This window comes from Cryptomeria japonica, chromosome 7 (assembly GCF_030272615.1).
Source record: "Cryptomeria japonica chromosome 7, Sugi_1.0, whole genome shotgun sequence".
Classification (NCBI taxonomy): domain Eukaryota; kingdom Viridiplantae; phylum Streptophyta; class Pinopsida; order Cupressales; family Cupressaceae; genus Cryptomeria; species Cryptomeria japonica.
In genome coordinates, this window is record NC_081411.1 from 653,476,807 (window position 1) to 653,620,985 (window position 144,179).

At 39.6% G+C, this 144,179-nt stretch overlaps 1 protein-coding gene across 1 annotated transcript; it reads right to left on the bottom strand.

Annotated features, from left to right (window-relative positions):
* Positions 1-12,626: 12,626 nt before the first annotated feature.
* Positions 12,627-116,770, bottom strand: LOC131071209 (protein CONSERVED ONLY IN THE GREEN LINEAGE 160, chloroplastic). Its single transcript, XM_058006952.2, has 9 exons — positions 116,127-116,770; positions 73,640-73,689; positions 73,439-73,535; positions 73,219-73,314; positions 22,070-22,150; positions 21,869-21,960; positions 20,864-20,959; positions 13,053-13,121; positions 12,627-12,928 (listed from the first exon to the last, which is right to left on the bottom strand). The coding sequence occupies exons 1-9, from the start codon at positions 116,514-116,516 to the stop codon at positions 12,790-12,792; spliced, it is 1,110 nt and encodes a 369-aa protein (XP_057862935.1). The 5' UTR covers positions 116,517-116,770; the 3' UTR covers positions 12,627-12,789.
* Positions 116,771-144,179: the final 27,409 nt, after the last annotated feature.

Genomic DNA, 144,179 nt, shown 5'->3' on the forward strand with positions numbered 1-144,179 from the left:
ACTTGCTGATATGAATCATGTACTACATATGAATAGTAATCTTGATGATATGTAACATAATTCTTAAGGAAATGATCTAGTCCTATTTGTGGAGATGGATATATGGATTCATGAAATGTTAGATGATTAATGCAAGTATGGTCGTTAGAAAGATTTGGTTTGAAGTTATAAAATAAACCTAGAGATTAAGGATGAATGGAAAATATAATAGTATGAAGATATTATTCATTAAGTAGTGACATTGAGATACCCTAGGGGAATGGATGTTATGTTATCTTTATTTTCCACTTGCGTTATATGATACTATGATCATGTTTATGATGTTCTATGCACTCTTGTAGATAGAAAATGTTGCATTTTATATGTATATTGTATATGTTCATAGTTGCATATGTTGATTAGTAAATGTTTTTTTTTTTAAATTATCTCTATTTGTGGTTAGATTATGTTTATTTCTCTAGGGTATTTTGGCGGGCATTACATCTGGTATCAGAGCCCATGTTCATACACTAGGTACTCTGGTTTCATTTGATCCCATTGTACGTGTTAGCACTTTAGCATGGGGTGGCCCAGCGGTGTATCCCTGCTTGTTATTTTCTTGCATGTGTTGCCCTATCTTTTAGTTTATATTTTCTCTTGCATCTTTCTTAGACAAGATGTCTGCTAGAGGTAGAGGTCGTGGACGTGGTGGTCGTATGGGTACTCAACGGAATCCTCATCCTGAGGCTTCAGAAGAGTCACGCCATGAGGAGTAGCAGTAGAATCAACTGGGTGGTGATGCAGTTCCACAGCTGGAGAATGTGCTTCAGGAGCTTCTTGGTTGGTTAGGGCCAAGACAGGAGGATAATCAGTAGGAGTCTCATCATTCTAGTCATCAGGAGAGAGAGAGTTTGCGTTCACCTCAGAGGAGAGTTGAGGTGGATCCTGATGCAAGTGCAGCTAGTCACATGAGAGATCTTTTGCGGGCTCGTCATCCTACTTTTGATGGTTTTGGCAGCGGTATGGAGGCGAAGACTTGGTTGTTGGATTTGGGTAAGTGTTTTTCTATGCATCTGTATAGCAGTAACACCAAGGCAAGGTGAGCGATTATGCATCTTTGAGATTTTGCATCTACATGGTGGCATACAGAGGAGCAGAAGTTGCGTCTAGATATTGCGATAGTTTCATGGGAGTTGTTCCTTGAGCAGTTTTGTGCCTGTTTCTTATCAAATCATTGGAGGCAGAGGAAGGTTGACAATTTTCACGATTTGAGGCAGTGGAGTGTGACATTTGAGCAGAAAGAGATTAAGTTCTTTGAACTTAAGCAGTACGTTGGGATCGTCGATGCTGAATCGATGTCGATTCAGCATTTTGTTAGAGGTCTCGATGACCGCATTAGCGGAGTGGTTCATATGCACGAGCCTAAGACTTTGGAGGTAGTCGTAGAAAAGGCACGTTTAGCAAAGGAGAACCTGACTTTGGTATTGGGAGGTGCATCGAGTGTGCAGACGATTAGTGCTCCAGTTTCAGGATCGGTTGTGAGGAGTGCACAGTCACAGTCTTCAGGAGTTGCTAGGAGTTATCCCTCTTCTTTTCGGAGTGATCTGCAGTATCAGAAGAAGAATCCCCATAGTCAGAGTTTTGTGTGTGGTGCTAGATCTCAACAAGATAGAGATCATGGTAGGCAGTGTGATAGGCGATCAACCCCCTCTCAACCAGCACAAAGTTTTCAGCAGTCGAGTAGAGGTAGTGTTCAACAGTCCAGTGCCCCTCCAGTTACTCGAGGATTTGGTGGAGGGAATTTCTTTACTTGCGATCAACAAGGCCACTATGCATCTCATTGCCCTCATAGATCTACACAGATGTCAGGACAAAGACCAGTAGCTTTCGAGCCTATAGTAGGTGATGCAGGGAGGTCCCATCATGTATTTGCGGCGGTTGATAACTCTCAAGCTGAGCACCAGGCCACAATGGTTGAGACTATAGGTGAGATAGGTAGTATTTCATGCTTAGTATTATTTTATTCAGGTGCTTCTGATTCTTTCATTTTTCCTTCAATAGTAAAGTGATGCGGGCTTGTTGTGGCAAAGCAAGGTGATAGGTGGCAGGTTGAGTTGGCCACGAGGTCCAAGGTGGTAGTTTATTCCATGGTGCATGATTGTGAGTTAGATTTGGGAGTTTGTACCACCATAGTAGATCTTTGTGTTCTTTCCTTGGGTTCTTATGGTGTTGTGATAGGCATGGATTGGCTTGAGTCTCATCAGGATAGTATTGATTATCGTGGCAAGAGGGTGTAGTGCTTAGATGATAGTGGGAAAAGCGTGGAGGTAGTAGGTGTTCAGAGACCTATTTCTCTTCGCATGATCTCCGCTATGCAGTTGAAGCGGTGTGCGCAACAGGGTTGTCAATTGTTTGCAGTGAGAGTGGATGATTTAGATGAAGGAGGGAATCATGATGATCTTTCATCATCATCCCATTCTTCAAAAGTTTTTAGATGTTTTCCCTAGTGAGATTCTAGGTATGCCGCCAAAGCGTGACATTGATTTTCGGATAGAGTTGGTTCAAGGTGTGGTGTAGAGCCTATCTCTAAGGATCCTTATCGGATGACCACTCAGGAGTTGAGCGAGTTGAGATTATAGTTGGAGGATTTATTGGCTAAGGGATTCATTCGCCATAGTGTCTCTCTATGGGGTGCACCAGTATTGTTTGTGAAGAAGAAGGATGGATCACTTAGGTTGTGCATTGATTGCAGACAGCTCAATAAGGTGACGGTGAAGAACCAATATCCTTTGCCAAGGATTGATGACTTGTTTGATCAAATTAAGGATGCGAAGGTCTTCTCCAAGATAGACCTTAAGTCAGGATATCTTTAGTTATGGATTCATGAGGCAAATATTCATTGTACAACATTTTGTGCTAGATATGGACATTATGACTTCACAGTGGTACCTTTTGGTCTCACGAATGCTCCATCATTTTTTATGAGCTTGATGAATGGAGTTTTCAGGATGTATCTCGATAGATTTGTGCTTGTATTCCTAGATGATATATTGGTTTTCTCAAGGTTAGTGGAGGAGCATGAGGAGCACATGAGGCAGGTTTTGCAGTGTCTTCGAGACAATCAGTTGTACGCCAATATGGCGAAGTGCAAGTTCTTCTAGATAGAGATGAGATATCTTAGCCATGTTATATCAGGAGAGGGTATTGCAGTGGATTCCTCTAAGATTCAGGCTATAGTAGATTGGCTAGCACCCACTAATGTGGTCGAAGTTCATAGCTTCATGGGTCTTGAAGGTTATTATTACAGATTTGTTCAGGATTTCTTGAGGATTGCTCACCCTATCACTTCTCTTTAGAGGAAAGGGAAGAAGTTCATGTGATTAGAACAGTGTGAGATGATTTTCTGGATCCTTAAGGAGCATTTGACTAGTGCACCTATTCTAGCAGTACCAGATCCTTTGCGAGACTTTGTGGTGTGCACAAATGCACCTTTGGAGGGTCTTGGAGCAATTTTGATGCAGGATGGTAGAGTGATAACATATGAGTCGTGTACGCTCAAAGATCATGAGTTGAATTATTTGACTCACAATTTAGAGCTAGTGCCAGTGGTTCATGCTTTGGTTCATTGGAGAAATTTTCTTCTTGGGCATTGGTTCGAGCTGCACAGTGATCACTGTAGTTTGTAGTACATCTTCACATAGCCAAACTTGAATGCTAGGTAGTGGCGTTGGATGGAGTTCTTGTGTGAGTATGATTTTGAGGTGAGATACATTCAAGGCAAGGAGAATGCAATAGTAGATGCCTTGAGTTGCATGAGGCATGAGGCTTCAGAGATGTCTCTCAGTGTAGATTTGAGGAGCAGGATTCTTAGTGCCCTTCCTTCAGACAGTTGGTATCAGGAGGTTAGTGCAGATATTGCATCAGTGAGAGCTTTGGATGGCAAATATGCAAGTTACTCTTTGGATTCTGATGGTATTCTTTGACACTTGGGACGCATATGTGTTCCACCTTTAGATGGTTTGCGAGCATTGATCTTATTAGAGGTCCATCGTGCACCTTACTCAGCACATCCAGGTGTCAAGAAGATGCACATAGATTTGCAACAACTGTATCATTGGGTAGGCATGAGGAGAGATATAGCAGATTATGTGTCATGTCTTAGAGTGTCAGCGTGTGAAGGCAAAGCACCAGTATCCACAGGTTTGTTGCAGCCAAACCTGGTTCCAGAGTGGAAATGGGACATTATATCTATGGATTTCATCGTTGGTTTACCTATGTCTTCATGTCGTCGTGATGCTATCATGGTCACTGTTGATAGGTTGACCAAGGTGGCACACTTCTCTCCAATCAGATCTTCATACATAGCAGTGACGGTGGCTCGCATTTTCTTAGACCAGATAGTGAGGTTGCATGGTATTCCTCGACGAATTATATCGAATCATGACCCGATGTTCACTTCAGCATTATGGACTACCCTTCAACATGATTTAGGAGCACAGCTGAACTTCAATTCGACATATCACCCTGAGACGGATGGTCAGACAGAGAGGGTTAATCAGGTGTTGGAGGATATGTTGTGGATGTATGTCATGGATCAGCAGTCCAAATGGGAGGATTACATTTATTTGGTGAAGTTTGCCTATAACAATGGTTATCATAGTTCGATTGGCATGTCTCCTTTCCAGGCATTATATGGTCAACCATGTTGTACACCCTTGAGTTGGGACAAAATGGAGGACAAAGTGCTTCTTGGTTTAGAGATGTTGTAGGAGATGGAGCAACAGGTGGCATGCATTAGAGAGCATTTGATAGCAATGTAGGATAAACAAAAGAAATATACGAATGCTCACTATGTGGATAGGCAGTTTGTGGTTGGAGATAAGGTGTTTTTTAGAGTGCGTCCGTGAAAGAGTCTTATCCATTATGGAAAAGGCTCTAAGTTGGTGCCTCAATTTATTGGACCATTTGAGATTTTGGAGCGGATTGGTCCTGTATCGTATCGCCTTGCCTTGTTGCCTAGCTTGTCCCGTATCCATAATGTGTTTCATGTGTCTGTTTTGAGACCTTATCATCCTGATATATCGCATGTTTTGGATTGGCATTCATTGCAAGTCAAAGATGGGCAACTTTCTTTGGAGCCTGTGCACATTCTTCAGCGTCGAGGGCTGACCCTTAGGTGTTGAGACATAGACCAGGTAAGGGTCCAATGGGACCCAAGTGATGATTCTTCAGCGACATGGGAGGATGCTACACAAATGTTGTTGGTATTTTGATGATAATCAGTTGTGATTGTCATTGATGGACACACACTTATTTAATGTATGAGTTATTCTCAACCGGTAGTTGTTCCAACTGGTATTGTATGTCATTAATATGTATAGTCTTTATTTGTTGAAGACTATCGGTGTTTTGCAGAAGATGCTTACTGGTCAAAGCAGACCCCAAGCGGTATGAAGATCTCAAAGCAGAATGAAGACCCCGAGCGGCAGTTAATCTTTTGATCGGAACACTATGTTCCGGTTTTCCAGTCTTCACTTGTCAACCGGTAATCGATATACTTTGTTAACCGGTATAATTGTAATGTGTGATGAGTTATCATCCACCGACACTTTGGCGGTGTTTCTGTGACATGTTACCAAATGTGTCTACATGCAGTGTACCTAGAAAATTGTAGTTTAATCTTATTGGACCGACATGAAATCAAGTTCCTATATGAGGACATCATGTTTAGGGTTTTAAAGTAGTTGTGTGTGTGCGAATGTAGGAAAGAAGATTAGGTCTGTACGAAAAAAAAAGTATCTCACAATAGAGATAGAGAGTGCAAAAATATATAAGACTGAAGTAATGCTAGAATGCATTAATAGGGAGCTGCCAAGGATCTAATCAAGCATTATGTGCTACAGGCTAGATCATTCACTTGTTGATTACTAATATCTTCGACAAGTTTGAAACCCTTAACCGGGTAGGCCCAGCCAAGCCTATTGAAAATCCTCTAACAAGGTGGTTCACAGTTGTGGATCTGAAATCCTCTAACAGGGTAGTCTTTAGCAGGACTTATCTCCTAATAGAGATCTGGATTCCTAACAGGATCTGTTCTTGTGAAGAACGTTGTAAGGCCTTAACCGGTCTGGTTACTATTCTGCAGATAGTTGACTTGTGAGTTTTACTCACTGTGGTTTTTCCCATTTGGGTTTCCACGTCAAAACATCTTGTGTTATGGTGATTGTGCTTCTGTGGGTGAATGTTTTATTTGCTATTTGGCTTGTTAATGTTTTAACCGGTTTATTGTTTAATCTGCTACACCGGTCTGCAATTAAACTGCTTAAGAGTTTGTTTAATAGTTTGGGCATACTAATTCACCCCCCCCCCCCCTCTTAGTATTCATCAAATGCGAGAGTTCTACCCCTATTTGTTCTCAGCCTTCCAGGAGTAAGCCTAGGCAAAGGGGGGGAGGATGCAGTGTCCCACCTAGACTCACATTTTGATTTATGCTTTGATAGACCTATTTAGATATATCGACGATGTTTTGATGATTACTTACGACTCCATTTCTATTCAGATGAGACTAATGATGCTAGAAACTTTATATGGACATATGCTATTTGATGATTCATATGATTGATGATACATTCTCGATTTCTCGATGGATGAATTTATATTGGATGGATTATATGCACTTGATACTCCTATGTGGACTATATGATGTTATGATGGTTCTAACCCCTATTTCGTGGTTATTTCGTGGTTATGGTTTCATGCGATGTATTAATGTTGTTATTGCGTGACTGCCTTTGTGAAAGCAACGATGCCTTATCACTCATTGCGAGCATGATAAGGTGTTGTGATTCTCTTTTCACTTGCTTGTTTATCATGATGGATATATGTTGTATATGTATTGTATTGTGTTTAGTGGTGGTTACAAGATTGCAAGTACCAGACATAGACTGCACCTAGTCTCATAGGTTTGAGCATGTCCTATCCCAAAAGCAAGTTGTTGGAGATGGCATGAGTCTCTTTCACTCACTTTAGGCTTAGTTGTTCACCTTGTCAGTTGTGTTGTGGCATAAGTTGGTGGCTAGTCTTGTGTCAATGTTCCCCTTTCATTGGGTTGCTTGAGTATGTGAGTGTATGTTTAATATTTAATTAATTAATGAGATAAGATAATTTATTAATGTTTAAATTAATTTATCCTATAGTATGACTATTCTTTATTTATTTGGTTAATTAATTAATTTATAATTATTTATTATTGAGGTTTGTAATTATTTAATTGAGATTAATTTTATTTATTTATTTGATTTAGTGTTTAATGATTTGTTTATTTATTGCTTTGATTTAGTGATAATTAAATTTATTGTTGAGATTAATTTATTTGATTTAATATAGTTGTATTATTTATTTATTGTTTTATTATTGATTTATTATTTAATTTGACTATTTAATTATGTATCATTGTTTAATAATCTATTTGCAATTATATTCTTACATTAGTATTGTTTGTATAAACAGGTATAATATAAAGTTTACCTACCCTTCTATTTGATTGGTTATTTTCAAATGGGTGAGTGAATAATATTATTAAATAATACTTGCCTCGGAACTATACAAGGTAGGTATAATATATTGTTTCTCCGAATTTTCTGATTGGTTGGAATTTCTCTATAGTTTTGGGGTTTAATTTTTATATATATGGCTTTCTGATCATCCGACAAAATTTTTGAGAGTGGATTTCAAATTGGTTTGGATATTGTTTGGAGATTGGATTGCTTGAAGTTTTGGGTTGCTTCTCTTCTTCGAATCTACCATTATTGGATTGCGATTGCGGGTTGGTTTCTTCTTCTTTCGGATTTTCATTTCCAGGAAGCATTTGTCTGCATTGTGCTCATTCAAAGATTGTTTGTTGGAAATTGTTTAAAGATTGTTTTGGGAATTTAGATTTCGTTTTTAAAGATAAAAATTGGATTGGGAAGAGAAATTGGAAAAGATTTGCATTTGATTGTTTTCCAAAGTTCTGAAAATGTGGTTGTCGGGAGTGTTTTCTTATGTGTTTTCATGATTTCGCTTTCCTATGGTTTAAATGAGTTAATGGCCTTGTTATGGAGTTGGATACCTCTTTGTATTGTTCTCTATGCATCTCCTTTATCATAGAGCTGAAATTTTGAGCATTTGGGCATCCTGTAGCTTCTCGGGAGTCATTTTGCTTCCCTGTAACTTGCAATTTTTGGGCATAGACCATGTGGGGAGGTTTGAGGATGTGTTTGGACTTTGGATAGCTCTTGTGATGCTTTCTTGTGGTTATTGTAGTGTTGAGAGATCTCCCCTTGTTGATATGCATTCAGGGTGCCATTTTGAGCACTTTGGGAGAAAGCTTTTCAAGTTGTCTTTTGTCTAGAAGTTTGCAACTTCGTATTTTTGTGTTTCCTCTTTGATTTTTCAACTTTTGGAACATTTTGAGATGTTCTTTTGTGTCGTTTTGGACTTTTGTGCAGACTTGGGCAAGTGCCTTATCTTTATATGTCAGTTTTACTTTGATTTTTGATGTTTTACCAAAAACACTGGCAAAACAACCAAAAACATTGGCAAATGGACCAAAAACGCTGGAGTACATATACCAAAAACGCCATTCTTGGTTCCGGGGGCGTTGAACAGTACCAGGGGCGTTGAATTGCTCCGAAGGTGCAGGGAATGTCAGTTTGGCCTATGTGAGGGTTTTTCCGGGTTTTGAGCATTCCCCGGTGCTGAGCTTCTCTGAGTTGTTTATGGTGTATTTTGATCTTGCATGATGTCATTTGTGCTCCGATAAGAGGGTGTGTGCCTTACTGTTGAGGTGGTTTCATATGTGTTGTATTGCTCCAGTAAGAGGGTGAAATTCCTTGTTGTTGAGGGTTGATTTCTTGGCTCCAGTGGGATGTGTTTTGCCTTGTTGTTGAGGATTTGAAATGGATTTGAAATGCTCTTTGAATCATGTTTATGCTTGGCTCTTTGATTTTTATGTATTGGTGAAGGTTATTGCCTTGTTTGTGGTCATATATATATCCTACCTTCTTTGTGAGGATAACATGTAGTGACATGACTATCATGGTTGGCCATATTCCCTTCTATGTGAGGATAGGATGCAATGACACTCCACTCCTACATATGAACATGGTCCTTATGCCTTGATTAGTTGTTACCCTTCTAGGAGAGTTTATTGATTTTCTTTTAGCCTTGTCATGTGATTTGGCTATTGATATGTTGTATACCTTTGTAATGTCATGTTGAGTCCCTTGGTTGTTAGGTGTCAGCCTAGGTTTTGAGTGAGAGTTGGAACCTCATGTCATCTCCTAGCACGGGTGGTGGTTCCTATTTGGTTCCACATGGTCGAGTAGTCTAATGCCTTCTTCCATTGAGATATTCTTCATTGGATGATTAAGTGCATGGATATGGATTCTATTGTTCTTCATTATGCAAATGATCTATGGAGCCGATTTCTATGTATTTGGGATAACGTTGTATTCACAATGGCATTGTAAATATGAAAGAAGATTATGTACTTTTGTATTTGTAATATCATGTAACATGATGTTGTGTAGACTATGATCTTGGAATGTAATAAGATGATGTAATAGCATATGGCATATGGTTTATATTATGGAAATGTTCGTTATGTTTAAGATTGGGATAGACTTGTATATGTAGATCTAAATGGAATTATGTGATTATGGAAGGTTAAATACTTGTTGATATGAATCATGTACATACATATGAATAGTAATCTTGATGATATGTAACAAAATTGTTAAGGAAATGATCTAGTCCTATTTGTGGAGATGGATATATGGATTCATGAAATGTTAGATGATTAATGCAAGTATGGTAGTTAGGAACATTTGGTTTGATGTTATAAAATGAACCTATAGATTAAGGATGAATAGAAAATATAATAGTATGAAGATGTTATTCATTAAGTAGTGACGTTGAGACCCTAGGGGAATGGATGTTATGTTATCTTTATTTTCCGCTTGTGTTATATGATACTATGATCATGTTTATGATGTCCTATGCATTCTTGTAGATAGAAAATGTTGCATTTTATATGTATATGTCATATGTTCATAGTTGCATATGTTGATTAGTAAATGTTTGTAAAAATAATTATCTCTATTTGTGGTTAGATTATGTTTATTTCCCTAAGGTATTTTGGCATGCATTACAATGAGTGCTAGGAAAGTGTGCAATTGGACACTCTAATTAAAGGTGTACAATTTATGATGCTACATATTCATACCTCCGAGATCAATTCTTTCCATTACGATGTTGGCAATGAAGCATGATTAATTGTAGAGATTAAAAAAAAAATGCAATTGTTATGAGAGGGGCCATCTTTAATGAGACAATTATAAGTGCTACCCTTTTCACTATGGTGACAGACAATGATAATTGTGTTCCATGGAATGAAATCGCTCTAGGAAATACTCCCCATATTGCTCATATGCCTCTTCCATGCTACTGGGTATAGAGAAGGATGACATGTTTAAACTTCCACATTTTATTATTAAAACCGTGATAGCTCATAAGAGGAGAAAACACTGATAACTTTTGAACCCTTAACCCTTTTGCCACGAAAATTTGTTGGGATAATCCAAACATAATAGTGAGTAGAACCCAAAAAAAAAAGCACCCCACAAGTTTTCAAAACTCAGATTTAATTGTTTTTCTGGAACTACGTCACAAAAAAAGGAGCTTTAAAATCTCAAAATTCGTGAATTGGGTCAACTCAGAAACTGTCCACCTTTCTTAAAATACTATCAAGATTGGTCCTATAAACCGGTTAAATGAATTAATCATTTCAGGGTACAACAGTTTTTGTGCTTTTCATCAATATGTCAAGTCGCTTTTAGTCCTAAGAAATAGCCTATGCCTCATGATGATCCAAGGATCTTGACGACGTAGTTCCTTTGCAGCTAATTGGCTTTTACCTTCAACTCAAGAGGGTGTCTATGAATATAATTTGGAGACACCTAGAATGCATATTTTTCAAACTGACTTAGGAATCGAATCATGTACAAAATGTTCAAAAAAAAATTCCAGCCAAGTTCAAAAATAGGGAAACATGTCACAATCAAATCTTGGACACCAACTTATTTCCCATCACTCTAGAGGAAGTTGGTCCACAATCAAATTGGATAACATAAGTTGAGGATACCATCTTCAATGTGGACGAATTTGCATGGGTTGATCGAAAAAATCTGAAGGCAAAGATAGTAACCATGGCAATGGAGGAACATGAGTAGACCCATTGGATGTCGGTGTCACTGATATAGAGGTAGATATTATGGTCACATCATCATCAAGGACCTATCTTAGATGTCCACTAGCGATTTCCATACAAGTATGAATGGTGTGACGAGTAATAAAAGCTCTTTTGAGACATACTTATACTTCTAATTTTGATATTTGTTTTGATGTCATAGATTTCATAATCCATGAGTTTTGTGTACATTTGATAATATTTATATATTTAAAAAGGTGTTCCTTCTAACTAAAAATTTTGGTTACAAAGTAACTACTATTAAAATAGTTATGTCTTTAAAGATTATTAGTTGAAAGGTGCACAATAAAATTTTAACCCTTAAATATCTCTTTATTTGATGGTTTTTTTTCAATTTGTCAAGTCTAGGTTGAGTTTAAGAACTAAGACCAAGTCCAAGTCCAACTCAAAAATCGAGTGGTTGATTTTAAGTCAAGCCCAAGTCTTGTAACTATGGTTCAAATCATATGTCAATTCTTCGTAATCACAAGGCATCAAGAAAAAGCCAAATCATGTGTAGGCTTGGATTGCTAATGATCCCCCCTACTAATTGCATTCTTGAACCTACAAAATAAAATAAAAAATCTCCTAAAACACAATCCCATACAAAACACCTATAAGTGTGCATTGCATACGAAAACAAGACATACACAAAGGTCTTGGCTAGTGCAAAAAGCTAACAGATAAGTGGGTACACTCATAGTCTCATTAATTAATTTGTTCCATAGGAAACAACTTTCATAATAGTTTTCTTCCCCAATCCAATATCAAGGCCATCATCTAGGGGAAAGGACCCAGTAGTTGTGCACCCTAACTTCGCGCTTCTCAAAATCCTACTTGGAAATTTCAAATCACTCCGATTTTTTTACAGCAGCTTACTTGGCAAGTCCCCTGCTTATAACTAAGGTTTCAGGGCCACATCATCAAATATGATGCCACATCAGCATGCTTTTTGCCAAGGTGTCCAAAACAGCCCCAAAAAAAAGTGAGACCAATAGGTGTGCAAAAGAGACCCCAGTAGTTGTGCAGCTGACATGGCATCCCCTGATTGGTTACTTTTTACAATATTAGTACATTTCTTAACAACTATTGGTACATTTCCTAACAATTGTTGGTACATTTCCTAACAAAAATTGATATTTTTTGTTTCAAACAATAGGTTTTATTTGTTCAATTTTTGGAACAAAAGGTATCAACAACCCTCACAACAATTGGTACATGCTCAACTACTCGGTCCTTTCCCCTACCTTGATGTTTGGATTCACAACAAATTAGAAAAACGAGTACTTATTAAAGAACCAAACCCAAATTTATGGGTAACATATATAATAATGAAAACACATCACAAAATCGTTGCTAGGAAGAAACTTATGTTGAATGCACATATTCAGATAAGAATTGAAACACATATATCTATTCATTCCTAAGTTTAGATAAACTCCCACAAATATGTGAACTAAGACAAGTTATCAAGGGTATAAATAAAATAATTGATTGGAGGAAGAAATCCTGCATGGGAATCAAGGTTGTACTTTCCCTCCTGTAGTAGGAAGAACATCTTGAACAACTTGTACAAAGGTAGCAATTTTATATGTGAAAAATCCCACTAGCATTGGTATCAGATCTAGATGAACAACCCCGTATTCCGGTACAAGGATCCTGTCAGCAATAACAAAAATTCCATTCGTGTGTACAATAACCATTAAAATTTGGGAAAAAATAACCACAAAAACAAAAACTACAAACAAAAATATAGTTCATTTATTTAGCACATATTACTCACCCATTCCAACGATTATACATCATGACCAAGATCACAGGAACCAATAGCCTCGGCTGCCCTAGAACTCCTCTGCAGATAAAAGGATAGCTTGTCAAGATAGAACGTTAGATGATCAAAAAAAAAATGACTGATTATCTACTAGGCAGTGTCATAAACTAAACATATATAGAAAAAGATTCCAGTATTGAATTAGAAAGATCAGATTAAAAAAAATTGAAATTTTTGAAATTTATATTTTTTATAGAAAAAGTTTCACACTTAAAACTTTGTGTCACATTAAAAAACATATGATATTATATAATATATTCCAAGACTGCAACCCACTCGTGAAATGCATGTTAGAGAGTGGCAGACAAAGTTGAACCAACAAACTGCGAAGGCATGATATAGTTCATAATGATAAAATAAACAAACAGTAAATCATTTTCTTCTTTAATAACATCTAATCACCATTATTCATACCATATAAAGATTTACAATGATCAATCATTCCATAAAAATTTCAAAATATCACACTCCTCTAAAACTTGGCAGCCCAAAAGTTCAACTTGGAATTGAACTTGGAGAAAAACTCCGCAAATAAAATAAATAACATAGATACCAAATATAAAGTTAAATAATGCATGAGAAGCAGAAAGAATGAATTTAGAGAACACCAGTCTATTTTGACGATAGGAGCATTACTGGGAATCAGGGTCGGCTCAGGAAACAAAAACTGTAAATGGAATTCAATTTCTCAGCATTTAATCAGAAAACTAAAGAAACTGAAAAATTCATGAAAATAGGGTGGTGGGTTGGTACGTTGTTTTTGTTATTTCAATCCAGATAAAAGGGAAATAATCAGTGTTACCTGGAAATGCATTTCCGGCCTTAAGGCACTCGTTTTGGAAACGGAAACCGTTTCGGGGACTTGAAGACGGCCGGAAACGTTTCAAAGCCATCCCTGATCCCCGAAAATTTTCGCAAAACCATCCTAGAAACTCGGAAACGGTCAACCATTTTTCTGGGGACCGTTGACCGTCCCTGGGACAGCAGGGGACGCCCAAGCCGTCCCGGGACAGGTAGCCGTTTCCGGTGCTAAGGGCAATTAAAAAACAATTTTTTTTATTAAAAAAATTTAAAAATATTATTTTTCAGTTTTGAAAGCAATTAATTTTTTTTTTAGAAAATCCAGATCCCTGATCGCAGCGAGTAAAGTTTTTCTAAATTTTAATAATTAATCGCTTGTAAATTATTATAATATTTATTAATAAATTAATTTAATAATTATTAATAAATAATAAATATTATAATAATTTACAAGCGATTAATTTATTTTTTTTGCAAAGTTTTATTTTGTTTAATATTTCAGATAATATCGATATAGTATTATATCAATATCAATATGATATCAATATAATACTATATCGATATCATAGAGTAATTAGTATATGATATCATATTGCTTCCCAAAGTTCAAACGAAAAAAAGAAAACATTGTTGGGTGTCAGACGGGAGGAGTTCACGGCAGGGTTTTTTGAAACATTGGAAACTAAAAAATATTCTGGTGAAAACTGAAAACGTGAAGTCAGAGACTCAGAAGTGAAAGGGTTTTTTGATTTTGGTATAAGAAGGAAAAAAGATTATAAAATTAGAATTAGAATCAAGACTCTAATTTATAAATGTTATTATGTTGCTATGATTAAATTTCAGATATATATATATATAGTCGTCCCCCATTCCGAGAAAAAAACTCTAATTTATAAATGCTATTATGTTGCTATGATTAAATTTCAGATATATATATATAGTCGTCCCCTATTCCGAGAAAAAAAAACGTCCTGGAAACCCATTTCCCCATCCCCCCGTCCCAAAAACTCAGGGTAATGTAGAAAATAATTTCTTCCCATCCAATGCAACTCGAAACAATTTTTACTTTCTGCTTTTCGAAATAGAGAGGGGATTTGGGAATGGCAGCCCCCAATAAGGTCGAGGGGCAGTCATTTTTCAAAAGTTAATTGCTTTTCACCAGTGGTGAATAAATCCTTCCAATCACTTAACAATCAATTCACACCTCTACTAATCAAGATTTCAAATTGTTGAAAATAAAAATGACAAAAAATAAGGGTTTTTTAGTCACCATAATTTATTTTTTCTCAAAAGCATTGTTTGATCGCCCACTTTCTAACCCCTTCATATGCTTCAAATCACCCCAATGCTAACTTTGACAGGAGATCAAACAACATGGCTTCAAAAGCAACCAAATGGGCGAAACGTGTGCTAATGCAACCATAGTCCTTAAACAACTTCTTAGTAGAAAAGACACTTGACCATATGGTCAGGCAACTACGATTCATTTTTCAGATTACACCTCCCAAATAAGGTGTTTTTCCGTTCCCAAAAGCTTAGGGACTCAACAAGTGAGGAAATCTCTTCCCCACATCTTCTCTGGGATAACACTTAGCCTTGTTCGGTAGTTGCCCATTCAACCCTACAAACCATGTCTCACTTCTTCCTCTTCTTGTCCACCTCACCTTCTTGTCCAGCACCACATCACCCTTCAGCTCCTCTTGGCTACTTGGAGCTAAATCATTAATGGAACGTAACAACAAGTGCTCTTCTCGTCAAGCATACAAGGCTCGAACAAATGGAGATGTCAATATTTATGAGAGAGTACATCTTCATGCAAGGAGGCAAATCCAATGAAAGGCATTCTCTCCCACTTGTTCCAAAATCTGAAACAAATCATACCATATTGGCTTACACATCTTAGTTGGTCCTTAAAGTCTCGCTTTGCCTAAGTACACCAAAGTGAAATCTCCCACTTTAAACTTATGCCCACCCTATGCTGTCCATTTCAGCACTCGTACTTAGATTGAGACTTCAAGTTCTCCTACACTTGGAGATGGATTTACCAAACCTTGTCGATGAATCATTCAGTCTTGTAGACCTCTGAATCCACATTTTCTTGCTCTTCTCGACTGTCCCAAGACAACGTCTAAAGGACTAGGAGGCAAATAACCAAAACATGCCTCGAAAGATGACAATTTGGTGGATGCATGAACTGCCCTATTATATACACCAAATTCTCATTTCATAATTTAGGATACTTCTGATGATAACCCCTCGAGTTGCAACGAGTTGTGGTTCACCATTTCCATTTGCCCATCAATTTGAGGATTTAAAGTAGTAGAACAGTTCAAGAAAGTATCCATTTTCTCCCAATGCATACATCAAAATTTCCCCAAGAACCTAGATCTATATCTGATATGACACTCCGAAAAAGCAAAATGAACCCACAAATGAAAAAAGAATACAGCTGCTTCACTGCCATCTTGAGCTTCTTTTTTGCATGGAATGAGCACATGCGTCTTGCCAAATCAATTCACCACAACGAATAAGTAATCATGCCCCTTCTTAAATATGGGTAAACCTCTTACAAAGTCCATGGAGATGCTCTTCCATGACCTTGAAGATACAACTAGTGATTTATACAATCCTAACTTACAATTACTTGGCTTGCTTATACACCACAATTTGCAACACCAAATGAATCCCAAAAAATTCACTCGCATATACAGCCAATTCACATACCTTTGAAAATCTGCCACTGCCATAGTCACACCAAAACGACTTGAAGCCCTTGAGGTATGAACTTCACACATGAACAGCAAACTTCTTCTTTTTGGAGCATATAAGCTTTCCCAATTTGTACGTAAGTCCTTGGAGGAAAAGTCTAAATTTGGCTCAAAATCAGCCACTTTCTCTCTTTGTTTACTTGTATAGGTCACTGAAATCTTTGTCATTCTCATAATCCTCAGCATATACATGTTTGGCAAAAGGCTCCAACTGAGAGAGAGTACTCACCATGGAAAGAAGAGGCAACCTAGACAACATATCAGCCACCTTCCTCGTACTTGACCACCAATTGGAATTGTTGAAGAAACTTCATCCACTTGTAATGCCATGGTTACTGAAGTTTAGTTCAGGATGCAAATAATGAAGATGTTGATGATCCATATAAACAACTGCTTCTTTGCCCAACAAATAGTGTTCCAACTTTTTCACCACTTGCACTAGCGAATACAACTCCTTATTGTATGTGCTATACAATTGGCCCCTCTGCAAAGCTCTGAATGATTACATATAGGCCTTCCTCCTTCCAATGAACAGCCTCCATTGCATAATCATTGGCATCCATTTCCACTTAAAATGGTTGTACAAGGGTATTTGGCATTCCATCGAGAGGGTACAAGGTGGCCAAACCCTCAAAAAAGATCAAGAAGGAAGAAAAGAAAAGGTTTTTGGAGTTGGTATGCCAGAGTGATTTGATGAAGAGGTAGAGGGAGAGCTTGTGGAGTAGTAGCAATAGCGAGGGAGTCAAGAAGAGCTTCATTGCAACAACGGAGTGGAGATGCATTATCGACCCGGTGAAGAGTCGCCTTATGGGTGCCAACAAGGCCTTGAACATAGTAGTGTGGATGATATGGGTGATGAATGGGTGCATGAACAACACTGTGTACAATTGGGCAACAATGCTCTCAAAACACATCAAGGAATTTCTAACTCTCAAGCACAAGACATTCTACATGTGCCATCACGGCATCGCACTCTTCTTGGAAGCACTTTGCATGCAGTAACCTGCAAACAGTTGGGGACAGTTCCAACCTCTCAGCCGAGTGCAACCAAATAGACTGGCCATGTTTTATTGGATGCATCTAGATACACTCACAGTTGGAGATGAGCATTCTCAACCCTCGAAGAAGAGACGACAACAGTTGCAGGACAACATCGAGTGGATTGTCGAGGATGAGGGTGTTGAGGATGAAGGCAGCCCTAGTGAGGAGGACATAGTGGAGGTTTCATCCACCGAAAGTGAGAGTGGAGATAATACGTCCCAGATGGCACTTCATGGTAGTGACCAAGACAAAGGGGAAGTTCAGCTTGAGGATATGCTGGAGGACGTGACAGGCTGACAGCCATGAGGGATGGTGCAAACAGTGCAAATGAAATAGTACAGCTAGGGGTGAGCATAGTCATACCACCCCCGAGGGTTTCCATAGTTGTACCACCACCAAGAGTTGGCATAGCTGAAGGAGGGATTCTATCAACGAGGGTTTCAGCAAGCCATGACATCACCTTTGCACTAGCCCGGCTATCTCCAACAACACACTTACTCTTGCCAAATACAGTTCTACAGATTGCAATGCCTGAAGGGCTACTAGAGGCTACCCTTGTGGCCATTGCATGGCAGACAAGGCCTCCACATACCATAGTTGTCAGGAGCATCGTACCAGTTGGGAGCACTGTACCAAGGAGCACCATACTAGTTGGGAGCACCGTACCAGAAAATACCACAGGTGCACCTACCAAGGATATCGAGGTAGATGCTTCACTGGACAATTGGCTAGGTAAGTTTGATGTGGCACCAAGCGCACCTCCACCGCCATCACCACGTACAATAGAAGGCACTCACCTATGAAATGAGTTACAACAGGGGGGAGGAAGGGCAAAGCATATAGAGATGGAACCGCATACTAAGCAAGCAGTGGAGCACAACAAGAAGGAAGAGGGGACTCGTGAACCACTAGCTGAGAAGGAGAAAGTGTTTATAGATATTGAGGAGAGTACACATCTTGGGGAGGCCACCCTACAATCTAAGATGGTGACCAACGAATCTAGCAGGAAGGAGGAGAGCCATATCCAGGTTTCAAAACCCAACCCACGGGATGCTCTCGGGTCCATAAGAAGATTTTTGGCAAAGTTGGATGATAGTACTTCAGTCACCCGAGGGGTCACAAAGCTAGCGAGACAGGTGGATATGAGTATTGTATCGGAGGCTAAGAGGCTTCTTGCCTTCATGAGGAGTGGCTGTGAGGAGTTTGCACAGCACTTCACGCACTGTGGGTGGCCAGCCACAAAGACACCAGAAATGATTGAGACATGGCATCGAGCTGAGATGGAGGACAGTCAAGGTGGCATATTATCCACCCTACATGGCATGGAGAGCTCATTCAGGGAGATATTTTTATTAGTTTCAAAGGGCAACACACTCGGCAGGAGAGGCCGAGGTAAGGAGAGTAGTTGCACTGGAGGAGGTCGCAACCGTACGAGAGGAGTTGGCACTACAAGAGAAACTTACCACTGCAGAGCAGAAGCTGACAGTGGCACTCGAGCACAAATTGGAGCAGTAATGAGTAACCATGGCAAGGATGCCAAATTGGTAGAGTTGGAGGAACGTCCGGCAGCAATAACTACACAGCTAGAACGAAAAGCACAGGATGCCATGGAAGTTGTGTACATGGTAAAGAGTCAAGACAGCTCGGGAGCGCCAGCTTGTGGCAAAGCGAGACTTGTGGCTGCACAAAGAGCAAGTGCAGCACCTGCGGCAGCAACTCCCATACTATTTCAATGCTCCCTCATACTATTTCAATAGGAATACAAGATTTAAAATTACTGGGATCGGCCATGTGGCTATGGATAACAGTTAACTATGTTTTGATTTATCCCAACCTTGGAGCATACATATGTTTAGCTCAACTTTACTAAGTTACTTCAATATGGAAAACTCTAAATTGTTGAAGACGGATCAAAGTCTTTCCACCCACAAACAAACAATCTAGTCTCGCAAACAAGCCACGTCAGCATATTTTTCGAGAATAGATTCTATATGTAACATGCCAACCAAAGACAAATTATGCATCAATCTCAATTTACCCACAAATAGAACATCTCATCAACCCCAGACGCTTGAGGCTAACGACTAAAAAATCACACAATATAAAACCAACTTTTGATCATGTGGCTTTTTTATGCTCCCCCATACTATTTCAATAGGAATACAAGATTTAAACTTACTGGGGTCAACTTTGTGGCTGTGGATAACAGTTAACTATTTTCAATTTAACACAACCTTGGAGCATACATATGTTTAGTTCAACATTACTTCAATATAGAAAACTTTGAATTGTTGAGACCAAGCCTAGTATAATTTGTGACTCTAATGATATTTGAAGTGAGTCTTGAACTATTAGCAATGTGGATGGCTGATAAATCTCTAAGAAAGGTGAAATTTTGAAAAATAAATATTTCTAAAGGTACATGCCATATATTAGAGTTACCATGGCTACACAAACCATTGATGATAATCCCAGCATTGCGCCAATACAAACCATCGTATGAAATTCTTTAAATTTATTAGGGTTAAGAGATCTGAAATTATTGTGGGCAAGATGCCAACTCCCACTTGGTATTAATTTCAAAATTAGATTTAACCATCTATTTTTCTACCCATAGGACAATTTCCATTCTCCAGCTCCAAGCATAATCCCAATTCTAAGAAGTAAAGACAAAAACTGATGGATTCAATAATTATTAATTTATCCATTATACTCTTCCTTCTTTTATCATTCTCCTGTTAACCAAATACAAACACACATTAATATGTTCCTTGCACCATAACCTCTCCAACCCCACCTACTGCCATTGCTGTTGCCATCATATTTCCTTTTCTCATTTCTGGCAACATAGTTTTTCCGCTCACAATGAGCATTACCATAGCTGACACTCTTGTTGACAATTTATATATCAGATTTGTCGCATCAAATAATATTTCTCTACAGAAATTTCAAACAAGATGGAAAGCATCAAAAATAATATTTGGCAGAAAAGGAACTTACTGAGAGATCATCTAACAAAGTTTCTGGAAAATCCTAAATACCACGACAATGAAATATAACTAGAATGGTTAAGCCTAAAACAGTCAAATACTAAATAATGTAAAGAAAGAGAATGCAAACTTAAGAATTTTGGTTGAGTTATGTAAGAACTACCTTGCAGCCCCCTTAACACCTTGCTTCCCATAAGAATCCACACTGTTTCCCAGCATGCGGATGTATGCAAGGGATCCAAGAAATCCAACACCAAAGCTGCTCAGGAGACAAAAAGACTCTATGAATGTGAATTCAACAACTCTTGACAAGCTATGTCAAAATATCCCCACTTAACATCAGACACTCATTCAACTGACCGTAACAGATTTTTCAATAAATAGCTACCTTGAGAACATAAGTGTCCTGGAGAAGTTAATTCTAATTTAACATAAGTAAGCTTCAAACCTACATGAGAACCAAAGGATAGTATATTTGTACCGCATTCTAAATAACAAGGTACATGAATACAACAAAGGCGTTGCTCAGAATAAGTTATACAAACAAAATTGAATCTCATTTGAGCACTTTTTTGGTCCTGCAAAATAATCTATAAATTGTTATCAGGAAAAATCCACTCTGAGTTGGGCAAGAACCCCCTTCTTCTCTATTAGATGACTTTATATTTTAGGAAAGTGTGTCCCATTTATGTCCCTAAAGAAAAGCCTTTCAGTCTAAAAATAAGACTGTTACTTTTGTCATTGGTGGGAATAAACTGGAAATCAAATTGGAATTGGATCAAAGACTCAACTTGAAAGAGCTGATTTTGGTATGGAGCAGCTCGAAAAAGATGAAAATGCTGAGGAACTTTTTTTATCATTGCTCTACTGGTCTTTCTCTTATTTTAATGTCCTTCATGGTTACAGTAATTTCTCACTAGGGTCTCACAAGGCATGGGTTTGTACATATCTTGAGTTAATAACATCTTAAGGAAGACAACAGCATGTTTTTCACATCTAGATAACATAAGAGCAATTCTATTTGAGTTGCATCCCATTTTTAGCCAATGACTCGCAAACACAAAAAACAATTTCACCCTGCAAGATTTGACTCTGAATTTGACTATGATATATGTGGAATTAGACATATAAAACTTTATGTTAAAAAGACGTGATAGTATTTCCTTACCTAGTAGCAACTTCTGGAGAATATGATACATAAGCACTCACAGTGCCAAGGCCACCCAAGGCCAAAGTGATAAGCTGTAACCTTTGTTTCAACTGTAACAATTAGAATTAAATCCATATTCAGATAACATGAATCGATTAATTTTCCAGATAATTATCCTAACTTAACAGGAATGAGATTTCATTAAATATATTCATATACCTGAATATACTGTTCCCTTGATCGGGCAGCAACGACAGCAGGGTCTTCTCGGTTACTATTGATGTTGCGCATTAATATATCCTGAAAATAAAATAATATTATTATCTGAAACGAAGCAAGACGACAAGGGTGCAGACCCCACAAGCAAGAAAATGATTTAACTTTTCAACAAGAAACTCCCTGGTCCAATACCATGCATCAAAGATGAGATTCAGTGTCTCCTCACTAGTAGCATCAGAAAGTAAAACTAGAGACTAACAAACTATCTAGTAGCCTCCAGCAGAGTCTTGGAACCCCAATTCAATAAGAGCTGTCACAATGTTGCAGACAACATCTCTCCTTGGATATCTTCTCGCTATGGATGATCTAAATGGGAAAATTTCTTGTAGGAATGGAAATCGCTTTGCTATTAATATAACTGATGCAGAAATGAAGGGACTATATGCATGACATTTATAACAAGTTCCAAAAATAAAGAACCCAAGAACTTTCACTGGCAGGCAAATATAAGGCATGTCCAACAGTACTTGCAGCCATCATTAAATGATAAAATCCCTGGATCATTCCTTATGGATTACTAATCATCTAATGATGAAGCGACTATATCCTCCAATCCCATCTGCACATCATGATCATCATCAAATTGTTGTGACTCCTTGGCCTCTACACCCCATCATTGTGTTAGACTCTAGCTATACTCAAGTGTGTTGAAATAAATTAGACACAATGCACTATGCACTACAACAAGCTTCTACACTCTCACAAAGTTAAGCCTATTCCTCTTTAGAAAGTGGATAGAGCCAAAGTGAACCTTTACTTTTACTGATGCATAAACAGTAATTTTAATCTGAGTTGTCTGAGATCTGATTGAATACTAGGGCCTGAGTGTTGTTATCCAAATAATGAGTGTCTGTGGAAGGTTAAGAATCAGATTTGCATTTTTGTTTTGGCTCTAGTCATTGAAAATATCAAGGTAGACATGATTTCAATGCCAAATTGTTAATCAAGGAGAAGGTAGCTAAGGGAGTTAATGGGAAACGAGCAAGGCCCTTAATGTTTGTGGTAACCAGGGAATTAGCTCTTTAGGGTACGGTCTAGCTTCCAGCCATTTAATTTGCATCAGAAATCAATAAAGTTAGGTTTCAACAGGCATGATGTGTGCAAATCTAAGGAAGATTTTCCTGTTTTGCAAAATATAATGTCCTATAGTTCACGAAGCTTTAGGCTTTCAATGCAATGATTGATGATGGATTTAGGTTTTAGATGCAATGGTGTTGATTGGAAAAAGTGTCAGCTGTGTGAAAGATTTGTAATGTCCCCTTTTGGGATATACCTAATATTTCCCAAAAAAATAACAAATCCAAAAATACAATCTATTTACAAGAGTATTCTTTCACTAGATTACACAATAGTAATTGAATTTAGGAAAACTAATCAAATAAAATGAAACAAATGATAATGAAGTTTCCTACTGTAAACATGCACACTATAGCTTCAACCATATTAGAAACTTGAGGGGAAAGTACCATAGGATGCTAGGAAACTATCCTCCACATCTAAGCCCAAGAGCGTTGAACAACCAACCAAGTCAATACAACCCCTTGGCCCACAAGCAACCAACTCAATGGGTGTCTACTCAATTGAGGGGACCTGTACTCTTGCATCTGCATATTATGTTCCCTTGCCAATTTCTAATATGATTGCTTTATCAAAATCCAATGAATAATTACCAATCCTAAATCCTTGATGGAATGGCCATGCAATTCGATAATAAATAAATTACAGACTTCATAGGAGATTCCATAATAAACAATAGACTTATCTATATTGCACACTAATTACTTGTAAAATGTAAATTTCTGCTTTACTAGATTCAATTCAGATCTCAGAATCTCTTATCTGATCCTGTTTCATGCTCTTCCTTCAATCGGTGGTCTGCCTTATATATCCCCAAGAGAGGACGGAGAGCCACCTCTTTTACCAAGAGTGTCATCCTTTAGAAACAATGTCTCTCTTCACCACATCCCTTTTCCCCTGGCAAGGGTTGTGCCTCTTCAAACTGAGCACTTGACTTAGCAAAACCAAGGTCGGCTCCTGTTGATGGTGTTTTCACACACTATGCAACACAGAATAAAATACTACATATTCTATCCTCTCTTGAACAAAGACTCCCAAATGCTAAGCTGCGTGATCAAGTGGGACAACTCTAAGGTTCTCGTATGTCAGGTCTTGGCGTGCTCTTAAAGACTCGGTTGTATATGATGTGATATTGCTGGAATTGCAAGGTGGACTTACGTTGAAGGCTTGAATGCTTGAATGATGCTGGAACGTGGGATTTCACTTGATTTAAAAAAAAAGGAAAAAGGGATAAGGGTTTAGGAGGGCTAATCTAACTCCTAGAATGTAAGAGCAATGGACAATTTTTGATGGGATTCAACTAAGTCTTGCTTTGACATGCTATGAACATCTCCACAAGGCTAGTGCAATCTCCTAAGGATAGCTTGATGATTTTCAAATCACCACCACAAGCATAGACACTATCATGTTGATGCATATCAATGAAGAAGCGATAATTGAAGTTAAGCTTTGGCTAAGATGGATCCAGTTGACTCGCAAGGCACGTTACCATCGGCAAGGTGTTAGTAGTATGGATATAAGAATTTCACCATTGACCATACACAAAGTTCTTCCATTCATCTAAATAACATGAAAATCAAATTGAGAAGTAGAGACCATGCAAATTGTTGAATCAACATATCAATTTCACCACATCTTCAATGAAGTTTACATGTTTTTTGCAACAATATCTTGGCAACAATCTTTGCCTTCTCTTTCTACTCTAACTATTTGCTATCTGCTACTGAACTAATTTCTATTATCACTATTCTCCCTATTCTTGAACTACTACTATTACAAAAGAAGAAATGGAGCCTTATATAGTGCTCTCATTACAATTGAATGGCTCAGATTGATTCACAATCAATGGCCAAGATCAAAAGATAGAAACCCTAATTAGGGTTTGTTACACCCATTGCAAAGCATTTAATGCTTGACCAATGATATATTTACATTTGAGGGGACACATGTCCTACTTTGAAAATTCAACCAATATGATGGTAGGTACATTGAACTTTGTGCCCATGTGGTAATTATCTTCTTAGTAAGATGAGTCAGGTTCATTGAATTTGGATGCCTTCTCATGAAATAATGTGATTGAATAAGTGATGACTAGGTGCCACCTCAGCTTGATTGATCTTTGTAACTCATCACAAGTTGTAATTGAATGAGGCATATCTCTTGATAATCAGCATTAACAAGCTCCTCTCTTGTTTGGGAATTCTGCCTTAGTGTTGCATTTGATGAAGATCCTATCAGCTGCCTTAGTGTTGCATTTGATGAAGATCCTATCAGCTGCCTTGTATGAGCTTGAGACTTGACGTGATGCAATGTCTTCCTTGGTCCTTGTCTTCGCTTAGGTGATGAAATCTTGATATTGTATGTGAGCTGATGTTCCTTCACCTTGGAGCTGATCCTTATCACATGTTTTGCAATTGAAGTGTGCTAATGTATCATCATGCTGATCATGTTATTTGCATTCGCTGCCACCATTGAAGTTATGATGAAATCTTCCATGCTTTGAAACCTTGACCTTCTTCGCACATTCCTTTGCATGCTCATTTCACTTGCATCAAACCTGGAAACAATAAAACTCAAATCAAAACATTGTAAAAAGTACTTAATCATGCTTTCTACTACCTTCTTTAAGTCTGAAAATGAATTTTCTGATCACAAAAACATCTAATTTGAAGTCTGATTTTGTGTCTCAGGCATGATTCTTCACCGACTTGAGTCTGATTTTGTGTAAAGATCATGAAATGAGCCCATTTCAGACCTGATTTATGTCTGATTTCTCACTTTTTATGCCTGATTTGATGAGTTGCAGGTCTGGGACAGGTCTGGTCTGCATTGATTTCATGTAGCAAAGGAGGTGCTAGTCCTTAGACGCTGATTGTCATTGCTAAGAACGAACCCTGTTCTTGTCTTGGATGGATTGTGTCATTGCCTTGGACGGACCTTGTTCTTGTCTAGGACGGACCTCGTTCTTGTCTAGGACGGACTGTCCTTTGATTTCCATGCCTTAGCCAATTTTTCTTGATTTCCAACTTTGATGTCCTTAGTCAAAGGATGAAATGCCCTTGGTCAAAGGACGGGATGGTTCTGGCCTAGGACGGGTAGTAGCTTTCTAGCCTAGAACGGCTTGATCACGCAATAAGACTTGTGCAAAATCAATTTTGGTTTGATCAAATGCAATGATCAAACCATCCTTATAGGCAATTGAATGGACATGATAACTCATCACAGGGCCAACATTTTAAATGTTTTGCAACTTGAAATTAAATGAAAGGTTCTTGCATCGTTGAGAGATCAAACTTAAAATAACATCTTAAATACATTCCTTGTTTTGATTAGATTTTGTTTACCAAAATTAAATACTGTACACATTTTGCAATGGGCAGTTTTATTTCTAGCTTATCGTGTCTTGTTACAGCCCATAGAAATCACACACAGCCCTTAATTCACACCTCCTCATATTTAAAACATTGTATTTTCATTGCCACGAAGGATCAAATCCTTAAATCACTCATTTTATTATGCAAGGGGCACTTCATCCTCTCAATTTAATTTAGACGCCCAGCTGGAAATTGCTTGTCTTAGATCGCTGATTTACTTAATTCCCCCTTTGTCATTGTGTCGGCCGACTTGACATGAAAATGATTAACCTTTAGCCTGTATTTTGAGGCCAAGCTGGAAATCACCGGTTTATAGTTTGCTGTCTAGAGTGATCAAACTTGGTTGCCTTGTTGCATCCAGGCAAATCGGCCTCTAGCAAGTCATTTGTACAACATCACATTGGCGGTCTTTCCTTATTCATTTGTATAAAGCTGTTTGGGGCAGCTTTTCCTTGTTGATTTGCACATCTACATACTAGAGACAATTTAACTTCCATTTGCACCATCCAATCGGTATTAAGTGCTTTGTTTGCTCATGATGATCGGTCTTAAGAGCTTCATTCGTACAAGCAGGTTTGGTTGATCAGATTTTAGTTACTTCACTTCATCAAGGTGGATTGGTCTTTAGGGCTTGGTTTGCACAAAACAAAATTTGATGAACACATTACTTGTCTCCTCAAGTGCCAATTCGTTCATTGCTAATCAGTATTTTTGCTCTCATTTGCACAAAGTAGGCAATTTAAAACCCTTTCACTTATTCAAACTAACTTGCTCAAATCTGGCTTAGGGTGGCAGCATTTGGGACTCCATTTGCCTCAAACCCTTTGGGCGGCTTCTTGACCTTTAATCACACAACATGATTCTTGCTAAGCGAGCCTACATCAAATCGGTATTATAGCCTTCATTTGCATTTACAAGCTTGATCGGTATTTGCATCTTCATTCGTAAGCAATGATTTGATCAATCAACTTTTGATTGCCTTACCTTGTTGTAGTGTCATAAAATTGCGCCTCCTGCAATTTTAACCACATTTTAGGTCCTCACCTTGGCGACGACATCCACCTTCCGAATTGAGACCCCTTTCTGCATTTTCACCCCTTGCTCCCTTCATGTTTGAGCCCTGAGATAGCCTCAGGACCCTGTCTGGGCCCCAAGATAGGGCAGGACAGGGGCGTGGCACCCCTGTCCCCCCTAGGACAGGGGCGTGGCGCTAGATGTTGTGACGTTTTCACACATCGCCCCATTGCAAATGGGGACCCATGTTTTTTTGCTCGTTTTGTTCGTTTTCGCTTTGTTTTTTTAGGGTTTTGTTAGTTCGATAGTTGTCTGGATTTAGGGTCAAGCCCTAGGGTTTTTATTTTTGTCTTTTCAGGCCAAAATCCAGTCAGTTTTGGGAGCTTTTTGAATTTCCTTTTCTAGAATGCAAATTTTGAATGAAATGAATTCGCCAAAATGGTCTATTTTCAATTGGAATTTTGAATGCAGAGCTTAAATTTGTCTAAGTGTTGAAGATGAAATGTGAATTTTTGTCCAATTGAATATTTTTGACCAAATTTTGACTTTTTTGAATTTTGATCCTAGGCATTTCAAATGATTTGTTTTCGCCTTGTGAAGTGTTAAAATGTGTAAAATCATGTTATTTTGGCCTGTAGGAGCAAAATCGCTCTTGTCCCTCAGTGAAGGACGGGAGCTCGTTTTCAAATATTTTACTATTCCTGCAGGGTCAAGATGAATTACGAATTGGAAGTGATGGAGAAAGGCGAGATCTTTCCATTGAATATAAATTGAAGATTTTCATGAGCACAGAAATGCCTCCAAGGGAAAAATCGCTCCTGTCCCTCAGTGAAGGACCGGAGCTACAAATCCAATTTTGCTTTGTCCTTGCAAGATTTTAACGTCTTGACGATGTGAAAAGGTCCAAAGAGGTGCATTTTATCAAATGAATATAACTTGAAGCGTCGCCCAGGGGATCACATAGGATAACAAGTCCGGCTTGAGTAAGGTCCTGATCCTGAAATTTGGCTAAGTCTGGAATGCCCTGATCCTGAATTTGACTAAGTCTGGAAACTGAAAAAACCTCCAAAAACTAGATTTTGCAATATAACTCCTGGAGGTCTGAAACCACTCTCAAACATCCTGAAAGTATATATGGAATATAACTTAAAGTATAAGTTATACTTAAATGTTATATTCCATTAAAATTGTCCTGATCGAGAGTGCGAAAAGTCAAATTTCGCTCATGTCCTTCTCCAAGGGTCCAGAGCGAAAAAGCGCTCCTGTCCCTCTCCAAGGGACCAAGGCGAATCGCTCGTGTCCCTCACCAAGGGTCCAGAGCGAAAATGCTTAGTTGAGCCATTCCTGACCTTGTTTGGACGAATCGAGACATCAAAGGCATGGTGAAGGACGAAATGAGCATGATAGAACATCCAGACTTGATCAAAAACAACGAAATGATGAAGTTTTTGCCTAGAGGGTCAAATTCGCTCCTGTCCCTCGCTGAAGGACCAGAGCGAAATTCTTCATAAGGTACGATCTGGGCGAAGATCAAGCAAATTTTATGTTCGAAGGCAAGAAAGGAGGTCAATCAAACCCGTTGAAGACAAATTGAAGATTATCAAACGTCAACAAAGGACCAAAATGCTTAAGTTCGCTCCTGTCCCTCAGGAAGGGACCAGAGCGATTTTTGTTGTAGATGATTTTCTCGCCAAATTTCAACCGATCTCAAGGCATGAATGAATGAAAGGAGGCATTGCGAATCCGTTGAATATAATTTTCGAAGGTGATGAAGTGAAATGAGGCCCACAAGAGCAAATTCGCTCCTGTCCCTCTCCAAGGGACCAGGGTGATATGATGATTATATTGCCGTCCCTCCAAGATCAGGACACTCCAAGGCGAAGAACAAGGTACCAAGGACGTTTCGAAGCATCTCCATCAAGCACAAAGTTACAAGGGTCGCCACATTGAGGGATTTGCTCTAAAATATCCTAATTCGCTCCTGTCCCTCAGGAAGGGACCAGAGCGAAATTTCCATAAAGACCAAGATTTTGAAAGTTTAACAAGTATCAAGCCACCAAGAGGAATCAAGGGACGTCATTTCACGCATTGAAGGTAATGGCAAGTTGAAGAACGCAAGGACAAGCTTAAAAACTTGAAGTTCGCTCCTGTCCCTCAGGAAGGGACCAGAGCGATATTGATTATATTGGCCAGGTCTCTCAAAATTTACGTCAAGTCAAGGTTTTGCAAGATGGTAAAAGGTCTAAGGCGTCTTTTGAAGGTGATATACCAAAGTGTTGAACGTTAAAATGCTACCAATTTGCACAAAGAGCCTATATTGCTCCTGTCCTTTGGACAAGGACCAAAGCGATTTTTACTAAAACACTCATGTTCCGTCAAAACCAAGACAAAGCAAAGATAGGCATGGTCAAGGACGTCCTTTGGAAGACAATGAATGAAGAACAAAGATCAAAAGTTTGCAGATTTGAGCCAGGACACTAGGATCGCTCCTGTCCCTCAGGAAGGGACCAGGGCGATATTACATCCAAAGGCACTCATTCCCACATGCAAGTCAATCTAACTCAAAGGACCCAGCTAAAATGGCGATTTCAACGTGGAGATGAGGACCTTGGACGTAAAAATTGCAAGGGTCATGACCAAGGTAATGGATCGCTCCTGTCCCTCAGTCAGGGACCAGGGCGATGAGGTACGTATCTTTCATCTTCAAAATTTGGCGCTCAAACACATTTTTTGAATTTATTTAAATGCTAGAAAAAAATCGATATTTAATTAAAAGCATTTAAATAGCGCATGGTATGTATTTATTAATTATTTTTGCCTTTGTAAAAAATCGAAATTTATTAATTAAAAATAAAGGCATTTAATAATTAATTATTAATTTAATAAAGATCGAATTTGAAGCGCTACAAAGGGAGGTCGGCCTTGTCATTTTAATTTAAAAATCATTTTAAAAAGTGGTTTTATCTCCAAGTCGGCCTATATGGTGGTAAGAGGTATGAGCGCTATAAAGGGAGGGTGAAAATCTTCATTTTCACATCATCATTTTCATCTCTTACATGCGATTTGAGGAAGACAAAGGGAGAAGTACGAAGTTGTGTTCAAGGAGGTGCGAATTTATATCCAAAGGAAGGCGTTAGTACTATCCAAGGAAGTGCGAACTTGTCCAGGGCATTGGAGATCATGTCAAAGGCATTGAAGATCACGTCAAGGACAACTCAAAAGGTGGCGAAATTGATATTTTGAAGAAAAGATCACGTTGAAGACTATCTATACGTCAATTTTGCCTAGGCAAATTTTTCTCATTTGCATTCTAGAGTTAGCTCTCTCCTGAGGTATGGCGATATTGGTTTTATTGTCTTGATTTTGAATTGTTCATCGTCATTTCCTTAATTTTGAATTTTGAAATTTTGTTTTTCCTTAGCTCAATTGTTTTTAGGAAATGGTTAACAAAGGACTTATCATTAGGTTTCCTAAAGATTTGCTCTCTAATTTATGTTATGTATTGCAAAATCATGTTACTAATTTTGAAATGTTGTGTAGGCATCAAATGGAGGTCTCTTCAAGGAAAATCAAGCCGGATCAAGGACGGTCTTCGCCAGGACGGTCTTCGCCGGGACGGTCTTAGCCAGGACATGGGCGACCTCTTTCAATCCAGCGTTCCAAGGCGAGGTACATCATCTTCCTGCACATCAAGGACGCAAGGAGTTAGAACAAGGGCTCGTTGAAGAAGAAAAATAGATCCAGAGGAATTAATTAAAGCAAGTTTCTCAACAACATCAAGATGAATATCTACCAAGTTACAAGTGTTAGATGAGGTGGCGTCCTAGTCATCATTTCTCCAATCAATGAAGTCCATCTCAGCATGTCCAGATTCAATGTACTTAACTCATGGAAGGTGGCACAAACTCCGATGTACCTACCCCGGCTATCCATTGGTCGATTTTTCTAGAAGGGACATGTGTCCAAGCAATACAATTTTATCATTGGTCAAGCATTAAATGTTATGTAATGGTTGTAACAAACCCTAATTAGGGTTTTCATTGTAAAATCTTGGCCATTGATCTTGAATTGATCTAAGCCATCAAATTGTATTGTGGGCACTATATAAGCCCAGGCATTTCATTTGTAAAGGATATAATTAGCAATTGTTAGAGAGAGTTGTAAATAGTTAGAATAGTTAGAGAATAGTTGGAAGCAATTAGAGTAGAATAGGAGGACAAGGCAAGAAATTGTTGCCATTGATTGTAAACAAATTCCATTTTCATTGAAGTAATGGTGAAATATGTCGTTTCTTGCAATTTGCATGGTTTCTTGTTGAGTCTTCAATCCTAGATGGTAAATGATTAGATGAATGGAGGAAATGCAATTGATTAATGGTGGAATTCGTACATCCATACTACTAGCAGTTTGTTGATTGCAGACTTGCCTTGCGTAGTCAACTGGAATCGTTCAGCCTAAGCTCAATTTCAATTTGTCGCCTCTTCATTGATATGCATCAACTTGGATGGTATCTATGCCTGCGGTGATGATTTGAACATCATAAAGCTTCCCATAGAAGATCGCACTAGTCTTGTGTAGATGTTCCATTGATGTCAAAACAAGACCTAGTTAGAGTTTCATCAAAAATCAAGTCATTGCTCCTACATTCTTAGTATTAGGATTAGATCCTCTCTTCGCCCTTCCTTTTTCATTTTTTCAAATCCAAGTTAGTCAGAGCCTGTGTTCCAGCAAAGCAGATCGGAAGTTCAATGTAAGTCCCCTTGTGATTCCAGCAAATCACATCATACCACTGGAGCTTATCCACATGTAGAGACCCTACCAAAAGGAACCTTGAAGTCATCCTAACTGATCCTTCGTGCGAATCTTCAGCAGTTAGCGACTTTATTCCAGAGAGGATAAGATACCCTTAGGTATTTTATTCTGTGTATGATGGTGTACAAAATACACGTCAACACGCCCCTATCCCCCTTGGACAGGGATGTGGCGCCTTTGTCCCACCCTCTTAGGGTGGCCCCAAGATAGGTCCCCTCGGCCCCATCTGCACTTCGGGATCCTAAATCTCCCCCATGTCGGCCTTTTATGAGATGAATTAATCTTCAAGAGGCATGTATAAAAGGGAGTTGGTTTTCTCATTTGCATAAGGAGGAATGGGAGGTGAAATTCAAGCGAAGTGGATCATAAGCAAGCATAGGCAAAGATATACATCATCAAGCATTCAAGCATTCAAGTCTTCTTCATTCATCCATTGGAGCAATATTTCAACATTCATTTGCAAGTATGTATGTGTGCTAGGGTTTTGTCATGTTACATGCCATTCCATGCAACACTTGTGATTATATTCAAGAAGCAAAGCAATCATCATCAACAAGTTGCAGATCTACTAGGTATACATTTCCATTGTTTACATTCAAGCATTTGCAATTACTTTCTTTCAAGGTTGATTCCTCAACCGGGGTTTGACTAAGGCAAAACCCTATCCACAACCCCTTCTCCTCTCTTTTATGTGTGTAGGTTGCAGGTGCGCAGCTGTAATTGCAGGTCTGGGCTTCATTTGCAGAGACGGAAGAACCCTTTTCGTTTCGCGGATTTTGTGGAGGACCATGTATATTCCCGCCACGGTCCCGATGACTTTTCTCCAAATTTGCAGGGCAGATCCGTATCAATCTAATTAGCTCAGATACGAAGTTACAACACGATCCCGAATCGGTAGCTCCTCATTTCACTCATTTTCTCTCTCTTTTCTACATAGTCAACAAGTCAACTTTCTCATTTACAAAAGAGGGCAAATCACACTTCAACCCTTGCAATCCACTTGGAATTCACATCCTTGTCTCTCTTGGATTTAGATCTAATGGATTCAAGCCCCTCTTTTGAATGTAAAGTTCTCCCAAGTGAAAATCATCCTAGTGACTTCCTTTCTCTCTCCTAGGTGGGGAGTCACTAGGGTTCAATTTTCCACTTTACACTTGTCAAGACAAATCGGTGCTTATGTGTTCATTTGTATTTACAACCAAATCGGTCGTAGACTCTTCATTTGTACAAACAAGTGAACTTGATCAGATTTTGATTTCCTCCTTGATCCTAGGCAGATCGGTGCTTTTGACTTGATTTGTATTAGTTGGTTGGATTGATCAAGTTTTGGTAACCTCATTGCACTAAGGCAAATCGGCCTTCAAGGCATCATTTGTAGCAATTTGCTAGCTTGATCAGATTTTGATCACTTGCATTGTGAAGACCTCCAAGCGGTTGAACTATTTTTCATTGCATTGTAGAGTCCTTCGTGTGAACTGAGCTTAGGGCTTCTTGAATCTGATCCTTATGTTTTTGTTTGGACTTTCATCTTTCAGGTCTGATTTCAACGTCTGCTCCTGATGAGAATTTGTTTACAAACTTTTAAACCTCATCTTGAAATCTGATTGAAATTTCCCTATTTACTGGAGTCGAACCTAACCTGCTACAATTCACCACTTCTCTGATCTCAATTTGCTTTGAATCTGCTTTAATTTATCTCTTATTCACTTTTTTACCAAGCTTTATATGAAAAATGAACCTTCATTTCCCAAAGAGACTGAAACAATCTTGAATACCCTGGAAATCACACTTTCAGACCTACAAATGATATATCAGATCTGGACCTGCACAAAATTAGGGAGGAAAACACCCAGATTTGAATATGAACAACTTGTTTGTCCTCACGAATTGCTTGTTTTCTTCTCTGATTTGGTTGGGATTGAATGGAAGTGTGGTTGTAATCACTTTCCTCATTCTGACTTGAAACGAATTCACCTGGAACTGCTTGACATTAGCATGAAAATGATTCCTTGCTCCCTCTCTGTTTGGCTTAAATTTGATCTCCTTCACAAAATTGTATTAATTTCTGCTTGAATTCGCATCAGGACTGCATAAATTCGCTTCCAAAATCTGATGTAGATTACAATTCATGTCTGCCAAATGATTCACTTAGATTTGCACAAAACAAAATTTTTACTAATGCTCGTTTTATGATCTGAATTTGAATTTTGCTTTATTTGATTTTAAATCCCTATTTAAGTGACACGTTCTTAACTTCAATGGCCAGCTTCCTTATTCCTTAATTCCTTAATGCCACACCTTGCCTCATGTCTCATCGTGGATATTAAGGGGCTTAGGCATGTGCCATAATTAGAGGTCAAAGGGAATGGTAAGGTGGATGCTCTTTTCTTTTTTTAAATGCCTTAAAAAATATTCTTCCATCTTAGAGTTCGGTGGGGCCCAAGCAATGACATGGTAGAGAGGGAGAGGAATGTGAGGTGTTGTGGAATGTGGAAGTGAAGAGTGGTAAGGAAAGGTGCCACGTAAGGAAGAGAAGTAAAGGATGTTAGGGAAAGGGAGACATAAGGGATATGGATGTGGGGGATGTAGGAAAGGGTAGGACATACCGTGGGGTAAGGTAGATAAAGGATATGGAAGGTATAAGGGGTATTGAAGGGAGTTGGGATATGTTGGGAGTAAAGGGAGTTGGTGGTGGGTAGTAGAAGGGTAGGCTAGGATAGGATGGGGTACGAGGATAGGGGTTATGAAGGGTGATAAAGGAGGTATGGATAGTGGATAAGCAGGTTAAAGGGAGTAAGAGGTTAGTGAGGGGTATGCCAAGGAAATAAAAGGGGAAGGAAAATGGGATGAGGGTTAGAGGGTGTAGGAAGTGGTAGGGTAGGAGGAAGTAAAGGAAGTGAGGGTGGATGAAGTTAGGAAATGGGGAAGGTAAAGTGGAAAGATAGGGGAACAAGATAGTGGATGGGTGAAGTGGAGTGGTAGGTGGTAAAGATAGAAGGTAAGAAGGTGTGGGGAGTGGAAAGAGATGGAAATGGTAATGGGGGTGAAGGTAAAGAAGATGATGAATGGTAGGAAATGGTAGGTGGGAGGTAGTAAAGGAGTTGAAGGTGGGGATGAAGGTTAGAGGAAGGTAGGGTGAATGGAAGGAGAGATTTAGGGAAGGGAAGTTAGGAGATGGGAGTGGAATGGAAGGAAATGAGGGGAAGTGGAATGAAAAGGGGAGATGGATGGGAAGCGATTGGGCTTGGGCAGCCACTGGCAGTGCCGGGAGAGGCAGGTCAGAAAGGACAAAGGAAGTGGTGTGCCTGACCTCATCCTAGAGAGAGAGACTTGTCCTGATTACATCTTAGCCACCTGGGATACTACATTTCTTCCAAATGAAAGGCTAATAGCTAAAAGACTCAAAAAACTAACCTAGAAGCAGAAAAAGTGGTGGTCCCCATTTGCAATGGGGCAATGTGTGAAAATGTCACAACAGCTCCTTAAAGGAATTATTTTGAATGTTGCTCTACGTGTCCTTAAACCTGTCGACCCCTCAACCATAATTCCATTTAATTCTAGTCGGCCATTTCTAAAATAGTCATAGCCTGAATTTAATAATTTCTAACTTAGGTCAGCATAAATTCAATAGATTATTTTATTATTTAGGGCTGCGATCCAGATCTTAGGCAGGGCATGACAAGATTTGGGCAAAGTTGTTGATTACAAATACAAATTCTCTATGGAGATATTGATCATTTGGCCAAATTTGTATAGCTACTCTCTAATTTGTGTTATTGACAAAGTCAAGTGCTATAGTTCAAGTCATAAATATTATGTAGTTTATTATCTATAAGTTTGGAGAAGGTTTTACAAGCAATTATCCTCTCCATGTATGAATTCCTCCATGTTTAAATAGGGAGTTCATGGTTGAGCAAGGCAGATTCACTAGAGTGCTGCAAAGTGTGTGTTCTAATACATGAAGGTATGGTGGAGATGGAGAATCTATTTTGCATGGTTTTGTGGATTCAAACTGAGCAAGTGAGGCTAGTGCTAGGAAAAACATTTAAGGTTTTGTTTCCACTTGGGGTCGAGCATGATATCCTAGTTCAGCAAAAAAGCAGGCAGAAATGGCATTGAGTTTAGAGATTAAGTACATGGCAATCTCTTCTACTACTTGCAAGGCTATCTAGCTTTGTGAGTTGATAGCAAAAATAACTAATCAGATGTTGGAGCTAACAGTTATGTACTGTGAAAATCAAAGTTGCATTAGGCTCATTGAAAATCCAACTTTTCAAATTTCTCTAAACATAGAGACATTTGGTATGATTTCCTTAGAGACAAAGTTCAAGATGGAGAAATGGTCCTTGAGTATGTTCTCTCAAATTTGTTGGATGCATATATTTTGGCAAAGCCCTTGGCTAAGGCAAAGTTTGAGCTGCTAAGGGAGAAACTTGGACTGGTAGAGAACACTTTCCTTGAAAAAAGGAAGTGTTAAGAGTTTTTACCTTGAGTTGCTTAGCTAGTATTCTCACAGTGATGGCAGAGCAGTCAGCAAAAAATCCAAACTTGTGCACAGCAGAGAGATAAACAAGGAGAGTATACAGTACTAGTCTTCTTTGAGAAGAGCACCCAGTTATGTAGGAGAGGCACCATACATGGGAAGTGGCTATCCAGCCCCTAGGATGCACCAATGCATAAGTGATGGTGAATGAGGGTAATTTATGCATTGGTGCATTCCAGGGGCTGAATAGCCATTTCCCCATCCATGCATCCTGCATGTATGTGCCAGCCTCATCCTCTTTCAGAATTAGAATGCTGTTCCAGATTTAAAACTCTAAATATAGACTCCTTTCAGATTTAGCTGGGCACGATCTTTAGCTACAGTTCTATTCCAGAAAGCGTGCATAAGTTAGGAAACTTCCAGTTTTCTAAGCCATTTGACTCATGCTAGCAATGGTACACTTCGCTAGACAGAATTAGATTAGGATTTTGCTTTTTCTAATTTACGAACCCATAGTGACACGTTATTTTGTTTCTTTTGTTTTTTTTCTAATCTTCATCATCTGTAAAAGAAAGGTAGGGGTGTGACCGATTTAGTCATTCCCGTTTTGAGCAAGTGCATTGTATTTCTTTTTAGATTTAATCAGAAGACAATTGTTGCAAGTTTGAGAGTTCAATGCTACACATTTGCTGTTGATATTCAGCAGTGTGTGTTTGTAGATTGGCATATTCAGAGATAATTTGTTTTGATTGAACTTTTTGTGTTTTAAGCTACCTAGTTTTAGGGTTGATGTTTCTAAGAGAAGAATATGCTTTCCATTGTCTGAAAATTAAGAATAATGACGTGTTCACTAGTGTAGACACAAGAGATGCTCAATTTTAGATTTATACCATAAGATGATCATTTTTCAAGAATATGGGGGTTGCTTCATCCACTAAAAGCTATCATTAGGGGCAAGTTAAGGCCCTCCCTCTTCATGTGAAGGATATGCTTCAATACCAAGTTGAGTTGAGAAGGTTGTTAGAGTGTGGGAAACCTATTTTGTTGGACCCCTTCAAGTTGCCAACATTTTTGGTACACCTATTACATCCCACTTGTGCCCTAGTTGTTTTTATGCTACATTACGCCATGTAATATGTGCCTTAGTTGTTTTATGCTATAATTACGAAATGTTAATCGTGCCCTAGATGTTTTAGTTTATAATTGAACGATGATGCCCTAGATGTTTCATGTTATAATTGAATGATGTTGTTTGTGCTTAGTATACTGAAATGATGACTCATAATTGTTAAATTAATGTTTTGATATTTAACATGATGGCATTTATGATGTTTTACTTTTGTTGATAACATTTATGAAATGTCAGAGTTATGACAAGCTTTCAGGCTAACTGTTTGAATCGGGCAAGTGTGTGCAGGAGTTCGTCGTCCTCCGAGAAGGGAGGGCAAGTATCATCAGGTCAAGAGGTAATGAAAGAGAGTTCATGCCATCTGGAAACCCTAAGTGTAAGTTGAGTCAGGTTGTCTCATGTTGACCATGTCTTTCGTCAACCTATTGTGTCAGGTAACCCTAATTTGGTCTGAATAGGAGTTTAGGGTTTCACAACTCTAGTCGTAGATTGGTATTCCAAGTTAATTTTTTATTATTATTTTAATTATGGAATTTAACCGTTTTATCGATCTTGCATTAATATAATTTATACAAGTATATATTAATATATATACATATACTTCTGTATATAAGTACGTATATGCAAGTATCCAGGACATTAATGAATACATACATATAAGTGCTTGTATAGAGAGATAGGCATATAATATATATGTATATAAATATAATATTAATTCACACCCTTTTGTCGTATAATATTGTTATTTATATTTTGGACCAATCTTTTGATTTGGTCTTTTACGAATTCATTATCGAGTGCCATGATATTTGTGCAAGTTTAATGTAAAGCTTCATTGGCACCAAGTTTATACTAGTAAAAAATGTAAGAACATAGACTACCATTGAAAGCTTATGTTTTTACTTAATAAACATCAACACTTATTATCAATGGCATCAATATAAGCTATTTGTGCGATTCTTGTTTTATACTGGGAAAATATAATATTTTCACTACTGGCATATGCAAGTGAATAGCCTGTTTGAGACCACCGTAGTGGCAAGATATAAACATGGCATACCTCTCATGTGTTTTGGGAAATACATTTAAATTAATAAGAAATGAAGCCGAAATGCTATGAAGCGATTCTTCTAGAAGATTCTAAAGAAGAAGGCATTTTGGCGTGACCATTATCTTCTCCGGGAAGAAAAGGGTCGTGGCGTGATTTTTTTGTGGGGATGATAGCATTTTTGGTGTGAAAAGGAAGAATACAATAGAAATTTCCTCATTCTGGAAAAGGTGAGGAAGGGGGAGATATGCATTCATTTTTGGTGAAGGATTTTTTTCTTGCTATGTGATAGAAAGCTGAAAGAAGAAGAGGCGTCTTTCTGAACTTATCATGGAAGCTGGAAATCTTGCTAGGAAACCACAGGGAGCTCACATTCACTCAATTATACCAGATCATGTTATTTATCTAAGCCTAGAAAGGCTTGAGCCTACGTTCCTTCTTTCTGAGTTAAGAAAGAATATGTTAATTAGAAATAATGGAGCATGCATTCCTTCTTTCTGAGTTGTGCAAAGGAAGAATATGTTAATTAGAAGTAATTTTCAGTATGCAGATCATACTATATATATATATATATATATTTTGTGTCTACACATTTTTCATACCCTGACTTCCAATTGAGAAAGGAAGAAATCTATACTATGGATTTGCAGTATTAGTTCTTGTCTTACAGATTCTGGTTAGAACGATTCTCCTTGCATACCGTTAAATGTTCTTTTCGAACTTCAGCAGGGTTCAGTTATATTTTGTTATTAGCAAAGAAAATTAGAAAGAAATAAGAGCCTGCATAGCCTATCTGGTAATTATAGCCTATTTTGTTATATATATGAGTGTGATTATAGCCTGATAATTATGGTGAGCATAGCTGGTAAGGAAAAGCAGAATAATACCACTCAGAATTGAGGATATACCTATCCAGAAAAACTTGTATAACAGAGAATTCTTCTTCTTATTTAATCTGTTTCAGAATTAACCAGAACAAAGAAATACTACAACTGTGAGGCTAATTATTCAAACTGAGATTAACCATCAATTGCATGAGATTGAAACTAAACCCTAGCTTGGGAAAAGAAAAACGGGCAAGAGTAGAGCAGCAGTACTCCATAATGCAGTTAGCATATCAGTTATATAAAAATGCACTTAGATATTGCAGTGACAGCAAAGACATTGTTGTGACCATTTCACACATCACCCCATCAAAATGGGGACCCCCTTCTTTTGCTTCCAGCAGTAGCAGTCAGTTGGTCAAGTGGTTAGCTCTCGAGGTTAGATTCCAAAATGAAGTTTCCTTTGTCTAGGGCTCTACAGACCTTAATAAGCTAAAGATGATTTTCATAGGTTAAGAGGTGTGTAGAAGGATTGAGATCATTAATGTCGCCTAGCACTAGGTCGGTTAGGGTTTGAGATTGGGGTTTGTATCAATTGTGTTAAAGCATCAAGTTCTAGTGCGAGGAGGCCTTAGATGGCTGAAGAATGAAGTATTGAATCAAGATTTGGAAATTTGCCAAACTTAGTCTCAAAATCATGATAAAAATTTGGATGCAAATGAGTTGCAAAAGTCACCTGATTGGTCAACTAAAGAAGTGGATTGCAAAGCTAGTTGAGTTGGTTGATCAAGTATTGACTTGCAAAGGACTTGCAATGATACCTCAAATTGCTGCCAAGTTTAGGGATTGCAATGCTCATTCAAAAAGCCACCTTGGTGATTAACTTGCAATGCCCTTCTAGAAAGTTGCTAAGGTGTCAGATTGCAATGGGGTCCTAAAAAGCCGCCTAGGTGAAGAGTTGCAATGCTCACTCAATAGGTCGCCTAAGAGCAAATCTTGCAATGCTACCCCAATTTGCCACCTAAGAGATGGAATGCAAAGGTAAGTTATAAATTTGACCAAGTATTGGAGTTGCAAAGGTGGTAATGAACATCAACAAGATCAACACTTGCAAAGGTGGTGTAATAATCCGACTCAATGGCTAACTTGCAATGTCTTCAAAAGCCGCCTCAAGCAAATCTTGAAATGCCGCCCAGCTGTTGAGTTGCAATGCCTCTCTAAAAATCCGACTTAAGATCAAATTGCAATGCTCATTCAAAATGCTGCCCTGATCCAAAGTTGCAAAGGTGGTGTAAAAAGCCGATCCAAAGGTTTGATTGCAATGGCGTCTTAAATTGCCAACTTGAAGATTGAATTGCAATGCTATCCCAAATTGCCGCCAAGAGCAAAAGTTGCAATGGTCTTCCTAAAAGCCGCCAAGATCATGACATGCAATGGTCTTCCTAAAAGCCGCCAAAGTATCAACATGCAATGGTCTTCCTAAAAGCCGCCTTGATCTCAACTTGCAATGACCCTCCAAAATGTCGCCTTGGTATGAACTTGCAATGATGCCTTGAAAATCCAATTTGATAAATAAGTTGCAATGGTCACTTAAAAAGCCGCCAATGTTTGAAGGATCAAAAAAATTAGGAATTATGAATAGAATGTGAGTTGGCCTTCAAGAACAATTAAGAGTTTTTTTAAATAATGATGTAAGTCGGCCTAGGGAAGTTTAAAATGAAGAGACACACCCTTTAGCCTCCAACGCCTATATAAGAGGACATTCATCTTCATTCTAAGGCATCAATCAAAGCAATTAATACAATCTGCTCTACAATTTAAAGACAGCGAACTACATGAGACAAAATTCGGATTTGTAAGGCGAACTCCTTCTACATCAGCAATTGTGCAATTTGAAGATCAATGTTCAGATTTTCAAGGCGAATTTGAATCATTACACATTCTGAGAGGAGTGAATTCACCTACAGCAGCGATTTTGGATATAGGTTTGATCATTTCATTGATCAAACATACATTGACAAGGAGAAGTGGAATCGATTTGAAGATCATTATTCTGATTTTTAAGAGCATTTTCAGATCAAAATCTGTGTGTAATCAACCCTATGTCTGCATATAAAAGGTGAAATAAGGTCAAATCAGACCTTAACATTTGGTAGACTGTCATTTGTAAGAACGTATTCCTATGCAAAACTAACTTTACAAACCCTAGGATCTGATAAATTGCTATTAAGGATTGAAAGATTAAGCTCATTTTATTATTTTCAGGTCTGATTTTGTCTTAGAGCTGTAGCTTTCAAGTTTTAGCAAAGGTTTTGTTTGCCTTAGCAAAGGTGAGATAGGGTATTGATCAAATTGAATATCAAAAATACTTTTATCTATCCCTCAAAACTGCAAGGGTCACATCCATTTGGTAACAAACCTATATTGTTTGCAAGTCAATGACTGAAGTGAAGGCACAAGGAAACAAGAGGCAGGTCCAGATGAAGAACGAATTCAAAGATACACCCTTTGAGACCAAGCTTACCTCCGAATGGCGGAAGATTGGCGACACCAACATGGAGGATTTTCGAGACCGAGTGTTTGGTAAAGGCAAATACACCACTTCAAAGATGGCAAAGAAGCTCACAAGGAATGGCATCGTTCACATTGCAAGTTTCCCACCAATAGTGCAATGTAGTGAATTGGTCCTAGAATGCGCAAGACATTATGACCCGGAGAGGAGAATTATAATAGCACCGGATGAGAGCAAGATAGCATATCTCACCGAGTTATCCATAGCTGAAGTGTTCAATGTGCCTATTGATGTGTTTTTTATGCACATGCGAACACAGAATAAAATACCCAAAAGTATCTTATCCTCTCTTGAACAAAGCTTCTCAAATGTTGAGGATTAGCTTAAGGATCACTTGAGACAACTCCAAGGTTCTGGTATGTTAGGTCACTACATGTGGATAAGCTCAATGGTTTGATGTGATTATGTTGGAATCACAAGGGGACTTACGTTTAAATTCTTGAATGCTTGAATCACTAGAACTTAGATCATCTGATGTTGCAATACGGTGATGCTTTTGTCCTAGACTAGCTTGAATTGAAAAAAAGGGCAAAAGGAAAGGGTTGAGAGAGTCTATTCTAGGGTCTAGAATGTAAGATGGATGAATGATTAGGCAGAATCCTACTGGGCAAGGTCTCACCATCAAATAGAACAACTTGACACAAGCTCAATGCAATCTTCTAAGGACATTTCAAAGATGTTCAAATCATTATCATCAAACATTGCTCACCATTCAAGTTAATGCATAAACAAAGGATGAATAACAATTTGAGGTTAGATTAATATCATTCCAGTTGACCACACAAGGCACACTTACAATCAATAAGAGGCTAGTGGTATGGACTAGGCGGATTCCTCATGAATACATTCAACAAATTCCTCCATTCAATCTAATTTATTTATCACCTAACATGAAGATCCAACAAGAAACCATGCACATTGTAAAGAAACAACAAACTTCACCATAACTTCAATGAAAATGGAGTTCATTTACAACTTAGGCAACAATTTTTGCCTTCTCCTACTCTACTCTAATTGCTATTCTATTCTTCTTCTACATCTAACTATACGCTATTAGCTAACTATTAATCTTTACAAATGAAGAGCTTGAGTTTTATATAGAGAGCTCATTTACAATGAACGACCAGGATTGAATCTCCATCAATGGCCAAGATTTTACAATGAAAACCCTGATTAGGGTTTGTTATAACAAACTCTTCTTAGCCAATAAGAAAATTACATTTAGAGAATGTGGACCAGTAGATATTGAGGGTAGTTACATCGGAGTTTGTGCCTTCATATATGAGCTTGATTCGTTGAACTTAGATGCGTTGATGTGGACTTCATTGATTGGTGGAAGGGATGACTGGGCTGCCACCTCAATTTTGCACTTGTAAACTTGATTTGATTCATCATCATGAAGGGATGTTGAGAGATATCTCTTGATACTCAACATTATCCAGTTTGCTTAAAGTGATGATGATGATGAGAAGTAGTTATATGCTTGGTGATGACCTTGATTGACCTTCTCTTGCTCATGATATACTTTGATGAATGATTCAACTAGTTGAATGTAGTTCTTCATTATACTGACTTTGATTCTTGGATTCCCGAAGATCTCCATCATGTAGGTTATCTTTCCTTTATGTACCACGGCCTCGAGGTAGTTGAATGATCTTTCTTTACAGTCTATGATACCCTCATGCTTCCATGATGTGGTGAGAGCCTTCGAAGATCTTGAGATCTTCCCTTGCTTGATTTCCTTGTCTTTATTGATAAAGCGTTTCCTTTGAATCTGCATAGTGGTGTAGGTCTCGCAATCCTCCCCCTCCCATTTCTTCAAGGTGTTGCTTTGCATCATCTTCTTTGCATATCTGCAAAACAAAGCAAGCATAGTATCAAATACATAACATATGATCTTCACACACATCCTGTTTTAAATTGATCTCACTCTGATTTTATGTAATTTTTTTACTAAATCTGATCAAAAGAGGAGTGATAGTGGTCAATGAATTTGCTGGAGTTGAAGGAATTCCTTTTGTACAATATGAATTTGCTACTCTTTATATGAATTTAGACTACTCAGTGATGAAATCTGCCCATCTTGATTTCTGGATCTGATCCTTTAATAGTTGAACTCACCTTTGTACCAATTGAATTCCTTGTTGTGTGCAAGGTACAGTCATGAGCAAAATTCGCTCAAAATATGGAGCAAGGTACATGTCCTATGCAAAGTTCGCTCCAAATGTGCTGGTGAGGTACTGTTGTGACCTTTTCACACATCACCCCATTGCTAACGGGGACCCCCTCTTTTCCTGCTTTCTGCGTTGTTAGGTTAGGGTTTTGGCTGGTTAGTGGGCAATTTTGTGTTTCCCGTGCCCGAGTCTCGGAATTTTGATCATGCCTAGTGCCATTTAGGGTTTTTGAGGTTATAGGATCAAGTTGCAAACGTTGGAATTTTAATGATCCTAAATTTTGTCTAAGTGTTGACCTTTTGAGCGTTAACATGTTTTTAAACACGCGCATTGGTGATTTTAAAGTGCCAAGGTATTTTCAGACCTTTTGGAGTTGTTTTCTCGCTCCTAAGTATTATTCAAGTTGGTTTCGCACTTTATCCCAATAAACTTCCTTGTGTTTCGCTCAATTTTTTGGAAAATTTGCCCAAGTCCAGTTGAGTTTTTTCAAGTTTTAAGGTTTTCTAGCGATTTTTAGTGGTTAAAATGTCAAATTCCTAAGGGAAATCCATATTCTAAGGGTTAAAAGGTCAAAATTCCATGCTAGAGGTGCTTTTCCCCTCATATTCCTGACTACCCATGGTTTTCCCCACTCAAAATCCGGACTACACATGGATTTCCCCTGAAATCCATACTGGCTATGATTTTCCACCACTGTTTATCCATGCATGGGTCGTTTTTCCCTTGGAAGCATCAAATTTGACTAAGTGTCAGGATTTTTCCAAACTGCCTTCATTTTTCCACCAGGAGTGCAGACTAGAGTGCGGACAAGAGTACGGATGAAGTTGAGGATGATTCCATGCCTGGATCAATTTTCCACCAGGTTATTTGTGTCAAGTTAATGCGGATTTTTGTGCAAACTCTCAATCCATACCCAAGTCGATTCTCCATTGAGAGCAATATGATGAGTTTTGAGTCCGGATTTTCATATAGACTGAGGTCGAAATTCCACCAGGGAGTGTTTTTTGCAAATGAAGTGAATTTTTGTGTGGATTCTCTATCCATGCACATATCGATTTTCCCCTGACCTATTTTATGTGCATTTTGATGAGTTTTAGCATGGATTTTTATCCATACTAATATCGATTTTCCCTTGTGGAGAATATTTTGGTGTTTTTAACGATTTTTAATGGGATTTTTTAATCCCTACCTAAATCGATTTTCCCCCAAAGGCTCAATTTTGACTTAAAATTGAAATATTTAATAAATGAGCCCATTTTAATTGTTTTTAAATGATGATTGACGATTATTTAAAATTTTAAAAACAAAATTAAATAACTTGCAATGAGCATTTAATGTTTTTTACCCTTCTAGAAGCAAGTTAGTTTTACCAAACAAGTATATAAGCAAGTGTTTTATCCCACATTGCTTGTGTGGTGAAAGTGAGAGGCAAAAGCAAGTATAAGAGAGGAGTCTCCAGCAATATTTTATTATTAAGTTTGCCAAGTGTCTCCATGTTTGGCGATTTTTCTCTCTTATTGGCGAATTTTGGCTAAGTATTGAAGTGAAGTGTTTGATTGAAGGCCTACATTTTTTTTAGATTGGCAATCCTTTCCATTGCTGCTATTGAGGATTATTTCCAGATTTTTTATTTTTGGTGAAGTTCGCCATTTTTTGTGAAAAACACGATTTTGTGGAAATTGGCGATTTTTGGTGTTTGATGGCTTTGGCAATTTTCCTTGCCTCTACCATTATTGCTGGCTGTCCCAGACCTTTATTGCAGATTGTGTTGCAGATTCGAGCTCGATTGAAGACATTTTCAGATTTTCCAAAATGGTGCCATAGCTGGAAATTTCGATTTTATTTATGCAAGTGTTTGTGCCATTGTTTGGGGTGGATTCCTTTCACACTTGGTGGCTGCCATCATTCCCAACTTGCTGATATGTTGCAGATTTGAGTTTGTCCTCCATTGTTGCAGCTTGTTTGACCTCCATAGCTGGCTGGAAAATCAATTTTCAGACTTATACCTTGTTCCCAGCTATTTTGTGCCTTAAGCGATTTTATCCAAGGAGCTGATTGGAGGCATTTTCAATCCATTTTCAAAGTTATCTTCCATTGTTGCAGACCTGAAACTCCATTGTAGGGGTGCTGTCCTCAGAAAACAATTTTTCCCAGCCACCTACCTACCTTGCGATTTCACTTGAGAAGCATTTTTGCTTCATTCCGGAGTTTATTTCTAAGTATTTTATCATTCCTAAGGGTGTTGGTAAGTCTGAAAACTTCATTTCCAGATTTGTCTTCAGACTAAGTTTTCATTTCCAGCCCTACATACACACTCAGATTTTCTTATGTTTGCCTTGGAAGGTTGATTCTCATCAATTTATGCATATCTAGATGATTACGACATGTTTTAAAAGTTTAGTTTTCAGGTTGTCTTCAGATTTTGTTGACCTCCATTGTTGACTACGGAAGGTGTCCTCAAACATACTTAGTGTGAAAACACAACCTTACACACCTTTCCTTAGTCATCGTTGATCCGGTATACTCCTTTGCGCTTTAATTTGCACAATTTCTAAGTATAAGGAGGTATTAATGAATTTTATACAGGGTTTCCATGCCCTACCGTTGTCACATTTTGAATCTAATTGTCAAGATCTACCAAGAGTGCGGACTTTTTTCGGATTTTCTTGACTTTATGCTCTAATTAACTTAAAATCTTTTGAAAGTCAGGAATATTATTTATTTTCCTAAGTTCTAACTTCGAGCTTCGTACAGGTGCGATGTCGAAGTTTGGATTTAAGGAAAGGAAAGAACTACTAAAGATACTGGAGACTGGATTCTATCCAAAGCCCAAGATTTCATCCAGATGGAAGGAGATTACAGATACAAGCATGCATTTCCTAGACATGAACCAGATGCGACCGCGGATGTTTGGAGTCGGAAATCAAATTCCTTCCCCGGCATACGTGAACATTATGAAGAGTGGTATTTTTCATGCCGCTGGATTTCCACAATCCATACAATGCAGTGAGCTTATCTTAAAGTGTGCATGATGTTATGATCCTCTCACGCGAATGATCAAAACTCCTAAGGGCGTTGTTATTGCCTACCTTGCTGAGGATGCTATTGCTGAGGTGTTCGGGATTCCACGCGGAACAGATATGAAGGATGCGACCAAGGATGAATATAAAGAGCGGTACACGAAGAAGATGAGTGCTTGCAAGAATATGATAAACAAAGAGTGGATGATTGAACCTAGGCTTCATCATTCCAAGGCTCCCAAGACACTCATGTGCACAAACTTCAAAGAGGAGTATAGTGACTTAATATTCCTACTCAACAGAGTGATGGGGATGCCGCAGGGTGCAATATTTGATGGATAGATGTTCTATTTCATCCAGGATTGTCTTAGAGGGACATTGGTAAATTGGTCTAAGATTATAAGTGACAATCTGGACTTTCAACTAAGGAATGTAGAGTGGTCCAAGTCATTCGCCATGACTTCCTCCTGGTATACCTACTTGCACGGTTTGTTTCATACAGAGGATTGATATGCAAAGGTGAAGTCGGGAATGGGCAAAGACAATTCAGGAGTCATGAATGCTACCCCCAACTGAGCATGTATAGAATTGAAGACTATAAGAGAGTGAATGACGTATTTACTATGTACATCATGCGGATGTTGCAAGGCGGAATCCACAGAAGATTATCCAAGGAGGCAACAGAGCTAATAGAGAAATATGGATCGTGGTATATTCAGTTTCCCACTTTCAAGTACCTTAGAATTCATGGGCAATCCGAACCCTACAGGCTTCCTAGGTATCCGTCCGACAAAATGATCTTGTTGGAAGTGGTGAGACGGCTTCTAGAGTTTGATGCCATTTAAAGAGAGAAGCATAGGACAGGCATGGCATTCCCTATTTCAGTTGGGAAGACATCAGAGGTTTGTCAGTCTGCCTTAGCCGCCAGCACTGCAAGTGAGGAGCTTGCATTCTATTGATTTGCAACCTTCAACAAAAGAGAAAGATTTGATCCAGATAAGAAAGATGGAAGGATCAGGGGAGAGAAGTTCATCCACAAAGTAGACAGAGAAGATTATTGGGCCAACCTGATGGACGAGCAAGTAGTTAAGAGAAGAATGTGGTCCAGAATGTCAGTGGATTTCATGAGGAAGCGTGGACTTTTCCTCATTCCTGATCAAGTGTTAGATGATAGGGATCATACGCATCCACAGTATGAGAATGAAATGAAGAAGGCAATCTTATTGCCTAATTGGTCAGAATCAGAAGAGATTGATTTGAATGTATTGATGAGAGAGGTCTTGAGTTTCTCCCGTGCATGGATAGATATACAGATGAATAAGTTAGTTGATATGGGTGTTCCCTTCACTTATGAAAAGATGAAGCCGGAAGAGTCTAATTCCGAAGATGATCAAAGGACTATCAATGATGTCAGGATTTATGTAGACGAAGAGAGTCAAGCTCCCAAGAGAAGGAATAACACACCAGGAGAAGTCAAGGCCAGAGGGAAGAAGATTGAGGAGGTGAAGAAGAAGAAATAGAAGACTATCATTCCTCCGCCTATCATTCCTTCATCACCTCTCAGTGTCTCATCAATTAAGGTGATTGAAATAATAGAGCAGGACAAGGAAACCCGGCAATGTTCCAACACAGTGATACTACCAGAGAATATTCAGGAGTTACATGCCACAACGACATCTGCACCTCCAAATTGGAATGATGATCAGCCGGAATCCCCTACTCTCCTTTTGGAAGTTAGTTTGAGAAATGAGATATACGATTTGACCAGGAACAATCCTGATGATGATGATGATGTTATCTCGACATTGAGAGGACTTGATCGAGAAATGTGTCTCGACGATGGTATGTGTTGACGTGTCTGAAATTGCATTGCTGCAAACTCCATACGGCCAACGCAGAATAGAATAACCAGCTGAGTATCCTATCCTCTCTTGAGATAAGGAAGTCCCTATTGCTGCTTTTTTATATTAGATCAAAGGGGACAACCTCAAGGTTTCTTTTGTCAGGTCTTGACTGCGGGATCTCTCAGTGGTCTGATGTGTTTATGCTGGAAACACAAGGGGGACTTACGTTGAATGGGTAATTAATAGATAAGTTCCCTGGAACTTTCATAATCTTTCTATCAAATGATTTCGGTTAAGTTGATACTGTTTTAATGGGACTGCAGATTTTTTTTGGAAAAAAAAAGGGGAAAAAGGAGGGAAGGATAGAGAGAGAGAGAGACATGAAATGCAAATTCTAACTAAGATAGCAAATTCAGTCAAGCAGACAGACACCTCCAAGAAACTAGATTAAACATCACCAGCTACTTAAGCACAATGTTTCCATAAATCTAGGGCAATCTTCAAAGGAGAAACAAGATTTTCATGTTATCAAGTACAGTGTTAGAACTTTTACAATTCATAGTATGTGTTTGATAACCGAACTAAGCATGAAAGGTCCAAATTAACCATGCAAAAAGAAAGGCAATCAGCCGTTCCATAATGGTGTGGACTGTGAGGATTCTATCAGATGCTTGCTTGTAAATGCTATGTAAAAGAAATAAACATAACTGAAAGATTTCTAAATTAAGTGAAGAAGGAGACCATGCACTCACAAGGAAACTTGAAAACAGTCTTAATCTTTTGCATTAATTCCTGTAAAATTTCGCCAGAGTTTTTGCAACAATCCAAGAACTTCTTACAAAATGAGGGAAAACCAGTCCCTTAAATAGACTTCAAAAAAGATGAATGGCCTAGATTTAATCTAAACAAGTGGCTCAAATTCATCCATAAAGCATGGATGCCCATACCCATAAATGGGAGGCAAATATCAACAACCACCCCAAAATGGGCAATAACTACCCAAAAAGGGATAATTAAATCAATTTGAAATAATCCAAAAAGGTGTATCAATAAAGTTTTACATTTTGTTGACTAGAAGTCAAATGTCACCTTTTGGTGCAAAAGTGCACTTTTAAGATTTAGAGGGAAAAAAGCACTTTGAGAAATTACTTTCTCTATTTTAGTCTCACACTCCTTTTCTAGAAATCGATCTTCGCCATGCAAATATTCTCGCCATAAATCACGACCTGCTGCCCGTTCCTCACGAACGTATTCCTGGAACCTGATGCATAACTGGAAGAGCAGACTGAATGGAGGCATGAGAGGATGGCGAATTTTGTATTGCATGCCTTCGAGATACTGGTCCACGTGCTTTAAACCGTCCTTCCAGCTGGAGTGATTACGCTCAAAGCATAATATGTCTAAATGGAACTGACTAGCAAAACTCAAGTCCTTAGTGGAATAGGTAATCCTATCTGTTCCCAATCTTTCTTCCCAGTCCGGCTGGATTGCATCATCGGACAAGTCGTTTATCCATCCTGAAACCATTGATCGGAGGATGGTCTTACCTAGTTCTTGCATGTTTCCCAGAATCACTTCACATGCGGCACTCTCTTTGTCAATAATTTCTTTGGTGTCGTTCTTCATAGTGATAGTCGAGTACCATTCCTTAAGAACACTGATGCTATGAGGATCTAGGATGGCGGACAATGTAGGAATCTGCGCGTGTGTCCAGAAAAGAGCTCTCATGAGGGGAAGGGTAGTGGCAGCCACTTTGTGCATGTGAAGGGATTCCCTCTTTACTTCTAATAACTTGACTAGAGTGAGCTCTCGATGGAGGGCCATTTCTTTTACTTCCTTAAGGATTCGCTCTCCCCTTTTCTTGATGTCTTGTATCCATTCCCTGACGACCTTTGCGGTGTCCCATACTCCTTCAAATTCTATTGTGGTCCTTTGTGCCAATGCCGTCGGGGGAATATGGGATTCAGAGGCATTGCGTAGTGGCCTTAGGAGCTGATCGATGTATCCCTCGGCTTGCTCAGCACAAGCCCGATATATGTCCTTTTCAGCTGTTATCTCTTCGAGCTACCTGAGTATATTCTGCACTGAATCCTTAAATTCTTCTTTTTCTTTCTCTTTAGTGGCTCGTCCGATGGGGACAGTTGTGATGCTATAATCCGCCAGTGTAATCTGATCTGCTGGCTTGTCTACGGGCGGGGTGGCAATGTGGAGAGTGCGGTTCCTTTGCTCGTCTTTGGTCACTTTGGAATATGCCTTGGGCTTTTTCTTCCCCTTAGCTTTTGCTTGGTCCATGCGTGAGAAGATATCCTCTAGATCAATAGGTGGTTTGGTGGCAGCCTTATGCTGGGCTCTAGCAATCAACCATTCTTGAGGCACTGTTTGGGCTGATAATAAGGTTAAGTCTGCATTCTGTTCTCTGACGTTCTCAGCCGACTTACCACAGATTCGTAGCTGCTCTACTACCGGAGGAGTGAAAGAGGTGTGAAGCTCTTTGCTTGGAGCTGAATTCTCCCCTATTTCGCTGAACAACTGTCTGATATCTTCATATGATGGTTGTTCTTCAGTTCTTTCAAGCTCATGAGTCTCATCTATCTTTTGCTCTCCTTCGACGGTGGAGTCATCTTTGGTTGTATTGTGGAGCAGCAACTCGTGGCGGCTCTATTGAGTAGGTCCATGCACTTTGACCCCCTGGGTGGATGGAATCTCTCCTTCCTCTATTTGGTTGCCCAGTTTGGTCGATTCGAGGGCTCTTAGTTCAGTTTCTAGCACATCGGGCGTAGGAGGATCGTTGGCTTCAAATGCATCGATGTCGCTCTGGGAAGGCGGAGCAAGTATACAATCCAATTCTACTACATTGTCGGACGAACTGGAGTCCTTTGAAGATGAAGTGACCTCTGGTCTCTTTATAGGAATCTTCTCCCTTCTTGTTCTTTTGGACGTCTGAGTCCCTCTGCAAGCCTTAGCCTTCTTTCTTTTCTCTGGTTTCTCAGTTTCTTCCCAGGGTGCACTAGACGTTCCTTCATCTTCTGAAGACTGAGAATCGAGGCTGCCCATTAAGTGGTAAGTGAACTGGACTCCCTCATGGATTAGCCTTTCAATCTACTGATGTAACCATTGATCTGTGTACCTTGCTAGGGCTGCCATGACTGCCTCAAAATCAGTGATTGGGTCCTGGGACCAATCGATGCCTGGCAAGAGATGCCTTACTGCTTCAAATTCTCGGACCTGGAGGCAATTCCCTGAATCTGTGAGCTGATCTGGGACCCGACGGTATTCAAAGAGTCGCATTTGCTACACACTTAGTCTAGAATATTCCCGCCTCCTGACCTCGTAGTCATCAGAGCAATTCTTCCAATAGTCTTCAACTGATTCCTTTGCTCTGTACCGCCTACCATAGGCTCTCTTCGCCAGATTATCATGATCGAAATATTTTCTTGGAAAATGGTCCTGTAGGCCATAAGAGGCCAGCTCTGCAAGGGATTCCTCTGCTAGGGTAGGGGTCTTCAAGTGGACATCATGGTTGCCTATGATCATGGGGAATGTGAATCCAGCCTACTTGCTTTCTCAGAGTAAGATGCCGGTCGGGCGTGACTACCTTGCAACCTCCATAAGAACTACTTTGTCGGTTGGGTACCGTGGAAGTCGGAGAGGAGCACCATCAAAGCCTGCTATTCGGATATAGGAGAACCTTGGGAACTGAATGAACCAGGCTCCATACCTCTGTACTAGAATAGTAGCTTGCTCTGAGAGCCTTATGTGTAATCCTCCCTGCATTAGCCTGACCAGGCGCATTGTGAAGGCGTCATTGATGCGCTCATACTGGCCAACTGCATAAGTTGGGCTGCTCTTTTCCCTCTGAGCTATATCTTGGTAGTGCAGCTGTGGGTAACAATCATAGACCTTCACCTGATCAGGCCCATTCCCGATTTCACCTTTCATTATCAACCCTGGCAGTGGCTGGTTCTTGGCGAACATATAGACCAAATAAGAGGTCATGGTGAAGTACTTCTTCGTTTGAAGCTCAATCAGCTGAGTGTGGATGTTGTCGCTTATGATCTGAGCCCAGTCAAACTTAGACTTCCCAGCGAAGACCTGCTCTGTGAAATAGAACATCCACACCTCAAAGTAGTTGGATTTAGGGAGTCCCATAACTTGGCTGAGCAATGTGACCATATCCCCATGTTCATTATGAAAATCACTTCTGGGGGTCTTTTCAACAATTCTGGCGCTTGGAGGCCTTTTATCTTTGTACCACTCTTCGTTGATCAGTGCTTTGCATCGGGCCGGACTCATATCATATGCCCCTTGTGCTTCATCCATAGTTGTAGCTGTGGGATTGTTTGGAAAGGGGATGTCAAATGCATCGCCAATGGCCTCAAGAGTGAAGATGGCGATGGTCATGTTCTCAAGGAGCACCAATCTGGAATTCGGCTGATAATGTCGGGCAGCCTCTACCACTAGCTCATAGTTCTGTACTGCTAGAGGAAATCCTGCCGCTTGGGCGATGCCACTTTCCACCATCTGTCTAGGCTTGCCATAGGCGTTAGGTGAGAAGACCCGATTCCTGAAGTCTTGAATGTCAATATGGCCAAGGTCGGTATCACCGACATTGTCCCAGGTGCTCTGCACTTTGGACTCCCTCAATCCTCCTCTCTGATATTGATACTTCATCCTTTCAACCTTGCGTGGGATAGCTGATTTGGATGCTCGCGATGTCTCGGCTGCAGCAAGCGTTTTTTATGATTCTACTGCCGATTTAGGCATTTATCCTGCACAGCCGAACGCAGATTACGAGGCGATACAAAAGAAGTAGGGCGGGTTAGATAGAAAATATTCCAGCATGCCAGGATTAATTCAAAATTCCGATTGGTCATGGAGCGACATTTCTAGCTAAAAGGGCTTGATCAATTTTAAACCAAAGTATTTATGAAGATTTTTGATTGTGAATTTATACTTAACGCTTTCTGGATTTTGGATTAATTTTCAACAAAGACAAAGCATGAAAAATTCTCCTAAGTTTGAAAATGCAATTTCTGGCTAAACCTTAGGAGTGAATTCTAAATTTTGACTGCTTTGAACAGCGTTTTACAAGCGAAAGAGATGCAGATTTCAAAAATTGAAGCATTTTAATCAAATTTCGCACATACGTATGTTTGATTTATAAGTATTTCAGATGATCAAGGAAGACAAAGCGTACTTACCTGACGAAAACGGATGGCGAAGAATTGCCCAGCCTTGCTGCGTGAAGGCGAATGGATGTTTCTGCAAAGTTTCGAATTCCAACGGTTATCTCCTTGTTTTAAATTTTTCGCGGTTGTTGGATGAAAGAGAATTTATCATTTTAAATGGTTTTTTACCCTGAGTAATCGGCAATCTGAATTTGAATGATTTGGAATAGCTTATGCAGCGTTTTACCTTGAATTACCTTGGATCGTGCGAAATTAGCTTTCTTTCCCTTTCAAAATCGGACGTGGTCTCCTTTATATGAAATGCAGCAGCGTGGAGGGGGTTTATCAGATTTGAATGGCGTTTATCTTCTTATTTTCGGACCTTGGAGAGTTTTGGAGGCCCTTTGAAATTTAAACTTGGCTTTTATTCAATCCTAAGGGCAAACTTCGGACCCAATAACGCCTCTTGCGAGCTATGCATACCTTGGAGCATTCATCGCCTCTTGCGATTTCGCGATTTTAACTTTGGCGAACTTCGAAGCATTTAACATGCTTTGCAACAGGAAACTTCGGACCCTAAGCCCAACTTGCAAGTCGAAGAAACTTCGGAGTATTTAGCATGTTTTGCAAATTTCGCGTCTCTACGTTTTGGCGAACTGGAGGCATCTTCGGACCATGCATCGCCTTTAGCATTTCACGATTTTCAGGCTTCTGGTGAATTGAAAGAATTTTGGACTATTTAGATGTTTGCAACTTAAAAACTTTGGACCCTATGCCATTCGTAAAAAACTTCAGACTAAAACGCGCTTTGGCAAATTCGCACCAACTTCAAACCTCAACGCGCTTTTGGCAAATTCGCACCAACTTCGGACTTCAACGCGCTTTTGGCAAATTCGCACCAACTTCGGACCTAAACGCGCTTTTGGCAAATTTGATATGTTTTGAAATTTCGAAGCTAGGGTCCGAATTTAGGGGCTTAAAGCAAATTTCGGACCTGGAGGAGCTTTTCACAACTTTTAACACTTTTCACATTTTCGCCCCAGGGTCCGAAAATGGATGCTTAAGTGTTTTTCAAAGCTTATAACACATTTTGCGAACTTTAAAAGAAACTTCGGACCTAAACGCCACTTTTCCAACTTCGATACATTTTCAATTTACCCCCCAGGGTCCGAAAATGGACGTTTAAGGCAGATTTCGGACCTAGACCATCCTTTTTGCAAATTTTAACACTTTTCATATTTTCTAATTTTCGGAGCTAAGGTCCAAATTTGGGGTTTAAAGTGAATTTCGGACCTAGAGGAGCTTTTTGCAACTTTTCACACTATTTCGCATTCTCCAATTTTCGCCCCAGGGTCCGAATTTGAGCATTTCAAGTGAATTTCGGACCAAATAACATATTTTGAAATTCGAAATTTTCGCCCTAGGGTCCGAAATTCGGCCCCCTGGGCGATTTTAGCAAATTCCCAACCTTGTGAAATTTTAATATTTTGGCCTCTGGGTCCGGAATTCGGCCCAGAAGGCAATTTTGGGAATTTAAGTAAAATTTCGAACTCCAGACCAATTCTCGCCAGATTCTACAAATTTGGATTTCGGAAGCTTCGGAATTCCAAGGCATATGGGCAAGTTTCGCAGCCTCGACATTTTGGCCAGGAAATTTGTTCCTTCACCAGCAGGCGAAAATCATCTTTTACTCAAATCCCACAATCATCGCAGAGACAAACCTTATGCAATCTACTTCATAGCTCTTCGTGCAAAAAAAAACGGCGACTTTGGTCCTTGTGTGACGTTTAGACACATTGCTCTTGCTTGGCAGGCTTCGCCAATTTCCATCACCTTATGCCTATCCAAGGCGATTTTCAAAATTTCGGACAAGCTCTCGGCATTCGCGCCCGAGGGCTAGACTAGCCAGGTGGATTCATCGGCTCTTTTATTTGACATCATCACTTTACGGACCAGTCGCGGACGCGCTCGAAAGGACACGACACTCTGCGCGAAACTCAACGGGGCGAGGACGAAAGGCTCAAAAACAGGAAGGGGGATCCTGTCGGCAATAGGGAGCATGTGCAACGCACAACAGTATGGAGATGGCCGCTATTCCTGATTGGCTGATGAGAAGTATGGAGAAAAGTAAGAAAATGATAGAGGTACAGCCTATTGATAGCATTGATGATTACTTAGCTAGGAGTGCTAAGGGGAAGGAACACCAGAGAGCGGAGATTTTGTCGCATATAGCTAGAGATGAGACAGGAATGCAGATTGCACAGGTTGTTGTTCCTATTGCAGGCGTGATAGCGGACATTGCTACTCCTATGGATTTCCAGATCACTTCAGTTGCCCTTGGTCGTACATCGAGAGATCAAGATTTTCAAGAGGTTGGTGATAACCTCAAGACGATCGACGCAAGGTTAGACAGAGAGATTGCGGAGAAGGAAAGGTACAGAGAAGAGAATATCAGACTTAGAGAGTATATTGCAGGGATAAGGCGTGAAAATCCCACCCTTATTTCCCCTATTGCAGTTGACCATGTAATACATTCACACTATGAGGCAGCAAGAGATACACTCTCGGAGGTGGAAAAGTGGATTGAGAGCGCAAGAAAGCAGGCAGATGATTTCCTTACTCGGTTTGTCCAGGCATATGATAGGGCAACAGGGCTCGTGTTTAGAATCCAGTATTTGGAGGGAGTTTGGGAAGAATTCCGGCCTATTCAGGAGAAGACTATTCCACACCTCCAGGCTTTGAAGAGGATTCCTAATTCCACCTTGGTCAGCCAGAACATTGTGCACAGTGGAGACAGATATGATTTCCATGGTTGGTATTGTTCATTGGCCGTAAAGAGATCAACTTATGAGAACGCCCAATCGAGTTGCATGGAGATGGAGGGATTGATTCAAGACATTCAGATGAAGATCCTTGCCTCAATTGAGGAATTATTGGGTGTTGATGTTAGTGATGCTAGTAGTTTACACTTAGCCAAATTAAGAGACAAGATGAAGTTTATGTATTTTTGTCAGTTGGACTCTTTGAAGAAGAGTCAGATAGATGACTTGGTCTCTTTGTTGATTCATGTTCATAGTTCACAAAAGCTCATGCCAGATTGGGAGAACACTTTGGACGCTTGCTCGGATTCACTAGACATGATTGATTTGCAGCAGGATACCTTGCCTAGCATTTCCATGGAGGAGTTAGATTCAGTATTGGCTAGATTCTTGGAGTATGCTAGGAGAGAGAGAGAGAGATGCAGGGAAGAATCTTCTAGAAGATTCCCTATTTGATGACTAGGTATCTTGTTATTGGGCTATATGTAGGTGGCGCCATTTTTTTGGTAAACCCTAATTAGGGCAATTCTAGGGTTTTGTTGGCATGATCTTGGCCATTGATCTTTTATCAATCTTGGCCATCCATTTTGTAAGACTATATATGCCTCCTTGTCTCTCATTTGTAAGAGAGTTTTTGTAGAATTGTTGGTATATGCTGCAGCTATTTGAATCATAATCATTGTTCAATTGTTGGTGATTTTCCTCTTCAAATGTTGTCTTTGCATTCATGGTTCTCAATTCCTCCAAGTTAGATTATAATTTTAGTTTAGAATTTATTTTCGTGTATGTTAGATTGAGTGAAAGATTTGTTGAATATATCTGTGTGGAATCCTTAATCCATACCACTAGCCTCTTGCCACTGGTAAGTGCGCCTTGTGTGGTCAACTGGAAATTTGAGTAAGCTTAACTTCAACTATTACGCGTCCCTTGACAAGCATCAACTTGGATGGTGTCAACGTTTGATGGTGATAGCCTGGAAATCTTTTAAGTATACCTTAGACGATTGCACTAAGCTTGTGTCAATACCTGTTTGTGAGACCTTGCCTAGTTTGATTCCACTAGATCTATTCATCATTTCCTACATTCCTAGACTTAGAATAGATTTCCTGAACCCTATTCCTTTTGCCCATTTTTTAGTAGGAATTAAGTCCGGAGCTTCATTGCTAAATCCTAAGTTGTCAGCACACCTATTCTGCATCTTTGTGATCGAAGAAGATAATCCTAACATTTGCATAAGTCCCCAAGGGAACACAACAATTCACATCGACCATTGAGTTACCCACTCGTCAAGACCTGACATGTAGAAAACCTTGGAATCATTTTAGTTGATCTTATCCTTAGCATCTGAGGTGATTTTGTTCAAGAGAGGGTAAATTACCTTGGTATTTTATTCTGAAATGTTATATGCATAAAACACACATCAACAGGTACACGACTAAAATTCGCTCTGAATGTGTGGTGAGGGACAGGCTTTTACCAATTTTACTCAAATTAAGGAGCATGGTACATTGTCTTGGTGGAAGAATTTACTCCAAAAATGATGCAATGGACAGATTCAAGACAAACTCGCTCTAATCTTGAGGCAAGGTACATGATCTAACCAAATTTGCTCCTGGTCTTGGACAAGGTACATGACTTTGGTAAAATTCGCTCCATTTGGTGGGCAAGGTAAGTCTTCAAGGAAAAAAAATCACTCTCAACTTGGAGTGAGGTACATGTCCTTGACGAAATTCGCTATAATTTACTTGCAAGGTACATGTCCTTGTGTTGACCCTTAGTTCAATATCTTCCTCTTTCTTCTACCTTATTGATTTTAGCCTTAAGTTTTCAAACCTTTCCACATGAAAGTACCATCAATTTGACCCTTAAGAGTGCCTAGGGTGGAAATTAGCTTGTATTCCTGAGCAAGGGGCAGGGTCTTAGCAAATTAGCTCCAAACTTGGAGCAAGGTACAGGGTCTAAGGCAAATTTCGCTCCAATTGGGGAGCAAGGTACATGGCCTTAGGTAGACTCTTTATTCACCCTTTTTCACTTGCCTTTGTTTCATTAGCTCAAGCTTCATGTCTTTCATCCACTCCAATATGAAACATGCCAAATTGACCTTTAAAAGGAGGCCTTATGAGAAATTTCGCTCCAAATTAGGAGAAAGGGACAGGGTCTTGTGATAAATTTCGCTTTGACTTTGGTGTAAGGGACGGGCCTCAAAGTGAGTTCGCTTCAAACTTAGAGCAAGGACAAGACGTAAGAGGACACTATGCATTCAACCAAGGTTTGCTTAGAAATATGATCAGATAACACAAGAAACCTAGGCATGATTCAAGGGGTTCTCCATCTACTTTCATGCTCACAGCCGACTGTCTTCACTCTATCCTCGGGAGACCAACCTGACTTGATGAACTCTCTGGCTAATTAAGAAACTCTACCCCTTTAATGTAAAGATTAATAGAAAAGATCCTAACACACCTAGGACTAAGCTAAAAGGGCAAATCCTAGAAAGCGAAAAGTGGGGGTCCCCATTTGCAATGGAGCAATGTGTGAATACCTCACAACAGTGCCCACATATGACAAGTTAATTTACAAGAGTAAGGATGATGCACAAGCACTATATCAAAGCAAACCTGATATGTGCGATGATATCCTCAACAAGAATTGGGTCGTAGAACCATGGAGTAGTACTAAGAGAGTACCCAAGAAGATGCTCCTCAAATCAGATTTCAAGGAAGGAATCACTGAGCTCATAATGATGCTGAACAGGGTCATAGGATCTCCACAATCGGCATCCTACGACTCTTGGATGTGGTACTACATAGAAGAAGTAATTAAAGGTGCCAACATAATCAATTGGGCTAAGATAGTCAGTGATAATCTACATGAGCAGTTGAGAAATGTTGAGCAAACTAAGACATTTTACATGAGCTCATACTTGATATACATTTTGGCAAGATACAAAGGTTTGAATAATAGAGGACCTGTTCGACCAGCAGAAGGACAAATGCTCTCATACGATGCATATCCACAGTTGCAATTAAAAAATAGTGTTGCTCATTTCAGAAGGGTGAATGATGCATTCACCATGCACATTGTGAGGAGATTGCAAGGAGGCACTCATATCAAACTATCCAAGGAGTCAATGAACCTAATAAAGAAGTATGGATGTTGGTATACTCAATTTCCAAAATTCACATATTTGAGGATACAAGGGTGTTCTTCATATGCCTATCGATTACCAAGATATCCTACTGACAAAATGGTGTTGTTAGAAGTGTCCAGACAACTGCTAGAATATGATGCAATCAAGAAGAAAAGGAAGAAAGCAAAGACTACTTTCCCAGTCTCGGTGGGAAAATGACTTGAAACATGCCCTACCTATTTAGCAGCACAAGCAGCGGAGGAAGAACTACAATACTATAATCTCAGGGTTCACACCTCAAGAAGCAATTTTGATCCCTATCATAACATCCGAACAGTAAATAAAGAGAGGTTTCCCCACATCATGCATGTAGAGGATCATTGGGCTAATGCAGTTGATCATTTCGAGATAAGAGAAAGAACATACTCATGATTCTCTCTCAAATTGATCAGACAAACAAAAGTATTGCGAGTACCGGATCAGATTGAAGGGGATGAAGATGTGATATTACCACACTACAAAAAAGAAAAGGATAAGCCCCTTCCTTCAATAGATTGATATGCTCTTGAGGTGACTCAATTAGAAGTTGTAAGTCAAATAGTGCAAGACAACACCAGGAAATGGATATTGTATCAATCAGATAAGTTGAGAGCAAAAGGAATCACTTTGGCATACGACCGAATGGATAATGAAGAATCATCATCCTATCAATATGAAGAATCAGAGGAGTCCGAAGATGAAAATGCAGGAAATGCAGCACACACACAAGGAGAGAGCAATCAACAGGATATCCCTGAAAGTTCACAAGCCCAAGCAAATAAGAGGAAAAGGATGGATGATAATGCAACTCAACAAAAGAAGCAAAAATCAACAAGGACTCCATCTACCACTAGTACTCCTTCTGAAAGAGAAGTGAATATCTTTGTAGATATGAATGCAACATTGAAAGGGAAGAACATCTCGCAGGAAGATGAAGGAGTTGTTCATAATACACAAGACAGAAGGAGTGTCAATGAATCTAATGACACCAATCAGCAAGAGGACCAAGAGGTTAATTCACCACCTCATGATGAAGAACATATCTATGATCAGCAAATCAATACCAATGAAGCAGTACAAGACATGGATGTTGAGGATCAGAATCAAGGACATCATAAAGACACATTCATGGCCCCCAATAGCAATCAGCAACAATCTGATTTAGAAGAGTTGGATGATCAAGCACCTGAATAGTTGAAAGAAAGAATGAAGAAGAAACAAGTGACAATAGTAGATGAGGTTAGACATTTGGATACTTGGCTTGCAATTGTGGAGCAAAACGAAGAAAAGAAGCCTAAGAAGTATTCCAGAATTGTGAAAGATGCATATGGCTCACGAAAGGTGCAAGTAGTTGTTCCTAAATATGATAAGCCCAGGGATCAAATCACTGCAGAAGATTATGACATAAGGGAGATAAACATCAGTCCTATCACTTGCACTCAGGTTGTTGAAGAGTTTAGAGGATCAGCCTCTAACATGGAAGAGCAATTGGAGATCGAGGTCAGAAAAAAGAAGCAATTGAAAGAAGAGAACAAGCAATTGATAGATTACATCCATCGTATGTCTTCCAGACAAGAGGAAGATGCACCTCCTCCACTTCAAATACTTTCCAAAGAAACAGTTGAAGGGGCAGAAGAAACAAGGATAATAGCTCAAACCACTAAGACATGGATCGAGAATGCTTTTCAGCAAGCTAGTGCCTTCACTCATGAGTATCTATAAACTTATGATAGAGTCACCACATTCTTGTGCAGAATCCAGAACATTATGGAGATATGGGATGAATTTCAGTTCATCCGAGATAAGACTATTCCACGTTTACAAGCATTGAAGGAAATTCCCAAACAAATGTTGATTGATGGTGGAGTAATGGATGCAAAAGCAGTTTATGACTTCAACAAATGGTATTGCATTTTGGTGACTAAGAAGGAAACTATTGATAAGACAAAGGATGATTGCATCAAGATGGAGGAATTGCTCAAAGCAATTCAAGAACAATTCATCATTTCAACTAGAGAAATGTTCCTGCAAGACATGCTTGATGAAGATGGTTTTAGTGCTCAGGAATTGCATAATCAGGTAAAGTTTACCTTCTTGCCAACCACGGGATTCTCAAATGTTGTTTTGACGGGAGCATGTTCATTCATGGCCTTCATGGGAATGTTTCGAAAACGGGAAATGGAATGGCAAAAGGTCTTTGCTACTTGTGCTGATGCATTGGAGGTGATCGAGTTCAAACTCAATAATTTGCCTAACTTGTCCATGGAGGAGCTCAACGCAGTGATGTCCAGATTCATTATTTGCCATCAGAGAGAAGGATCAAGGAAATGAACTTCTAGAAGAAAGTTTGTTATGAGTTGCATGTGGTGTGTATTTTCTCATTGGAGGAGATTTTCTCGAAGTTTGTGCCAAAACATGCCTTATTTCTATTGGTTGATTATGTAATAGGTTAGTTGGCCACAACTAACCCTTATTAGGGTTTTGATCTCAACTGTCCATTTCAGGGCAATCTTGGCCCTCTTTCAATTTGGAGCTCTCTATAAGCTGCCATTTTCTTTTATTTGTATGTATGAGAGGAACTTGAACAATTGTTGCTATTTTGCTATTGGATTAATAAAGACATTGAAGTGTGGTGTTTTCTACTTAATCTTTGGAGCATATGCATGGTTATTCATCTTCTCGATCCAAGTTTTAGAATTTTGTTTAAGTATTAGAATTGAATGATAGAATGTTGCATATGATTTATGGTGGAACTCTTAATCCATACCACTAGCTGTTTGTTGATTGCAAATATGCCTTGTGTGGTCAACTGGAATATTTAAATGTGCTTAGGTTCAATTGTTATTTAATCATTGATATGCATCCAATTGATGGTGTCTTTGCTTGATAATAATTTGAAATTCATTTGATCTCCTTAGAAGATTGCATTAGCCTTAGTGGAGTTGTTCTTGTTTGGCAAAACTAAGACTAGTTGAGTTTCACTAAAATCATCCTTCATCCTTGCAGTCCTAGATATAGTTTTAGCGTCCCTCAATCCTATCCTTTTGCTATTTTTTGATAAACGTCTAGTAGTAGTAGTAAAAGAGCTTCATTGCATATCACTTAAACACCATTCCTTGAACATTCATGTCTTAAGAATACATAAGGCCCCTTGATGAAACAGCAAACACAACGATCAACTGTGCTTATCCACATGTCGTGACCCGACATTTATGAACCTTGGAGTTGTCTCAAGTGATCCTTAAGCCAATCTTCAGCATTTGAGAGACTTTGATCAAGAGAGGATAAGATACTTTTAGGTATTTTATTCTATGTTTGCATGTGCCTAAAAAACACATCAACAGACATGTCATGCATGATATTCATCCAAAACTTAAGGAGTACATGAGAAGCTAGTGGCTCTTAAGTCCTTTTATCTTTCCTAATCAAGGGGTTAGTTATATTTCTAAATACTTAATACAGCGACTTACGAGAGGAATAAAATAGAAAGCCTCAAAAGAGAAATAGTGTTTGTTAACAAAATTCATGTAACACTCTTGTGTGGCAACGAGTATCTATGTGAGTACGAATATAGTCAACTTTAAGTTTAAAACTTACTTTTTACAAGACCCTCGCCTAGAACCCTAAATTGCAGTCGAAAAGGGTGGAACATTGACTTCACACTTAAGTGTGATTACAACTATTTGAAAACCTTTGGCCAAGGTGATACTCTTACCAAGAGTGTCAGTCAAAAACATAGTCCAAATTACACCCTGGTCAGAGGTCATACTAGTTAGGGGTATCCTATAGTGTATGACCAACTAGGGAGCTGTATAGGATTATACACCAGTCTTAGATGGCACGAGTTCTACTTTCCATTACCTCCTTACGAAGGGTCGGGCCAATTCAGTTGGATATAGCGCGAGGGACTAGTAAGTTCGTGGTTGGGCGGAAAAGCGCCCCGATGATGCTTTCCCTACTCAATGGTCTAATGGTAAAGTTATGAAAGATCAGAATTTGGCATCTAGAAAAATGTATCTTCTACACCTCTCTATTCATTTAATTTGACTTGTTAAAGTTTTCATTTGTATCTACTATTTTGCTCATAGCATAGATCTCTGTTAAATTCAAGTATTCAGTTTTAAGTTCAAGTTTCCTTTCAGTTAATTAATGTTGGAAATAAAAAAACTACAAATGTTTCCTTTCTTTCTGCTTCAAGTTGAAATTGTTGTAATTTAATTTGCATAGTTCTTTTGCTTGTTACAACACAAGTCAGTTATGTGAAATTTTAAGGTGCAACTTGCTTGGGTGAATGTGTCCTTGTATGTGTAACTTGTAGGTAAGTTGTGGTAGGTCCTATCCTTCCCACGACCCATGACATGCATTAGGTCATATCCTACCAGTTATCACAAAAGCTTGCACCCTTGCTAAGCTACCAACTCAGCAACCTTGTGAAACATGGAAACAACCCCGAAGTGTGGGACCTTGCACAAGGGGTTGAATCTCCGGAGAAGGCTGGCTTCCTTCTTCAAATAGGTGCAGGTGTTGAACCAACTCAACACTTCAAACTAACTCCTAAGCCTATCCTAACAAATTGCAAAGGTAAAGGGAAGAAAGAATTGCTGGAAATAAAAGGAGGTGATGCACCAAGAAGAGATTGTTCCTCTCCCAACCGAGATGACACAAAGAATTAATTGAAACACCCAAGAGATGCACAGACTTCAGTAGCATGAGTGACTCCAATTCATGTATGGAGGTTAGAATTCATTGAGTGTCAAGAGGGGAGAAGGATTCCCACAAGTCACACTCAGAAAACAAGTTAACACAACATATATGGAGAGAAAAGCCACAAGACATACACCTATGATGAAGGTAACAAAACATACACAGCATGCATAGATTGAAAGAAGGCAAGAATGGTGATTTTCAATTAATTATAAGGCCAAAAGCCAATCTTACAGTTGCAGAAATGCAAAAATAATTACAAGTCTTCAAGAGAAGAGAAGAGCATAAGAAAGCTCAAGCCAACAGGGAGAGAACCCTTTACAATAAGGCTTCACAACCTTATATAGAGAAATGGGTTACAATGGTGATCATAACCCCTGCATGTCAGTCTGGAAGTGCAGAGAAGTGCATGCACTTGACTTGTACATGCAAGCAACCTAGCCATACCTCCAAAGGCAATTCTGAGGAAGATATCGACTGACCTTCCAAAGTCAGACATGACATAAGACACCCAGCATGGCCCTCGTACCTCCCTTGATGGAAATCCTACCAAAACATTTAATACACCCTTGTGGCTCCACAAAAAGTCACCAAAATTGTCAGAGCATTAAAGGCCTTGAGTGTCGATCACGCCATCCGAAAGTGTCGCCAGTCGAAAGGAAGCTCGGAGACTTCGGAAGCTCGGACTCCCAAAGTGAGGAAGACAAGGGAAGGAGACAATAAAACCACCCTTGCCCTTTCCAGAGTTCCGGGATAGGAGAAAGGAGGGCTAGGAAAGGAACTTCAGAACCTCGAGGTTTCGGAGTTCCGGAGGAACTAGGGAGAGAAGGCAAAAGGGGAAGGAGGGAACCTCGAAACCTCAAGGGTCCAGGGTTCCGGGAAAGGCAAGGGAAGGGAACTTCGGGGGCTCAGGGTTCCAGAGTTCCGAGGAACTGCGCAAAGGGAACTTCGGAACCTCAGGGTTCCGGAGTTCCGAAGAAGAAAGGGAAAGGCTAAAGAGAGAAGGGGAACTTCAGAACCTCGGGGTTCTGGAGTTCCTAAGAAAAGAGAGTAAGGCTAAGGAGAGGAGGGGCTAAGCTAGGGAAAGAACTTCGGAACCTCGGGATTCTGGAGTTCCGGGGAACTGCGCAAAGGGAACTTCGGAACCTCAGGGTTCCGGAGTTCCAAAAAAGAAAGGGAAAGGCTAAAGAGAGAAGGGGAACTTTGGAACCTCAGGGTTCCAGAGTTCCGAGCAAAGGAGAAGCTTAAGAGAAGAGGTGAAGGAAAGAAAGGCTAGGACCTTCGGAACCTCGGGGTTCCGGAGTTCCGAAGAGGGAAGGAGAAAAGGGACAAGGTGTTTGCCACATACGGTATGTGGCAAACGATTAAACGCAGGAAGTAAATGCACATAACATAATTGAAATATAAAGAACCAGTTTCTGTATTAATTCAACAGTCCATGTACATCAAGTGCTTATAACATTACACCTAGATACGACTATGATGATGCCACTACGAAGGGAAGGTATGCAATATATAATACCCGAAGGGGTGCAACCAACCGTCGCGTCCAACTGCCCTTCGAGACAACTAACTAACTGCCATAACTCATGATTACCGACGACAACATAACATAATACGACAACATGACATAATGATTATTCCCAGCAACATCATCCCCCCCAAGAAAAGAAGTCGTCTCCGAACGACTTAATACAAAATAGAGATGACATTAAACAGAACCAAGGTAGAGAACTGCAGGAACTGCTAACGCCAGTCGAGCCTGGAACTCATACACCTGTTGCGTCCTCGCCTGAAAACCCTTTTCTGCTACCATCAAACTTGTCTGCAAAACACGCTTTTTAGTCTCAGCCTCCACCAACTGCTACTCAAGTGATACTGTCTCCCTAGCCAATTTGTCCGCGATAGCCACCTGCGCTGCCCTCTCGGCATCCAACTGCTGGGTACGTTGAGCTAAGTCTCACGCTACTACTGCCTCCAACCTGGTGGTCAGCTACTCCCGAGCCCTCTGTGCATCCACCAAGGCAACCTCACGTCCAGTCGAGACATACTCCGAGGTCCTCAAAGCGTACCATTCATGCCTGGGAGTGGCCACAACCTTCTGGCACAAAGGCTAGGAGACACCTCAAATCCTCCATCACACTTCCCAAAGGCTGATAACTGAACTGAATAACTACCTGGTGTCGTACGACTTTGCGTTCTTGTAATGCCTTCCTTCAAACTCTGTTTGTTCGCAACCTCCAAATCCGTCTCCCTCTACGGCTTATGGCTTCCCCGTCAATGCTTAGCTTCAAGCTTCTTTCTCACAGTACGGAACAACCCCAACACTTACCATGACTTCTCGGATGCCCTTCGCCCAACTCCAAAAAGTGTAATGTAGCTCAAAAATAAACTGGGGTCTAGGGGCAGTGCCCCCAGCGGGGTCATTTTTTTGATATTTTAAGATGCCAAAAACCTGCTTCTCCACTCTAATTTTTCAGTGTCCTGGCTACAGACTCCATCGAATGATTTTAAATCTAGTCGTCGTTTTTTTTGTTTTTTTTCACGTGCCATCACCACCATTTATCCCTGTCGTGCCGTGGTATTTTCCCTTTCACCCTCTTTTAAACCGCCGCCTCTGTCGCCGTGCTCCTTCAGGGCTGCGGATTGTAATGTCTCGAGCTACGAAACCCGGGGACGCGTCCCCTACCTAAAAACCCTCGTCCCAGTCCCGAGGATGTTTCCCCCGCACGGGGGTTCCACCACCACACTTTTTTTTCTTTTTTTTTTCCTAATCTAACTGTCGAGAGTCTTCGGCTCGAGTCCCATGCCTCTGGGATCGCCCTTCATCCTTTTCGGTTTGCCTCGCTCGAGAGTCTCCCGCTTTGGTCCCATGCCTCTCGAGTCCCCTTCCATCCTCTCGGGTGTCCTTCCGGCCGCTCGGGTCCCCTGCACGCTTCTCGTGGTAGGGTTTCCGTTTGGACCCGTTGATGGCAAGTCTATTTTCAATGGCCATCCAAAGACCTGGAACCATAAATTCTACAAGAACCACGGTCTCCTTCCCGTACATAAGAAGAAGAAGAAGAATAAAGATTTTGAAGGCTGCAGCCTTCCACACAAGGTTCCAATCATTGTCGACACGAATGATCTTGGGATTATCTACGTCACCGAGGTTTGGGGCGTCTCCCTTCCAATATTCTGTGTATTCTGGCAGGTACACCTCCTCTGTTACTTGCTCTGGTTCCTCTACTTCGAGCCTGTAGCTCTGGAACATTTCGTAATCCTCCATCTGCCAGTGGAAGAGCCCGTTCAATGACCTCGTCTCATCCTCGGAGCACTCTCCTAGTTTGAGAATCCCTTCGTCGTTGGGCTCCCTACAGCCCCGTCCTTCGTCCCTCAGGTCGCCTTCTCCTTCACCCTCTGATTCCGAAGATGATGCCAGTTCCTCACTAACCAACTGCGTCCCAAGGTCTATGATAAACTTCCTTCCTCCATTCTCCATAGACAAAGTGTTCTTCTTCCAGTTGTGGGTGGCCTTGGCTGCCACCAGCCACCCTCTCCCTAAGATCGCATCATACCCTTTTTTCTTTAGTGGGATTACCACGAAATCCAGTATGAAGGGTTGCGTCCCGATGGTAACTTGCTGGCCCATCAGTGTCCCAATGGGTTTGATTCCATGCTGATCTGCTCCCAGCAGATTGAATGTAGATGGCCACAGCGTCGGCTTCCCTAGCTTCCGCCAGGTTTCTTCTGGAAGAACATTCACTCCTGATCCACCATCGACGATGGTATCGATTAGAATGGTGCCAAGGATACCCATCTCCACAATGGTCGGGTTCCTTCCAGTGTTAACTGCCAGCAGCCTGGGGTCTATTGCAGACCCCTCAGGAACATCTGTGCGGTGGTTGGTATTGGTGCGTGGTTGGGAGAGATTATTCAGCAACACCGTTCGTAATTGAGGCATCATCTGGAGGAGGTCGTGTACCTTCACAGGCACCTCCAATTTTAAAATTTGATTTAGTATAGCCTCCTCCGCCTCTGGTCAGCTAGAAGTACCCGTCGTACCCTTCGCCTTCGCCCCCTCTCGTATCTCTTTCTCACTTTCTTCCTGTGCTTCTCGTACCCTTCGCTTCTCCGTCTCCGGGTCTGGGCACATTGCTTGTCTGGCTTGGGCGCGGGTTACAGCCAGCACTTCCTCTTCTTTGGTTTCCTCGATATTAAGCAAGTTGACGCCGGACTTCAGGCAGGCGGCGTCTTCGTGGTCTCCTGGTCCACACCATTTGCACAAATATTGTGTGGCCTCTCCCTTCGTGCAGTCTCGGGCGAAGTGCCCCCACTGGTTGCATGCTCTGCATTGTATCATCGGTCGGCCTTTGGGGTCGTATTGGATCCGGCTCCTTGTATTGTTATTGTTGTTATTGTTGTTATTGTTGTTTTTTTCTCGCCACCGGTTATCTCGATAGCCTCCTGATGTTGCATTGTTGTTCGCCTGGGAGCTGCCGGTACCGCCCGATGTAGTTGGTTGTTCTTGCGTAAGCAATACTTGTTGGTTTCGTGTTTTCATGTTGTATGGGCACTCCTTGATGGAGTGTCCCATCACTTGGCAAATCTCGCAAAAGGCCTTCCTCGGACAAGTACCCTTCGTATGTCCTTCCTCTTTGCACTTCATACACCATACATCCCCTCCGGTCCGACCCGTGCTTCTCATTGCTTTAAATTCTCTCCTCATTCTCTCCATGTTTTTCTGGAGCGCTTGCACCTTTTTGCCAGATTCGCCATCGCTGCTACTTCCCTCGGAAGAGTCATCATCCTCGAACGAGCTATCCTCCTTTTTCTTCTTGGATGTCTTGGTCTCGCTCTCGAGATCCATCGCTCTATTATATGCATCTTCGTACGAGGTTGGTGGAACAATTTTCATCTTCTTCCGGAGGGAGTGTTTCAGTCCCTCCATGAACCATCTCTTTTTCAACCCATCCACTGGTTGACTCTCCATTTTCCCCAACAGTTCCTTGAGCCGCCGACTATAGGCTCGGACCATCTCGTTCTTGTTCTGCTTTGTGCCATAGATTTCGGCTACTATTTCATTGTCGTCTTTGAGGAGGTGGAACTCTATCTCAAACTCCTTCAGGTGGGGCCATGTGCCGACTTTGGTCTTATCCGTATCGGATTACCAATCGATGGCCACTCCCCTTAAGGTTGCTGGAAATTGTGTTACCCATTCGTCCTAGTCGGTAACACCGTTCGCTGACCATATGGTTTCGCAAGTGCGGCAATGGCGGACGGGATCTTCCTTCTCGTCACCGTTGAACTTCGGCAGCTTCTACTTACTTGCCATCCCACTGCTGGGTCTCGCTCCTCTGGTGCCTTGTGTGCTTGTACCTGGTGATCCTCCGCCTCCGCCTCCTGCACCTGACCCTCCACTCGTGGGTCCTCCGGAGAAGGTTGTTGACCCCGAACCGAACAAATTGCCTCCCGTACGGTACCCTTGTGTCCCCCGGCACCGTTGGCCGCACCGTCACCTTCAGTCGTCTCCCTCCAGTTGTCCTCCGAAATGGACAAGTTCTTTAGTAGGTCTCTGGTAGCATTGATCAGGTTTAGACTTCGCCTTGTTTGTTCCACCAGCTCTTCGCGACTTCTTACCCTACAGTGGTATTCTGGCGAACTGTAGAGTTCTCCTTCGGCACCCTCCGTGACTCCTAGGTTCCCTTCAAGCAACCCTATGACAGTGTAGAGAGTGTAATTCTCTCCGTCTATCTCTACCTCCGTGACTCCTAGGTTCCCTTCGACCAACCCTACGACAGTGTAGAGAGTGTAATTCTCTCTGTCTATCTCTTCCTCCGCAACCTCCGTGACACCTCCTAGGTTCCCTTCGAGCAACCCCTCGGCCAGTCGTCCCTCAGCAAGCTGCCTTAGCCTACGCCTTCGTTCTATTTGTTGTCTGAGATTCAACGCTCTTTGTGCCACTTCCCATTCGTCACTTTGTATCTTTTTATTTTTGTCCTTATTTAGTATATTGAGCATAAATCACTTCCGTACATAGCAAGCACACGCCATGTACACAAAAAAAAAAAAAAAAACTTATATTATTTTCCCTTTCGGCCACAATTTATGTCAACATTGTGCCGGGATTATTACATGGTTCAATTTCCCCTTGGCCTTGTGCCATCACGCTCCGCTTTCCAGCGACGACTGTTTTCTTCGTACTATTGGAGGACTTGTTGGCATCGCTCCTCACGGGCAATCTCCTCCAGGCGAGTTTGTTGTGCCAGTGATGCTTGTGCAAGCAACAGGGGGAAGTGGTTCATCAACCGATTCACTGCGGGGCTAACTTCCAGTGCGGTCCACACGGCACTTGTTGGAACTTCAGCCTTCGTGGCCTCTCTTTGGACGTAGGTCTCGATGGCCACCTGAAGCAGGATTGAGAATTCCCTCGTTGCAATGTCTTCTCTGTCGTAGAGCTTCGTTTGCGCGTCGTCGGCCTCTGGGTTAATCTCACCAACGGGTAGGCCCATCGTGTCCGTACGCCATCTGCTCCTTCCTTTCCCGAGTATGTCTAGGCAACGGCGCCAAATGTTTGCCACATACGGGTAAACGATTAAACGCGGGAAGTAAATGCACAGAACATAATTGAAATATATTAAAGAACCAATTTTTGTATTAATTCAATAGTCCATGTACATCAAGTGCTTATAACATTACACCCAGATACGACTATGATGATGCCACTACGAAGGGAAGGTATGCAATATATAATACCCAAAGGGATGCGACCAACCGTCGCGTCCAACTGCCCTTCGGGATGACTAACTGAGTGTTGTAACTCATGATTACCGACGACAACATAACATAATACGACAACATGACATAATGATTATTCCCAGCAACACAAGGAACTTTGGAACCTCGGGGTTCCGGAGTCCCGGAGAAAAGAGAGAAAGGCTAAGGAGAGGAGGGGCTAAGCTAGGGAAAGAACTTCGGAACCTCAGGGTTCAGGAGAAACTGGAGACAAACTAAGGTAAGGAAGGGAACCTCGGAACCTCGGGGTTCCGAAGTTCCGGGCAAGGATAGAAGAAAGGCTAAGGCAAAGAACTTCGGAACCTCGAGGTTCCGGAGTTTGAGAAAAAGAAGAAGGAAAGAGACAAGGGCAAAGAACTTCGGAACCTCGGGGTTCCGGAGTTCCGGGGAAGAAGAAAAGGCCAAGGGAGGCACTTCCTCCGGACAAGGCAACACTTCACACTTCATGATTGCTTTTCTCCTTGATCAACTGGGGCAGCGCTGGTCCATGGAACATATCTCTGATCGGTTCTCACTAATGGACCAAGGGTGTCATAAAATGACAACACCGCCCATCCCAACCATAGCTTATATTTTTAAGGGTATGTCTATAAAGACCCTCCACTATCTTACATACAGAGTCTCATGTAGTCTCTCATTTTTCATATTGTATATTAGTGATATTTCTTTGGTGTCTTTTGACACCACCTCTATGCTAATGTTCTCTTCTATTGCTTGTGGAGTTTATTCTTTGATCAATCATGGACTTGGGTCAATAAAATAACAGCTTGAACTATTGACTAGACTAGATCATTCAACATATATTAATGTTTGTGAAGCCTAATTTTTCCTTCACTTTATACCTAAACTGCACGAATATAGCATGCAATTGGACAGTTTCACCATGTAAAAAACACGCATCAGAAAATTTCAGATTTCTGAATGCAATATCAGATTAAACCATAAGAACCACCTGAAAAGAAATCTAGACACAACTTCTAGTCAACAAGAAAACCGACTACAATTCCTTACAGATAGTATCCTTTTATCTCTGTATAAAGATGAGTATGTGCACTCAAAAAGAAACAGAAAGCTGCTCACATACAGTGCCCCCTGTTGTAGCCTTGCTAGCCCGTTTCCATTTCTCCTGCTCACGTGTTGTTGGTGCAACTTGCCATCTAGGTTTGTCAGCCCTGATGGCCTGAGATCAATAACAAGGAGGAATGTAAGAAGAATATAAAAATGTTGTGCAGGAAAAAACAAAACATAAAAAGGTAAATTAAAAAGTTGTCTGCAACTCAATTTACAAGATATATAAAAAATACCTCATCAGTAGAAATGCCAAGCCTAGCTGCTTGGACTTGGTGCTCTAAAATTGAGACTGAAGGCTTCATTAGTTCCTCACTTAAGTCCACCTCAGGGCTGTCCATCAGAAGTAAAAAATATTTCTTGATTTCAAGTAGAAAAACAAGTTGTAGCAAAAACCCAGATACTAAATGGAAATGAAAATCAAGTACTACAAGAACCTGTCAAGAGACATAGCTCTATTAAGGCTCAGAAAACCTGCTTCATGTTCCTGTAAAAAGGAAAATGTTGAATCCAAAGTCATTTTTCAATTAATGAGATATAAGAACACTCAACAAGCTTGCAAGAGCTAAATTCTGGCAGCAGCCCACCGAAGCTACACAAATCCATAGACAATAAATATCATTGACTCCAACTACTAATCAACAACTTCATCAATATTCATGAGGGCAGTTAGACATTAATATTGTCTTTGAAGTTCAAAGGAGGCAACTGTATACAATATAACATTGACAAAGTGGTTTTGGTACATTGCAAGGTTAAAACAAGGTAACCATGTTTGTAAAAAAATGGAAATATAAGAGGTTCAGAAAAACATAAAATGTATTCAAGTAAAAAGGGGGGAGATGGAACATGAGAAACAACATATAGAATTTTCATGTAATATAATTGTTTGGGAAAATGAGAAAAAATTCACCCCAAAAAAGGTGAAAATGTGGTTTGTATTGTCCGATGTAGATCGACGTTGATATTTGTGGCTGACAAAAAGAGACAACATGTTTGTTTCTCAATTTGGAAGTATTGCACTACCAAGGTCACAAGCCAAGCTTATGACACACAGTTACCATTCAATCGATAGTTGCTATATGAGTACACACTGGAAAGACATTTATATGCAATTTTTAGCCAAAATGCTTCTTTATGAATCCTTTTTTCACAACGGATTCATTATTTGGGGGAAAACAACTCTGAATTAGAGTCCCAAGGGAAATTTGATGGAATAGGTACATTCCCCACAGTACAATGATGACCAATTTACTGGGGGAAAAATGCATAGTATTAGTGCACTGACCAGAATTTGCATTAAACAGTTAAGTCCAAGTGTTTTTCCCTGTTCTAAAATTTTCCACTCCTACATCCTTTCACATTTATGTACCAAAAGGATCCCCACATTAGAATACACTGTCTAATCATGATGAATCCTGTTAGAAATTGTGCAGCTGCTGTATATGTTTATTGCTTGTAATTATCTTTTCCTTTAATGGCTATAGGTTTTGAATTGTTGGCAGAATCAAGGGAAGGCAGATGGCTGAACATTTGAACCATATGAATATTGTGCATAAATATGTTTTTACCAATAATATGCAAATTCAAGCTTGTTTGCTGCTGTAAGGTTTTACTTGTCTTATTTTGTGTAAAGATAGTTGCAGCTACAATTGTTTTACAAGACCTCGTAATCACCACACTCTAACTCCAGTTTACTGAAACAAGAGATCCCCTTAATTATTTTCTTTGAATTTTAATCTTCCTGTGCTTTACTTTTCCAGGCTTCTCTTTGATGACTGTGATTGCTTAATTGCTATCAGTTTGTTAATCACTGTAATAACCCTATCACTTAACAAAGAGGCATAAAGGCCAAAGGCCACTAAATCATAGAACAAGTCACAAAGAATAAGTGATGAAGAAGGTACTATTAAAGGAACCCATCATGAAGACCCGTATACTTTCAATAGAATGACCAGTTTGATAAGAGGAAATTATCTTATTATGAATGGCGACTTATTAAGGAATGATTCAATTAAATTATGCCCGGTTGAGAGAAAGGCACCGATCCAGTAAAGGTTAACAAGACATTGCTTGTTTACATAAGCAATTGTCGAAATGCAAAGCGCTTAATGGTAGTAAGGAACGGTTAGTAAAAGACTATATTTATTCTTAGAGAGGTGCGACCTTTCCTTTGGTTATAACTATTAATGAAAGAAGGTGTATAGAACAAGTCACAAAGAATAAGTGATGAAGAAGGTACTATTAAAGGAACCCATCATGAAGACCCGTATTAAGGAGAGGAGCAACTTAAGTCACAGAAACAAAGACAAAAGAGCAGTGATTTTATTAAGAAGACCTTTAAACTAAACTACCTTATATTTTCAATACAACGACCAGTTCGATATGAGGAGATTATCTTATTAGGAATGGTGACCTTATCAAGAAATGATTCAATTAAATTATGCCCGGTTGAGAGAAGGGCAGCAATCCATTAAAGGTTATAAGGACATCGCTTGTTTACATAAGCAATTGTCTAAATACAAAGCGCTTAATGGTAGTAAGGAACGGTTAGTAAAAGACTATATTTATTCTTAGCAAGGTGCGACCTTTCCTTCAGTTATAACTATTAATGAAAGGAGGTGTCTCTGAAAGAATTGTCCCTTTGGGAGGATATAAGATGACCGTGGGAGAGTTGAATGAAGGGCAGGGAAGAATTATTAATTTGAATGTTAGACTCAGATTAGGAAGTGCTCTTGGGAGCCCTTGATCAGCCAAGTAAGGGTGGCGTTCACCAATTGTAATGCTAGGAACGCACAAGCATAAAGATTATAATCAGGAAAAGCATCAAGAAATCATCGCATGATTATAAGGTTTCTGTTGATGGGTCTAAAGTCACGGAACTACGACTTCATCCGGCCAACGCAGAATAAAATGCTAAATATCCTATCCTCTTGATATAAGGAGATCCCTAATGCTGTTTTAAATTGATCAATGGGGATGACCTCAAGGTTTCGGCTGTCAGGTTTTGACTGCAGGATAGCTTAGCAGTTGATGTGTTTTGCTACAAACACAAAGGGGACTTACGGTTAGACGGAATTGGTTTTGCACAGGTTCCCTAAAATCTTACAGTGACAGCAGGATAGCTTAGCAGTTGATGTGTATTGATGGAAACACAAAGGGGACTTACGGTTAGACGGAATTGGTTTTGCACAGGTTCCCTAAAATCTTACAATCCTATTTCATCTGATTTGCTTTTAATTGATGCTACTTCAGCTTGACTTGCGGGTTTCTTTTATTAAAAAGGGGAAAAAGGGGGCAATAAGGATAAAGAGTAAATAAGAACAACTAGCTAAGTTAACTAAGACAACATATTTGAACACATAGACGGAAATCTTAAAATAACCAGAAATTACTTTGCCAGCTAATTAGCACAACTAGGTAAAAACTAGTGCAATCATCTAGGGATTTTGAATTTTCAAGCTACTAAATACAAATGATGGACTCTTACACCCATTCATTCAAATCTAACAACCGAACTTAGCACAAAAATGGGCTCAGACTAACCATGCAGAGGGAATAATAATCAACTATTTCCTAATGGTATGAACCAAGATTTCCATCAAATACATGCATAAATAAACTGTTTGAAAAGTAAGTACAGTTGCAGAAATATAAAATAGATGGAGAAGAGGACCATGCACTCACGGTAAAAAAGACACAGCTTTAACATCCATTAAATTTTGTATATATTTTGCCAGAGTTTTTGCAACGATCTTTAACTTTCTGCCTAAAATAAAGGAGAAACTAACTTCTTTATATAGAGTTCTTAAAATGGATGAATGGCCAAGATTAAACTTAGACAAGTGGGCCAGATTCATCCTCTAATCAAAACTGCCCATACCCATAAATGGGAGGCAAAATATCAACAACAGCCAAAAGGGGTAACAATAACTACCAAAAAGGTAATTAATAACTACCAAAAAGCTGCTCCAAAAAGTGCACATGCACAGAGCTCAAAATTTACAACAGCTTTGGTAGTTAGGAAAGAACTTTACGTCTGAAAAAGTGCACTTTAAGATTTAAAAGGAAACATATACTTTAGGAAAGCACTTTTTCCTTTCCTGTTGTGGACTCTTTTTCCACAAATTTGACCTCGTCGCGCAAGTACTCTCCCCAGATATCCTGATCTGCTGCACGCTCTACCTGAACTTAGTTCTGGAATCTTAGGCACAACTTGAACAGTTCGGTTGCTGGAGGCATAGGAGGATTAAACATTTTATACTGAATACCCTCTAGGAGGCTGTCTACACTCTCCAGCTCTTCTCTTCAGTATGATCTATGATTCTCAAAGCACGATATATCTACATGTAGCCCACTAGCAAATTCCAGGTCTTCCATGGAGTAGGTGACCTTGGTTTTCAACCTGTCCTCCCACTGTGGTTGCGCCTCATTGTCTCTCATACTACTTTTCCAACCAGGGACCATTGATCTGAGGATCTTTTCACCAAGATCCTTCACGTTTGACAAAGCGTCATTGCACTTATCTTGCATTTTGTTGATATTATCCTTCATGTCGTTCTTCATGCTGAGAATCCAATACCATTCCTTGAAGGTATTGACATCATAGGGATCTAGGATAATATCAAGTGTGGGGATTTGAGAGCAGGTCCAAAATAGAGCCCTTGTGAGGGGCAATGCCTTGGCAATCGCCTCATGAGCGTTATAACATTCTTTCCTCAGCTTACACATTTTGAAAAGAGTGGATTCCCTATGGAGAGCCATTTCTCGTACATCTTTGAAGATTTGCTCTCCCTTTTCCTTAATGCCTTGAATCCATTCCCTGACAGCCTTGGCGGTATTACGCACTCCGTCAAATTCAGCTGTGGTCCTTTGTGTTAATGCCAATGGGGGAACATGGGATTCAACGGCATGTTGCAACGGCCTCAGCAAGTGATCTATGTACCCTTCAGCTTGCTCAACACGAGCCCAGTACATATCTCTCTCAGCGGTCATCTCGTCGAGTTGTCTGAGCATATTCTAAACGGAATCTTTGAACTCTTCTCTCTCCTTCTCTTTGGTGGCTCGCCCGATTGGGATGATCGCAACATTGTAATCAGCTAATGCAATCTGATCTGCTGGCTTCTCTGTAGGTGGGGTGGCAATATGAATTGTGCGGTTCCTTTGCTCATCCTCAGTGATTCTAGAGTAGGTCTTGGGCTTTTTCTTACCTTTGGATTTTATTTCTCCTATGCGAGAGAAGATATCCTCCGGGTTGATTGGTGGCTTGACGGCTGTTTCCGCTGCGCACAAGCAATTAGCCAGTCCTAAGGGATGGTTTGTCCAGATGTAATTGCCAAATTCCAACTCTGTTCTTTGGAGGCATCAGCTGGCTCACTGCCTACCTGCAATTGATCGGTCATAAAAGGAACAGATGCAGTATCCAATCCCTTACTCATGGCTGAGTTCTCTCCTACCTCACTGAACAGTTGTCGGGTATCCTCCTGTGATGGTTGCTCTTCAGTTTTGTCGGGTTTATGAGTCTCATTCCCCTTTTGTTCTCCCTCAACAATGGTGTCATCCTTGCCACCGCTATTCAATTGCAAATCATGCCTACTTCCCTGTGTGAGCTCATGCTTACCAGCCTCTTGATTAGGTGCAATCTCTCCCTCAACTTGATTTCCAACTTCATCAGGGCCAACGACCCTTACCTCTGCATCTTGCTCACCTTGTGTCTGAGGATTATTTGCCTCGAACGCATCAATATCACTCTGTGAAGGCGAAGCGGGTATGTAGTTAAGTTCAACCACATCATCCTCTGAACTGTGGTCTTTAGATGATGAACTAACCTTCGGCCTCCTGATAGGGATCTTTTCTCTCCTTGTTCTTTTTGATGTTCGAGTTCCTCTATTGGCTCTTGCTTTCTTCCTCTTCTTTTCAAGTTTCTCAACCTCTTCCTTTGGCACGCTTGAGGTTCCTTCATCCTCCAAAGACTGGGAATCAAGACTACCCATTAGATTATATGTAAATTGGGTCCCCTCATGGGTCAGTCTCTCGATTTGTTGGGATAGCCAATAATCGGTATACCTCCTTGGAGCTTCCATAACTGTCTCAAAATTTGTGATTGGGTCCTGAGTCCAATCAATGCCTGGCAAGATGTTCTTAACTGCCTCAAATTCTCGGACTTGCAAGCAATTACCATAATCTGTCACCTGATCTAGGACTTGGCGGTACTCATAAAGCCGCATTTGCTGAACACAGCCTAGAATATTCACGCCGACGAACCTCAAAGTCATTGGAATAGTTGCTCCAATAGTCCTCTATTGACGCCTTGGCCCTGTAGCGCCTGCCATAGGCTCTCTTTGCCAACTTATCATGATCAAAGCACTTCCTAGGGAAATGTTCTTGTAGGCCATAGGACGCCAATTCAGCAAATGACTCCTAAGACTACACCGAATTTTTGAAATGCACATCAAGGGTACCCAAAATCATGGGGAAGGTGAACCCAGATTGCTTCTTATCTCTGAGTAGACTGCCTACTGGGTGCGCCTGCCTTGCAACTTCCATGAGGACTATTTTATCTGACGGATAGCGTGGAAGCCGGAATGGTGTTCCCTCAAAGCCTGCTATTCTGATGTAAGTGAACCTAGGAAACTGGATAAACCACGCACCATATTTCCGGATCAAAATGATAGCCTGCTCTGAGAGCCTTATATGTAATCCTCCTTGCATTAATCTGACTAGGCGCATTGTAAAAGCATCATTGACACGCTCATACTGACCAATTGCATAGGCAATGTTATTCTTTTCTCTTTGAGCAATGTCATAATAATGCAGCTGAGGGTAGCATTCATACACCTTTACCTGATTCGGCCCATTCTCGATCTCACCTTTCTTGATTAACCCTGTCAGTGGCTGGTGTCGGGCAAACATGTAAACCAAGTAGGAAGTCATGGTAAAGTACTTCTTTTCTTCAAGCTCGATCAGTTGTGTATGGATATTGTCGCTGATGATCTGAGCCCAGTCGAACTTAGACTTCCCAGCGAAGACCTGCTCAATAAAGTAGAACATCCATTCCTCAAAAAGATTAGATTCAGGGAGTCCCATGACCCAGCTGAGTAAGGTAACCATATCACCATACTCGTTATGAAAATCACTTCTGGGGATCTTTTTACTGATCCTAATGCTTGGGGGTCTTCTTTCTTTGTACCATTCTTTGTTTATCAACGTTTTGCATTTAGCAGGATTCATGTCATAGGCGACCTGCGCCTCATCAATAGTTGTAGCAATAGGATTATTGGGAAATGGGATATCAAATGCCTCCCCAATGGCTTCGGGTGTGAAAAGAGCTAGGACAATCCCCTCTAGCACCACTAATCTGGTTTCTGGCTGATAATGTCTAGCAGCCTCAACCACTAATTCATAATTTTGCACAGCCGGAGGGAAACCAGCTACCTGAGAAATACCACTCTCCATCATCCGTCTACGCTTGCCATAGGCATTTGGAGAGTATACCTTGTTCTTGAAATCTTGAATATCTATGTGGCCCAAATCCGTGTCTCCTATGTTCTCCCATACACTTTGGACTTTCGACTCCCTAACTCCTCCCCTTTGGTATTGGTACTTCATTTTCTCGCCCTTGCGGGGAATGTCAGACTTGGAAACCCGAGACGTTCCGGTTGCACCAAGTGTCTTAGAGGATTCAACCACCGATCTAGGCATCTATCCTGCACAACCGGACACGGATTACGAGACGAGATAAAGCAACAAAACGGGTTAAGCCAAAACAAAGGACGATGTTAGCGCTTAAAATCAATGATCAACGGGAACATCGAATTTGAAAAAGCATGACGTTTCACTAAATAGAGCCTGATCATTTGGAAACTAAAGGTTATTTGAAGCAAAAAATTAAGTTGGTTTCATTTAAATTTCGCTGCTTGGAGCGGGTTTCAAAAATGCTACTTCCGATGGATGACGGCGGCAAGAGCAAACGTTCTAGCTTGCGACTCAAGGTTTGAATGCTTTGATGATTGCCAATCTAAAATGCACTTGGAAAAGAGTTTGTTCAAGTTCAGATTTGAATTTTCAAAATTTCTCTGTCTAAATTTTCATTTCAACGGTTAACTTCCCTAGCTGATTATTGTTATTGCATGCTATGATTGATGTTTTCTAAAATCATGACCTACAAAACTTCACTTTCTCACCCATGTCTATCCCCAACTTAAACATCGTGACCAATTTTGCACAAATTAATGATTTAAAGGAGAGAATCGAATCTTACCTGGTGGACTGCCCAACGTAGAATGATCTTCGGCCAAAAACAACCTTTTGCAAAGTGCGATTTCTTGAAACTTCGGAGGCTTGGGCGATTTTGCAAAGTCTAACGCCTTTCTACTTTCCCTTTTGGTGCGAATTTGGACTGCAAGGGTTTTCTACAAGTTTAACGCCTTCCTTAATACTCTATAACTCGCGTTTTCGGCCTGGAAGGAAGGGTCTGCAAATTGAGTGAATTTAATGAAAACGCATTCCTTTTTCTCCCTTCGGTTTTCGGCCTGGAGAGGCTCTTTGAAAATGCTAAAGTAAATTGCCTATCACGCGATTTTCGGCTGGAGGGACCCCACAAAAACGAAAGTTGAAAACGCCCCTACTTCACGCGATTTTCGGGCTGGAAGAGGCTCTTGCCAAGTTCGAAGTGAATAACGCCCTATTGGGAAAAAATCGCGATGCCCTATTTTCGGGCTAAGAGAGGCATATGAAAATGTCTTCAAGTTAAATGCTTTTCACTCACTCATTTTCGCAAATTTGGTCTAGTGGAGCTTTTGAAAATGTTTCAAAGTTAACGCCTTTTCATGTATTGGCATTTTCAGGCCAAAAGCATTTTTGCAAGCTTTAAAAGTTAAAACGCCCTTCCTTTCTCGCAATTTCGGGCTAGAAAGACTTTCTGCAAGCTTTTAAAAATGACGCCTTACTCATTTTCAGGTTGGGAGGCCACTTTGAAAAGTTACAAAAAAAATAACGCTTTGCCTCTATTTTGAAATTCGGCCTAAAGGCTTACTTTGCAAACTTAATAAAAATAACGCCTAACTCCATTTTAGCGATTTCAGGCCAAAGAGGGGTTATGAAAAAGTTCTTTTAAGTTTTACGCTTTTTCACTTATGCAATTTTCGGGTCAAAAGGGGCTTTTGAAAAGTTTCAATGTTTAAACGCTTTTTCACTTTCCCCATTTTCGGGCAAAAAGGGGGGTTTGCAAACCTTTTAAAATGACGCCTTCCCTTCTATTAGCGAATTTCGGCCTGGAAAGCATTTTCGAAAAGTTTTTAAAATTAAAACGCTTTACTTCATTTTAGCAATTTTCGGCCTGGAAGGGTCTTTTGAAAAGTTTTTTAACGTTAAAGCCAAATTCGGCCTGAAAGGCCTTTTTGCAAAACCCATGGACAACTGACATTTTCGCCCTCTTGGCCGATTTTCAAGCTCATGCAAAAATTAGTCTCTCTTGTGAGAATTTTGAATATTTAAAACTACGAGACTCTCCGCAAATTCACCCCTTGGCCCTGCAACTTAAATTAATAGACGCCTCATCGCTATGTATGGTTCACGATTCAACCCTCTCATCCCGAACGGGATCATGCCTGACCTTTGATACGAACTCCTCAGGACCTAAGGAACCGGGCAGGCTCGCTCTCCTGCGGGATCATTTCCTCACTACTACCTGTTGCATCTCAATGGCGAATAAAAATAAAAATCCCATGCCGGGGGCGAAACAAAAAAACAAAAAAAAAGAAAGAAAGGGGGGGACCCTGTCGGCGACAGGGAGTGTGTGCAAAGCACAACAGTTTCCATTCAGGAAGAGCAATTAGACAGAGGCATCTTGTCTCTTTCATTTGCAAACAGGATCAGACATATTCAAACGCATGATCTTAAGGAGATAATTCAGAGACAGCAATCACACTTTGTCTCTGCTATTTCATGTATCATAGCAGATCCATTAATTCAGATACAAAGATATATATATCTGCATACCATTACTACTCCAAATGCAGGGTTATAAGGATATCAATCAGGAAAAGCATTCAAGTTTCAAGGCCAATAAATCTATCTTATATAGGCAGACTTATACACAATTTGATGCATGGTTTTAGAGTCATAAATCAGGAATAGCAATATCTCATATAGCCAGACCTATATGCAAGTTAATGCATGGATATAAGGACAATAAATCAGGAACATTAATCAGATTTGCATTAGGATCAATACCATATTCATTATGCATGCAAATCAGACTTTATTTCAGAATTTCAATATAGCAATCTTTATCTATCTCTTACTATTCATCTAAGATTGCCTACTTATCAACACATTGCAGATTTTATTGAATTTTAGTAACTATATTTCAAAGGTTCCTACTAGGGACATTACAATCACAGTTCATCCCTCTCTTCAGATTAGGTCTGTAGATTCCCAGGTGAAAGTTTCAATCAGCCATGTCTTCTAAGGATTAATCTTTGCTTGACTTGCTGCTTCTAGGGCTTAGTTGCTTTATTTCCCAAGAAATTTGGTTTGAATTGAAATCCAGATGTCAAAGATTGTAATCCTGAATCACGTTTGGTTTTGCATCCAAAGTCTCCTTTGTTTGTCGCTTGGCTTGAGTATTAGTACCTGACTGGGTTTATGTTCTTGGATTTTATCTTGTAGTGTCATAAACTGTATCCCTTTATAATTTCACCAATGTTCCATGGCCGTTGGGGGCGGAGGGACGCGGAGACTGATTTCAGAGACAAGGGAACAAAGGGCCTAAGTTTGGGGACTACGGGGGGACGGTGGTAGGGGGTGGCGGAGTGGTGGTGCTGATATAGTTATACATATACTTATAGTACTTAAAAAACTAGTTGTGAAAAGATGTATAACAGTAAAAGAATTACATTTCAAATGAAACTATAGGAAATTAGTAAAATTATTAAGTAGCAAAATTTGAAATACTAAATCTAAATACGAAGATTTCTTGAATGTTAATTGCTAAATAAAATTTGGCAAATGACATTGTCAAATTGGAGATTTCTATTATATCGAAAATATGAATATCTAATATCACAAAGTCTATAAAGATGATTATATGATACATCATTACAATGCGTAGCAAATAGCAATAGCATTACAAAAGACAAAATGTCAAATATCTCCAAAATGTTGTAGAATCCTCTTCCTCCTCTTCTTCTTGCTCTTCCTCACTCCTCTTACACTTGCACTCACTCTTTTCACTCCTTCAATCAGTCTTTTCTAAGTTTTTTCTCCTCTTCAATAAAAAAATCAGAATTAGAAATGTGAATGAAATCAATAGTTTTAGGGGTTTTGTATTGCATTGGGGGAAGGGGTGGGGCCCACGTCAAATCAAGGTTACCCCCAACCCCCAAAAATCGCTCAAAATTATTAAAAAAAAAATTCAATTGCTTTTTGACATGTTCAGACGGGAGACTCTTGCGTGTCTCCCCGCCCCTCGAGAGACTCCTGGGCATCTCCCAAGGAGTCTTGGAGATGTCGAGACGTCTCCAAGACTCCGACAGAGCACCAATAGCGGTGGTGGGACGACGAGAGATGCCACGTCCCTGTCTCCTCGTCTTGAAGATGTCCCCATCTTGGAGACATGGGCCTAAGGGGGGGAAAACGTGTTTTCGTGGAACACTAAATTTCACACTCTAATTGGGCCCCTACTTTAGCGTGTTTTCTCCTAGATCATTTTAAGTACATTTGTGCCTTATGTTGCCCTATAATTTAATTGTTAAACCCGCAACTCAATTGTTGTCATATGCTAATTTCGAGAATAGGTCCTATGTTTTAGATCCCGACACACTACCACCTCTTTTTGTTGGTCCCTTTTGAGTGGACTAGGGTACTGTTGATGTGTTTTTTATGACAGTGCCTAACACAGAATAAAGTTGCCCAATGGTCACTTTACTCTCTCTTGATCAAGGTTCGATTGTATGCTAAGACTGCAATAAGTTCAAACAATTGACTCCAAGGTTCCTATCCGCAATGGACGTGACTCAGTTGGCTGATGTGATATGTTGGTAATCAAAGGGGACTTATGTTTGGATCGTTCTTTCACTTCTTTGCTGTGGCTGGAACTCCGTCATCGGTTATAGCAATTTTGTGATGCTTCTGTTTAAACTGAAATGAACTAGAAATAAAAGGGAAAGGGTTAGAAGGATCTAAATCTACTCCTAAGGGTAGTGATATCAATAGATAGTGCTCTGGTGGACAAACTCCAAAAAAACCAAGCTCTGCTTCGCCAAGATTAACTACAACTCCACAAGAACCGGTGTAATCTTTTGAGGATATTGAAGGATTTTCACATTGAGAAAGTGCATTTGAATACCCAACACGGAGCAATCCAAACTACTATTCACAATCTAACTTAGCATAAATTTGGGGGTTCAGGCTAACTTTGCACTGCATCTTATAATCAACAAGATGCAATAAGTATGAACCATGGAAATTCATCAAACGCCATTACATTCTTCATTGAAATCAAAGCACTTTATCTAACAATTGAGAAAATAAAATTCTACTCTAAGTGAGGAAGGTGAAACCATTCAAGTTTTGAAAAAATAACTTAAGTGGACACCATCAGAGAACAATGTTACACTATTATTATCTCAAAAAAACTTATCGCAACAATTTCATACAAATCTCCCTCCCTTTACAAATGAGGGGATCACCCCTTTATATAGGCTTCATGCCTTGGCTACATGCAAAACCCTAATTAGGGTTTTCCTTGAAAGATTCCCCACACATGATGCAACAAGGTGGGAATCAACAATAAATGCCCATAATGCCCATATACAATAAATTACAATCCTACCAAAAATGGAACCCATAAAGCATTAATTAACCATTACATTCAAAAAGTGCCCACTATGCAATGAATGCACCCTCATACAAAAGATCGCCCATTGTGCAATAAAGATTCCTCCATGCAAAACTGCCCCATCATGCCATAAATGCACCATCACCTCCACTTGTGACGGCTGCATGCAAAAGGTGCTTCGTTAATTCATCATGCGTTGACCCGATTGCCACTTGGCAAGAAACCCCTGGAGAGAGAAAACTTTACCCAAGGAGAATTTTCTTGAAGTTTTGAATTTTCCTTGTTCCGAGGAAGCTTTTCCATCAATTTTGCATATCTCCTATTTTTTAGGGATTTTTCAAAATTAGGGTTCCAGGGTCCAAGAGAGAAAATTCTCTCACGAATCCAAATCTATCATCATTTTGAAATTTGGATGATTTTTTATGCCCGAAAAAGGAGTTTTCAAAATTTTTCCGGAGGGGAATTTTCTTGTTCGGTTCATCCTTGATTTCTTCCTTGCCTTAAAAATTTTATCTTCAATTCATCCTTGGGTGTGATTTCTTCCTTGCTTGGAATTTCGTCTTGAAGGAAGGAATTTCCAACACTTAGTCAATTTTTCACCTTTCCTGGAATTTTGTCTTGAAGGAAGGAATTTCCAACACTTAGTCAATTTTCACCTTTCCTAGAATTTTGTCCTGAACAAAGGAATTTCCAACACTTAGTCAATTTTTCACCTTTCCTAGAATTTTGTCCTAAAGGAAGGAATTTCCAACACTTAGTCAATTTTTCACCTTTCCTGGAGTTCTATCTTGAAGGAGGCAATTTCCAACACTTGCCAAATTTTCACCTTTTCCAAGAATTTTGTCATGAAGGAAGGAATTTCAATCACTTAGCCAAATTTTCACCTTTTCCAAGAATTATGTCTTGAAGGAAGGAATTTCCAACACAGAGCCAAATTTTCACCTTTTCCAAGAATTTTGTCATGAAGAAAGGAATTTCCAACACTTAGTCAATTTTTTCACTTTCTTGGAATTTCTTCTTCTTGGGCACAATTCTTCCCCGAGGAAGGAATTTTTTTGAATTTTGAACCTTTCTTCCTGAACCTTGATTTTTACGTCTTGCTTCCAACCTTGGGCACATTTTGGAACTAGAGAAAAATTCTAGAAATTTGTTCCTTGAGGAAGGAATTTTTGTGCTCTTTGAATTCATCATGTCCGCAGGGAGCTTTTTGACCAATTTTTCACATCTATTTTTTAGGAATTATTTCCAAATTTGAGTTCCATGGCCCAAGAGAGAGAGAATTCTCTTACTTAGCCGATTCTGAAGAATTTTTGAAATTCCGACGAATTTTGATGCCTAAAAGAGGATTTTTCAAATTTTTCCTCGAGTGGAATTTTATTTTTCAATCTATCCTTGACCTCCAATTTCTTCTTTGCCTTGGAAAATTTTCATCTATTGTCTTGGGCATGGAATCCTCGTCATGGAGGAAATTTCAACTTTTCAAGCTTTTCCTTGACATCTTGATTTTGGCGCTCTATTCCACACTTGGGCGCTATTTTCACTTGGTCAAGGAATTCTCCATTTTTCTTATTTTCCATGCCTTCTTGATTTTGGCGCTCTATTCCTGACTTGGACGCTATTTTCACTTGGTCAAGGAATTTGGCATTTTTTAAACTTTCCATGACAGTCATTTTGGCGCTCTATTCCTGACTTGGGCGCTATTTTCACTTGGTCAAGGAATTTGGCATTTTTGAAACTTTCCATGACTTAGTCATTTTGGCACTTTATTCCTGACTTGGGCGCTATTTTCACTTGGTCAAGGAATTTGGCATTTTTGGAACTTTCCATGACCTAGTCATTTCGGGAATTGAAGTGATTTCCATGGGCCGGACTTAGAAGATTTTCCATGCTTTCCCCTTTTGGAATGGATGTCCATACTTAAGCCATTTTTTGATCCATTTTAGCCTGCTTTTTGACCTTCCGGATTTAGGAGTGTTCAGGAATGCTCAGTCTTCAGTATCTACCTGCGAGGAACCTACCACAAATAGACTTTCCAAAAATAGAAAGTGTTTCGAAATGTCAGAGTTAGGGCAAAACAGGACGTGGAGACACTAAAAATTGTAAGTTTGATTTTTAGCAAAATTAGACCAATCCAGGAGGTAGTGAAATCCCTAAAAAATAGAAAGTTGGTCAGAATTCATTCAAATTTCATGGGTAAGTTCCTTATTAAAGGACCCTGATTCCAATGCAACACTCAATTTTTCCAAAACCCAAAAGGAAAAGCCTCAAATTCAGGTCTGAAGATCAAAAACCCTAAAATAGACAAAACAAGCTCCAGACTTAACCAAATCTCAAACGAGTTGCAGACTTGATCAAATTGACTCCCAAACATTTGCAAACTGGGAGGACTGACAAGACTGCCACGAAAAGACCCAACAAACAAAAGCCAAAAGACTGAGAGGGCCTAAAAAGTAGGGGGTCCCCATTTGCAATGGGGTGATGTGTGAAAACGTCACAACAGGTACCCAACACCTTAGTCCCTCCAAAAGGGGCCCAAATTCAAACATGTGCGAGTGTCAGCCTCTCGTCATCTGTGATCCGGTCTCAATCGTTTCATTTGATCGTTGGTTGTTGGCCTACATTCAAAAATACCTTGTGAACCCTACATAAAGCACATCCTCTATCATTCACAAAGCCCAAGTTACAATTCAAGTGGCCTTATGATCAAGCAAGCACTTCAAATATGAGTTTTCAGCATATTGAGTAATAGACTACAGCATTCAACATTCAAGCATGATTTATTGATTTGTGATTTATGTTTATCATGTTATTACATTAACATTTGCAGGACTTCCATAAAGAGCATTGCATCACCACCTTTATGCGAAACTCCATGATAAGGTTTCATACCTAAGGAATAATCATTTCATTTCAACATTTCCATTATTGTTTAGCCTCTATCCTTCCGAGGACAAGCTCTCTTTTACATCAATCATAGTTGTTGTAAAGGTGGGAACAGTAACATGTGGTTTGACTTAGGCAAGCCTCTAACAGCACAAACCTTCTCCATTTTCTGTGTGTGCAAGTTCAGATGTGACAGTGAAAGGGTTACAGGAGTGCAAAGCAGACTATCACAGGTTGCGACAACTTTTGAACAGACGAAAACCCCTGAACTAGAGCACCCAACACATGTGTCCGACTATTTTTGGTTGAATTTCTGAGAGATAGACCTCAAGACTTCCTGACTGTGATTCTACTCCTTTTTGTTTGCACAGACACCTTCAGATTGGGGCGCCTAGCACACCAATCCAGCACTTCCAGGCTCAATTTGCAGATCCAAGTTCCTTTTTGTGTCCTCTTTCAAAATTTGGCTTACTGTGTTAGTTTTTTGTTCTGTAATTTATTGTTATTGCTGAAATTCACCATCTTTCCTATCATTAAACCTAGATCTTAAACACACTTCTCATAATCTCAAATCTATTGCAACAAAGGAACATTAATCAAAGTCTTCACTCTCAGCTCTCCTATTAGAATTGTAGCTAAACCTTAATAGTTAATTATTGTTCCAATGATATGCAATGGAGATTTAGATCTTAATTTGCATCCATAGGCCTAGGATCTAATTTCCATATATATCATATCTCTTTTTGCTTCTAGCATTATTTTGAAGTAGGAATCAATTTTTTTTATCTTTTTAACTTTAAGGGATGCTTGGACTAGAAATCATTTTTAATCAGGGTTGATAAGTATTTCGCATCCAGTTTTCCAAATTTATGCCATGGTACCTTTGATTCAATGTCAATCTGGTTTATTCTTCTTGGTTTACATGTTCTCTAGCTCCAAACTTCCTTTCTCCATTAAGTTAGTGCCTAGCATCATTAGTCCAAACCTGAAATTATCTTTAATTACTATTAGGGTTTAAATCACTTTTTGCACTCATCTTTCCTTTGTTATTACTCAGCCTTTTTAACCTGGACCTGATCCTATCTTTAACCCTGTTTGATTACCTTTTCACATCTGGATTGGTTTCCCACATAACCGATGCATTTTTTTGTCTTTTGAGGGCAAAGCGAAATGGGCCTACAATGATCTTTAACCCGGGTTCTAATTTGATTTCACATCCTAATTCCTCTCCAAGCAACATTTTAGTTGATTTCAAATTCTTAACTTCAAGGCATTTTCAGACTCAAGATGGATTTACTCTAAGGTTTTATTACTTTTTGCATCTAATTTTCCTCTTAGGAACTCCACCAACAATATGAAACAACTCCCTCTGAGATCTTGCTTTGTAGCATCCAGGTGTTGGGACATTTTGCCATGTCATCCAGATACTTCCCATTCATCTTGTTTATCCTTTGCCCAGACACCACAAGATCTTTACACCTAGCTTGTCCAAATGTCCTCAAAGGCTGCAAGATTGTGCCATGTTGCCAAGGGATGAAAAGGAATCAACTTGGGTTTGGGTTAGAGTTCAAACCCAAAATCTATTTAAATGACATTTTGTAACATCTTGCATCTGAATTACTTTCAAAGCAACTTTTCAGATTTTTGGATGTTTTCTACTCTGAGATCATCCTGGATCCAATATGTTATCAATTCAGATTTAAAAGAGACTTCACATCTAAATTTTCACTTCCAGTTATGTTCACTCTCTCAATACACTTTAGTTAGGTCAATAACATGGTAGCCTTCCCTCAAGGTTAAATAAATCCAGATTTTTGGATAGTTTTGTGTCTGGATTTCACTAGAGGTGAAAGTTGTTTCAAAGAGCAATTTGGCTCTAATCAAATCCCAGATCCAATTTCATTTTTTAACCCAGATTTTATTTATTTTGCATATGATGTTTTAATCCAGCTACAATCCATGGTAGGCTGTTATAACCAATGGCTTTTGTTACTAGATTTTCGTGGCAAGGAAATTGGTTAAGGTAAGAATCTTAACCAAGGAATGTTCTCTGACTGGCAAAATATGTGACACAAAGAAAAATTATAATGGTTATAAACTATGTGGCTCTTCCTGGTTTGTTAATTAATTATTTTCACAGCACCCAAAGTCAAAATCAGTTTTGAAACAGAATTTCTCCATGGTTTCTCTCGTGCTTAAAATTTTTTATTTGCATTTAGAGATATATAACTACTTAATTTGGAGACATCAAGGGGGCGCAAAACAAATTTGACAAGTTTTCATGTGTTTCCCAAGGCAGTTGCAAACAGCCACAGAGTGGAAAGTCTAGAGAATCTGAAGATCATCCACGTGTAGCCATGAGGAATTCTTTTCCTTATCTTCTAAATTTGGGCAGCAGATTGATTTTGAAGGCTTTCATGTTGTTTGCCATTCTTGCCATAAAGTGGGCCATACTACTTGTTGTGACCTTTTCACACATCACCCCATTGCAAATGGGGACCTGTTGTGACCATTTCACACATCACCCCATTTAAATGGGGACCCCCTCTTTTTGCTCGTGTTGCCTGTTCTTTTTCTCTGCTTTTTAGGTTTTTTGGTAGTTTGTCAGTTGTCTGGACCAGGGTCAAGCCTTAGGGTTTCTGTTTTGTCGTTTTCAGGCCAAAGTCCAGTCAGTCTTGAGAGTTTTTCGAGCTTCCTTTCGTAGGATGCAATTTTGAATAAAGTGAATTCGCCAGAGGCTAAGTGAGTTGGTCTATTTTCAATTGGAATTTTGAATGAAGAGTCTACATTTGTCTAAGTGTGAATGATGAAATTGCGAATTTTGTCCAATTGAGTGATTTTGACCAAATTTTGAGAATTTTGATATTTGATCCCGGGCATTGGAAAGGTCTTGTTTTTGCCTTGTGAAGTGATTGTAATCCCGAAATCATGAAATTTTGGCCTGTAGGAGCAAAATCGCTCCTGTCCCTCAGTGAAAGACCAGAGCTCGTTTTCAAAAATCTTACTGTCCCTGCAGGATCAAGATGATTTTTCGAGTGGAAGTGGTAAAGGGAGGCATGATCTTTCCGTTGAATATAATTTGAAGAATTTCATGAGCACGGAGATGCCCCAGGAGTGAAAATCGCTCTTGTCCCTCAGTGGAGGACCGGAGCTCAAAATCAAACATTGCCTTGTCCTTGCAGGATTTAAACAACTTGACGATTTGAAGAGATCAAAGGAGATATGTTTTATCAATTGAATATAACTTGAAGTGCCTTCGTGAAGGAAAACGGACCAAAAATGCAAAATCGCTCTTGTCCCTCAGTCAGGGACCAGGGCGAAATTCAGTGTAGCTCCCGTCCCTCTCCCAGGGACCAGAGCGAAATTCCTCATAGGGCAAAATTTGGGTGAAGATTGAGCAAGTTTTGAGTTTGAAGCAAGAAAGGAGGATGAAATGAACCCGTTGAAGACAAATTGAAGATTACAAGACATCAACAGGAGACTCAAATTGACCTAGGCGCTCCTGTCCCTCAGTCAGGGACCAGAGCGATTTTTGCCTTAGGTCAATTTCTTGCCAAGTTTGAATGAATTCCAAGCCATGGATGAATGAAGGGATGCACAACAAGATCGTTGAAGATAAATTTTGGGGTTGGCAAAGTGTAATTGAGCTTGCACATGAAAATTCACTCCTGTCCCTCAGCCAGGGACCAGGGCGAAATGATGATTATCTTGCCTTCCACTCAAGTTCAAACCACTCCAAGTCAGGTGAAAGGTGGTAGGGACGTTTTGAAGCGTCTCGACGAAGAACAAAGTTACAAGGACCGCTAAAGTTGTAAGAAATGCACCAAATGCCCAAATTCGCTCCTGTCCCTCAGTCAGGGACCAGAGCGAAATTCCTATGAGGGCCTAAGTTTTGAAGGTTTATCAAGTTTTAAGTGTCCAAGAGGGATCAAAGGACCTCATTCTACATGGTGAAAGTGATTGCAAGTTGATACAAGCAAGGATGAGCCCAGAATACTTAAATTCGCTCCTGTCCCTCAGTCAGGGACCAGGGCGATATCCATTAGATTGGCCAAATCCTTCAAAAATCACGACAAGTCAAGGTTGTACAAGGTCGCACAGGGTCCAAGGGGTCTTAAGAAGATGATATGCAAAGAAATCAAACGTCAAAAGGTGATCAATTGAGCCAAGAGGACAACATCGCTCCTGTCCCTCAGTCAGGGACCAGGGCGATTTTCACAAGATCATCCATTTTCCTTCAAAATCATGACAAGGCAAGGATACACAAGATCAAGGATATCGTTTGGAAGGCAATGAACAAGAAACAAAGGTTACAAAGCGACAAATTTAGGCTAAGATACAAGGTTCGCTCCTGTCCCTCACCAAGGGACCAGGGCGAAATCCATCTAAACATCTAAATGCCTTGTTAAAGACAAGTAGAACAAGCATGGAACGAAAGGTTAACGTTATTTCTTCCTCATGATGAAATTTGGTGATCATAGAAGCTAAGATCAAGGAGAAAACACATAATTCGCTCCTGTCCCTCACCAAGGGACCAGGGCGATGATGGTCATAAAAGGCATTCATTTACGAAATCAAGTCACTCAAGTTCGAAATTCCTTGCAAATATGCCAGTTTCAACGTGAAGATGATGGTTTTGAACGTCAAAAGCACAAGAATCAAGGTCAAAAGGATAATTCGCTCCTGTCCCTCTCCCAGGGACCAGAGCGATGAGGTTTGTATCTTTCCCTCCTCCAAATTTTGGCGCTAAAACAATTTTTTAAATTTTATTAAATGCTAGAAAAAATCGATAAATCAATTGATAGCATTTAAAAATTGCGCATAAGCATTAATTAATTAATTTTTGCCTATTTAAAAATCGAATTAATTAAAAAACGATGGCATTTAATTAATTAATTATTATTTTAAATAATAACATGGGGCGCTTGGTGTTTATTTGTTTATTTTACAAAAGTCGGCCTTTAAATTTATTTAAAAAATCATTTTAATTTCTTTATTTTGGCAAAGTCGGCCTAGAGGTAAATGAGAGGTGAGCGTTTATAAAAGGAGGGTGAAAATTTTCATTTTCACATTATCATTTTATCATCTTCCATATGCGATTTTGGAGAAGTGCGATTGGTATTCAAGTGGAGCGAATTTCCATTCCAAGGAAGGCGCAAACATTATCAAGGGAGTGCGAACTTGAAGTTAAAGTAAGGCGAACTTGCCAAAGACATTAAAGATCACATCAAAGACCCCAAGGGTGGCGAATTGATAAGGAGGACGTCCATTTGAAGAGGGATCACGTGGGAAGCTTCAAATTTCGATTGTTGCCTAGGCGAATTTTCTTATTTTGCATTTTAGAGTTAAGCTCTCAAGTGAGGTATGGCGATGTGATCCCTTGTTTTAAATTTTGAATTTTGATCGTCATTGCTTCAAATTTTGAATTTCAATAGCTCAATCGTTTTTTAGGAAATGATAACTCAAGGACTTATCATGAAGTTTCCTAAAATTAATCTTTAATCTAATCTATGTTATGCATTGCAATATCTAGTTACTTATTATGAAATGTTGTGTAGGTATGGCGACCCCGAAGGCGGGAGCATCTACCAGTCGTCCAGCTCTCATGAAGGAGGATCAAAAGACCGAAGAAGTAGAGACCAAGATCGTGTCTAAATGGAGCAACATTGGAGATACCAACTTGGGCAACTTCAGCACGAAGAAGTTTCGGGAGGTCCCCTACATTGGCAAGCCATCACCTGTTGCTAGGAGGATAATCGAAAGTGGCATCATTAAGGCGGTCGGCTTCCCTCCAGCAGTACAGTGCCATGAGTTAATGATCGAGTGTGCTCGTCATTATGATCCCCAGTCCAGAACGATCGTGTCCAAGGAAGGAAACACTTTGGCGTATCTTTCAGAGGAAGCTATAAGTGAGGCTTTCCATCTTCCAGAGCACAGAGATATGATTTACAAGAGCATAGAGGGAGCCAGGTCCATGTATGAAGATGATCCAGATGCTTGCCTAAGCATCATCAACAAGAGCTGGTTACTCAAGAGTCGTCCTCGCCTGAGCAAGATACCGAACACACCACACAGGATTGATTTCCAGGAGGAGTACAGAGATTTGATTACAATGCTCAACCGAGTCACAGGAGCCCCTCAGGCCTTCTACTTTGAGAAGTGGATGTTCTACTTCATCCAGGTGATAGTTCAGGGAAAAGGAACAATTCATTGGGCTAGAATGATTAGCCATTGCTTGGACATACAGTTGAGGAGACTCAAGGCTACCAAGTCCTTCCACATGAGTTCATACGTCATCTATGCCTTGATTAGGAGCTTCGAGTACGCAGGACTACCTCACAGAGGAGTGATTGGAAGAGGACCCGGCGAGGTCAGAGTTTGTGATTCCTATGTTCACTTGCATCATCCGCCAGGAAGCAACTACAAGTTAGTTAATGATACCTTCACTATGAACATCACAAGGACGTTGCAAGGCGGGATTCACAACAGATTATCTCAGGATGCACAGGAACTAGTAAAGAGGTACGGTGCTTGGTTTATCCAATTTCCGAAGTTTACTTATATCAGAGTTCATGGATGTCCTTCACCTCCATACATGTTGCCGAGATATCCGACAGACAGAATAGTGTTACTTGAGGTAACAAGACAGTTGGCAGCTTATGCGAAGGCATTCAGACACAGACATAGAAATGGAGTTCCTGTACCTATCATATTGGGCAATTCAGTTGAGGTATGTCCTAATGCTTTAGCCATGGATGACGCAGAGAAGGAGTTAGCTTTGTATTCTTTTTCATTCTTTGCTTTGAGGGAAAGCTTTGATCCACATGGATATATAGAGGAGACAGTCGGTAGGAAGTTTAAGCATGAGTTTCAGATAGAAGATTTTATGATGAATCTCTTAGACGATCTTGAAGTGAAAAGAAAGATGCATTCTAGATTGCCTTTGGATTTCATCAGGAAATGCAAGATTTACAGGGTGGCCGACCAAGCACAGGACAGTGGCAGACATCTCCAGTCATCCTATGATCGAGAAAGTAAATCAGTAAGGTTAGATTGGAATGAGCCCGAGGTTGTGGATCTAGATGCTTTGATGGCTCCAGTCTTGTCTTGTACTCGCAGATGGGTTGATGTGCAGCATCAGAAGTTGAGAGAGCAAGGCATAGCTATGACTTTCACTTTGGAAGAGAAACCAGCCGAAGGTGGAGCTAGTGTAAGCGAAGGTAATCCTAATCCCAAAAATGCAAATGAAGGCAACCTTCGAAGTGCAAGTGAAGGCGATCTCCATCCAAGAGGCTCGAAGAGGAAAGAGAGACCTGGAAAGAGAGAATCTTCCAAGAAGAAACAAGAGGCCAGCCGAGATCGTTCATCCGGTACATCTTCTCGACAAGAGAAAAGGACACTTGAAGTGGAAGAGTCTATGGAGTCGATGGTTCAGAATGATAAAGAAGGACAGGTACCTCAGGAGTCACCAAGTGGATCTCTCCAAGATTATGAGTTACATGAAGACAAGAATAATGACGAAGTAACATCTCCTCACAGAGAAGAAGAAATATTGCATAAGGAAATACAGGTCAAAGAGACAAGATCAGCCATCCCAAATTGGTTGAAGGAAAGATTAACCAAGGTGATCGTAATAGAAGATGAGGACAATGTAATTGATTTAGAGAGCCTTGTTGGACATTCCCAAGAAGTGACAGAGAAGAGAAAGGCTATCAAGATGTCCAAGATGATTAGAGATGAGTCTGGATCCAGAAAATTACAGGTAGCTACATCGGCAGTGGACAAGTATGAAGGTGAAATCTTAGCAGAGGAATATGATATAGAGACATTTGAGCTAGGTCCGTCCACAGCCGAGCAGACACTAGATGATGCCACCGATTCGTTTGAGGCATTGAAGGACAAGCTTAGGGAAGAAATGGAGAAGAATAGGAAGCTTGAGAGAAAGGTCAGTGCATGGAGAACATATTTCAGCCATCTCAATCAGCCTTTAGGACGTCAGGATCCAGCAAGATCACCCATACAGGCACTTCCCCTTCAATCAATTGGTGAGGCAGAGAGATTCAGGAGTATGGTCCAGCGTATGAGTACTTGGATGGACAAATCTCATACAGTTGCCATAGAATTTGCAACAAGGATGATGCAGACCATTCACCGAGCTATTCAGGTTCTTGAGATCATCCACAATTTGATGATAACAGTAGCTGCTTTTGCTCATACCAAGGATGTTATCATTCCTGTCTTGAAAGTAATTAGACAAACATCGAGGAGGGTCTTAGCGCAGGAAAAGATTATGGATGGAGGACCTCACAGTTTACTTCAGTGGTCAACCTTACTCCAGATGAAGGAAGTTCTCTTCGAGGACATCAGTACTAGATGCAGTCATGTTGAGGAGGTGATCAACCCGATCCAGGACAGAGTATTTGAGGTACTTCGTACCATTCTTGGCAGGAGGATTGAAGTTGAGACAGATGTGGATTTGCAGGAATTGGAAGATAGAATCAAGGTCATCTTTTGCAAGGACGCTAATATCACAGATGAGCAACAGGACCAGATGTTTGCTACCATGCTCCTGATCGAAAAGACTAAGGAACTTGAACTTACATGGGACGCAGCTCTTCTAGATGCATTTGATCAAGTCATCCACTTGGAAGAAAGAATGAAGAATCTTCCCGAGATTCCAATTGCTGAGATCGAGGGAATCGTATCAAGATTCATTGCATATGCTAAAAAAGAAAATTGGAAAGGGAATAAGATTCTAGATGAGAGGTTGTTATAGATGACATGGCACCTTAATTGTCATTGGTCTATGTCTCCTAGATTTTCGTGCCAAATTTAATAATTGGCTATGCATTTAATGTTGTGCAATAAAAGGGGAACTTTTGTAATTAAACCCTAATTAGGGTTTAGGTGTCATGATCTTGACCATTGATCTGCTTTTCGATCTGGACCATTCATTGTAATTGAGGATGCTATTTATACCCTCATTTCATTTCATTTTCATAATTAGATGTGAGAAGAAGATTAGATTATTGACGTATTAGAGAGATTAGAGTTTAGAAGCAATTTACTTTTGTAGCAAGATTGAGTTTTGAGGAAAGAATTCAAACAATTGTTGTACATGATGACTTTGGAATCAATGAAATATTGAAGTTATGGTGTTTTGTTGCAATTCTCTTGGTTATCTTCATGGTTGTTCATTTTCCTTGAATCATTCTCAATCAAGGTAGTGTGTTAATTCGAAGGACAAAGTGTTGGACTTGATCCTTGGTAGGATTCGCTTTCCAAACCACTAGCTTCTTGCTGATTGTAGGAACGCCTTGCGTGGTCGACTGGAGATATTTGAATCACTTAAATCTTCAATCATTATTGCATCTTGGATATGTACCTTCATGGTAGTGTCTTTGATCTTTGATGTATTGAAAAATCATTTGTTACCTTAGAAGATCGCATCAATTTCAATTGAGTTGTTAATTTATGGCAAAATTGAAGTTGGTAGAATCTCACCAAGTCTTGTCCACATCAAGTCATTCTTAGGGTTAGACTAGATTAGACCTCTTGCAAACCCTATCCTTTTGATATTTTTTGAAAAGCTTGTTTAGTTTAGCAAAATCTTCGGCAACGTAAGGCCCCTTGATGACACAGCAATCACAACGACCACTGGTGCTTATCCACACGTAGAGACCCTACTAAAAGAACATTGGAGTCATCCTAACTGATCCTTCTTGCGAAATCTTCAGCAGTTAGCGACTTTATTCAAGAGAGGATAAGATGCCTTTGGGTATTTCATTTTGTGTATGATTGTGTACAAAATACACGTCAACAGGACCCCCCTCTTTTTGCCGGTAGTTTGAGGTCTCAAGCAGTCTAGCAGCAGTTGGGTGTCTCTTTAGGTTAGATTGAAGTCATTGTAGCTCTCAATGCTTAAGTAAGGAATAGAAGTCAAGATGATCATTAAGTGATGCTTCACAATGTCACCTTCAGGTTAGGTCAGGGTATGAGTCTTAAGGGTGATGAGTAGTCAAGCAAGCAAGTAGACTTCCTCAGGTTAGAGCATGGAGGCAAGGAACAATCAAGAAGTGATGATCAAATGAATAGGATGAAGTGCTTGATGAAGATCGACCAAGGTCTAGATGATGTTGAAAGAAATGAAAATACCAAGTCAACCCTATGAGAGAATCATTCTACACTTGGTGAAAGCGTTGAAATGATCAACTTAGGCAAGCAGTGAAATGGTCAACTCAAAGTGCAAGTCATGATTTTCTCCCACCTGAGTAATGTGTGCCATGTATGGTAACCGCAACCCTCGACTGTGTCTTTATATATGCTCTTGTACTTGTTGTTGGGGACACGGATGTAGAGAATGATTATTATACTAGACACTTTGGCATTAATGAAAGCTTTACTCTGAGTTTCTGGTTACCCCGTGGGGTGTGTTATTAATATTGCATATCAACAATCAGATGATAACCATAGGATAGAATAGTAACCAAAAACTCGGAGTAAAGCTTTCATTAATGCCAAAGTGTCTAGTACAATAATCATTCTCTACATCTGTGTCCCCAACAACAAGTACAAGAGCATATATAAAGACACGGTCGAGGGTTGCGGTTACCGCCCGTGGGGAACCGTCGTGCAACGGACAACTACCCTCGACGACACTAACATACTTAACCAACGTAGCTTAACAAGTAATACAAAGCCCGTTTTATGACCAACGTCATCCCCCCCAAAAGAAAAGTCGTCTTCGGACGACAAGGACAAAAATCCGGGACAGACACAACAAAATGGGGATGAGTACAATGCTACATAGAAGAAAATCAAGAAGGAGGAGGAGGAGGAAGTGTCCCTGATGAAGAAGGCCTGGACTGTTGCTTCTCAATAAATTGCTTCAAAGTATGCTCTGGCACCAACTGGCGTTCCCAAGATCTCTTGACCATAAACACAGCCTCCAACAGTTTCTTCTCCTTCACATCTAATGTCTCCTAAGCCGTCCCCAACTGGGTCTCCAGCAACATCCGAAATTCCCTCTCCTGAACCAACACAGCATCCAACGCCAACCTAGATTCCCTCTCTCTAGCCAACTTCGCCTCTAACCCCAATCTGGACTCCCTCTCGCGAAACAACTCAGTCTCAATAGACCGCCTAGCCTCCACCGCAGCTAGTCTCTCAGCCTCTACAGAAGCGCCCCAATGCTGAGCCCGCTGCAGGGCTAAGTAAGTATCTCGGAACTGCTGCTCCATCTCCTGCACCAGGGAGTACAACTGGTGGCTACCCGGAAGCCGTGGAGCCTACCAAGCACTTACCATCTCCGATGTCTCTACTGCGGGTCATCCCTGAGAAAGAAAACATCACTCAAACTCCTCCTCACACTGCCCAATAAGGACCTGCACTCGCCTGGCTAAGGCTCCTGCAACAACATCCATCCTGGCTGCCTGCATACTCTCGGCCAACTTATGGCCCTGCTCCAATAGTGACTCTCCCACCTGAGTAATGTGTGCCATTATGCACCCATGGAAGCCAATCCACTGACAACCTCTGGCTCGACCTCAATATCTAATGGAAACCTCACTCCAGAGCGGACATCCGCCCTATGTGAGACCTGCACCTCGCCCCCCATGAGCTCCAGACCCGCGCTATCCTCCAACTCCATGACCTCATCGAGAATGTGACAGGGTCCCAATAAAGGAGGAACTCCGACCGGGTGCATACGCTGCATTGCCCACTCACTGAGCCAGGCATCTGTGGCTGCATCCACAGGCTCTCCCAACATCCTGCTAGCCTATCCCACGGCGATGTACGGAATCTCCTCTGTTCCCACATGCCGAACTGGCTCTCCTGTATGCACGGTTGAGGCTGGCGCTACTCCTGATGGTGTCTCCTGGGGTGGACTGAGGGTGATGACCGGTCGTAGTACCCCAAATGCAAGGCCAGGGGTCCGTGTCCTCGCATCCATAGGCAAAGCACCCGATCCAACCCCAAGTTCCAAATGTTTACCCCGTTACATGGTAACCCTCACGGGTGGTATCCACAACCCTCAACCGTGTCTTTATATATGCTCTTGTACTTCTTGTTGGGGACACGGATGTAGAGAATGATTATTGTACTAGACACTTTGGCATTAATGAAAGCTTTACTTTGAGTTTCTGGTTACTATTCTATCCTATGGTTATCATCCGATTATTGATATGCAATATTAATAACACACCCCACAGGGTAAACATTTGGCGTCGTTGCCTAGACATACTCGGGAAAGGAAGGAGCGGTGGCGTACGGACACGATGGGCCTATCCGTTGGTGAGATTAACCCAAAGGCCGACGACGCACAAACGGAACTCTACGACGGAGAGGACACTACAACGAGGGAATTCTCAATCCTGCTTTAGGCGGCCATCGAGACCTACGTCCGAAGAGAAGCCACGAAGGCTAAAGTCCCAACAAGTGTCGTGTGGACCGCACTGGAAGTTATCCCCGCAGCGAATCAGTTGATGAACCACCTCCCCCGGTTGCTTGCACATTGATCACTGGCACAACGAACCCGCCTGGAGGAGATTGCCCGTGAGGAACGACGCCAACAAGTCATCCGACAGTACGAAAAAAACCATCGTCGATGGGAAGCGGAGCGTGATGGCAAGAGGCGAAGGGGAAATTGAACCCTGAACCTCCAAGAGGAATAAAGAACATTCTATACTATAATAATGGTGTCGTACTATTGACATAAATTGTATCCAACGAGATGAATTAATAAAGAAGTGTTCTATTTTTTATGTGTTGTTGCTATTTATGAAGATGTACGGGAATTAATGCCCAGCTTATTAAATAAGGATAGAAATAAGAAGGCACAAAGTGAGGAGTGGGAGGCCGCACAGAGAGCCTTGATTCTGGAACAACAAGTAGAACGTAGACGGAGGCTGAGGCAACTTGCCGAAGGACGACCTGCCGAAGGGTTGCCCGAAGGGAACCAAGGAGGTGTCACGGAGAGTGCAGGAGCAGAAGCCGAAGGAGATTTCTACGTGTTGCCAGAACACCGTAGGGTGAGAAGCCACGAAGAATTTTTGGAGGAAACAAGGCTACGAAGAAATCTGGTCGAAAAGACCCGGGATCAGTTCAGGAATTTATCCCTTACACCGCGCACGGAGGACCACCGAAGGGAGCGAACAGAGGATGAGGGTGAGAATGGAGGAGAGGGCAACCGTATGATCGTAGGTGCAGAGGAGGCATAGGCACACGGCAAACAGGAACAGCTCTTGGGACCCATCACACCAAGCACGCGGGTACAAAACATCGTACCCCCAGTCACTCAAATAGGAAACACCACCGACGCGGGGGGGAGTGGCACGGGTGCACAACAGAAACAGCCACCTCTGGGGACACGACCCCCACCAATGGCCAATAGGTAGAAGCTGCCGAAGTTCACCGGCGACAGGAAGGAGGATCCCGTAAGGCACTGCAGAACCTGCGAAACCATATGGACGGCCATTGGTGTCACGGACCAGGACGAATGGACGAGGCAATTTCCAGCAACATTACGGGGAGTTACCCTCGACTGGTACTCGAACATTGATAAAACTGCAGAGGCCACATGGGACACACTGCGAAAAGCCTTCAAGAAGGAGTTCCACCTACTCCGGGATGATAATGAAATAGTGGCAAAGATGTACAGTATGAAACAAGGACAAAAGGAATCAGTTCGTGCCTATGGAAGGCACCTGAAGGAGCTAATTGGGAAAATGGAGAGTCAGTCGATCGACAGACTCAAGAAGAGGTGGTTCGTAGAAGGCCTAAAACCTAGTTTGAAGAAGAAAATGAAGATAGTCCCTCCTTCGTCATACGATGATGCATACAATAGGGCTATGGACTTAGAAAGTGAATACAAAGAATCCAAGAAAAAGGGGAAGTCCTCCTTCGAGGAAAATGACTCTTCCTCTGATGAGAGTGGTAACGAGGAGTCGAAAAAGAAAGTGACGGCCCTGCAGAAGGACATGGAGCGTATGATGAGAGAATTTAAAGCAATGAAAGGCCCTACTAGCCGGACCAAAGGAGACGTGTGGTGCACGGAGTGCAAGGAGGAAGGACATACGAAGGGTACATGCCCGAAGAAGGCCTTTTGCGAAATTTGCCAAGTAATGGGACACTCCATCAAGGAGTGCCCATACAATATGAAGACTCGAAATACGCAAGTGTTGTACACTAAGCAGGCCACAACATCCGCACCAGCGGGTACGGCCCAGCAAACCAACACAACGGCATCATTTGGAGGTTACCGGGACAACAGACGCGACGGTGGAAGGAATAACAATACCTGAAGCCGTGTCCAATATGACGCCAAGGGCCGACCAATGATCCAATGTAGGGCCTGCAATCAGTGGGGGCACTTCGCCCAGGATTGCACGAAGGAAGCCACCCCTTAGCACCTCCGCCGATGGTGTGGGCCAGGCGACCATGAGGATGCAAATTGCCCGAAGCCAGGAGTAAAGCTATTGAACATCGAACCTACGAAGGCAGAAGTGTTGGCAATCACAAGGGCACAGGCCAAAAAGGCCACATACCCAGATCCTCACACAGAGACCAAGAGAGTGCGGGAAGTAAGGGTTGAGATCACAAAGGAAATGGCCGCACAAGGGCAAAACAGCCACGAGGCCACAAGCCAGTCACGGACGAAGAGAGAAGAGAGAATCCTACGGCAAATATTGCAAATAGAGGTACCCGTGAAGGTTCAAGACTTGCTTGAAACCATACCGTAGTTGAAAACGGCTATCTTGAACTCCGTACCCACACAAGCTAAAACGAAGGAGGTCATAAGCCCCACGGTTGACCCTATGTTGCTAGTAGTCAACAGCGGACGCCACCCTGCTGTGGTAGAAATGGGCATGCTCGGAACTACCTTGACCGACACCATTGTGGACGGAGGGTCAGGAGTAAATGTGCTTCCAAAGGAGACATGGAAAAAACTGGGAAAGCCTACATTGTGGCCCCCCACGTTCAATCTGCTAGGGGCAGATCAACACGGGATTAAACCCCTGGGTACCCTCATGGGCCGGCGGGTGATGATTGGCACGCAGCCATTCGTGCTAGATTTTGTAGTGATTCCCTTGAAGCAGAAAGGGTATGACGCCATTCTGGGACGTGGGTGGCTAATTGCGGTAAAGGCAAACCATAATTGGAAGCAAAATACGCTCTCCCTGGAAAGCGTGGGGAGGAAGTACGTGATTGATCTCCGTACACAGATGGTGAGTGAGGAGTTGCCATCTTCCTCCGAGTCCGAATCTGAAGGAGACCAGTTGGGTGGGTATGAAGACCGACGCAGAATGGAGCCCAGTGACGAAGGGGTATTAGAGTTGGAAGCATGCTCGGGGGATTACGGGGACTCCATGAATGGCCCCTTCCATTGGCAAATGGAAGATTATGAGTTGTTTACACCCTCATGCAATGTATTGAGTATCGAGGAAGAACCAAATACATTCCCTCCCGAATACGGGGAATACAAGGAAGGGGAGGCTTGTGTGAATGACACTCCCGCACACTAGTTCCCGAAGGGCGCACCTATTAAATACCAAGACGCTAAGTTGAAGGAGACAAATCTGGGAAAGGCAAGTGATCCCAAGGTCATCCTTGTCAGAGATGACTAGAACCCAGTGTTGAAAGCCACAGCCTTCAAAATTTTCCTAGAGTACAAGGATGTTTTTGCATGGACTTACAAGGCCCTGGAGGGCGTGCCCCCAGAGCTATGTGTACACCGCATAACATTGGTACCGGGAGCCCAACCAGTAAGGAAGCAACCTTACCGTATGAACAAAAATTATGTTGCACGGGTGAATGACGAAATTGAGCGGATGTTGGAAGCGGGCATAATCTTCAAGGTGTAGACAAGCGAATGGGTGTCTCCCATTGTGATTTCCCTCAAGAAAGAGGCCAATCAGATCCGGATCAGTGTAGACATCCGGTGTCTGAACGCTATCACTATTAAAGACCCATTTCCCATACCCTTCACTGACAGCATCCTCGAGGAAGTGGCTGGGCATGAAATATACTCCTTCATGGATGGGTTCTCTGGGTACAACCAGATATCCATCACGGAGGAAGATAAGTTGAAAACGACCTTCGTGGTGGAGAACGGTGTGTATGCATACAACCGAATGCCCTTCGTCCTATGTAATGCACTCGCGACCTTTCAGCGCATCATCTTGCACATCTTCGACAAGATGTCAGTAGGAAACTTCAAAGCTTTCTTGGACGATTGGTCTATTTACAGCGGGCAGGACATCCACCTAAAGGCCCTCGGGGAGGGCCTAGAGAGATGTCGAAGGGCACGGTTGACCCTTAATCCGAAGAAATGTAGATTCATGGTACCACAAGGAAGATTGCTTGCACACATTGTGTGCAAAGAAGGATTGAAAACGGACCCTGACAAGATTCGGGTCATAGTAGAAATGGAAGCTCCTCCAGACGTCACCGGGGTAAAGTATTTCCTTGGTCATGTAGGGTACTACAGGAGGTTCATCAAGAACTTCGCTGAGGTGTCCCACCCGTTGGATAGATTGACACAAAAAGGGGAGCCATACATCTGGACAAAGCCACAGAGCGACACATTTGAAGAGCTGAAAACGAGATTGATGGGAGCACCCATACTCGCATACCCGAACTGGGATAAGGAATTCCACGTTCACATGGATGCTTCAAATTATAACATCGGGGCTACACTAGCTCAGGTAGGGGGACACGGGTTGGACCACCCGATTTATTTTGCGAGCAGGTTGCTCTCCAAGGCTGAAAAGAACTATAGTACCAAGGAGCACGAAGCCCTCGGCGTGGTCTATGCAGTACAGAAATTCTGACATTACCTACTGGTTACACCATTCACATTTTACGTAGACCACCAAGCACTAATGTGCTTGGTAAACAAACCTATCATTCAAGGGAGGATAAGTCGTTGGCTATTGCTACTACAGGAGTTCATGTTTACAATTGTGGTAAGACCAGGACGAAGCCATGTCATAGCAGATCAGCTGTCTCGGATTAAGTCGGGGGAACCTCCGAAGGGAGTAAATGATGACTTCCCGGATGCGCACTTGTTCCAAATAGTCGTGCTCCCTTCGTGGTACAAGAATATTGGAGAGTACCTATCGACATCCCGATTTCCAGAGGACATGCCTCCAGGGGAACGGAGGAAGCTAGTATTAAGGAGCAAGACCTTTCAACTGATCAATGGCTTACTCTACAAAATGGGACCCGAGCAGGTACTAAGGCGCTGTGTCATGGAGGAGGAAGTCCCCAGTGTATTAAGGGAGGCACATGAAGGACCCGCAGGCGAACATATGGGCCCGGACACTACGGCATGCAAGGTGTTGCTGGCAGGGCTGTGGTGGCCACCCGTACACAATGACGCCCGGGAGTGGGTCGTGGCGACACTTGCCAACGAGCGGGTAAACCTTTGAAGCAGGACTTCATGCCCCTCAACCCTTCGCACGCGCGGAAACTCTTCGAACGATGGGGAATCAACTTTGTAGGGCCTCTTAAGGCTAGTCGTGCACGACGGTGCCGTTACATGGTGGTCGCAACAGAATACTTGACTAAGTGGGTGGAGGCGAGGGCCCTCCCAGATAACTCTGCAGTAAGTACGGCTAAGTTTATCTATGAACAAATTATTACGAGATATGGCATACCTATTCAGTTGACAAGTGACCGAGGGGGCCACTTTGCGAACCATGTCATACGGCTGTTGACCACCGAGTTTAAGATTGTCCACTCACTATCGAGCTCGTACTACCCACGCGCCAATGTGCAGGCTGAGGCCACTAATAAAATATTGGTGTCGGTAATCTACAATTCCTGCGGGGTAGAAAAGGAAGACTGGGAGGAGACGTTACCCTCCGTATTATGGGCCTACAGAACGACTTACAAGGTGACCACCCATCAAACTCCATTTCAACTGATGTATGGTCACGAAGCAGTGGTGCCTGTTGAATTCATGGTGCCGAGTCTGCAAATAGAAATAGCAATTGAAAATAGACTCGGAGACATGGAAAGCCTGCGGGAGAGGCTTTACAACTTGAACAAGCTAGACGAGCGTTGAATGGTGGCGCAGTGGGCCACGGAGGTCGCACAAGCGAGAAGAAAAGTATGGCACGACAAACATTTAAAACGGGTAAAATTCACTCAGGGACAGCTGGTTTTGAAATACAACGGCAAAAATGAGATCAAACCAGGGAAGTTTAAGGTGAGATGGCTAGGACCCTTCCAAATTGGCGAAGTCGAGGCCAACGGGGCGATCCGGCTAACAACGTTGGACAGAAAAGAGGTGCCCCAGGCTATGAACGGCTCCCAATTGAAGTCGTACCACGAGCGACAGCCGCACCAGCAAGTCCTAAGTGGAAACAATTTATAAAAAAAATTATAAAAAAAAAAAGCCACGATGGAACCACCGTGCGGTGGGGGGAACCACCGCACAAAACCCCCGCCATAACAAATGTGAACGCCACAACAGCCCGTGCAACGCCGCAACAGCCCCGTGAACCCTCGTGAAACGCCGCAACAGCCCTGTGAACGCCACAACAAAGCCGCGGAAGAATAAAAATAGAAGGCAAGGCCGAAATAGAGGAAGAGCTCCGCCAACGCCTCCAGGAGAATAGAGACAGAGCCGCACTACCGCAGGAAAAAGTAACAGTATAACTATTGGTGGAGAAATGAATTCCGTAGAGAAGCGCCAGTGGAGAGCACAGTTATCAGACTTGGACAAGACGACAAGGGTTTTACCATCAGGAGTAAGGATTGCAGGAGGCATGGACACAAGTACTAGTAAAAAGAAGCTCCGACCAAAGGTTGCAGCAGGCCCATGGGGGATAACAGCGGACACTGTGATGTTTGAGGGTTTACATGGGTTGAATTGCAGAAAATGGTGGAGTGATACAGCGGAAAACTATTTGGTGAAGGAGAATTTGAGGAGAGCGGGCGTACAATGGATTATCTGAATGCCAATCTTTCGGATAAAGGAGTTCGAAGGGCCTCTTAGAGCCATGATTCAGAATTATGATAGCCATGGGCGTTGCTCGATAATTGATTATTGTGGGAGGAAGCTCACTGTGTCCTTCTCCAAAATAGAGGTTGCCCGGGTTTTTTATTATTGTGGGAGGAAGCTCACTGTGTCCTTCTCCAGAACAGAGGTTGCCCGGGTTTTTGGCCTGCCAGCCACAGGAGCCACGAAAATCGATGAGGTAGGGAAGAGGGCCTCACAGCAGGACAGGGAAAATATGTTGGGTTTAGTTTGTCGTCAGCTTTCGCAGAAGGAATGGGAAGACGTAGCTCATGCACAGAAGAAGAGGGGAGTGAAGAAGGACTTCATTGCTGAGGACGACATGCGTTGCTTAATGGACGTGGTGAAAAGAAGGCTCACCGGTTCCAACCGTGCCTCAGACATTTCTACCCAACACATATTTCTCATGGACGGGCTGCACAATGGGATACAGTATGACTGGGCAGCTGTCTTAGCAGATAAGTTGGACGAAATTATCTTGCTACGGCACAAAACTTTTTATATGCCGCACAATGCCATTGCTTTGTTCCTTGCGGCCACGATGGACTAGGTCCCACTGGAGGACGAGTTTAAACCACAGTTACCAGCGGATGATACACACCCACCTGTCTGCTATTGGATGCATTTTGGACAGCTTGAGCTCTGGGCCCAGCAGTATTCCGTCGTCTTCAAAGAAAAGAAAAGTATAGGTGGTAGTCTCCGAGTCTGATGGGGACGATGGTATGGAAAGTGACAGCTCAGAGGAGGACGCGGAGGAGGCCTTTTGCACGGAGGGTACAGAGCATGAGGAGTTCGAGAGTGTAGGACCAACCGTGGGAGAGCAGGGACACGGTCGTGGGGGCATGGCGCAAGCTGGCACACAAAAAGTTGCATCTCCCATAGGGAAGATTCTTTTTTCACCTACCCTTCTTTCGGGTACTTTGCCTATGGATGCGAGGACACGAACCCCTGGCCCTGCATTTGGGGAACTACGGCTGGCCATCACCCTCAGTCCACCCCAGGAGACACCATCAGGGGTAGCGCCAGCCTCAGCCATGCATACAGGAGAGCCAATTCAGCATGTGGGAACGGAGGAGATTCTGCACATCGTTGTGGGGCAAGCTAGCAGGATGTTGGGAGACCCTGTGGATGCAGCCACAGATGCCTGGCTCAGTGAGTGGGCAATGCAGCCTATGCACCCAGTCGGAGTTCCTCCTTTATTGGGACGCTGTCACATTCCCGATGAGGTCGTGGAGTTGGAGGATAGCGTGGGTTTGGAGCTCATGGGGGGCAAGGTGGTGCATGTCTCAGATAGGGCGGATGCCCGCTCTAGAGTGAGGTTTCCATTAGATATTGAGGTCGGGCAAGAGGTTGTCAGTGGATTGGCTTCCATGGGTGCATACATGGCACACATTACTCAGGTGGGAGAGTCAGTATTGGAACAGAGCCATAAGTTGGCCAAGAGTATGCAGGCAGCCGGGATGGATGTTGTTGTAGGAGCCTTAGCCAGGCGAGCGCAAGTCCTTACTGGGCAGTGTGAGGAGGATTTTGAGTGATGTTTTCTTTCTCAGGGATGGCCCGCACTAGAGACACCGGAGATGGTAAGTTCTTGGCAGACTCCACGACTTCCAGGTAGCCACCAGTTGTACTCCCTGGTGTAGGAGATGGAGCAGCAATTCCGGGATACTTACTTAGCCCTGCAGCGGGCTCAGCATTGGGGTGCTTCTGTAGAGGCTGAGAGACTAGCTGCGGTGGAGGCTAGGAGGTCTATTGAGACTGAGTTGTCTCGCGAGAGGGAGTCCAGATTGGGGTTAGAGGCGGAGTTGGCTAGAGAGAGGGAATCCAGGTTGGCGCTGGATGTTGTGTTGGTTCAGGAGAGGGAATTTCGGATGTCGCTGGAGACCTAGTTGGGGACGGCTCAGGAGACATTAGATGCGAAGGAGAAGAAACTGTTGGAGGCTGTGTTTATGGTCAAGAGATCTCGGGAACGCCAGTTGGCGGCAGAGCATACTTTGAGGCAATTTATTGAGCAGCAGCAGTCCAGGCCTTCTTCATCAAGGACGCTTCCTCCTCCTCCTCCTTCTTCTTGATTTTCTTCTATGTAGCATTGTACTCATCCCCATTTTGTTGTGTTAGTCCCAGATTTTTGTCCTTGTCATCCGGAGACGAGTTTTCTTTAGGGGGGGATGATGTTGGTCGTAAAACGGGCTTTGTATTGCTTGTTAAGCTACGTTGGTTAAGTATGTTAGTGTCATCAAGGGTAGTTGTCCGTTGCACGACAGTTCCCCACGGGTGGTAACCGCAACCCTTGACCGTGTCTTTATATATGCTCTTGTACTTGTTGTTGGGGACATGGATGTAGAGAATGATTATTGTACTAGACACTTTGGCATTAATGAAAGCTTTACTCTGGAGTTTTTGGTTACTATTCTATCCTATGGTTATCATTTGATTGTTGATATGCAATATTAATAACACACCCCACAGGGTAAACATGCTCAAATCCACGACTTAAGTGATTTTTGCTTCACTTGCTCAAATCCACAACCTAGATGCATTTTTCCTTCATTGGCCAAAATCCACGGCCTTCATGACATTTTTCCTTGGCTGGCCAGAATCCACGGCTTTCATCAAATCTTTCCTTTACTTGCTAAAATCCACGACAATGATCAATTTTCCCTTACTTGCCAAAATCCACGACCTTCATCCAATTCTTCCTTCACTTGCCAAAATCCACGATCAAGGTGAGATTTATCCTTTACTTGCTGAAATCCCTGACCAAGGAAGAATCTTTCCCTTGCTAAAATCCACAACAATGATCTGATTTTTTCTTCACTTGCTAGAATCTGCGACCAAGGAAAAGCATTTTTCCTTGGGTTGCTAAGATCCGTGACCTTGAGATGGAAGGTGAAGTTTGTCTATCACTTGGTAGAATCCACGATCAGACTTCAAAATGTTAAAGATCTCAGACTTAAAGCCCCAATCAGACCTAAAGTGAGTGAAATCAGACATGAGAACAGAAATTAGAACATCATTTCACCCCCCATTAGAAATGCATATCAGATTAGTAAGTTTGAAAAATGTGTAAAATAAGTATATATCAGGTATATTTGATGGTAGTTTGTTTGTTTTTGCAAGTGCTTAAGGAAGAGAGTAAAGGAGACAGCTGCAAGCAACATCAAGGCAGGGATGCACTTCAAAGGAAAGACTCCACCAAAGCTCTCTCTACAGCACTTCAGCAAGAGAGAATGCATCTCAAAATCAGGCCACACAAAGACTCAATACCTACCTGAAAGTGGATATGAAGAAGACAACAAGGCGGAGGTGGATTACCTTTATCCTTCAAAGAAGAAAGATCTGCCCGTCATCAAGGCATTCAAGAATACAAGAGGTGGTTGCAAGAATCAAGTCATACAAAGAGGATCAGGCATTCACAATGAGGAGGAAGTTGGACAATCTTGAATTTCCTCCAGAAATCCAAGAATTGTTGCCAGTACAACAAGAGAGTAATCAAATCGGATAAGATGATGCAATTTGAAGCGATTAAGAAACAAGGGTAGGTGAAAGTGATCAAATCGGATAAGATGATGCAATTTGGGAATATCTCTCACCATCATCACCTCAAGCACTTGGAAATGTTGAGTATCAAGAGATATTGCTCAATCACAAACACTTGTGATGAGTTACAAGGTGTAGTTGAGGTGGCACTTAGTCATCACCAACCCAATCACATCATTCCAAGTCAAAGCGTCCAGATTCAATGCACTTGACTCATCCAACGAAGAGGATAACTACCACATGTGGAGGCACAAAGTTCGATGTACCTAACCTCATCATTCATTGGTCAACATTCAAAGAAGGCACATGTGTCCTAAAAATTGTAATTTTATCATTGGTCAAGCATTAAATGTTATGTAATGGGTGTAAAAGCCCTAATTAGGGTTTCTATCTTTCAATCTTGGCCATTGATTTGGATTTGATCCGGGCCATTCATTTGTAAAGCGAGGTCTATAATAGAGAATAGTTGATAGCAAAAGCAATTAGATTAGAAGTAGAGTAGGAGGAGAAGGCAGAAATTGTTGCCAAGCATGTAAATAAGCATCCTTTTCATTGCATTTATGGTGGATAGTGGTGGTTTTTCCACATGTTATATGGTTTCTTGTTGTATCCTCATGTTAGATGAAGTTCATTGATTGTTTTGGAGTAATGTGTGGATGTTGATAGTTCCTTGGTTCAAACTATTTGTGGTTGATTTTCAATTACAGTGCATAGTTAGCCTGAACAACAAGATGTGCTAAGTTCAATTGTGGATATGTTTATTCAAGTTGCGCCAATGTATTGGGTATTTGGATGAACGTTCATAATATGAAAACCTTTCATTTACCTTGGAAGATTGCACCGATTTTGTGTAGTTGTTGGCAGCATGGCGAAACAAAGCTTGGTTTAAGGAATGTGTCCATCCTAGCATGTTACAGTGCTATCATTGATCTTAGGAGTAGATTAGATTTCTCTAAACCCTCAATCCCTTTTGTCTTTTTTTCAAATCAAGTAATTTCCACGTTCCAGCCGCATTCAAGAGTTCAAGTATAAACATAAATCCCCTTGTGATTCCAACAAATCACATCACAATCACTAAGTCTATCCACATATAAAGTCAAGACCTGACTATCGGAACCTTGGAGTCGTCTGGTTTGATCACATAGTTTAGCATCCAAAAGGTCTTTGTTCAAGAGAGGATAGAATACTTAGTATTTTAAGCTGTGCTGCATGATGTCATAAAAAACACATCAACACTACCTCCACTTGCTTGAGGAATAAGAAGAACCATGTTGTTTGGGGGAAAAAGGATCAAATGCCTGCTATTGAGGAGTCTAGAAATACTATTGAGGAGGTACAAAAGGTTGATAATAGGGGGAAATCTCCTATTGCATGTTCTAATATTGAAAACTTGTTTAATGTATCAGGGTTTGATGAGGGTTCCCCTTGTAGATTTATGAATATTCACAAGAAAAGAAACCTTGGGGAGAACGATCCTTGTTTTGTGGTAAAGCAAAAATCTTTGGAGCAATTTTTCAAACCACCCTGATTTTGGGCTAGTTTCTTGTAAGATTTTGCGATGCCTTGTCTTTTGTAATGTCGTAGTTTCTCTTTGGTTGTTGGTTGGTGTCCCATCAGGCTTATTGCTTTATCTTTCTCTTTGTACAAGATTTGGGGCCCTTTTAAAATCCCTGCTTACCTAATCAAAAAGCAAGAGGGGTTCTCAGACAGTTTTAGCCATCCACCATGATTGAGTTGTCACTCCATGGATGAACCGGGCCTCCTCATCTTGTTGAAGCCAATTGTAATTTGTTGAAAATCTATTGTAGCTAGATTTGAGATGTTTGAAAGCTCTTGTAACTCTTGCTGGTGTTTGCTGTGGGTTGCTTCATTTGGATTTTATCGTAACAACTCTGAATCTTATAAGTACCCAGATGTATCTCTTTGTAAGGACTGGAAAAATAGAAAATAATGGAGAATTTAGAAACATTGTAATACTGTCTTTTTTAATAAAGTCTTTGCTTTTTCATCTTTTCAATCTGACCACTATTTGTTTGCAAATGGAGTCTCTATGGTTTTTATGAGGATGTATAATTGCATGCTTATAGTTTGAAACCAGAGTTAAACTATAGCTTTCGCATTCTTATGGCAGTTGTTGTCATACTACATGATGTAAAGTATCGCTAAAGATTGCATCATCTTCATCCTCTGTTTGAGTCAAGGCAATTTGTGGCATAGATAGTTCTGGAAAATCATTTAGATCACTCAGAAACCAAGGAATATCACTCTAGATGAGCATGCTTATCTCTCTTTTCTCCTTACTCTGCTCGTCTTTTGTTCTTTTTTGAATCCCATGTAAATTGAACTTAGTATAGATATTGAATTAAAATGTTTTCAATGTCATTTGAGTTTTCCATTATGCTAACCTTGATGTTTGCATTTCTAATCATAGTGACTGACTTAGAGATGTCATTAAACCCTGATGCAAAATCCAACAAAGAACCTAGTTAAAAGCACTAGTCAATACATTATTGCTCTAGTATTAACCAGTATCTTCTTCTGAAGCAACTAATTATTGGATTCTAGTAAACACACAAGACCTCTAAGAAGGAATCCCGGGCCTTGGTGGAGTCAAAACCCTTTCAAGAGATCCTGACCTGCTCCCCACCATTGGTGTGTCAAAAGACACTTCAAACCTACCTCTTTATTTTTTATTCCTTGAAATTTGAAATAACGAATTAATCCAAAGAACTGCTGTGTGAAGATGATAGGAACACTCTAAGAGTGTGATCCATGTTTAAATCAGTCCATTGCAACAAGGTAGCCTATAACACTGACAAACAAGCAGTGAGGTTGAGGCCTAATGATTATGCAGTCCAATCCAGCATGGCTCATATCTACACATCTTAAGACTGTGATCCATGCTTACTGCACACTCCAGCATGATCCCTATTGACAATCTTAAGCATGCAGTCCAAGCTTATCCCAGATTGCATTGTGATCTGTGTTTAGAAATGTTATTGTAGGTTTTGTGATCTGTGTTTAGAAATGTTATTGTAGGTTTTCTTTTTCCTAGTGAGTTATTTTTTTTCCCCTTAGGCCTAAGTTTTTCCTACTATTTTATTAAACTTGCTTAGGTTCATAACGTGAGTTTGACAAGAGGATATGATGTTGAGGTGTCTGCTTCCATATAAGGTGGCGTCCCCATCCTTAAAGGGTGGAGCTTTTGCTATTTTTAGACTACTTGGTAGTCACGCCCTATTGGTTGGATTTGCCACCTCCATCCTATCTTTAATCCTTTATAAACTCACTACCTAATTTGTATTTTCATTCTTTTGCATACATTGTGATGCTCTTGCATAGGTTGGCATTCATGCAGTCATTCTTTTGCGACATCTCTTTGAGCTCCTAATGCAATCTTGTCATCTTGACATTTGCACAACTCTTGGAATCACGGATCTGTAATTCCTTTATTTCATTTACAGTTTTATAGCTTATCTCTCTCATACAAAGTTCTTGGTTATGCATCTATTTCATATTTCTAACAAGAAATATTAGGAATATGGTCCAAGCTTACTCTACACACCAGCATGATCAATTTTTATAAAGTATCTTAGGGAGGATCTATCTTCCTATTTGATTGTTCATGCGAGTTTCATTATTAGTTTTGAATTTGCAATCATGATTTTCATTTTGAGGCTAATTACATTGTGCGAGTAAGTAATGATTTTCTTTATGAGGCCTATTACCTTGTGTCAGTAGGTGACAACTTTCTTTTTAGGAACTACCTTGTACGAGTAGATGATAATTTTCTTGTTTAGGCTAGTGACCCTATACACGTAGGCAATGATTTTATTTCTCATGCCAAAGTCCTTACTAGTAGTAAACAAGAGAATTTGGGAGAGGTAATGGAATCAATGCCTTCACTCATTTTTACAACTGGTGTAGGCGGTTTAGCAAGGTCCAGTTTACTCCTGAGCTAGGTTGTGAGGTTCAAACCTAAACATACAAAATTTTAATAATGTATAATGTAAATAGGAAACTTCCGTGCGAGCTTCCACAACTAGGTCTCGTACTTCAAACTTGCATCTGGTTTGACCATAACCTAAATCCTTTACAGTCACCTTATGATGGAATGCTCTAGCTCTAGTTTTGCATTGGTGATATTCGTAGCATATCAGAGTTCTTTTAAGCAGGCCCTTTTTTAGAACCTTACAAAGCAGAACAGAGACTAACTTTTCAGTCAAACAAAGAGAGGTCTCCATCCAACAGACCAAAAACGAAACAGAAAACAAATTAAATGAAGCCACAATTACGAGAAGAATATCAGATAGTATGAGCTTTAAGTAGCAAAACTGTTGAGGCTTCCATTACAGAGTCCCAAGCTCGAAAAGCAGAACGCATGATGATAAATTTCTGAAATTTTGAAAGCACTCAACTTGCTGGATGTGTTATACACAATTTAAAACACTGAGTGCAAATCCCAGACGATCTCGACCTAAGAGATACCCAAGGATTGAATAAAAACAAAAAGAATTTTACCCAGTGAAAAACTAGTGTTTACAAGAAACGGTTCAATGCACAAAACATTAGATACTTACAAGAACAATGGAACATAAGGCGTTCCATTTTATTTTAAATGTTCATAAACTATTACCCTTTGGGGATCTTTGAGCTGTGGCATCTCGGGAGTAGCTGTCTGGACAAAAGCCAACCATTCTTTGTTCCAAATGAAATCATTTTTAGTGGTGATAGGATCAGAATTGTCTCCTCCCCAATATTTTTGGGGTTCTGTATATGCAGGGGGGCCTCCATATTCTCCTGGCCCATCTCCTTTAGACCATTTTGATGTCTTCAGATTACGTGGTTTAATAAATTTTATAGCAGGTACATTTGCATTGAGGTCTCCGCTGCTGGAATTCAAATTCAGATCACTGGAGCCTCTAACTACGAATTTCGAAGATATCGTATGCGCGTAGATCGTCCCTACAGAAGAAAGAATAATTGTGTCCCCATAACCGATGGGAGTGGCGCTCCTCAACATCATTTGGTGAGCTTATGAAATGTGAATACGAATCGTTTTTTCAAAGATTATAAATTGATAGAAGATCATCTTGGGTTCTATCTTTTTAATATCTTGCAAGATGCTGTCCGTCATATAATCAAACTGGGAGACGCTACATGCATGTTAGCCATTCAAATTTAAATCTACATTTCTTTTGGTAAAACAATTTTCAGACACATACTATGCTGAACAAATGGATATGCCAGCTTGTTGAGTTGTAATAATAACTAGCAATTGCACCTTGGTGTGCAATGGGTACGCCGATTAGTTGTGGAAGGTCAATTCAAAAAAATTGCTTTATATTTTTTATACATTTATACAATCCATGAGGGAAATTGGTAGGTCATTTATCAAAAGTCTCAATAGAGAAATAATAACTCAACTATGCATCCACTTTCATGGATCCAAAAATGATTGAATAATACCTTTGAATTGGGAACATTATAAGCTCCATTACTAGCAATAAGGAGAGGGAGAGAGAGAGAGAGAGAGTAGAAAATACAAAGGGGTAATGAGATAAAGATAGAGACTTGAACATAGAGATGGAGATTGAGATTCATATGGAGAAGGGGAGAGAGAGAGAGAGAGGTGGGATAGATATAGATGGAAGAGGTAAATATATAGAGGGAGAGAGGAAGAGAATGTGTGTGTGTGTGTGTGTGTGTGTGTGAGTGTGAGAGAGAGAGAGAGAGAGGGGAAATGATATATATATAGAGAGAGAGAGATATAGGAATAGAGAGAGATGGATAGATAATGAGATAGATATAGAAGGAAAGATGGAAGGAAAAAATGGAGAGGGAGAGCTAGAGCTAGAGAGGCGAATAAATATAAATCGATAAGAGATAGAGATAGAGAAAGAGAGAGATTGTGACATAGAATGATAGAGTTAGAGATAGAGATAGAGATAGAGATAGTGAGATAGATATGGGATAGGGAGGGAGATGGTGAGAGATAGAGAGATACAAGGGGAGTGATAAGGATACAGACGCATGGCATTGAAATCTTGCAATTATATGATTATATACATATATCCTTAATTTATTTATTCACCTTTAAGAAAATTAGTTCAATGAAAAAATTCTATGATTTGAAGTCTATGTAGTAATATTACAAAGATGGTATAGTGGCAGTTGGAGAGAAATATACAAACTAATAGGTAAGGAATTATGTATCATCACTCGACATGTCTTTTATGAGATACAAGTAAGCTAGATTTTGATGAGGTGTATGGCCAACATTTTGATGGCTTGCCATTCCTAAACACATTACCTAGCTGTATTGGATAGGATCTCATCCTAAGCTCACATTCTTTTAAAATTTCATCAAAATATAATACCTTTTTTTATCCTCTAGGATTGAAGGGTACAAAATTATAAAATTCCATCTTAGAATTCATAATTCATATGAGAAACCATTGTTTTGAATATGATAGAATCTTCCGTGCATTTTATTTTGTAATTTTAATAATGTGGAATGATTCAAAAGATTGGCTTTGATATATTTATAATCAATGTATTGGAATGCTTATGAGGAATACTCAAATTTGAACATTTATTTGATGATCAAGATTATAACTAAAAACGTGTTATTCATAGAATGATCCTAGAATTCTTGACTTATTTTACAATATAAGATTAAAAAATTCAAATTTATAATTTTTTTTATTGAAATCACAAAAATTAAAATAATAACAAGTCAAACCCCACTAACCATACTTATTTGGATCAATAAGTTGTCTCTTGCAAAAATTTACCAAAAGCACCTTTAATTTAGTATCGCTAGATATAATCTTATAAAATGATTAAATCAACACATTAGTGGTGGATAGTAACCTATGGTTGGTAATTCTTTTGAAGACATTTTATCACCAAGGACGTTTACATAATTGTCCATGAAGGTCTGAGTGTTTTAATGAATAGGAGACCAACAAGGTTCCTTTACTCGATTGTTCATTTGATTCGGTTCTAACAAGATAGTGTTTCCTCCACTATATATACATCTACATGAATATAACCATACACATACACACACTATATGCCCTTTCCTAAACCATTATCTAATTTATAAATTCTCATTGACCAAATTTAATCTTGTTCAATCATAATCCATATAAAATAAAAATAAGTAACTAAAACTAAAATTACTTTTACACATTAATTAAGACCACATTTTAAAAAACTATCAAATTTTAAATTGACTATATCTAAACAAACTAATTTATTTTATTCTAAAAATGCCTATGATGCAACAAATTAATGTTTAATCTACTATTTAATTTTTTCTTAGTTTATTAGGGTCGTGAGGAAGGGATGATATTGTCTCATATTTATAGAAAGAAGGGCTAAGTTCATATTAAATTATATCCCCCCCTTAAATTTTATGGAGATTTGGGTGGGGCACTTTCTAAATCTCAGAACTAATTTATTCATTTATTTTTTATTTAATTTCCTCCCTTAAATCCTCTACACATGGCACTAGGACACACTTAAAAAGTTTTTAGTATTTTTTCTTCTTGAACAAAGTATATTGTATGCTCTTAAGGAGAATGCCTTCATAGGATTCATTTTTCTTTTGGGTTTCAAGATCTTTGTTCGAATATCCATGATATTAATTACTATTTGTCATGTTATTTAAACAAAACATTTCAAGTTTTCTATCTCCATTTTAGCATATCAGTTTACTTTACATTAGGTGCGCATGGTAAATCACGTGGTCCCTTGCTAAGATTAATGATTCTTCATTTTAGTCCTAAATTAAGTTGAATCTTGACTTGCTTTTAGTGCCATTTTGAAATGAAACTGCCCTTGTTTTAAGCTCTCGTGGCATTCAAGAGAAGAAATCAACTCAAGCGATAATAGATTAATTTGTTTTCAAAAGCCCTAAACCAAGAAAAATAAATTCTCACGTCCGCTTTTCAGTGATTTTGAATTTAAATATAATTCTTTTTCAATACAACAAATGCTACGTCCGAGGCAAAAACAAGAAAGGGATCATTCTAGATTTTTCACATGCAACATCTTCAGTGATTTTGAACTTAAATATAATTCCTTTTCAATACAACAAATGCTACGTCCGAGGCAAAAAAGAAAGGGATCATTCTAGATTTTTGACATGCAACAAACTCCACATGGCTCATCATCACACAACATAGGCCGCTCAGTGCCCCAATACCTGTATAATTCAATACAAAAAAATGTGTTACTGTGCATTGTGTTGCAATTTTTTAGCTTTCATTTGCCTTTTGGTGTTTGTGAGTGTTTGTGAGGGAGTAGCAGAGTTAAGCACAGGCAAGATGGAGGATATAGTCATGGGACAGTATAGGCTAGGCAAATATATTTGTTTTGAGTTTCCTCTCAATTCGGGATACTTGGAGGCAGACTTTTGCGTGTTTGGAGTTTTTTCTTTTGTCTTCAAATTTGAGAAGATTAATTGCCAAAGCTTATTTAGTAGATTTAGCAGCGTAGTGTTATATTTTGTGTGTGTTTTTAGTAGTTTTGGGGTTAGCACACTATTTGGGCTAAATTTAGAGGTTATGGAGGTTTTTCCAATGTGTTTTGGTTAAAAATTTAAGAGTTTTTCATAATATTTTGTCTGAATTTAATTTATTTTTTTTGGCAGTATTTGTGCTGGCTTTAGAGTTTACTCACAACATTTGTATGACATTTGAAGATTTTTGTGGTATCTGACTGAATCAATATGGAGGTTTTCATGGTATTTTCATCAATTTAGAAATTTCTCACGGTATTTGAGTTAAATTTGGTGTTGTTTTGCCGCACCTGGGATCAATTTTGAGGCACTTCGCACTATTTGGGTGCTAAACTTGGGTCATTTTAGCTATATCTGCGTTGAATTTGGTGGCTTTTTTAAATTGTATTTGGCTTGGAATTGGTTGTTCTTAACCCCAAGTGTTCCCTAATGTTAACTATAATTCTAATCTAAACCCAATCCTGATTCTATCTCAAACTCTAATTCTCACTCTACCTCTAATCTTAAACCTAACCCTTACCTAAGTGTATCCCTGATTCTAATTTTAAAATCAAACATAATTCTAGCCCTAACCATACTTTTGATTCTAAAACTTACTTTAACTCTCGCTATATAACCCTAACCCTAACCATAATTTCAAGTGTAACTAACGCTATTTCTAACCCTAAGCTTCATCCTTACCTTAATTCATCCCTAAATAGCTTTCATTGTAGCCCTAATTATATTGTAGCCCTAATTATAATTGTATGCTAATTCTAACTTTAATCTAGGTAATTATAATCATAATGTTTACTCTAACAGTTTCCCCTAATTCTTATATAACTCTATCATTTATCATAACTCTAATTATAAACGTAACAACTGCTTTTTTTACAAGCATGATTAATAAGCCTTTATTATCTACGTGAGTAGAGAGGTACTTTTGGTTATCGAGAGAAACCATTTTCTATTATGGCACGATTTAGAGAAAGCATTATAATTATCATTGAGTATTGCAAAAAGAGAGTGATTGAGTTCAGTCTGCTTTAAGCAAAATTGATTCATATTGTGTATATGAGAGAGGAGTGTCTCAAGTCATTATCAAGAGTGTTGGTCTCTATATTTTGTGGAGTTGAGTAGAGAGTTTTTATTATCTTGAAGTTGTTCTAGTTTTAGGCATATATAGAGAAGAGAAAAGTTGAGTTATTTAAAAGTTTTTGAGTGGGACTTATATTCTAGGAGGAAGAGTTGCTTCCTAGAAAGGAAAAGAACAATGGAACCTGATTATACAGACTCATTAGGATGAGAATTTCAGAGAATCTTTAGTTGAGATGAAATATCACTTCTCTCTTAGAAATGGCATTGCTTTCTTCAGTTGCTATTGTTACAGAAATGAGAAACACAATGACAATGGAAATGGCAACTCGACAAGAAACAAAATAGTCAAAGATTGCATATAATAAATGGTTATGTATATGAGTATATATGTATATGTATATACATGTATACAAATTTCATTATAAATTTTTATTTCACATAAATAAAAATGCATGGATTTAAAGTTTGTAAAATACAAAATATAATAAAAATAAAAATAAAAAATATTAGAGAACACTTTGAAATAATTTTAAAATGATTAAGTAATTTAAAAAATATATATTATTTTTTAAAATGTTTCAAAAATAATTTAACTATTAATTATTAAAAAATTAATAATTAAAAAACTAAACAGCCTAAAATTCAGGTAATACCTATATCATAAAAAAGTAGTAGTTACTATGTTTAAAGTTAATAATAAACTTGAGATTGGTTAAAAAGTTGCTCAAGTGGAACAAAGGTTACTTGCTGTTGAAAGTCATTCATGAAGGTTTAACACCCCATGCATACATTTATTTAGTTCCACTTAATTGGAAACAACCACGTAACTTTAACGTTGAACAGGAATGAGTTGCTACATGCATAGATGAATGATACACATGACCCAAAAATACCTTGTTAATCTACACTTCAATCTGCAATAGTTGAATTAAAAAACAACTATTTAACTGGCTATTGATACGGTGGTTTCTAGATAGGTACGTAAAGTGGATCAATTACTCAACTCCTAGCTGTCCTGACCTACAACGGTTTGAAACGCTTGGGACTGCCTCGAAACGAGTGTCGTCGTCGTCGTACATAGGTGGCTGTGAGTACGTAGTTTGTACATGGTACGTATCATGCTCGCTGGCCAAAGCATTAATTTTGCAGGCTTCATTGATTTTCTTGGTTTCATCTGTCCCATCAAAGACTACGGAAGTGAGGAACGGTGACGATCCTCTAGATCGTCTTGCATGTTTGAAATGACAATCTTGACCGTTGATAGACATTTTAAGCTTTGTACATTCCATAGTAGGAGATGCCTTCGGCGTAATGATTAACGTGGGATAGTAATACAACTTTCTCTCATCTAAGTGTGATAAATAAATTATTTTCATTTGTATAGTAATATAACTTTCTCGCTTCTAATTGTGATAAATAAATAATTTTCAATAATAAATATTTTAGATTAATGTGGGTTCATACAATTTTTTTTATCAAAAGTGATTTAACAAAAAAAATTTAAATATTTGTAAGTTAATATATTAGAAAGTACAATTTGATGTGTGCATATAAGAAATTATTTTGTGTGAATTCACAATAAAAAGTTATTCAATATAGGAGTTGTGTTCGGGTTGTTTTTGCATAAAGATTGTGGTGCTTGGTTTGAGTTTGGGTGCGTTTTGGAGCTGGTTCTTGTGCATTTATGGATCATTTTTGTGGGATTCTTTCCATTTTGTTGTGTGTATTCACTATCTATGCATGCAAGCGTTGGAGCTCGTTTTGATCAGAGTTAGTGTTGATTGGCTTTGAGCTTGCTTTTTTTTTTTCCAATGAAGGATCTCTAATGAAGCAATTGTTCCATTTAAAGATGTTGTGCTTGGAGGGGCTTCACCATTAAGATTGAAGGAACATTCCGACGTTGAGATGAACAAGTTAGGTTTTGAGGAGAATTATTTCCAAAATGGGTGTTTTTGGCCTCAAAGGTGAACGGTTGTCTTGCAAGGAGTGAACGCAGGCCGATGTTTGTGATTCAACGTGACATGGTGGAGGAGGATGTAACGTATCTTTCTAATCATGCTTTGATCTACAAGTTCATGGGGATTCGAGTCTCACTTCCTTTTTTGGAGTCATGGACTCATCACACATGGAATCCGAAGGGAGAAATGGAGGTACAATAGTAGCAACAAACAACTATTTTTTGATGGTTTTTTCAAGTATGTTTGATCAAACTATGGCCTTTAAAAGAGGTCCTTTTATAATCAAATTGGCCTTTTTATTAAACCATGACATGTGGGCTTCAACGCTACTGAGGAATTATTGTCAAGAGTCCCAGTATGGGTGTGTCTCCCTCGGTTTTTGCTAGAATTCTAGAAACGTGATATATTCCATTTGATTGCGAAGTTGCTTGGTAAACCAATGGACCCATTGCAACAAACTATGGACAAAAGGGTAATCACCTATGCTCAAGTTTGCATTGAAGTTTGATTTAAGCAAGCCTTTGCCAGACTCTATGGAAATAAAGATGGGGTCCACTTCCTAGATCCAACAAATTGATTATGAAACTCTCCCTTTTAGATGTCCTATTTGTCATGAGTATGGTCATTTACAAAGAATGTGTCCCAAATCTAATCCTCCAGGTCCCTCTAGTAGTGCTCTATCTCAACAACCACCCAAGCAAGATAAGAGAAAAGCTCTTGTGGTGGAGGAAAAAGAGGGTTTCATTCCAGTTAAGGACAGAAATAAGGGAAGAGGGAAAAAGAGAGCTCTAAAGGACATACAAACTCATGAGTTGCTAAATATATTTGATGCTCTTGAAGAATTAGATTGGTTTAATGAAGTCATTGTTGGGATGCCTATGGGACAGGATTCATTGAATTTAGAACATGTTACTGGAGAGGAGGATGGTGACTTCCCTAATGTTCCTTAGGATGGAAACTTAGGTGTTCAGATGGACACAAAGATCCCCTTGGTGAACTCGGGTGAGGAGGTGACAAGGGAGCGCAAAGAGGTGAAAAATGCCCCAAGAGTTGTCAATTTAGTGCCTAATCTTGAGAAGGATTCTTGAGATGGTGGAAAAGAGAAGGAAGTCTCACATGTATTGGATTTGCAATAGAAAAATCTCAAAAAGGGGACTATGGAGAAGGCTTCTAAGGTGGGAAGGAAGAAGGATCAGGAGAAGGTGAAACTAATTGGTGAGACATTGGTGGATTCTAGTTCAATAAGAACCATTGATACTCACTTCTCCCCATCTCAAAAATGATTGTTCTTCATGGAATGTTAGGGGTATGTATAGCATCCATATACAAAAGACTATTTGAGATTTGATCAAATGTCAGTCTCTAGACATTGTTTTCATTTTAAAGGAAACTAAAATGTTTGTAGAAGGTATGTTGAACTTGGTTTCTAAAATATGAGCTAGAGGCCACTGTCTATGCATTGGGGTGTAAAGTTCTGATGCCAATAGCTAACAAGATGAGAGGGGGGGGGGGGGGGGGTGAATCATACAAACTTAATCTTCAATATTTTCATTAGATTCAACCTCGGTAACTTAAACTTCAGCAATATAATCAAAAACTGCTAAACATGCTAACTCATAAACACATAATCATCATAACACATATAACACCAGATTTAACGTGGAAACCCAAATAGGGAAAAACCACTATGGGATTTCGGACCCATTAAGAAATATACTCTTCTAGAGTATGCTCGGTTAAAAGAAAATCATGTTAAAGATTACAAACACATTGCTAGATGTGACTCGGTTAAGGGATTTCCCTCAGATCTGTTAGAATCTTCACTTTGTTAGAAGTGACCTTGTTAAAGGATTTCAAACACTCAAGTAGAATGTCACCTTGCTAGAAGATTTACAAATAAGACTGTTAGGTCCACTTGGTTAAGAGATTTCCTGTCACTTACAAAATAAACAACAGTAATAATATATATCTGCAACTTCACATCTAAAATGCTAAAGCAGATTCTTATTTGCTCAAAACAATCTTGTCATAGGACTTATCTTGTCCCTCTGCTGGGCTCCTTACTCTGTTATTCAAAGCAGGTCTTCAAGCTTTTGTGCTCGGCAATCACTATGTAGCATCCTTGTGCTTACACTTGCCTGCATCCATTGTTCATCAACAATTCCTTATTTATAAACAATTCTAACCGCTTAATCTCCTTGATCACATTTCCCATGATCAATCTTAGCCATCAGATCTTCAAACTTGACCAGGTTCAATGTATCCTTCAATCTGAAAATGTTTTACCTTGCCTAGGGACTTGCATTCCTTTCTTGAAACTTGCACAAGGTTATTGCAGTTCAATCTGAGCTGTAGATCTTCCTCCCGATCTTCCATTGCCATAGATCCTTAACAAACTTCATGCACGACATACCAATCATTTAATCAACTCCACCTCATCATTGTCCTTCATTAAATAATGCTTGTATTCATCCAATACGATCTATCATAACTCAGTTGCAACTTGGTAAATACTGAACTTCACTCAGTAGACATTATGCCTTCATTAACCGATATCGATAACCTTAGGGTTTACCGACTAGGTTCTTTGCTCAGTGACATAGTATAGTATTAACCTTACAATCAACAACATTTGTAGGATATAAAAACAATCTAAACATCATGATCTCATCATTGTCTAACTCGGTAGTAGTTGCCCATTGAATAACTTATTTCTCCCCTTATTCATCACATTCTTTCTGTGTCACTTACCGACCACTTAATACTCATCAAAACATGCTTCTTAAGATATGGTAACATCATACTGAATCAGAAAATCAATTTCTTGAAATCAATGACAAAATAATGTTATAAAGATAGTAATCATCCTTCTTCAGTTATATCAATAATCTCCAACAACCTTCTCAATATCCTTATTGAAATGCTAACAATCTTTCTTTCTATTGAAATGCCAACATGGGGCACAAGGTAATTCAGGTGGTGTGGCTTTATTTTGGGATCCATGCAAGGTTTCTCTATTATGGTGGGTTTCCAATAAATCTTCAATGTCTAGTAGCTTCAAGTTATAAACTGGAAAAGTTAATCTTCTCATCAATGTGTATGCTTCAACTGACATCTGCAGAAAGTTTGTGCTCTGATAACATATCAAGATGGTTAGATCCCTTACTCCTTAACATGGATTATTTGCATTTGAGGGATATACTGTCTTCTAAAGGTATGTTCACTTGGAATAATAGGAGATGGGGTACTAATGTTATCTCTGAGAGACTTGATAGGTTTCTTGGGTCTACTTATCCGATGGGGGATAGTTGGACTACTAGCTCAAAGATTCTTGATTGGAAGGGATTGGACCAGTGGTTGATCAAATTATTAGTTGTCTTCTTTAGAGCTTCCAAAAATCCTTCTTTCAAATTCCAACTGATGCAGTTGTGTGATTCTTACAAGCGTTGATAGTTGAGTGGTGGGCCAAGGGGAGACTAGCTTTTGGGACAACTATGTTTTATTTTACCATACAACTCCAATTTGTTAAATACATGTTGAAAAGATGGAATAGACATTTCTTTGGCAATGTATTCTTGGCTAAAACCATAGCCTAGTCCCACTTGGATGAGATTACTCGTCATATTCAGGATCATGGTCTTATAGAAGAATCATTTCGTTGTGAAGTTGTATCCATGAAGAACCTTGAGGAATGGGAATTAAGGGAAGAGATATTTTGGAAGAAAAAGTCTTGTATTGACTGGTTACAAGAAGGGGATTAAAATTTAACCTTCTTTCATAATTCAGTTTAGGATAGGAGGCAAGGGAATCTCATCACTTCTCTTAGGTCGTCTATAGGAAATCAATTCTCTTCTTTTAGGATGACTTTAGGAGAGATCACTCAATACTACTCTTCTTTGTTTACTGACAACATCCCTTTATCTAGGGAGGAAGAAGTTGTCTTCTTGAACTGTATCCCTTCACTGGTCTCTTATGAGATGAATGAATCTCTAATCAATCCTACCACTTTAGATGAATTAGAAGAGATTTTGTTTTAGATGAAGAAAGGGAAAGCCCCTGGTCTTGATGGTTTTTCTATTGAGTTCTACTAGGTATTTTGGGATATTATTAAGATAGATCTTCTAGAGGTGGTTTTGGAATCTTAGAGAAACAAATGAATGCTAAAGGCTATGAATGATGCCTTCCTTTCCCTTATCCCAAAAAGAGAAGGAGTGGGTTTATTGGACCTATTTAGGCCTATAGACCTATGTAATGTGGTTTACAAAATTGTGACTAAGCTCATTGCCAAGAGACTTAAGCCATGGCTTTGTCTCCTTATTTTGGATGAACAAGGAGATTTTGTAATTAGCAGACAAATTTTGGACGGAATTGTTATTGCAGTAGAGGCTATCCACTCCATGGCTATCTCCAAAGAGAAAAGTACGTTTATCAAGCTTGGCATGGTCAAAGCTTATGACACGGTTAATTGGACTTTCTTGACTAAGGTTTTGGGAGCCTTCAAATTTGGTAGCAAATGGATTATGAGTTGTGTCACATCCTCCTCTTTCTTGACTCTCATCAATAGTCAGCCATCTAAGCTATTTGGAGCTTCTTGGGGCCTTCTTTCCTCTTATCTTTTCATCTTGATGGTTGAAGAGTTGGGGAGATTTATAAAATCTCAAGGAGGTTGGGGTTGATTCCAAGATGGAACTACTGAGATAGAGTGCCTTCTCATTTGCACTTACAGTTTGTAGATTATACAACTTTAATGGGCTTGGCTAGAGTTAATGAGATAGTTAATTTCCAAAAATTCTTAGATATATATTTGGCTACCTCTAGGAAAATAATTAATGAAGATAAGTCCTCAATTTCTTTTTTAACATTCCTAAACAAGTGTTTAGACCAAGATTGCTAGAATTCTCAAATTCCAGATTGGCACTCTTTTATTTTGTGTACCTTGGTATTCCTATTGTTGTAGGCTCTTTGCCTAATAGATTTTGGCAATATATCTTGGATAAGTTGTGTAAGAGGGTTTCTGATTAGACTAACATGTGGCTTTCTTCTACTAGAAAGGTAACTCTTCTCAAGTCAGTGGTTCAAACTCTCCCATTGTATAGGTGTTTTGTGGAGGGTGCCTTGTCTAACTTCATTCATGAGTTTGATGCCCTTTCTTGTCATTTTTTATGGGCAAGTAATTTAATCTCAAAGAAGAGGAGTTTGGTTAAGTGGGATTTGGTTTGCAAACTGAAGCATGAAGGGGATCTGGGCCTACAAAAGACTAGTATTAATGGACTAGCTTTGGCTACCAAACTTTATTGGAGATGGTGTTGTAACTAGGATCGGGATTGGGCCAGGATCCTTACTCTAAAGTATTTGAATTGAGTTGAGAGTACTAATGTTCCTGGGTGTAGTATTGAAGGGAAAGGATCTATGATTTGGAGTACTCTCAAAAGAAGAGATTAATTAATTAATCAAGGGTTATTTTGGACTTGCAAAATAGGCTTAGATGCACTATTCTAGTTTGACTCCTAGGATGTGTTCCCTCCTATCATATATGTTTATTCAATTTGTGGTCTTTATGTAAAATATTTCTAGAAGTAGGTTGGAGTAAGGTGAATGATTACAAAACCTCTCAGCTTCTTGGCTAGGTTGAAGTGTACATATGGAAAGAACCTCTTGAGTGGCATCCAGGGGGATCTGATGAGGATAGGCAAGAGCTTAGAAGGATCCTGTTAAGAAAAGTATGTAGTTCCTTGGAGGAGAGGGATGCTCCAACTTGGGGTTTTGACTGAAAAGGTAAAAATTTTGTGGCCTTGGGATATTGGGAGCTGGATAACTAGAGTCAAGGGAATGCTAGAGCTCCTTGGCTAAAACAGGTGTGGAGTAAATTCTCTTAGCCCAAATGCAATTTTTTCATGTAGTTAGTTATTCAGAATAGATACCTAACCTGGGATAATTTGGGAAAACAAGGATTTCAAGGTCCTTCTATGTGTTCCTTTGCAATCATGGTGAGGAGAGCTCCTATCATATCTTCGTTTCTTCCCCTTTCTCTAGGGAAATCTAGCACTGCTAGTGGGGAGTGTGGAATAAGGCTTGTCTGCATGCCTACTATTTGGTTCAGTTTTGGGGTTTATTGGGGAATTCTCAAGTTAAGACCCCTTTTCTTCATATTTTTTGGATTATAGGCCCTTCCTTTATTATCTGGCAGATTTAGTTGGAAAGGAATAGAAGGGTTTTTCAAGAAAAAAGAATACTTAGTCATTAAGTTTGGATGCAGATAATTAGTGGACTGCAAGAGACCTTATTAGCAAAATGTGATTTGTTTGTCTAGGTTGATCCTAGTGATTTTGGTATCATTCAGAGGCTAGTTCTAGAGAGATATAGGAGGAGGCTTCCCTCTATTAGGGGGGTCATTGAGTCAGGAGCAAGGTTTGTCGAGATGGATCTTGGTTGCCCCCACCTAATGATATTTTGAAGATAAATACTAATGGTTTGTCTAGAGGCAATCCTAGGCATGCTAGGATTTGGGGAGTTCATAGAGACAATGATGGAGTGGTTTAGTTATTTTTCTCCCATGATAGAGGTCATCATACTAATAACTTTTTGGAGGCTACTGCTATCTTTTTTGCCTTGGAGAGATGTCACACACTTTGGTGGAGAAAAAATATTTGTGAATATGATTCACAAATTGTTGTTGATATACTAAACAAAGGACAATTGGATGGAGTGAATTGGCAATTGGTCTCAGTCGTCAATCAGATTGTGAGGTTGTGTTGATATTTGGACTGTATTTATTTTTGCCACATCCCTCAAGAATGGAACAAGGTCATAGACTGTTTAGCAAAATGGGCTTTTGAGAAGATGGGAATGAGGAGTGTTGATGATTGGAGGCACTTATCTCTAGAGTACTCTCAAATTCTGTAGGATCTAGTAATGGAAGACATGAGAACCTATTTAAGTGATTTGGCAATGCTTTGATTTGTTAGTTTCTTTGTTTGGCCTGCTACTTTGCCTATTGGCCTTGTCTGCTTTGTAATATTTTTGGTGATTAATAAATTTTTTCCCCTTTTTTTTTTTTAAAAAAAAGCTATTCAACATTAAAACCATAAAGAGTAGAACTTGTCTAGAAAAAAATAAAAATAAAATATATATATGTGTGTGTGTGTGTGTGTGCGCGCGCGCGCGCGCGCGCGTGTGTGTGTGTGTGTGTGACCACTAAACTTTCTCTCTTTAAAAAAAGCTTTATGTCTTGACTAAAGTTATCTAAAAGAGTAAGCTTAAATTACCCAAGGCAAATGTATTTGACTTAATAACCACACAAAATAAAGAGATATTTCGAGTTTGGGTTATACAAAATTATATACATAAACAAGATATATTTTGAGATAAATATATACCCTAAAATAATCACCAACACAAAGCCTCAAATAAAGTTATCCATAACATATGAGTATTTGCAAATAAAATTATCGTCAAGGTTGAACGACTTACGAGTTTGAGCTAAACTTGTCTTTGAAGTAGAGACATATATGGCCTTACAATTAATGTCATGGATTTGTTCATTGATGTCATTTTGGCCTAGGTACAAGCTGGGAAACCACTTCATCTAAGCCAAACGCCAAGAGCATGTGCTTTAACTGTTCATTACATTTTTTTGATAGAGTTCTCTGTGTAAATACAAGATCCATCCATATTTCCTTTTTTCTATGGCTATCAGAGGTAATTTCATATAAAATATTTGATTCCTCAAACTCCTAGTGTTCCCCATTGAATTCATAGATATGAAACAACAAATTAAATGAGAAAATCCCTAAAAAATAGATTAATGCATTCAACAAAAAAAAAACACAAACCCTTCAATTAACAAATTCAAACACTTACAAATTTTAGTGTAGTAACAATCCTATTGCTACCTAGGTGACAATAATTAATTGTTCTTAATATATTAAGTAAAAATATTAATAGGTGCAATGTTACACTAACAAATTACAAGTTTAGGCTCATAAATTTAAGCATAAAGGATGAGAATATATGAGACACTATTTGCAACTTTCACTCTACCTATTAATTTTTCTTGGTGAAACCACCACCTAAGACATGGCGAAAATTCCCCCTTATGGAAAAAGGGTCATTACAACTCCACAATTTTCATCACTAGTGTGTTGATTCTATAAATGTTTTGCAACTACCATGACACATTCATAGCTAACACCCTACCATAATTAGTGATTTTGTTGATAAAATATACATTTATTTTTATAAATTTTATAAGAACCTACGTTAGTTGTGTTTATCCAAGCATTTGAAACACCTTAAAATCATATACAACCTCTACACATGTTATGTGTAATGTGCATAATTCATTCTCAATCAAGGATTGTTATTTTAATATTGGTAGATATTATTTCCAGTTACATCTTAATCAATTTAATCAATTGAATGAAAATGATGACTTAGTTGAGACATCATTCACAATATGTATGTAGCATCCTAAATAGTACTCCCCAACAATTTTGACCGCGTTTGGGCCCTCACCTTGGCGTTCATGCCCCAAGGCCTGATTGGGACCTGATTCTACTCATATTATGCAAATTTGCCACCATTTTCACTCCACACATCATCTTGCCCCTTGATTTTGGTCTCTAATTGGGCAGGACCAAGGCATGGTACCCTATTCCCCTTAGGACCAGAGCACCCAATGCCTTGGTCCTCCCAATTAGGACCCAATTTTGGGCCCCTTAATGGTTATGTAAATTGGGCGGGAATTCTGGCCCCATGTCGATTCATGTCTGAAAATTAAGTTGTTTTTCGATGAGCAAGTATAAAAGGAGTTCTACCCCTCTCATTTTGATATCCACACACATGAAATTCAATTTGACATCCTGCAATCAAGCATTCAAGTTCAAGTGAGCAAGCAATCAATATTATTTCAAGCATTGGAGTAGAGATAAAGTCAAGATTCAAGCATTGGAGTTGACATTGATATTCTATGTTATTGAAGACTTCGTGAAACCCTAATTTGTGTGGAGAAAAGAAAAACTTCACAAGGAGGTATAGCATTTGTGTTTTAGTCATTATTCAACATCTGCCTCAAAAGGAGAACATTTCCTTTACTGCAATTCAATCGTATTTCATTTTTTTAATACACCAGTCCCGACAAAGCAGGAGCTCATTTTGGGAACAGGTCTAAATACATTTACATTTTCCAGATTTAGGTTTGTGGCACGATCCAATGACTGTAGGTTACCGTTCATGCATTTTTACATCAATTCCAGCACATTTACCCTAATTTCAACATTTTTACAATTCAACTTAAAAGAGGGCAATTCAATCCAATCTAGTAAATCCAATAGAATTCTCAACCCTTATCCTTGCTGATTTGTGGCTATATCCATTAGATTTTCCCCCCTCTTTTAATGTGATGGTTCCTAAATCTAAATTTTAGTGGTTTTCACACTTCTAAGTGTGGAAACCCTAATATTTTCACCATCATATTTTGGTGAACCTGACTCCTTACACCTGCAATTTTGATTTATGTTCTTAGATTTAAGTGTTTATGCAATTTCAATTTCAAATTTTCATTTGCAAGTTTAATTTTTCATTGAATTTTAAAAATTTTATGGTTGAATTTACAAAAATCCTAATTTTTAATTCTAAAATTGAGTTGTGGATTGTCTAATTTGAATTTATCATTTTAAATCTAATTATTCATTTAATTTAAAATTCAAATTTTCCCTCCTAGATCTCATTTTCAAATTGAATTACACAAATTTAGTGATTGAATTTATAAAAGCCCTAATTTATAATTTTAAAGTTTATCATGTGGGTTGCATAATTTATCAAATCAATTTTTAGATCTAATATTTATGAATGTTATGCTATAATTTAGATGCCTTTATCTTTCAAATTCACAAGTCAAATTGCTTAATTAATTGGTTAATCAATCATTTTTCACAAAAAAATGTATTGCTTAATCATAATTTCCAAATTCAAATTCAAATTTTCCTCCTTTGTGCATGAGTTTTACTACCATTAGTCCTACCTATAATATTCACATGAGAAGAAGTTGTATAATTAAGGCTTCCCAAGGTTTCATCACTAAGGATATGGAGCCTAATTTGGATAACTTGTTTCATGAGAATGTCGGTGGTTCTTCTATTCCAACAGATGATGTTATTTATCCCCATTGTTTATATAATTCCCATGAGGGTGAATCACTAACTAGGGTTTCCATAAACCAATTGGAGAATATTGACAATGAATTTGAAAATCTTCAATAATGGATGAGTCAACAATACCCAAAAAGTGAGGCCATCCCTTTGATTGAAGGATTTAAAATGAATGGTTCAAAGTGATAAAATTGGCGTTGATTTATTGTGTGGTGTTGGTCATATTGTTGACACTAATATCATGTCTATGAAAAGTTGTGTTGAATTCCTTGGTTATACTCAACCTCCTAGTCAAGTTAATCATTCTATTCCTATGATTACTTCTATGACTAGTGTGCCTACTTTCACATCCAACATCATGGCTACTTCCATACAAAATGTTATTCCTACAAATGTTAGTCAAGGGGGCAACTTTGTTAATAAAAAATCTTTCATCCCTCCTTCTGTAAGTCTTCCATTTGTCACCCAATTATCTCCCATACCTACCTATCATATTTTTCCACCTCTTTATTCTCAACTTCCTCCTTCCTTCCATAATGTTACTCCTCCATCCCAATCCAATATGTCTAGTTTCAACCCATCCACCGAAGCAACCATTAATAGCCTAGATCAAACCATGTCATCCTTACAACAACAAATATATTCCTTGAACCAATCAAAGTTTAATGTGCCCACATTTGATGTAGCGATCCCATTATCTAATGACATTGTTCATGTCATCCCCCTAAACATATATAAGTCCCTCAATTCGAACTCTATAATGGAAAAGGTGATCCCTTGATTCATGTGAAATCATTTCAAACTTTGTGTAGTGATCTTTCTCATGATCAAAGACTTTTGGCTAAATTATTTACTAGAATATTTAGAGATAAATATTTGCAATGGTATTATTCTTTGTCACCTTATTCAATTACATCATTTCAAAAATTTCACAATAATATTGGTCCTAAGATTACTTTGATTAATTTGATTCATTGCAAGCAAGGTATTAAAGAAAAAGTGATTGATTTTATTAGTATATATTTTAGCATTTGTATTCTCAAATTTATTATCCTATGCCTGATCAAGATGTTTAAAGAATTTTCATATCTAATTTGCAAAAAGAGATTAGGGATAAGCTTTTCTTTTCTGATTTTACTTCCTTTATGCAGTTGTGCGTAGTACTTCATAACTATCAGCTTCAAGTGAGTCAAAGTGCTCAACAACCTTTTGTGAAGTCTAAAGTGAACAAGGGATTCATCAAGTTCGATGACAACAACAATACTCAAGTATCAGTCACGACAACATGTGTGCATCCTTTATCCAAGTATTTTAGAAAAGAATTTACTCCTCTTTTTGAATATTTGCATAACATTATGACACAGTTGTTGAACAAAAATATGTTGAAACTTCCTCCCATAAAACCAACTGACACATCCAAACCTTTACCACCTTATCATGATTCCACATCTTTTTTCCAATAACATCATCAACCTGGTCATGACACTGAAAATTGTTATTTCCTAAGGAGTAAGATTCAAGAGCTTATTGATAACAATACCATATCTGTAGCTGGTGTGAATGACAAAGGAAATAAATCTGTAGCTCCTCCTAATCAAAACCTTCAAACCTTTACTAATCCTTTGCCTTCTCATTCTACTAATGTGACTGAGTCTGAGCATCTTGCCTTTTCTCCTAATGGTCTTGGGCTTGAGTCTAATAATGTGGTGAATCTTATGGTAAACCTACACCTCCTAAGGACCTATGCGTTACCTTTGATCCTATTGAATCTAGTAAATAACCTTATGGTCCACTATATATCACTGTGAAGATAAAGAATATGCTCTCACGAGGAGTGCTCATTGATCTAGCATGTATGGTGATTGTGATAACTGAATAATATTTTTATACCTTACAATTGCATCAAGTGACATACGATAAATCTGATGTGTGATTAAGATCTTTGATGGTTTCTTTTGTCCTTCTATTGGTTCTATTACTCTTCCCATTGAGGTTCGTACTAAATCTTTAGATGTAATTTTTTCTATTATTCCTACATCGGATCAATTTCATGTGAAGTTGGGACACCCTTGGCTCTCTTCCATGAAATCGATTCCTTCTACTATTCATAAGTGTTTGAAATTTCCTATTAATGACAAAATAATAATAATTAATCATAACATGTACTAATCCATGGCGAGACGTGGAGATATTAATCTTGATTACTTTTGGTCTAAACAATTTGAACCTCTAAAGATGAGAAGTGATGCTCTTTTTCAATCTTATCAAAGGTGGAAGAATGAGATGATCTTATCCTTGAGTAAACCTAGAGATCCTAATCTTTTTCCTCTTCTTCATGATAGACCTATACCTCCTCCTCAGGATGGACCTGGTCTTCTTCCTACACCTTCTATTCCTCCTTTATATGCTATGATTTTGCATCCTACATCTTACAAACGGAAGCGCTCAACACCTCCTATCTTTCGTAGTGTTTCTACTTTCTTTGGGGGATGAGGACAATTCAATGCAAATATATACATGATATACATTATTTATCATAAGAGCATACTGACCCCAGAGTTAAGTAGAACTCTTATTTGCTTGGTATAATCCTTTAACTTGTCCTTTCTTGGGGGCATATAATTGTGATAGTGTGCTTGTCTTTTGGATGAATGTATACTACCTTAAAGCAATTGTTCTCATTATGGTGTACACAATTGCTTTAATGTGGAGGCATACACTCCGCTCAATTTCTCTCTCTTGATACTCAAGTTACTTGGCAAACTTAGTCCTTTGCTTTGTAATTTTTGATATTTTCTCTTTTCATGACTCATGGTAAGTGAGCCTTACTAGGATAATTAGTCACGGTTATCTTTTCCTTCTCTTTCTTATGATGTCCCTTTTATCTTGATCTTGAAGCCATAAGATACCTAAAGTCCACTGGGGGCTTGGTGTGTCTTGCCTCCTTAGCATCTTGATAAAATCTTTTCAATGTGAACCTTTGTGCTTTATCGAGAGTCTGCTTAGTCTCATACTCCTGCTAAAGTGGGGGATAAATGTAGCGTCCTAAATTGTACTCCCTTACAATTTTGTCAACATTTGGGCCCTCACCTTGGCATTCATGCCCCAAGACCTGATTGGGACCTGATTCTACTCATATATGCAAATTCGCCACCATTTTCACTTCACACATCATCCTACCCCTTGATTCTAGTCTCTAATTGGGAAAGACCAGGGTGTGGCACCTCGGTCCTGCCAATTAGGACCCAATTTTGGGCCCCTTAATGGTCATGTAAATTGGGAAGGAACTTTGGCCTTGTGTCGGCTCATGTTGAAAAATTAAGTTTTTTTTCGATGAGAAAGTATAAAAGGAAGTCTACACCTCTCATTTTGACATCCACACACATGAAATTCAATTTGACATCCAACAATCAAGCATTCAAGTTCAAGTGAGCAAGTAACCACTCTTATTTCAAGCATTAGAGCAGAGATAAGGTCAACATTCAAGCATTGGAGTTGACATTGATATTCTGTGTTATTGAAGACTTCATGAAACCCTGATTTCGTGTGGAGACAAACAAAACTTTACTAGGAGGTATAACATTTGTGTTTCAATCATTATTCTATTGGAATTACAGTAAGAAAGTTTGTTGGCATTTCAATATCAGGAGGTTGTTGATATTCAGTAAGGATATTGAGAAGGTTGTTGAAGATTATTGATATAACTAAAGAAGGATGATAACTATCTTTATAACATTATTTTGTCATTGATGTCAAGAGATTGATTATCTGATTCAGTATGATCTTGCCATATCTTGAGAAGATTGATTAGAAGAGAATTAAGATGTCGGTAAAAGACACAGAAAGAATGTGATGAATAAGGGGAGATATAAGTTATTAAATGGGCAACTATTACCGAGTTAGACAATGATGAGATCATGATGTTTAGATTGTTTTGATATTCTACATATGTTGTTTATTGTAAGGTTTATACTATACTATGTCACCGAGCAAAGAACCTAGTCGGTAAACCCTAAGGTTATCGATATCGGTTAATGAAGGCAGAATGTCTACCGAGTAAAGTTTAGTATTCACCGGGTTGCAACCGAGTTATGATAGTGCGCATTAGATGGATAAAAGCATTATTTAATGAAGGATAATGATTAGCTAGAGATGTATAAATGATTGGTATGTCGTGCATGAAGTTTGTTAAGGATCTATGGCAAAGGAAAATCGGCAGGAAGATCTACAGTGTAGATTGAACCGCAATAACCTTATGCAAGTTCCAAGAAGGGAATGCAAGTCTCGAGGTAAGGTAAAACGTTTTCAAATTGGAAGGATACATTGAACTTGGTCAAGTTTGAAGATCTGATGGCTAAGATTGATCATGGGAAATGTGATCAAGGAGATTTAGTGGTTAGCAATTGTTTATAAATAAGGAATTGTTGATAAACAAAGCATGCAGACAAGTGTATGCACAGGGATGCTACATAGTGATTACCGAGCACAAAAGCTTGAAGACCTGTTTGAATAACAGAGTAGAGAGCCCAGCAGAGGGACAGATAAGTCCTATGACTAGATTGTTTTGAGCAAATAAGAATCTGCTTTAGCATTTTAGATGTGAAGTTGCAGATAGTTTTTTATTACTGTTATTTTGTAAGTGACAGAAAATCTCTTAACCGAGTGGACTTAACAGTCTTATTTGTAAACCCTCTAGCAAGGTAACATTCTAAGTGAGTGTTTGAAATCCTTTGACAAGGTCACTTCTAACAAAGTGAAGATCCTAATAGATCTGAGGGAAGTCCCTTAACCGGGTCACATCTAGCAATGTGTTTGTAATCTTTAACAGGATTTGCTTTTAACCGAGCATACTCTAGAAGAGTATATTTCTTAGTGGGTCTGAAATCCCACAGTGGTTTTTCCCTATTTGGGTTTCCACATTAAATCTGGTGTTATGAGTGTTATTATGATTATGTGTTCATAAGTTTGAATGTTTAGCAGTTTTGGTTATATTGCTGAAGTATAAGTTACCGAGGTTGAATCTGTTGTTTTTATGGAAGATTAAGTTTGTATGATTCACCCCCCCCCCCCCCCCCCCCCTCTCATCTTGTTAGCTATTGGCATATGTAATTTATATTAAGTATTAGAACTATCAATTGGTATCAGAGCTTAGGACTTTGGAAGAAAAAGTTTAAAGGTACTTGAGGCAAAGATCCGAAGATGTATAAAAGGGATGCACCGAAGCTGAACAAGTCAAGTTTTTCCACATGACAGAAAAGGATGAAGCTGCATTTATTAGGAATTGGAGAATATGCAACATATTATTTGGAGAATGGAGAATGATTATATTGCACCGAGCACCAACCCTATGACCTTGGAAGAGATTAAGGCAAAGCAAGAACATATTCAAGCTATGATTGAAATAACATCAGCATTGACCGACTCAGAGTTTAATGATCTAGAAGGTTGTAATGATGCAAAAGCAATGTGGACTAAGCTCATATCTGTGTATGGAGGTGATGAACATGTTCAAAGAGAAAAAGTAGATAGTCAAAGAGGACAATTTGAATCCATGAAAATGAATGAAGGTGAGAACATAACCCAATACAGTAGAAGACTAAAGGAGATTGTCAATCAAATTAAAGGAGCAGGTGGAACTATTGAAGAAAAGGGTATAACAAGTAAGTTGTTGAGAACCCTTCTACCAGCTTATGCTATTCGAGTCTCTACAATCAATAAATTGAGGTCTGTACCTAACATGCCAGTTTCCTTGGATGCTACTATTGGTAAGCTACATGCATTTAAATTAAGTAATTTTGATAACAGTGGGTCTTCGGTAAATAAAGTAGAATATGCATTCAGTTCTTTTCATATTGGTGAATCTGATGATTACAATGATAGAATGAGTAAGTATTCTGAAGGGGATCACAGTGGAGCAAGTGAAAGATTTCGCAAGAACATGGAAAAAGTGGACAAACTGTATGAGGAAATCAAGAAACAAGAAGAATTTGAAGCATTATTAGCCAGAAGGTTACCGAGAGGAAAAGGTAAGTATAAAGGAAAGCTACCTTTAAAATGTTTCAATTGTGATAAAATAGGACATATGGCTTCTAACTGCCCTGACAAGGAATCTAGTGAAAACAGAGAATACCAAGATAACAGGCAGAAAGACAACCAATACAGAGGACACCGAGACTTCAGAAGGAGAGATAGAAAGACATGTCTAGTAGCAGATGAGGAATCCAACGATGATGAATATGATGAAACTGGTACTAAGGAAGTGGTTTATGTGGCTATTAAAGATGGATCTGATGAAGAGATGTATGAAGAAAAAACCCTAATATCTCACATAAATAATAATGATTCTTGGATCATAGATAGTGGATGCTCACATCATATGACAGGTGATAAACACAAGTTTGTTAAATTAGAGGACTATGATGGAGGCTATGTAAGATTTGGTAATGATGCACCATGTCTGGTGAAAGGTAAAGGATCTATAACACTTCTTGATAATGCTAAATGTGATGATGTATACTGGGTTGAAGGATTGAAATACAATTTGTTGAGTGTAGCATAGCTAAATAATACAGGATACCAAATAGAATTTCAGAAAGGAATTGTCAAAGTTCATGACAAGCATGGAAAGTTAGCTGCTACTGGGACACAAACAAAAGGTAATACATTTCATCTTGACTCAAATAGGAACAAGTGTCTTTATGCAAAGATAGATGATACCTGGTTATGGCATAAAAGGTTTTGTCATGTAAATTTTGATAATCTGATCAAAATAAGTAAGAAGCACCGAGTAAGAGGACTACCGAGTCTGGAAAAACCTGAGAATGCTTTGTGCCGAGGATGCCAGATGGGTAAGATGACAAGATCAAGCTTTACAAGTAAGTCCTACACTTCTAAAGGAATTTTAGATCTAGTACATACTGATCTTTGTGGTCCTATGAAAGTTCAAAGTTATTATGGTGATAAATATTTCATATTATTTGTGGATGATTACTCAAGGATGATGTCAGTCATGTTTTTAAAAGAAAAATCAGAAGCTTTTCAAATGTTCAAGTGGTACAAGGCAAGAGTTGAAAATGAAACAGGAAGACAATTGAAATGTCTTAGATTTGATAGAGGAGGAGAGTTCACTTCTGATGAATTTAACTTATATTGCAATGTTCATGGTATAAAGAGGCAACTATCTGTACTGAGAACACCTCAGCAAAATGGGATAGCCGAGAGAAGAAACAGATCAATTGTGGATTGTGCAAGAACCCTGATGATAGAAAAGAGGATAGCTCAAACATTTTGGAGAGAAGCAATCAGCACTGCAGTTTACACCCTGAACCGAGTTCAATTGAAGAAAGGAACTATGAAGACACCATATGAGATCTGGTATGACGAGAAACCTAATGTAAGTTATTTTAAAATCTTTGGAAGTAGATGCTATGTTCACAAAGATGACAGGAATGGAAAATTTGATCAGAAAAGTGAAGAAGGAACATTTCTTGGTTATTCTTCTAGAAGTAAAGTATTTAAATGTCTGATCAAATCATCTAACAAAATAGTGGAAAGTGCAAATGTGAAAATTGATGAATATGCATAAAGAAATGATGAAGGAAATTCCAAATAATTGGAAGATTATGAAGAATTCATTTATGTTCAACCGAGAAGTCTTACCGAGAAAGCTGCTGAAGAAAATAAAGATAATGTCCAGTTACCGAGTGATGAAGAAAATCATACATAACCTACCGAGCCTATATTAGCCAAGTATGTCAGAAGACATCATGCATCAAGTCAGATTATAGGAGATAAAGATGATCCAGTGATGACAAGGAACAAATTGAGACAGAACACGTCTAATATCTGAATTTGAACCGATAATAGTGAAAGAGGCATTTAAGAGTGAAGATTGGGTAAATGTTATGACAGAAGAAATTGATCAAATCAAGAAGAATGACACATGGACACTAATCCCAAGACCAAAGGACAAAAATGTAATCGGTACTAAGTGGATTTTCAGAAACAAGCTAAATGAGAAAGGTGAAGTCATTCACAACAAAGCAAGACTAGTTTGCAAAGGTTATGCTCAAGAAGAAGGAATAGATTATGGTGAGACTTTTGCACCTGTGGATAGACTTGAGAGAGTAAGAACATTGCTGGCATATGCTGCTTTCAAAATTTTCAAGGTGTATCAAATGGATGTTAAATCTGCATTTTTGAATGGTAAACTAGAAGAAGAAGTTTACATTGAACAACCTGAAGGATTTGTTGAAGACAGGAGTAAAGATCAGGTATGCAAACTGAACAAAGCTTTATATGGTCTGAAGCAAGCACCTAGAGAATGGTATGAAAGATTGCAATCTTATTTGATCAAGATTGGTTTTATAAGAACAAGTGAAAACAACAATATGTACATGAAGAAAGATGAGGACAATGGAATACTAATCTGAGCCATATTTGTTGATGATATTATATTTTGTGGTAATGACTCCTTATGCAAGAAATTTGGAAATGAAATGTGCAAAGAATTTGAGATGTCACTAATATGTGAGATAAAGTATTTTATAGGTTTACAGATATTGCAAATGAAAGATGAGATTTTCATTACTCAATCCAAGTACATAAAGGAAATATTGAAGAAATTTGGAATGGAGGATTCTAAACCAGTAAGTACTCCTATGACTACTAACTGTAAATTATCAAAGAATGATGAATCTGCATCTGTTGAGGAGATACTTTACCGATCCATGATTGGAAAATTGCAATATGTTGTGCATAGTAGACTGGATATAGCACATGCAGTAGGTATTGTAGCAAGATTCTCTGCAGATCCCAAGGAGACACATATGACAACAATCAAGAGAATTTTCAGATACCTGAGAGGCACTGAAGATTATGGCTCAGTATATGAAAAGAAGAATGATTTTGATTTAAAAGTTTATACTGATGTTGATTGGGCAGACAACATAGATGACAGGAAAACACAAGTGGTGGAGCTTTCTTTTTAGGAGAAAGACTGGTAAGTTGGCTTAACAAGAAACAAGGATGTATCTCACAGTCAATAGCAGAAGCTGAATATGTTGTTGCAGCATTGAATTATACCAATATAGCATGGATCAAACAACTTTCGGAAGGTATAAATGAGAAAGTTACCGAGCTAGTAACTATATTCTGTGATAATACTAGTGCCATTAACATTTCAAAGAATCCAATGATGCACTCTAAGACAAAGCATATATCTATAAAGTATCACTATCTCAGAGAAGAAGTTCAAGAGAAGAAAGTTGTGCTGGAATATATCAGTTCAAAGGAGCAATTAGCAAATATCTTCACAAAGCCATTGCCAAGGGACACTTTTGAGTATCTCAGAAGCAAGTTAGGGGTCCTACCCCTATCTTTTACTCACTAACCGAGTTCAGTGAAAGCATCAATTCAATGAATCTACAGAATATTATGTGTGGATTGATGTTGATTTATGCACTTTAGGAGGTCACCTAAAGTTGTGCAGGAAAAAGTGAATAGAGACAAGTTGATTTGACCGAGACTGAGATGTTACACAGCAAGGCAAATCACTTCACAGAGGAAGAAATCATGATTTAGTTCTTTTACTTTTTGGCATTGTTGTCAAAGGGGGAGAAGACTATAAATGGTTTGGTTGAAAGACTAAATGGTTGACTGCATGGTAAAGCCCTGAATGATGGAAATAACAGAAGACTAATGATAGGGGGAGTAGATTGCAAAAACAGAGAAGACTAAATGCAAGTCAACAGCTCAAAAGCCTAATGAAAAGGAAGAAGACTTCGGAAGATTTTTAAACAGCTCAAGGATAACAGGAGAAGTCTAAAAACAATCTGAATCCGAATCAATTTGAATATCTTGTTGGTATTACCATTTAATTATTGGTTTTGCCATCAATGCCAAAGGGGGAGATTGTTGGCATTACAGTAAGAAAGTTTGTTGACATTTCAATATCCAGAGATTGTTGATATTCAGTAAGGATATTGAGAAGGTTGTTGAAGATTATTGATATAACCGAAGAAGGATGATAACTATCTTTATAACATTATTTTGTCACTGATGTCAAGAGATTGATTATCTGATTCAGTATGATGTTGCCATATCTTGAGAAGATTGATTAGAAGAGAATTAAGATGTCAGTAAAAGACACAGAAAGAATGTGATGAATAAGGGGAGATATAAGTTATTAAATGGGCAACTATTACCGAGTTAGACAATGATGAGATCATGATGTTTAGATTGTTTTGATATTCTACATATGTTGTTTATTGTAAGGTTTATACTATACTATGTCACCGAGCAAAGAACCTAGTCTGTAAACCCTAAGTTTATCGATATCGGTTAATGAAGGTGAAATGTCTATCGAGTAAAGTTTAGTATTCACCGGGTTGCAACCGAGTTATGACAGTGTGCATTAGATGAATAAAAGCATTATTTAATGAAGGACAATGATTAGCTGGAGATGTATAAATGATTGGTATGTCGTGCATGAAGTTTGTTAAGGATCTATGGAAAAGGAAAATTGGCAGGAAGATCTACAGCGCAGATTGAACCGCAATAACCTTATGCAAGTTCCAAGAAGGGAATGCAAGTCCCGAGGTAAGGTAAAACGTTTTTAGATCGGAAGGATACATTGAACCTGGTCAAGTTTGAAGATCTGATGGCTAAGATTGATCATGGGAAATGTGATCAAGGAGATTTAGCGGTTAGCAATTGCTTATAAATAAGGAATTGTTGATAAACAAAGCATGCGGGCAAGTGTATGCACAGGGATGCTACATAGTTATTACCAAGAACAGAAGCTTGAAGACCTGTTTGAATAACAGAGTAGAGAGCCCAACAGAGGGACATATAAGTCCTATGACTAGATTGTTTTGAGCAAATAAGAATTTGCTTTAGCATTTTAGATGTGAAGTTGCAGATAGTTTTTTATTATTGTTATTTTGTAAGTGACAGAAAATCTCTTAACCGAGTGG

What these genes read in the sequence shown, in the direction of transcription:
- LOC131071209 (XM_058006952.2), bottom strand. Translation starts at nt 116,516, where the DNA reads ATGATGTTGAGGAGCGCCACTCCCATCGGTTATGGGGACACAATTATT. An exon ending in AGGCTACAACAGGGGGCACT is followed by an intron (nt 22,151 to 73,218) that starts GTATGTGAGCAG and finishes TTTTATTTTCAG; the next exon opens with GATATATTAATGCGCAACAT. An exon ending in ATGTATAATCGTTGGAATGG is followed by an intron (nt 12,929 to 13,052) that starts GTGAGTAATATG and finishes TATTGCTGACAG; the next exon opens with GATCCTTGTACCGGAATACG.